The following is a 144,179-nucleotide window of genomic DNA, read 5'->3' as shown; positions in this document are numbered from 1 at the left end:
ACAGAGAGAAAGACAGATAGAGGGAGAGAGAGAGTGGGCGCGCCAGGGCTTCCAGCCTCTGCAAACGAACTCCAGACGCGTGCGCCCCCTTGTGCATCTGGCTAACGTGGGACCTGGGGAACCGAGCCTCGAACCGGGGTCCTTAGGCTTCACAGGCAAGCACTTAACCGCTAAGCCATCTCTCCAGCCCTGGTTTACAATTTCAAGGGGAAGTTTCACGGAAGTAAAGGAAAGCAGTAGGAATGGGAACAGAGCTGGTCACATTGTCATGCAAAAAGCCAAGGACAGGAAGGTTTATATCTATAAACATGTGTATGGATATAAATATTTAGTTATAATTATATAAATATACTTATATTTAAAGTACCACAATTTGCTGATTCATTCTCTTTCCTGTTATGGTTCTGAGTATTGAACCCAGCATCTCATGCATACTATTATTTTTTTTTTTCCTGTCTGTTTTCTTTGTGGTACCTTATATCTTTAAGTATCTTTTTTTTCTTCTTTTTACAATATTCCTTCTTATCTGTATCAAAACTCATACTTAACAGTGAGCTCTGGGTTGCAAAAGAGGATTTATTTTTGCACCTGTCTTTAAGTTTTTGCCATCATTTCAACAAAGGCAAGGACAAGTACTGTATCTTTTTTATTTTAATTCTTTTTCTATAATCTGTGTATCTTCCAGGTCACAATTGTAGCAGTTACCTTCTCATGGCTGAAACAGAATAACAGACTAAAAGTAGCTTATTGGAGGAAAGGCTAATTTATTTCTGCTTCTGGTTTTAAGGGGAAATGTTATCATGTCAGGGAAAGCATGGTCTGAGCAAAATAGCTGAGTATCACACTTGTCATATCAGCTGGGAGAAAGTAGTAAGTACTGGACTTAGACTGGGCTGTATTATCCCAAAGTTCACCCACAGAAACACATGTCCTTCAATATCAAAGGCCCTACCAGCTGGCAATTGAGCATGAGTTTAGTCACAAATACATGAGTATATGGGGAACACTTCAATCAAACCATTTGTTCCCCAAAAACTCATGGTCATCTCATGATGCAAATACATTCAGTCCAACTTTTATAGTCGTTATAGTTTTTACAAGAACCAGTAGTGTTCAAAAGTCCAAATCTCATCTGAGACTCAAGAGACTTCCTTAACTGTGAGCCCTACAAAAACCAAAACACAAGTTATATCCTTCCACCACATAATGGCACAGAATCAACACTCCCATTGCAAAAAGAAGGCATAGCAAGGAAACTGGACCAATGCAAAATAAAAAGCCATCAGGCCAAACATCAAATTCTGCAGCTCTACGTATGGTAGCTGGGAATCATGATGAAATGTTTCATGTCTGGCATCTAGGACTCATGAATAAATCACATAGGCACCACTGCACCTTTCCAGCTGTGTGGTGTGCTTTCCAGGAAGGTCCACCTAAACCAGAAAAAAACAACTTTCCTTTGTGGCTGTACCATAGTCCTGGCATCTCAAAAAATTCTGGGGTCTTCACTGCAACCCACAGTTCAATTTCACAGTTCCATGCCATGGATTCACAAAGCCTCCATGTAGGGACTACAACACTATGCACATTGCCCAGTGTCTACTTCCAGAACCATGTACATTTTCTGACTCCTCTTTGATGCACTAGTCATATTTCCAAAAACTACCTGGTGGGCCACCAAAAATTTTAATCCACAGGGTAATAAAGCCAACTTCGTGGGGAAGAAAATTCCTTCAGCATTCTCCCTCCAGACTGGCTCTCTTCAAAACAGTGAGTACTCCTCTCACCATTCCAATGTAGAGCAGCTGGCCCATCCTCAATGGTGGCAATCTCCCAACCAATTCAGTTGAAGGCCACAGTATGTGTATCTATGATCCAAACCTGTTCACAGCCTCCATCAGACACACTAGTCCATTAATTTTAATTTCAACTTTATTCAAATTCTCTGAATACAGCAAATATCATACAAATGGCTTCTAGTGCAATTCCCAGAAAGACCCTCTTTCCCCTCTGAAGCCTCCTCAACTGAGCCTTCACAGTCCACACTTCTCTTTGCATTTAAGTCTTCTAAACTGTCACCAGAATGTCCCATCGGACTCTGCTTACAGCACTACAAAGCTTCTCTAATCCAAACTTCCAATCCATGTTCTTCCTGAAAGTAGTTCCAAAGGACTAAAAACCATGCATTCAGATTTATAATAGCAATAATTCCACTTTTCAGTACCAATTTTTCTGTAGCAGTTACCTTCACATTGCTTGAACCAAATATCTGACCAAAAGCAACTTGTGGTGGTTTGATTCAGGTGTCCCCCATAAACTTAGGTGTTCTGAATGCTAGGTTCCCAGCTGATGGAGATTTGGGAATTAACACCTCCTGGAGGCAGTGTATTGTTGGGCTGGGCTTGTGGGTGTCATAGCCAGTTTCCCCATGCCAGTATTTGGCACACTGTTGTCTATCTACCCTCTGCTCATGCCATCATTTTCCCTTGCTATCATGGAGTTTCCCCTTGAGTCTGAAAGCCAAAATAAACATTTTCTCCTACAAGCTGATCTTGGTTGGGTGATTTCTGCCAGCAATGTGAACATGACTGCAACACAGCTGTGGGAGTTTCTAGAGGCAGTTTCATCATGGCAAAGAAAGCATGGCATGAGTAGAAAAAGTTGTTTCGCATCCTCACATATTAGCAAGAAGGAAGTATTCTGAGTGAACTAGCTCTGAACACCTGTTGGGATGAACTAATAAACCTCAAGGTCTATCTGCAGTGACACACTTCCTACAGCAAGGCTCCACCTCCCAGAGGCTCTACCAGCTGGAAAGTGAGTATAAGACTTAACTGCAAATATATGAAGCTATGGGGGACATTTCAGTCAAACCACCACACAAGTTAACATGATTAATTTTATATTTTTAACTTCTTAAGCATATAAGACATAAATATAGTCATAGCTTTAGTGATTTTTATCTACTGTCCTATCATACATACCATTTCTGGTGTATAGTGATTGAATGCTGTCTTCATTAGTGGATAGAATATTCCTGCTTCTTAATATGACTGATAACTATCTAACTGATTCCAGACACTGTGCATTTATTTTTACCTTATTGTGTTATAGATATTTTAAATTTATTTATATATATTTGAGTTTGTCTGAGATACCATTATTTGAAATAAATGTAATTTTTTTTTTTACTTATAAGCATTCTTAGATAGGACCTAAGCAAGACTTAGGTTAGAGCTAATTTTGCCTGAAATTGGATAACAATTTCAGAGAAAAGAATTTATTTCTCAGTTCTGGAGATAGAGAGGTCCAAGATCAAGGTACCTGCTCCAAGATGCTACACTGAATGCTACATATTTTGGAGGGAGGAACACTTTTTGTTCACATGGAAAAATATGAAAGATAGTAAGGATGAACTCTCTACATAAAGTCATCTTGCATTAGTCCTCATGACTTAGAGGCCCCACCTCTCTACTGTCTCACTGGGAATTGAATTGCAATGTGCATTTTGGAAAAGGACAAAAAGATTCAAACTGCAACTCTCAGCTGCACCTCCCCAGATGAGGGAGACTGTCAAACTCACCTGGGCTCCTATCCTGCCGTGGCCTAAGCATTCTCTCCAGAGGTGGTTGAGATGACTTCTATTGTCCTCTCTCTCTCCCCCCTCTCTCCCTTTCTCTCTCTCTCTGTCTCTCTCTTAGTATCTGTCTCCTTTGGTGTCAGATGCCAGTGTCTTAAAAGATTCTGTTTCATATTTTTGCAGGTTTTTGTTCCATTTAAGAAGGTAAATTTGGATTTTGTATTCTTACAGAAGGAAGAGTCAATGAATGAGCTTAGGCTTCTTTAAAGGAATCACTGTTTTCAGTGTTCCCACTGTGCAGCCTAGACATGAAATTATTAATCTAAGCCCATCTTAATTCCTCTTTTAAATTTTATTCAAAAACAAATGGGCTAAGTTCCTTCTATAGACTACATTTGGCCATTGAGCTGATACTTTGAGATTTATATCTTACTTTCTTCCAGACTTTTTAAAATTGTTTTTTAGATACTTTAAGGCTAAAAATACTTTCAAAATGTTTTATTTTCCAAAATTAGTAGTTGGAAGAAACAGAATTATCCAGTACTATTTCATTCATGAAATTCCAGCTTACTGTCCTCATCTGCACTTGTCCATTTCCCATTAGTTTGGTTGTGTGAGTATATACTCCCCTGAGACTTTCCTGCCTTGGCATCCTCTCTATTTAACAAAGGCCTTGGTCATGGGAGATGCTGAGGGAATTTTTGAACAAATGATATCTCTCCTTTGTATGTCATCTTAATGTCATCTGCCTCCTCTAACTCACACCCATCTATTAAGTAGGAAGAATGTTGCCAGCAGCACAGGTAGATTTAATCAGGAGCTGATACTTGTGAGCTGCTGCCTTTGCTTCCACAGAGGTAAAAATAAGGAATGAAGCCAAGATAGAGCCACATCATCAGAGAAGAAAAGAGCTGATCAGCTGCCTATGCAATAATCTTTGAGGAATTTTTAGATTTTATTTTAAATTCCTAGGATATTGGAGGAGGGACACCCCAATTCAGTCATCATGACATTCAAATTAAGTGACAAATATTGGTATAACTTCTTTTCATATTTTGTTTTGTTTGAGGAAGGGTCTCATTCTAGTCCCGAATGACATAGTACTCACTCTGTAGCCAAGGCTGGTCTCAAACTCATAGCCATCATCCTACCTTGGCTTTCTGAGTACTGGGATTAAAAGCATGTACTACCACACCCACCCAGCTGTCATAACTTTTTATGTAAAAAGACCCCAATAACATGGAACATTAGTAGGAATATAGAGAAAAGGTGCTCTTAACTGTGGCTAGTGGAATTATGTATTAGTTGAAGTTTTCTGGAAGGCCATTTAGTAAACTTTATCAAAACACCTAAATATGGAAGTGTACTTTTTCATGTTTAGCATTTTCTTTCCTTAGGAAACATGCAGATACATGGAAATTTACCTCTGAATATGTTCATCATAGTGCTGAGTGTTAGGAAACTGGAGAGCAGATAATTGCATCATTAGGAAAGGCAAACATGCAGCCTTTAAGAAAAATGCATTTATTGTAGAGATTGTTGAAAGGACAAAGCCCTTGCCATGCAAGCTGAAGCACCTGAGTTAAGACCCTCGGGACCCATGCAAAGCCAGGTGCCACAACGGGCATCTATAATCCTATGGAGGGAAGAGTGGTGGTGATGGGAGAATCTTACAGAAGCTTATGGGCCAGCTATCCTGGTGAGCAGAGCAGTGTACCCTACCTCAAACAAGGCAGAAGGTGAAGACTATACCTGGAGGTCATCTGACCTCCCCACACGTGCACTGTGGCACAAATGTTTCCAGACTCACACACAATACAACCATTAAAACATTTAAGGAACAAAGACATGAACATTTATGAATAATTGTGAGGAGGTATTGGTTAAAAGATTATAGGCTTATGCACTATAGCTAATACTTCCTCTCAACTTCTCATTGCTGGGATAAAATAGCTGACAAAAAATCAATTCAAGGGAGGAAGAGTTTATTTCAGATTATAGTTCCAGAGAGTAGAGTCCATGATGCAGGGAAAGTATGGCAGGAGCAGAAAGCCAGGATCACACCATCACATCAGCAGGGAGGAAATTGCAAGAGATGAATGCTACTGCTCAGTCAGTGCTCTCCTTTTTATAGTCCAGTTCCCCTGCCCATATGATGGTACCACCCAAAGTTAAGTGCATCTTCCCATCTTAATTAACCTAATCAATATAACCCTCACAGTCATGCACAGAGGCTAACCTTATGTACATGATCCCTCACAGGTGATTCTAGGTCTTGTCAGGTTGAAAATCAAAATAACCATTACACTTCCTTTGTGTCTTACTACTTTAATTAGTGCATATAGTCATTATGATAATCTTATGAAGTAGGCAATATTCTGTGGAGGCAGAAGATTCAGTGTAGAAAGGCAGAGTGACCTCCCTGGGGGTGGGCAGCAGGTGGCAGAGCTGGATTCCTACTTCTCTGATGCTTACAATTCCCAAAATGTGCTCTACACCACCTGGAACTTGTCAGTAATGCCAGTCCCTCTAGCGGGTCCCAGCCCTGCTAACAAAAAGCCCTAGAGATGAGATCTGGCAATCTGCCTGGGCAATCCTTCTGGAGGAAGAACCATTGTACAGCACCAATCCACCTTGAATTCTTGTGGTAAGAGTGCATGTGAGTATAAAAAATGTCTGGCAGATGAGTCATTAAAACATTAAGTGTCATTTTTGGATGGTGGTATTTTTAGTTATTTTATTTTTCTTCTTTGTGTGAGTACATGTATATGTATGTGCATGTACTTGTAATTTCCCAAAATTACCAGGGTTAAAAAATACATATTCTGGAAGAAGAATGAGAAATAGTAGAGGCATAGGAGGAAGACAGAACTCAGTGACAGGGTATGTATTTGGGGGAGGAAAGCACAGACAAAAATTGTTTTTCCTAAATCCTATTGAGATATAAGCAGTGCTTGCAAAGTCATGCACAACCCCAGGGGTTTTGTTACAATGCCCACTGATCCAGCAAGTGCAGGTGGCTGAAGTCTGAAATTCTACCCTGCTCTCAGTCCCTGCTGATGATTTTAGCTTTGGGGCCATCCTTTGAGAAATAAGGGATCAGAGAAATGCAAGCTCTTGACTCCTGGAATGCAAACTCCTGGGGGAGAGGGATGAGCTTTTTTTGCTCCAATACCATTCCTAGGGCTGAGAACAGAATAAAGAACGGACATGCTACAAATTGGGGATCTTTGTTGGAATCCAGGAAGCTGGGCACTGGTCATTGCACCAGCTATAGGCTACCCTGTGATAACTGTCACAGGCAGGGTGGCAGCTCTGGGCTCTCCTTTTCTACTACTCAACATGTGACACCCACTCAGCCTATGCCAGGATTGCCAAGATTTGGGTTTTTCTTAAAACAAAAAGTACTAAGAATTTGGCAGCACTGGCATGGCCATGTGCTGAGAAGCCCAAGAAAAGAAGTTAGCAATGAGTTGAGGTTACCGTAGAGACATTAACTCATCCACATAGACTACTTGCTGCATTTGTATTACAGGTTAGGCTTGTAAGCCTGAAATAAATTATATACTCTGTATTATTCAGTACAGTATTATATAATAATAAATTATACAGTTATAGGCCTCTGCCCAAGTTATAACAAATTATAACACAATGTATAATTACACAGCACTACACTATATAATAATAAATTAGACAGCCAGCAACCTAGGTTGAGATTCCTAGAAGAGACAGGAAAATGAGCAGGAGCCATTGATCAAGTGCTTTGATCTGATCCTTGTCAGACAAGCCAGGGTCAAAGGAGAGAGGGAATGACCAATCCTCCCATCTCCTTTCCTCTATATTTAGATGCTCCCTTGGTTCTGGGTACAGTCTAGACTTTGGGAATCTAGGCTGACTTGAATACAGTCCTCAAGGGTCCTAGGCTGCGAGGGAGAACTACATATAAGTTGAAAATGAGCCACAGAGTCACAATGTTACCAAAATGGGCCTGGAATGTCCACCATTCAGTATGACAGTCACTGAAACAGATAAGTTTTACAAAAGATAAAGGTTCATTCACAAGGTGGCCAAGCTTGGAGAGCACATAGACCCAAGTTCAGATTTGCTTCCCAGAGGCAGAGCTCTGGGTTGGGGTAAGGGGAAGGCATTAGAGCTGAACTGGCACAGGGAAGGTTGGCTAAGCACAAGGTTATTTAGATATGCCCTTGGTTTCAAGAATAGCTGATTAAAGAGTTAAAATGTCAGCAGCCACAGACAAGTGTTTCCCAGTGACCATGTGCCAGCTCAGGTTATGCTCATGCTTTTCCAGGTGAGGATCATTGCCCTCACTTGGCAGGTGAAATTAGCAAGGCTGAAATGACCTACTCCAGTTCACACACTAGAAATGGCCAATGGGAATTTTAACTTGGGTTCTGTCAGACTATCATAGTCCTCTGCAGTGTGATTTAGCCTGCCTGGGAAGTGAAATTGATATGTAATGAAAACTGCCTTTGATAGGCTCTTAGGAGCCACAGTTAGGAGGGACTTAGTGCTACCTAGTGAGTCCTGCAGTTCTGCTTTGCTGGCCGCAGGGCAGCAGATTGCCCTCCTTCTGGCTGGTGCAGGGCCTGGGGTAATGGCAGACAGCAATGCAACCCAATTTGAGTGTATATGCTAGGCACCGCTTCAAGAACCAGGTTTGCAACTTGATCCCCTCAGAAACCTTCTTAGGTTAGCATTTTTTACTACACCTGTTTTACAGATGGGGAAGCTGAGGTGTGGGATGACTAGCAATTCATCCAACATTATATGGCTAATGGGCAATACAGCTGGACTCCAAATATGGAATTGATGCCATCATACTGGCCCTGGTAACTGGCAAGACCAATGCCTTGTGCAGCAGTCACCTTCTCATTGCTGAGACAGAACACCTGACTAAAAGCAGCTGGGAGGAAAGGGTTTATTTCCGCTTATAGTTTCAAGAGGAAGTTTCATCATTGCAGGGAAAGCTAGCTAGGCAGCTGCTGCAGTCAGGTTCACATTGTTGGTAGAAATCACCCAACCAAAAGCAGTTTGTGGGAGAAAGAGGTTTATTTTGGCTTACAGGCCCAAGGGGAAGCTCCATGATGGCAGGGGAAAATGATGGCATGAGCAGAGGGTGAACATCACCCCCTGGGCAACATCAGGTGAACAACAGGAACAGGAGAGTGTGCCAAACACTGGCAAGGGGACTCTGGCTATAACACCCATAAGCCTGCCCCAACAATACACTGCCTCCAGGATGCTTGGAACCTAGCATTCAGAACATCTAAGTTTATGGGGGACACCTGAATCAAACCACCATAGCAGCTCTGCATCATACCTTATAACATATCATCATCAGGGAGATCAAGAGAGCTAGCTAGTGAAGACCCAGTAGGGCTGGATTAATAACCCTCAAGGTTTGCCCCCAGAACCTCCTCTAGCAAGGGTCCACTTCCAAAACTGACACTAGCTGGAGACCAAGTATTGAAAACACATGAGGGTATTAAGGACATTGTTCATTCAAACTTCCACACTGAGTCTTCTGGAACCCAACTTCTCCCTACTGATAAGAAGGCAGAATCCCTATGTCAGCTTCTCCCCAGTCATCCTGTCCTCCCTATCCAAACCTTCCTCAGTTGTTCATTTTTCTAAAAGGCCCCAATACAATGTGTTCTGGTGTCTCTTCTCCTACAGGAGATGTTGAGTGAATTTGGCTCTACAAGAGTACAGGTCTCTTTCTCCTTGCAAGATCTAAATGAGATAAACAGAGATCTGCAGAAGTTTCCAGATGGCCTTGATCAGAGTGTTGAGGCCTTTCAAAGGCCAGGTGGGAGCTGGAAAGATGGTTTAATGGTTAAGGCACTTCCCAGTGAAGCCTAGGGACCCATGTTTGACTCTCCAGGTCCCATGTAAGCCAGATGCACAAGGTGACACAAGTGTGCAAGGTCGTACATGCACACAAAGGTGGTGCATGTGTCTGGAGTTCGATTATAGTGGCTGGAGGCCCTGGCATGCCAAATGTCTCTCTCATTCTCACTCTTGCTCTTTGCATTAAAAACAAAAAAAAAAGGCCAGTGTGTTAGGCTTAACTAAATAAAATAAATAAATAAACCAGGTGGACTTCCTGGCAGCTGAGACCCTTTGGGTATGAGCTTTTAGTGTCACCTTGTTCTTTATGTGATCTGAGCTCCAAAGGGGAATTGGATCATAAGGGTTGACAGGCAGGACTTGGAAGGACCTGAAATGGGACTATGGCTGCTGGCTTGGAGACTGGAAGAGGAAGTACTTCCAGTCATATATACTGGAACAATTGAGGAGAACAGGAGCAAAATCCTTAAATTACTCTAAGTTTTCAATGACAAGCCAGGGCATTGAGAGAGTCTGCCTGTATTTTTAAAAAATTGTTTATTTTTATTTATTTATAGCCTGCCTATCATTTTAGAACCATTTTCTAAGCAGGAGGGCACTATTGAAGTACACCTTTTGTCTTGTGACTTAAAGAAGGGGGCAACTAATTTTAAAGGACAATTTTAATGGAGTCAGCCCTAGATATTAGAAGGAAACTATAGAAATTTGTTGCTGGACCAGAGAGTATCTTAGATAATCTCCTGAAGGTCATCACCTTGGTCTTGTGTAGTTGGGATTGGGAGGAGGCTAAGTAGTGGGAGAAGAGAGAGAAGCAAAAGACAGTAGCATGAGAGGTCACCTCCCAGTCATACCAATCGAAGGAACCCCAGGGGGCTTCTATGGCTAAGTGCTTTCCAGGGCCCTTCAAGAGAGACTTCCTTATAAGCAGAAGCCAACATGACCTTTTCCTATTTGTGATGGGGATCACTGGAAGATAGACTGTCTTGAAAGGGGAAGGTCTCCAGGTCCAGGGTCCTCCTTGCAAATGGTCCAATAGGATTGAGGAGTTCTGGGTCTTCCCTCCTTAGCACCTGCAGCACAGACTGCCATTACCAGCCAGGATCCCTGGGTGACCTTAGTAATAGAAGGAAGGGAGATAGGCCTCCCTCTAAATACTAAAGCCATGCCTCCCCTCCTCTCTTAACATGACCGTGAGGGGCATTTTAGGAAAATCCTTGATGGGAAATCTTTTGTACTCCTATGCTTATTTAATTGTTCCAGAAAGCCAAACCTGACTTCTAGGAAGGAATATCTTGGCTTGAACGGATACGACCATTCGCATGGCTTTACAACAGGCTGCCTTCATTGAAATTGATAAGGACCTAGTACACTAGTCAAGCCTTGGGGACTTGTATCAATTACTTTCTCAGTGCTCTGAACAAATACCTGACCAGAAAAACTTCAAGGAAGGAAATATTTATTTTCAGCTTAGTTTCAGGGGGAAGTTTCGTGGTGGAAAATGCATGGTAGGCAGCAAGCAGAGAATGAACAAGAAGTAGAGCTGGGTTATAAAAGCTCAAGGCTTCCTTTTCCATAACCCACTTCTTCCAGAAAGCTGCTACCTTCTAAAGGTTCAAACATATGAGCCTATAGGAGGCATTTCATATCAAACCACAGAACCTTAGGGGTCCATATGTGTAATTTCACCCTTGTAATCAAACCTTTCTATGATCAAATGAATTTTCTAGGTGAAGGTAACCAAGGCCACAACTTTTATAAAACCCTATGGTCCCAGAGAAGACCTTCCTTAGAAACCACAGGTTTAAAAACCAAAAGTTCATTACATGCAAGAATAAGCTCTCAGCCTGGAGATACATCTTCCTTTGAGAAGACCATGGGGTATCAAAGTGCTTATTCATGCCTAGTTATGAAAACCTAACAAGCAAGTTCTCATAGATTGGCACTGGGCAAAAAAAAACCCACAGATGCAACACAGGACATCTCATGAGGCCCCCTTTAGCCTTGGACCACACTAGTGGGAACCCTGTCCACCTGGGGAAATGAAAATAAAAGATTTATCCACCTGTTCAACATCATGTACATCTGTCTGGAGACATTGGTAATTTTATCTTTTTTTTTGTTTTTTTGATTTTTCGAGGTAGACTGACCTGGAATTCACTATGGAGTCTCAGGGTGGCCTCGAACTCATGGCAATCCTCCTACCTCCACCTCCCGAGTGCTGGGATTAAAGGTGTGTGCCACCACGCCCGGCTAGGTAATTTTCTCTTTATGTAGAGCTAATTCTTACCAATGCCTCCCAGTCAATGAGACAGGAATTTACACACATGCTTATATATCCCCTAGATTAGACATAACTTCCAACAAGCAGTCTTTGACTATTCCTTTAACACTGACTATCAAAGCCAAGCGATCCACACAAATCATTCCTCCTCTTGTGGCATTGAGAATAACCACAGGGGTAGGTACTGGCGTAGGAGGACTTGCCACTTCCCTTTTTCAGTATCAGTTTCTGTAAGGGCTTCTCTGATAACCTGGACACGATTGCACAGAATAGTTTGTGCTCTAAAGGCAGATAGTTAGTTTCCTTGGCAGATGAAACCCTTCAAAAACAAAAGGGGACTAGATCTTCTAATTGCTGAAATAGGGAGACTATGCCTCTTCCTGAGGAAAAATGTTGTTTTTATGTGCATCAATCAGGAAGTCAGGGATGCAGCATGAAAATTAACAGAGTGTGTTTCAGGTCCACTAGCAACTAGCACAGTCAAGAGGTGCTAGATTTCTGACTTGAATCAGGTTATTTTTAAAATATTTATTTTTGTTTATTTTTATTTATTTGAGTGTGACAGAGAAAGAGACAGATAGAGATAGATAGATAGATAGAGAGAGAGAGAGAGAGAGAGAGAGAGAGAGAATGGACGCGCCAGTGCCTCCAGCCACTGCAGACAGACTGAGATGCACGCACCCCCTTGTGCATCTGGGTTACATGGGTCCTGGGGAATCGAGCCTCGAACTGAGGTCCTTAGGCTTCACAGGCAAGCACTTAACTGCTAAGCCATCTCTCCAGCCCCACTGAATCGTGTTCTTTAATCACATGTCATACATGTCACAGGATGTCTACTTGTTTCCTTTAACAAGGCTTTTACTCTAATGCTCTTCTTGGATGTGGTGGTTTGATTCAGGTGTCCCCTACAAACTTAGGTGTTCTGAATGTTAGCTTCCCAGTTTATGGAGATTTGGAATTAATGCCTCCTGGAGGGAGTGTATTGTTGGGGGCAGGCTTATGGGTGTTATAGCCGGTTTCCCCTTCCAGTGTTTGGCACACTCTCCTGTTGCTATTGTCCACCTGATGTTGGCCAGGGGGTGATGTCCACCCTCTGCCCATGTCATCGTTTTCCCCTGCCATCATGGAGCTTCCCCTTGAGCCTGTAAGCCAAAACAAACCCCTTTTTCCCACAAGCTGCTCTTGGTTGGGTGATTTCTATCAGCAATGCAAACCTGACTGCAACATTGGACCTATTATTTTGACCTTGTGTACTGAGCTAATATAATGAAATTCAACTCTTCTCACCTAGAATCATTCAAACGCTAAATGAACAGGACAATGGAACCTCATACAGAAGCCTCCTTTGAACAGAGAAGCCTCCATAGATCTCTGCAGAGACCCTGCCTGCCACTCCTTACCAACATTTCTTTCAGCCAACAGGACTCAAAGTAGCATTACCCCTGACCTCAGGGTAGTTAGGGTTATGTAATGTGAAACTTCCCCTAGAGAGACGAGAACATGCATGTATTCACCACAGATAGGGCACAGGCTACAGACCAAAGCACGACTGCATTCAAAACGGTTTGGTGAACCAGTGAAATTATAGGGGTTACTTACAGAGTAGGGTGATGGGGTGCTTACAGGAGCATGGATGACTCAAAGGTAGCCACGTGACCGACAAGGCCACCCCAGAATAGATGAAGGCTCATGTAAGCTGCATCTCTGGAGATCACTGGAAGCAACTCTGCTGGCAGGAGAGTAAGCTCCCCCCAGCAGTTGTTTACCCTGTTTATATACTCAGGGAGAGCTCTTGCAACCTTTTAAGTTTAGAAAATTGCTACACAACACTGCTCAGAGTCTGCCCCTTCTACAGTTGTTTACTGTTCCTATAGCCTTGGAGAGGTCCTGTGGTCTTTTAAGTTTCCGCTGTCCCAGACTTGTTGACCTCCTGACTCCCTTCCCTTCAGAAGGGAATATTTTTAACTGGAAGGACTTTGCTATACAACAGGTTACTTCTTTAGAAGGAGAAATGAAGGGGTAAGAGGTGCCCCAGTGGTGATCAGGTTTGGCAGTGGTGAAAGTGGGGCTTGAAAACCTCTTTTCGATAGTTGGACACAGTTTCCCTGGGATTGCCATGGCAATGAAATAAATGGAGCTGCCTGGTAGGAAACTTTTTTGGAGGCCTGTGATTTCCCTACTCGGGCTCAAAGGACTAGCAAGCTCTCTCCAGATTGATCTTCATCCCCTTTCACCTAATTTGCATAACCAATCAGGGCCTCTCAGATTCACTGGACTTGCCGATGGGGGAAAGACCTGCTCCACTTCCAGAACAGGTCCATCATTCCTACTTGCAAGACCCACTGTTCCTGCCTCTCATAGCATTTGTTCTTGCCTCTGAGAGGCTGGCAATTCTCACTCCAACAGACCCACTGCTCTTGCAGCTCCTGGATCCTGCTCTGATGGAACCATTGCTGCTTTTGTTGTCTTGATTCCTGCTTTAAGGGAGCCCCTCATGGCTGCAATCCCACAGCACACCATAGTTTTAGAGCTGCACCACTCACTGGCAACTCCTCTTGGCTGACATCCCAAGATCTACCAAGGAGATCTGTGGATTGGCTATACCAGTGGTCAGAAAGGAGAGCTGCTGTGGACAAGTGGAAGGGCCAGAGGCATGTGTCTGTCAACACCTCCAGCATCCTGCCATGTTGACCTGCAGGAGAATATACACCCTGCCCACAAGCATGTACTTGGCCCAAGACCTACGAGGAAGAAGTAGGCTGGATCAGTGCTGACCCTTTCATAACACAAAAAACACAGCAAGAGTGGTTAGGGTAGTGTTTTCACTCATGTCTCTGAACCTATGTGAAAAAATATTGTGTGTGGCCATGGTCAATCCAAAGTCACCTTGGAAACAGATTTTGGGAAACACAGGCTTGGGCAAGAGAAACAGTACTGAGTGTGTGGCTAGTAAAGACAGTTGGATTGCAGTGTCCTCCAAATTGAAACAGTCCCTCCTAGAGGGAGGCTAATTAAGACTGGAAGTAGGTCATGGTGCCACACACCTTTAATTCTACTACTCAACAGGCTGAGGTAGTAGATTGTTTTGAGTTAAAGGTCAGCATGGACTAGAGTTAGACCCTACCTTATAAAAGCAAAAAACAAATAAATAAGCAAAGAAGACTCAGAAAGCAAATGAAATTTACAAGGGTCAGAAAATTAACAACTCACAGGTCTCAGGCAGCTTCTGAAACAAGATCACAAGGGCCCTCACTAGGGTTATATAAGCAATGGAAAGAGACTTCATCCAGTTGAGCTTCCTTCAGGCTGTGCAGAGAGCTCCAGCGGCACAGCTTTGGTGACTTGTCACCCATGCTGCATGGAGGGCTTTCACAGACGCAGCTGCCTTTGAGCCATCTATGTTCCTATAAGTTAGCACAGCAAACTCATTGGTTCCCCAGGTTGAATGCTGGTGGAATTGTTACTTTGGTCTGTAGGTGCCATGTTTTGGGTTTGAAGAAAAGTTTGTTCAGGTCACTCTAAGAAAAATTAACACAACCATGATTAATTATAAGGAAGGATCTTGGGACAGAGGTCTGCTACCAAATTCTGCCCTTGGACAGCCCTGTAACCTTGGTAAATTATAGGGAGAAGTAATTCTTAATGCTTCAGTTTTCTCATCTATAAAATGTACACAAAACTCAGACCCCCTTACTAGGTTGTATTACAGATTATACAGAGAACCATCCAACCTGTGAGCTGATACCTCCTAAGCAGTTAATTCATAATAATCACTATGTGTGTCAAATAGTTGACCTGTCATATTTGCTATAGAAAAAATCATTTGTCTTAAAAGATACAATATAACAGTGTCCCTTTATTCACAATGTTGTTTACTATGGTTTTCCATTGGAGTAAATTATAGTCTGAAAATAATAATTGAGAGAAAGAGGGGGAGAGAGAGAATGGGTTCACTAGGGCCTTTTGTCAATGCAGATAAACTCCAGACACATGTACCACTTTGCACCTCTTTATATGGATACTGGGGAACTGACCCCAGGTGGGCAGATTTTGCAATTAAGTGCCTTCAACCACTGAGCCATTTCCCTAACCCAAAATTCTTTTAAAAGCTGAATGTGAAAAGGAAACTTGGCAGCAGAGCTGATGTGGGGTGACAACCAGAAGGTTGTTGACTAACAGGTGGTGACCCTCGCCAGAGAACCTGGTAAGATGGAAGGAGGCCAAAGTGGACCCTAGAGGCAGAGAATAGTAGCGCCTTTGGGTTCCTGTGCTCAGTGAGGTGGGGAGAAGGGTTTGCAAGAGGCCTGTCAGCAATTCACAGTCCAGAGTCTGCTTTCACCACCATCTCAGTGAGAGGCCTTGTTTTCAGGGCTGAACAGAAAGAAAAGTAAATTCCATGTGGTTGGAAGAATAGAGGTAAATTGGACCACTTCAGGGTGTTGGAGACTGCTTGCTGGCTCCCACTGGTAAAGGAGGCCCCTTGGCAGTCTTTTTAGCCACTTAGCCTATTTCTGAACAATTGATAATTTTAGATTGCAACAAGAAATCCAAATGCATTGGAGACTAGTGGGTTTGTGCCAGGGGCAGATGGGGTGGATAGAGTGTTCTCAGGTGCACAGCAGAAGGAGAGAGCTCAGGAGTGCAAACCACAGACCCTGAGAATTGGATGAGAGTAGAATGGAGACAGTGTGACCACATGAAAATCATAAAAAATGTTGACATATTTCATATTATGATCCCTCTTACTTCTGGGAATTTTTGGGCAATGATGTTTATCCTAAGTAGGGAAAAAATAAAAATAGCCCTGATATGCATTGATAGGAATTTGTTAATTAAATTATTATGGTGACATCCCTTGATGGCAACTTGTTTTTCTTTTTCCTTCATCTCCTTTTTCTCCATCAACTGGTTTTGTAGGTTCCACCACTGAGGCATGTTCCTAGCTGGAGGATCCTGCCACCATCACCTATTTCTTTTTTCTTTTTTTTTTTTTTTTTGAGGTAGGGTCTCACTCTAGCCCAGGCTGACCTGGAAATCACTCTGTAGTCTCAGGGTGGCCTTGAATTCATGGTGCTCTTCCTACCTCTGCCTCCTGAGTGTTGGGATTAAAGGCATGTGCCACCACGCTCAGCACCTATTTCATGTGTCTTGGTGACTCCAGGGGTCTGTGGTTTCTACATTATTCCATTCATGTCCCTCCAGTCCATTATTTTATAGGGCCAGCATTCTGGTTTTGCATGCCTCTCAATATAAAGCCCAAGTTCCTGCAGACCTTCAGCCCTGCCTAATAGATGGGCCTGCTTTGCCCATATTTTTTACCAGTCCCCTGGTCCTGCCTTTTCCTCATCTATTCTCTATTTCCTCATCTATTCCTGCCTATTCGCTCTGTCCTGGGACTTAGTCTAGATTTCAAGCCCTTGATACTCCCTCTGTCTGGATTATTCTATCTGGGCCTTCCTCTTCTCTTTCTCCAGGCTTTCCTTATCAGCATCTCTCCATCTCTTTGCTTGTCTTATTTTTTGCACAGCATTCAGCATAATGCAATGTGGTTTCAGTTGTTTCTCTTCATTTTTTTTTTTTTGTGGCAAGCCCAAGAGGCTGCCTTTTTTATGTGAGAGTGAGAAACTGAGGGGGGGAGGGAGTAGAGAATTGGTGTGCCAGGTCTCTAGCCACTACAGTTGAACTCCAGACATGTGCGCCCTTGTGCACTTGTGTCACTGTGTGTCTAGTTTATGTGGGACCTGGAGAGTCTAACATGAGTCCTTAGACTTCTCAGGCAAACACCTTAACTGCTAAACCATCTCTCCAGCCCTTATTTGTGTTCTTATTGATCACTTCCACTAGAACTGAGAGTAAGGACTTAATGGGCCATCTGCTCTTGCCTGATTTATAGCAGTTGCTTGTTCTATGTTGGTGAAAGAGAGAATAAAGTCAGAAGCTGCTTAAAAAAATGATGTTGACCTCTGTGTCTTCCTTAAAAGGTGTTCCATGGATGTGTAACAGGTACAAGCCCATGTATGAAAAGCTATAAAGACCACATGTTTAGCACAGCTACTCATTTTTGAGAACTCACAAACCTCTGAGCCCAGTTCTAACCACCTTCATATTTATTAATTCACATTGTTTGATTTTCACAGTAACTTTTTAGGGTTAAAATGGTATTTAGCACCACTCACAGAGGAGGAAATGGACACAGAGATTAAAAAGTTTGACCAGAGCACACAACTGGAAAGGCTTCCCAAAAGACATTCACAGTATGGTTTTAGAATGATTATATCAAAGGGCAGGGAGTGAGGAGATACAGGACTCTGCTATACTCCCATAGCACTGAGTTCCATTGGACAAGCCATCTCCCTTCTCTGTACTCATCTGGGATCAGAAGTGGTAACCAGGAGCTGTTGAGAGGAATAAAGTGGTTGATGTGTCCAGATGGAACCTCAGTACTTGGTAGCTTTCTGTATAGTTCAGCAGCCATCATGTGATGAACAAGCCAGAAAGTAACATCCTAATTCCTTGAACCACATAGGACTCCAGAGGCCTGGTGGCTTTCTCAAGGCAAAAGTCCTCTGTGAAGCCCCAGCTGTCACCAATGCTACTGTTCCCATGCACTAGAATGCCATCACAGGGATGCACAGGGGTCGTTTTTTTGGACAGCTAGGCTCCAGACTTGAGGTGCTAGGAGGAGACTTAACCTCAAAGGGCCTTTGTAGCAGGTCTGGAAAGATGAGCCCTCACAGCTTGGCCCCAGAAACAGAGCAAACAGTGTGGAAGGGACATTGGGTGAGGAGCAAGGATCTCAAGGGTGTGGAATATGCTGCACAGCAGCTCATTTCTGTGGAAAGCCACCATGGGGACAGGGTTGGCTCAATTTTGTTTGGGTTTCCTTTGGGGCACTTGTAGTTCACAGTTCTTTTGCTCCGCTGCCCTTGGGTGAACTTTGTTATGTTGCCCACATTGGCTCTGAACTCCTAGGACAAAGACATCCTCTCATTTCAGTTTCCTGAGGCTTGTGCCATTGCATTAAGCTAACTACATTAAGCTCATTAATTTTCTGATTATTTAGGAATCTCCTTCCTCTCCAAAACGTCCTTGGATTTGTCATGTGCTTTCCACACATTTCAATTTTACTTAGATACTGTGTAAATACTTCCCTAATGAGTAAATGGGTTTCCTCTTGTGTTTTGTCATGTTGGAAGGGCCCTGGAATGAATCCTGCCACAAACACTCATCAATTTGGTCATCTTGGACTTGGGGAGTTTTTGAGCCAGTATCTCAACTTTGTATTTCACTTCACCTTTAACTCATGATCCTCTTGCCTCAGCCTCCCAAGTGTTGGAATTATAGGTGTGTGCCACCACACCCATCTTTAAAACTTTGCTTTAAATGGTGCTTCAGTGGGGTTATCTGGTTACCAGTGGCTTGGGCACAGGGCTCAGCCTGCATGGATTAGGACCCAGGCTTATTGTCTTACCAGTCATTACCTTGAGAATTTCTTATCTTTGCTGTGCTCCAGTCTCCTTATCTTGCCATGGGCACTTGTGGTACCTGCTTCACATATTGGCATGAGAGATATAAATGGCTTATCACATGCTAAATGGTGCAGGGAAAACTGGCACACAGTGACTCATTATTTTTTAACTAATTGGATTAAGGTGAAACTTAAGAAATAATAAATGCATTCATTTTAAGTATATGGTTTGATGAGCTCTGGTGGTCAGATAGCCTCACTTACATCCATATGAGGTGCATGACCATCTCAGTCATTTCATCTGCCACTTCCAGTCAATCACCCCTCCACCCCCAGCACTGCTGGTTCTTGCTTCATAAACAGCATCACCATTTGGACTGTCAGCACTGCTCCCTTAACTCAATGCCACATTTTCGTGATTCACTTTCCTGCTGCCTGTCTTGGCCTTTTGCTTCTTTTTATTGCTCTAAGTCTTGTTATTACCAATCATCTTCTCAGTTTCCTCATCTGTACTATGAGCTAATGACTTCTACCTTCTCTCAGGCAATGAAGAACAAATAGGTCTGTCAGTAATACCACAGGGACACCAGCTCCTGGTCCACATGTGGGACATGCTGTCTCTCGCCTCCTGTTTCTTCCCCTTAAAGAGGCCTGCCTGACTGACTGGGAGCCCAGAGCCCAAGGCGTCCTGAAGTTGACAAGGGAGGAAACTTCCAAATAGATGCATAGGTGCCAAAGGACGCCTTTCTCAGGCAGATGGTTATTTTTTATTTCTTTGTCGCATGTCCTTTCTTCTACTTCATTCTCTTAAGGACAATTAAAATGCAAGCTTGCACTCCTAGTCAGGAGATTAACTGAAGACTTAACTGACCCAGGAAAAAGTCTTGAAGCAAAAGTTCCTGTGGTAATGGCGGCTCCTGGCCTGGCTGCTTAAGCTCCTTTGCAACCCACACATAATATCAGCAATAATGCATTAATCTATGTCTGTCAGGCCCATTATGGGCCCTGAGGGAGCTATGTCAGATCCTTGAGAGGGTCAAGCAGGTGGCAGCATCTTCACCATTAAACTCTCGTGGGCCTCATCCTGAAGATGGTTCCTATGGCCCAGATTCATGTGACCAGCTGCTGCAATAGCTAGTCCTGCCCAAAGTGGCTTGCATGGGCAGAAGGCCAGGCTAGTGGGGACAGCACCTTCCCCTATGAGAGCTTGGCTAGTTATCCTTGAAGTGAGGCCAGGAGAATATGTGTTGAGTGGCAGCTACAGACAGCTCTCAGACCATTTGCCAGCCACTCGCGTTGCATATCTCAGAACAGGGAATCTTGTTTGTAGTCTGCCATCCTGATGGCTAAGTATAGCCTCAGCTTCCCTAGAAGAGCCATCAAAGGCTCAGTTTAAGTCACTGGCTTCTTGCCTGTTGGATAGCATGCAGTAGTTTCTGAAAAGTGACTGCTCTGACCTCAGGATTATGATAAAAGACAAAAGAGAAAAGTCAGTAGAAAAAGTCAGGAAGATGAGAGTTTGAATCTAGCTGCAATCCTGCCACCCAACCTTCCATCATACACTTGTCCATCCATCTTGTCACTTATCTGTTGATGCACCTACTCATTCTGCATCCTCACATCCTTCTATCTTCTCATCCCGCAAATAATTGTTATGCTGCCAAGGGCCTGGGAATGAGAATTATATCAGGGAGCAAAGCCAATCCTTAACTTCCACTTAAGTAGCTGCCAGGGCACTAGTGGAGAACAAGTAGAAAATGAGTGTTCTGGGGAGAGTGACCATGTGCTAAGGCCCTGTGACTCATTATAGAAGCTGTCTGCAGGCGATGTTGCCAGTGCAGGATAGATGGAGAGCGTAATGTGAGAGGGACTATAACCCTGCAGGAGCCAGCTCCCACAGGGAAGGTTGGTCTCTGCCTGACCCTGGCTCCCCTGTACTAACTGGCTTGTCTTTTAGATCTCAGTTTGGGGCTTTTCTCTCTAGGAAGTTGGTTCTCCCTCACACTGGCTGAGTTGGCCCTGTGTACTTCCCCAAACCTGGAAATGAGGCAAAAAATAAAAATAAAAATAAAGATGTTTTCTTTCACTGCCATATTAAAGCATTGTTTAAAACAATTACTTAAGGATCAATTAATTCTATCAAGGAAGATGCATGAGCTTGTTTTTGCTATTTGAGTAAAGCCTAGATTTTATAAAGCAATGGTATATGCTAATTTTTAGATTCTGCCTGGTACAGCACAAATGGCCTCTATCTGGCAGGAAGGCTAAGTATGGTTTTAGTGATGTGTGAAACATTGACCAGTGATCTATAACCTATTCATTTCATTCTCAATACCTTCCTCTGAAGCCTGGAGACATCCAACCTTCACTCTTGGAAGTAATGTAACTCTGCTCTCACTTACTTGATGTGCTCATTCCTTATCCTGGACACTGGCCCAGCAGCTCTCTCCTCTGCCTTGTGACTGATAGCTGCTCTTGCTTCCTCTTGCCCTGTGAGCTCATATGGGTGTGGCCCATCTTTTGTCAACACTATCTTCTCAGAATTTTGCTCAGGGCCTGGTTTCCAGTAAAAGTTTCAGAAGTAATTATTCACTTAGTGAAGATCTAGAGCCCATCACTTTACCTCTGTGAGCCTCAGTTCTCTTTTCTGTGCATGGAAATCATAGCACCTACCTGCAAAAGATGCCAAGGTTTCATGAACTAAAGGGTTCAAATGATCAGGGGCCTCCCAGGCACATTGCATGGTTTGTATATGACAAGACCCACCAATAGGCTCATTCAGAGGTGATTGAATCCTAACAGCTCTGACCTAGTCACTGGGTGCATCCACTGATGAAGTCATAACTTGATGACTTTGTTGGGAGGTGGAACCTTGGTGGAAAAAACAGATCACTGGAGGCAGATCTTTGAAGGATATCTCTTGTTCTGGGACCTTCTTTCTCTCTGCTTCCTGGCTGCCATGAGGTGAGCAGACTCTACTGCCACACAGTCCTACCCCCATGACATTCTGCTTTGTCCCATGTCTGTAGCAATGGAGCCAGATAACCATGAGCTGAAACCTTGAGCCAAAGTAAATCTTTCCTCCCTTAAGTTGTTTTCTTAGGCATTTTGCCCCAGAGAAGTTCTGGGAGTGTCCTCCCATGGTCTGGTTGGGAGGACACTGCCTTACAGAAGTGGCTTGCCAGGGCAAGGACAGTTAAAAAAGGCTCTTCCTGGTGGGACAGGAGGCCAGCGACCAGAGAGCTGCAGCTGGGTAGGAAAAGGAAATGTCCTTTAAGAAGTCAGGCATGTAGCTGTCCCTCAACTGATGAGTGGATAAGGAAGATATGGCACATTTGTACAATGGAGTTCTACTCAACAGTAAAGAAAAATGAAGTTACGAAATTTGCAGAAAAATGGATGGATCTGGAAAGGATTATACTAAGTGAGGAAACCCAGGCCCAGAAAGCCAAGTGCCACATGTTCTCTCTCATATGTGGATCTTAGCTATAGATGATTGGGCTTCTGTGTGAGAAGGAAAAAACTCAGTAGCAGAGGCCAGTAAGCTAAAAAAGAGATACAAAGGGAAGAGAAGGGAAGGGAGGAAGGTACTTAATAGGTTGGTATTGTATATATGTAAGTAGAAGAATTAGATTAATGGGGATGAAAAGGCCCAAAGTGAGGTCAGGGGAGGAGATTGAGTAAAGGAAAGGTGGAGGAAGGGCTAATCAAAATCTGAGAGGATATAAATAAATCAAATGGAATCCTTCAGTTTTGGACAATGGAACACTCAGGAGCCATAGATTGTTGCTAGAAAATTTTCAGTGCCAGGGATGGGATACCTTCCAGTGAGTTGCTAACCAGGGAGGTCCCTGATGCCCCCAAAACATTATAGGCCATTGCCGAGGTCCTTGGTTTCCCACCAGGAATAGATGGTAAGACCCTATTGCTGAAGACAAATATTTGGGCTGCAAGACCACTGAGAAATCCTGCTGGAACTGAGCTGATAACCTCTTCCATGTAGACCAGCTGACAGAAAGCTGGAAAAAGCCATTCTACATGCAATTCAATGGGAGAAAGATACACCACCAGTGAAGATACTCAACAATGGACACTGAAAGCCTTATAATTGGCCAGCCAGACCAAATGAGCCAATGGGTGCAATAGTGGCAGGTCTGTCATGGTGGAAACCAACTTAGACTGGAGGCCTGCTCCAAGGAAGGGAATACATCCCTGATACTGAAAACTTAAAACAGGGGTAGTCATGAGCCCTAGGGGTGTAACATCTGCTGATGTCTGGATAAGTGTATATACTATGCTTACCAAACTGCCCAGTAAGCACTTCTCTTAATATTCATACCCTTATATTAATGCTACTCTCACTTTGGATAGAGAATCTTCTCTTTTCAGATGGCAGTGACCTTGGGACAACTCGGAAGGTATCATGGTGCTGGAAAGAAGTAACTAGAGTACAGAGTAACATCTCGATCACACCTTCCAAGGCTCAGGGTGTAATGCAGAAGAGGTGGCAGAAAGAATCTAAGAGCAAAAGGAAGGGTTGGACTACTAACAACATGCTCCCTCCAGACAAAAAATTGGCCTCGATATTCATTACCTCATAGTGCCTGACACTACATACACAAGACCATCATAAGAGGAGGGAAGGATCATGGCATCTGAATAGAGACTTATTGAGATGGGGAGTGGATGTGATGGAGAATGGAATTTTAAAGGGGAAAGGGTGGGAGGGAGGGTATTACCATGGGATATTTTTTATAATCATGGAAAATGTTTAATAAAATTGAGAAAAAAATAAAAATAAACTGATAAAAAAAAAGAAGTCAGACATGGAGGGCTGGAGAGACTAGAAGTTAAGGCACTTGCCTGTGAAGCCAAAGGACCCAGATTTCACTCTCCAGATCCCATGTAAGCCAAACATACAAAGGTGAGGCAAATGCAAGGTTGTGCATGCCCACTAGGTGATACATCCATGTACTCCTAGCACTTAGAAGGCTGAGACAAGATGATCTTAAGTTCAAGGGTAGCCTGGCCCACATAGTGAAGTTACTGGTCAGTTTGGGCTAAAAACAAAACAACAACAACAATAACAACAAAAAGCAGGAGTATAGAGAAAGGGAGTTTGAAAACAGGTTGAAGGGTTGATTTACCCAAACTTGGTAACGGGGAGCAATTGGGGCTGATAAGGTGAGGAAGACTTGCTAGTTATTTCTCTCAGGACAGGAGACCTGCCATTATGGAGCACCTTTGAGTGTGAGTATTAGGGGGAGGGATGCATGAGTGGATGGGCAAGTGACTGTATGCACATGGATCCATGGGAGCAGATGTGTAACATGAATGTCAGTGTGTGTTGTGCGTGTGCACAAATGTGTAACGTAAGTGGAACTTGAATTGTGTATGGGTTTGTGTGCATGTGATGAGTACTGATAGCCTCATAGTGCCGAGGACCACCTACAGTGCCTTCTGTAACGCCACTTCACAAGTGACAAGTCAGGGCAAGGATGTATGAGGTAGATGTAGGGAGTGTCAGCAGATGAAGAGACAATAAGGAGGTGGTTTGCTCTTGACACTGTCCAGATTGGCACTTTGTTTTGTTCCACCTCATGTGCCATTTCGTTACCAGGATGCTTTCTTTCAAATTAACCACATTTCCTGAGCCTTTCATCTGGGCCAGCATTCAGGACCAAAGATAAGGCACTGACATTGTTTCTGAGAAACTGTCAGATTTGAGCAGGCATCAAAGTTGGTGGTGGAGGGGCTGGAGACTGAGACAGGAGATTTGCAAATTCAAGGCCAGCCTAGTCAGATTAATGAGACCCTATCTCAAAATATAATGTAAAAAAGAGGGTCAGAGAGATGGCTCAGGGGCTAAGAGCCCTTGTTTAAGCATGAGGGCCTCTTGTGCTAAGACCTCCAAGTTCCAAGTTCTAATTACTCCCCAGCACCAATGTAAGAAGCAGGGAGTGGTCATGCTTCTCTCTAACCCCAATCTGCAGGGGGCAGAGACCAGAGAATTGCTGGGGCTCATTGACTGAAAGCAGCTCCAAGTTGAGGAAGAGATCCTGTCTTAAGGAAATGTGAAGATGAGAGATAAGAGAACACCTGATGATCTCCTCTGGCATGGGGCACACACACAAGCATGGGGCATGAAAACCTGCACACACACACGTGCATATACCACACACATCATACACATCACATCCACCCACACTCACACATATGCCCACATGTTTGCAAAAGAAAAGAAAAGGCTAGGAGGGATATAACTTGCCTAGCACATTTGAGTCTCTACATTCAACCCCCAGTACCATGAAAGGAAAGGTTAGGGCACCATTCTTTTTATTTTTATATATATATAATTTTTATTGACAACTTCCATAATTGTGAACAATATCCCATGGTAATTCTCCCCTCTCCCCACTTTCCCCTTTGAAACTCCACTCTCCATCATATCCCCCCCCCCAATCAGTCTCGGCAGCATTCTTTTTAAACACAGGAGGTATTACTTGTATACAGGGAAATGTACAAAGACTAAATGGTAACTTTGGTTTTTGCCATGTAAACCCCCAAGAAGCCACACCCAGGGAGACAGATTAACCTGCTCCCCCAGGTCCCTCCTGATCCTTCTGCTAAGAGTAGCCATTCTGACCCTCTGTCATAACTGGGGCATATGTCTTTTTAAAACGTATTTTCAGGCTAGACAGATGGCTTAGCAGTTAAGGCATTTGCCTGCAAAGCCAAAGGACCCAGGTTTGATTCCCCAGGATCCATGTAACCCAGATGCACAAAGTGGCACATGCATCTGGAGTTAGTTTACAGTGGCTGAAAACCCTGGACATTGTCTCTCTCTCTCTTTCTATCTCCCTCTCTCTCTCTCTCTCAAATAAATTAAATTAAAACATATTTTCAATATATTATCCTGTGATCATAAATCAGACCAAGATCCTCACATGCTAAGTTGAAGTGGGGTATTAAGTACTAGGGTGGCAGGCTGAGTCCTAGGAGGCTCCAGGGTGACTCGGCTGGCTGGTGAGCAAGCTGTCATTGATGCTCAGTGTCAGACCTCGTGCTTTTGCCTTCAGACAGTATAATGTACCCTGCACACCTATTGCCTTTGAGCCCCCTTGTCTCTTCAGCAGCCACCACCATCATATCAAGTAGTACCCAATGGAGCCACACCTACATCAGTATCATTTCCATATGGAGGCTTTGAGTAAGACATTTAAACTAGGTTTCAATTTCCTTATTAAATGGAAGATAATCACAGTACCTACCACACAACTTTAGAGGATAAAAAGGACTGATATTAAATAGTTGATATTTGTAGAGTTTGGGAGGTTTGGTATGTAGTGTGAACTTATGTAAAATTAAATAAAGTAAATAAGCAACCATCAACTTGTAGCTGTGGGGAATATGATAGAAAGCACAGGGCTTTCCCAGTCAGGCTTTCTTTGGGTGATGGAGTGTTCTTGGATAGTCCTGTAAAGTGGGCATAGGCTCAGAGAGTAGAGGGCCAGGGCCTTCGAGCCAGCCCTTGTGGAGGGAGTGCAGCACTCTGCTTTGCACAGGGACGAGCCCTAAAGAGATACTTGATTGATGCCCTAGCAGGCAGGGAAAAGACCGCTGGGCACTCATCAATGTTCTTTTCACCTGTCAGTCTCTAGCCCTGCAGATTTGGGCCATGGAAAAATGAGACTCAGGCACTGCATAAAATACATCCCTCTCAAGTCTCCATGCCTGGACACATAGTCCATCATTCTCTACCTTCACAAGAACTGCAGGTGTCCTCTGCCCACTCAGCCAGGAGTCATTCCTGGAATGCCCCATGACTGCAAGCAGCACACATATTTCAGGCTAAGGGGGTGTTGGGACTGTGGGGAACATAACCAGGACAAGCACCAAGAACTGTAGCATTCCTTGTCATAGCTCAGATCATAGCTCATACTGTGCAGCAGGTGACCTCTGTGAGCTGCAGAAGGCTCCTTGGTCTAGGCAGCCCTTTAGCAGATTTGATTCTCAGTGGGCTCCTGATCCAAATTGGAGTCCCACTATGACTGGACTCTGTAAGCCTGGTCATGCCATACTGGGGCCTTAGCAGTCCTATAGCATGGCTGTTCATAGTTCTAGGAATAAGGAGATTTGAAGAGGCTGACAGCATCCCAGTTTCCAATCCTGGCCTATGAAACTGGGGAATGACTTCTCTTTCTTGTTTCCTCATTGTCAAAACATGAAGAATAAGAGATCCTACTGCACATGGTGGTTGGGAAGGTTAACATGCATTAGGGACTGCAAAGCAGTTGGCACATTACTGTGTGACCTTTCTTTGTCATTTTTGTTAACTTTGCACTCAGAGGTCAATGTGTGGTGCACTGATTATTAACACAATAGTTGGGCATCAGACATCAGCAGCTGGAATCTGAGGCTCAGCAACATCAGCCAAGACTGTGTGACCTTGTGTAAGTTACACTGACTCTCTGTGTCTTGCCTGTAAAAAATGAGGTCAATACCATGACTGACCTCACCCAGTTATAAGATTTAAAGCACTCTGTGCTAGTTAATCTCTGTTTGTCAACTAGGATTTGGAATCACTATGGAAACAAATCTCTTAGCACATCTGTTTGAGATTTTCTAGATTAAGTAAGGTAGAAAGATGAACCCTATCCTGGATTCTATAAAGAGAACACTAGCTGAGCATCAATATCCATTACTCTCTACTTCCTTAATGAGGGCTGAATGTAACCACCTGCTTCATGGCCCTGGTCACATTCCTTCCCCATTGTGATGGACTCCATCCCCTAGAAGCTGAAATAAACTCTTCCTTCCTTAAGTTCTTTTTGGTTAGGTACTCAGTCAGCAACAAGTAAGTAACTGCTACAAATGCCATGAGTGTGATGTGCTGGCACATAGTAAGCACTGAATACACACCGTAGCACTGTCACGTAGTTATTCAGATTACTACTCATCTAACGGAGGGCAGGAAAAGTACTATGTGTTGAGTATCTACTATATGCCAGTAGTTGGCAAGGGTATTACAGGACAAGCATTAGACACTGTGTTTGGAAGAGGTGAAGCTTTTGGAGAAGAGGGTGAGCCCAACACCTTCAGGTGCTGAGGGGCCACCAGCCTTGTTGTGTAGGTTTAAGAACAGCTCAACACTCAATGCAGGCCTGATATGTGCCAAGCATGGGCTCAGGGTCCAATTCCCTTCTCTAATCCCCAAGGAACCCTAGAGGGGCTACAATTATCCCCCACTGTGATGCCAAGGGGCCTGAGTATTAATGAAGTTAGGTGGTCAAATCCCCATAGCACCAAAGCAGTGGACTCAAGATCAAACTCCATGGTGTGTGGATTTTCAGTACAACCTTGACTTGGCTTCCTCTGAACTAAGAGAATTTACATGTATAAAACCTACAGAGGACCAAGTTCTCCAGAATGTTCCCAAGACCTGGGCATATTTCAGCCCCCAACCCCAGGCACTGGAGCAGACAGTTGATAGCCTCCAAAGAGGTGTGAGGCAGTAGCCCAAAGACAAGCACACATAATACTCAAAGGCATCATTGTTACCCAGAAATCTTTATTACAAAAATATTTTGCAAGCCAAAAAGATTAAGTTGCAACTATATACAAAACAGGGCTGCTTCTTTCCTAATGGTTCCCAAATAAATTCCAGAATCCATGCTCCTCCCACAAAGTTGTTTCTAAGAACCTCTATGCAAGTGTCAGGTCTTTCCAGGCTATCTGGCTGAAGCTATAGCTGTATGTCTTCCTGACCCCATTCCCTTCTTTCCCCATCCAAAAATTCAGATAAAATTCAGATGGCACCAAGAAAATATTAAATTCTTGTGTGTGCATTTTTGTGCACACACTCACGTGCTGACTCAAGGCAGAGGAGAGGGAGATGGAAACTAACCCTTTGGAAATGAGAGACAGCCTAAGCAGGGACATCATGGCTCACAGATGCCACAGATAAGCTCTGGCTTGCTGGGTCAATGCTGCCAACAAGGCCTTTTGGCTCTGCTAACTCTTCGATGCCAGAACAGGAGCACTAGGTTTTCACCCCTAGAGAGCCAAGTCCTGCTGACAGTCCCATCACAAATGCAGAAATGGGCAGGTCAGCTGAGCTGCTTCTTTGAACTACCTGAGCCACAAAACCCTCTAGCATCCTTGGGCTAGGGACATGAGCATCTTAACGTGTGAGTGCACATGTGAAGGCTGCAACAAAGGCTTGTCCCCGGACCCAGCCAAGCCCTGGCACTCACTCAGATGGAAGGGTGGGGTCAGAAGATAACTGGCTGAGAGCCTCTGTCCAGTCTTCAGAGACAGAGTAGTGGTCTACCCTTGTCTGCAACTATACTGTTCTGGACTGTGTGACCCTAATGGAGGTTGACAGCAAGAACGGAAGACTCCTGCACAGATTAGTTTAGTGAGGTGGAATGGGGGTGCTCTCTCATGGTCCCTCCCATCTGCATAACCTTAAAGTGCTTGTAAGTGAAAGAGGGGTGTTACTGTCCCTCTCCCCTCTTTATGGAAGAACAGACGGGCATTAGAAGACAAGACTGCATGGAGCAGAGCAATGGGTAGGTTTGCATTTACCATGGGAGGCACAGGACGAGCCGCATGGCTCAGCGCGGACAGGACTCAGTTAGTCCTAGTGAGAAGGCTAGAGGTCTGAAAGGAATAAATGAGGGATCCTTCTTCCCAGTCCTCAGGGCTCTGGAATTTGGAGAAACTCCATTTCTGCTGTAAGAAAATCCCTCTAGGACAACAAAATGTTAAACCTCAGATTTCACAAGACCCAACCATTCAACACATGACAAAGAGCCAAGATGACGTTGCTGTTGTTTTAAGAATCAAAACAAAACAAAACACCACAGATCAAGTTTTCTAACACCTTTGCTTCAAGATTGCACGGTTCACATTTCTCAATAATTTACAGGCATCCACAGTGTGATGCTGCTGAGTTAGTGCTGGCTGGAAGAAGCAAGCTGGGGCTAGAAAGGAGGCAGGGCATGATAAGCATGCCCAAGGAGTCTTTGCTGGCCAAGAAGAGGAAAGGGTTCCTTCCCTAGGACTGTAGTTAGCCAGCTAGGAAGAGGCCAGCACTGTAGGCTGCAAGCTCACCAAGTCTCTGGACGTGGGTCTGTTTTTGACTGTCTCCTCCATGGATGGGGCAGCATGAACTAAAGGGAATCCTTCCCCATAGTCCCACATGGGTGCAGGTGGTTGGAGATCAGGCTCCAGAGCATCAAGGAGACAACCTGGGGTATTCAAGACCATGACCCAGATCCACACATGATGGGATAGAGGCACAACACTTCCTGGATCCCAGGCAGTTCTGGCCAATTCCCCAGCTGGTTCAGCATCACAGGCCTCCAGATGTGGGCAAGGTGGAGGGGGTATGGCCACCCTCAATGCGCTGGAGAGCTGAGGGGGTCGGCAGACAGAGCTACTCTCACTCCGGCCCCAGAGCCTGTGTCACCAGGCTTCCTAGGGACAGGACTGGCTGGCTATTCTCATCATGGACAAGAAAACTTGCGGGGATGGCCCAAGAGCCAACCACTGTCCAATTTATTTCTTCTGGATTTGGACACTGGCATACTCTGAGAAAGATGGCTCAGGCTTGGGGGCTGGATGCTTGGGTGCCCGGTTGAGGTGGACCATGTCCAGATCGGCGTAGGTAAGGGTGTCCTCTGCTTTGGGCGGCAGGCCTGTCTGAATGCTGGCATACTCTGTGTGGTTGTTAGGCTCGGCAGCCTGGGAAGTGGACTTCTTCTCCTTGGGCAGATTCAAGTCTGCATAAGTGATGTCGTTAATGTCGTTTGTGTCCTGGATCTAAATGACATGATGAAAAGGTCATTCTGTAGCCAATTGGCTACCAAACCTTCCTGCTACTGTCTCACTTTGATAGGACGGGCTCTCCTTCCTTTACCCATGTCCCTCCCTGTCTCTGGAGTGCCCACCCTTACTTCTCCTTGTAAGAAGTCCCAATGCCTCCCTGCATGTCGACATGATCCCTTGCCCTCCAGGCCTCTGGCTATCACACCTCCTTCTCACTACACCCACTGCTGAGGACTGTACTGGTTTGGGACCTGAGTAGAAGAGATCTCCCAAGAAATAGGGAAACTCCTTCATTTACACATTTACTGGGCATTTCTCACACAAAGACAACGAGGCCAGCACAGAAGCCCAATCCATTTTGACTGGATGGATGGCAGGAAGGATAGCAGAGTGGGAGATGACAGAAGGATGGATGGATGGATGGGAGGGTGGGAGATGATGGGAGGGTGGGAGATGATGGATGGGGGGTTGGAGATGATAGATGGATGGGTGGATGGATGGAGTGTGGGAGATGATATATGGTCCGGTGGATGGATGTAGAGTGGGAGATGAATAGATGGATGGGAGGATGCAAGGGTGGGAGATGATAGATAGATGGGAGGATGGATGGGGGTGGGAGATGATAGATGGATGGGAGGATGGATGAGGTGGGAGATAATAGATGGATGGGAGGATGGATGGAGAGTGGGAGATGATAGATCGATGGGAGGATGGATGAAGTGGGAGATGATAGATGGATGGGAGGATGGATGATGTGGGAGATGATAGATGGATGGGAGGATGGATGAGGTGGGAGATGATAGATGGATGGAAGGATGGATGGGGTGGGAGATGATAGATGGATGGGAGGATGGATGTGGTGGGAGATGATAGATGGATGGGAGGATGGATGGGGATGGGAGATGACAGATGGATTGATGGATGGATGTGAGGGTGGGAGATGATAGATGGATGGGAGGATAGATGGAGAGTGGGAGATGATAGATCGATGGGAGGATGGATGAAGTGGGAGATGATAGATGGATGGGAGGATGGATGATGTGGGAGATGATAGATGGATGGGAGGATGGATGAGGTGGGAGATGATAGATGGATGGAAGGATGGATGGGGTGGGAGATGATAGATGGATGGGAGGATGGATGTGGTGGGAGATGATAGATGGATGGGAGGATGGATGATGTGGGAGATGATAGATGGATGGGAGGATGGATGGGGGTGGAAGATGATAGATGGATGGGAGGATGGATGGGGATGGGAGATGACAGATGGATTGATGGATGGATGTGAGGGTGGGAGATGATAGATGGATGGAAGGATGGATGTGGTGGGAGATGAATAGATGGATGGGAGGATGGATGGGGGTGGGAGATGATAGATGGATGGGAGGATGGGTGGGGGTGGGAGATGATAGATGGATGGGAGGATGGATGTGGTGGGGGATGATAGATGGATGGGAGGATGGATGAGGTGGGGGATGATAGATGGATGGGAGGATGGATGGAGCGTGGGAGACAATAGATGGATGGGAGGATGAAGAGAGAGTGGGAGATGATAGATGGATGGGAGGATGGATGAGGTGGGAAATGATAGATGGAAGGGAGGATGGATGAGGTGGGAGATGATAGACGGATGGGTGGATGGCTGGGGTAGGAGATGATAGATGGATGGGAGGATGGATGGGGTGGGAGATGATAGATGGATGGGAGGATGGATGGGGTGGGAGATGAAGGATGGATGGGAGGATGGATGAGGTGGGAGATGATAAATGGATGGGAGGATGGATGAGGTAGGAGATGATAGATGGATGGGAGGATGGATGGGGTGGGAGATGATAGATGGATGGGAGGATGGATGGAGAGTGGGAGATGATAGATGGATGGGAGGATGGATGGAGAGTGGGAGATGATAGATGGATGGGAGGATGGATGGGGTGGGAGATGATAGATGGATGGGAGGATGGATGGAGAGTGGGAGATGATAAATGGATGGGAGGATGGATGAAGTGGGAGATGATAGATGGATGGGAGGATGGATGGGGGTGGGAGATGATAGATGGATGGGAGGATGGATGGAGAGTGGGAGATGATGGATGGAAGGATGGATGGAGAGTGGGAGATGATAGATGGATGGGAGGATGGATGGGGGTAGGAGATGATGGATGGGAGGTTGGATGGAGAGTGGGAGATGATAGATGGATGGGAGGATGGATGAGGTGGGAGATCATAGATGGATGGGAGGATGGATGGGGTGGGAGATGATAGATGGATGGGAGGATGGATGTGGTGGGAGATCATAGATGGATGGGAGGATGGATGGGGTGGGAGATGATAGATGGATGGGAGGATGGATGTGGTGGGAGATCATAGATGGATGGGAGGATGGATGGGGTGGGAGATGATAGATGGATGGGAGGATGGATGGAGAGTGGGAGATGATAGATGGATGGGAGGATGGATGGGGGTGGGAGATGATAGATGGATGGGAGGATGGATGGAGAGTGGGAGATGATGGATGGGAGGATGGATGGAGAGTGGGAGATGATAGATGGATGGGAGGATGGATGGGAGTAGGAGATGATGGATGGGAGGTTGGATGCGTAGTGGGAAATGATAGATGGATGGGAGGATGGATGGGGGTGGGAGATGATAGATGGATGGGAGGATGGATGGAGAGTGGGAGATGATGGATGGGAGGATGGATGGAGAGTGGGAGATGATAGATGGATGGGAGGATGGATGGGGGTAGGAGATGATGGATGGGAGGTTGGATGGAGAGTGGGAGATGATAGATGGATGGGAAGATGGATGTGGTGGGAGATGATAGATGGATGGGAGGATGGGTGGGGTGGGAGATGATACATGGATGGGAGGATGGATGGGGTGGGAGATGATAGATGGATGGGAGGATGGATGGGATGGGAGATGATAGATGGATGGGAGGATGGATGGGGTGGGAGATGATAGATTGATGGGAGGATGGATGAGGTGGGAGATGATAGATGGATGGGAGGATGGATGGGGTGGGAGATGATAGATGGATGGGAGGATGGATGGAGAGTGGGAGATGATAGATGGATGGGAGGATGGATGGAGAGTGGCAGATGATAGATGGATGGGAGGATGTATGGGGGTGGGAGATGATAGATGGATGGAGGATGGATGGAGAGTGGGAGATGATAGATGGATGGAGGATGGATGGAGAGTGGGAGATGATAGATGGATGGGAGGATAGATGAGGTGGTAGATGATAGATGGAAGGGAGGATGGATGAGGTGGGAGATGATAGATGAATGGGAGGATGGATGAGGTGGGAGATGATAGATGGATGGGAGGATGGATGGAGAGTGGGAGATGATAGATGGATGGGAAGATGGATGGGGGTGGAAGATGATAGATGGATGGGAGGATGGATGGTGATGGGAGATGACAGATGGATTGATGGATGGATGTGAGGGTGGGAGATGATAGATGGATGGAAGGATGGATGAGGTGGGAGATGAATAGATGGATGGGAGGATGGATGGGGTGGGAGATGACAGATGGATGGGAGGATGGATGAGGTGGGAGATGATAGATGGATGGGAGGATGGATGGGGTGGGAGATGAAAGATGGATGGGAGGATGGATGGAGAGTGGGAGATGATAGAGGGATGGGAGGATGGATGGGGTGGGAGATGATAGATGGATGGAAGGATGGATGGAGAGTGGGAGATGATGGATGGGAGGATGGAGAGTGGGAGATGATAGATGGATGGGAGGATGGATGGAGAGTGGGAGATGATAGATGGATGGGAGGATGGATGGGGGTGGAAGATGATAGATGGATGGGAGGATGGATGGGGATGGGAGATGACAGATGGATTGATGGATGGATGTGAGGGTGGGAGATGATAGATGGATGGAAGGATGGATGTGGTGGGAGATGAATAGATGGATGGGAGGATGGATGGGGTGGGAGATGATAGATGGATGGGAGGATGGATGAGGTGGGAGATGATAGATGGATGGGAGGATGGATGGGGTGGGAGATGATAGATGGATGGGAGGATGGATGGAGAGTGGGAGATGATAGATGGATGGGAGGATGGATGGAGAGTGGCAGATGATAGATGGATGGCAGGATGTATGGGGGTGGGAGATGATAGATGGATGGAGGATGGATGGAGAGTGGGAGATGATGGATGGGAGGGTGGAGAGTGGGAGATGATAGATGGATGGGAGGATGGATGGAGAGTGGGAGATGATAGATGGATGGGAGGATGGATGGGGGTGGAAGATGATAGATGTATGGGAGGATGGATGGGGATGGGAGATGACAGATGGATTGATGGATGGATGTGAGGGTGGGAGATGATAGATGGATGGGAGGATGGATGTGAGGGTGGGAGATGATAGATGGATGGAAGGATGGATGTGGTGGTAGATGAATAGATGGATGGGAGGATGGATGGGGTGGGAGATGACAGATGGATGGGAGGATGGATGGGGGTGGGAGATGATAGATGGATGGGAGGATGGATGTGGTGGGGGATGATAGATGGATGGGAGGATGGATGGGGTGGGAGTTGATAGATGGATGGGAGGATGGATGGAGAGGGGGAGATGATGGATGGCAGGATGCATGGGGTGGGAGATGATAGATGGATGGGAGGGTGGATGGGGTGGGAGATGTTAGATGGAAGGGAGGACGGATGGGGTGGGAGATGATAGATGGATGGGAGGATGGATGGAGAGTGTGGGAGATGATTGATGGGAGGATGGATGGGGGAGGGTTATGAGAGATGGATGGGAGGATGGATGTGGTGGGAGATGATAGATGGATGAGAGGATGGATGGAGAGTGGGAGATGATTGATGGGAGGATGGATGGGGGTGGGAAATGATAGATGGTTGGGAGGATGTATGGGGTGGGAGATGATAGATGGATGGCAGGATGGATGAGGTGGGAGATGATAGATGGATGGGAGGATGGATGGGGGAAGATGATAGATGGATGGGAGGATGGATGGGGTGGGAGATGATAGATGGATGGGAGGATGGACGGGGGTGGGAGATGACAGATGGATGGGAGGATGGAAGGATCGTGAGAGGTGACAGATGGATGGGAGGATGGATGGAGAGTGGGAGATGATGGATGGGAGCATGGATGGGGGTGAGAGATGACAGATGGATGGGAGGATGGATGGAGAGTGGGAGATGATAGATGGATGCCAGGATGGGTGGGGGAGGGAGATGATAGATGGATGGGAGGATGGATGGAGAGTGGGAGATGAGAGATGGATGGGAGCAATGATGGGGTGGGAGATGATAGATGGATGGGAGGATGAATGGGGTGGGAGATGATAGATGGATGGGAGGATGGATGGAGAGTGGGAGATGATAGATGGATGGTAGGATGGATGGGTGTGGGACATGATAGATGTATGGGAGGATGGATGGGGTGGGAGATGATAGATGGATGGGAGGATGGATGGGGTGGGAGATGATAGATGGATGGGAGGATGGACGGGGATGGGAGATGACAGATGGATGGGAGGATGGAAGGAGCGTGGGAGATGATAGATGGATGGGAGGATGGGTGGAGAGTGGGAGATGATAGATGGATGGGAGGATGGATGGAGAGTGGGAGATGATAGATGGATGGGAGTATGGATGGGGGAGGGAGATGATAAATGGATGGGAGGATGGGTGGAGAGTGGGAGTTGATAGATGGATGGGACGATGGATGGGGTGGGAGATGATAGATGGATGGGAGCATGAATGGAGAGTGGGTGATGATGGGAGGATGGATGGGGTGGGAGATGATGGATGGATGGGAGGATGGGTGGAGGTGGGAGATGATAGATGTATGGGAGGATGGATGGGTGGGAGATGATAGATGGATGGGAGGATGGATGGAGAGTGGGAGATGATAGATGAATGGGAGGATGGATTGGGTGGGAGATGATAGATGGATGGGAGCATGAATGGAGAGTGGGAGATGATGGATGGGAGGATGGATGGGGGTGGGAAATGTTAGATGGATGGGAGGATGGATGGAGAGTGGGAGATGATAGACGGATGGGAGAATGGATGGGGTGGGAGATGATAGATGGAAGGGAGGATGGATGGGTGTGGGAGATGATAGATGGATGGGAGGATGGATGGGTGTGGGAGATGATAGATGGATGGGAGGATGGATGGGGTGGGAGATGATAGATGGATGGGAGGATGGATAGTGGGAGATGATGGATGGGAGGATTGATGGGGTTGGGAGATGATAGATGGGTGGGAGGATGGATTTAGAGCGGGAGATGATAGATGGATGGGAGGATGGATGGGGTGGGCGATGATAGATGGATGGGAAGATGGATGGAGAGTGGGAGATGATAGATGGATGGCAGGATGGATGGTGGTTGGAGATGATAGATGGATGGGAGGATCGGTGGGGTGGGAGATGATAGATGGATGGGAGGATGGATGGAGAGTGGGAGATGATAGATGGATGGGACGATGGATGGGGTGGGAGATGATAGATGGATGCGAGGATGGATGGAGAGTGGGAAATGATATATGGAATGGAGGCTGGATGGGGGTGGGAGATGATAGATGGATGGGAGGATGGATGGGGTGGGAGATGATAGATGGATGGGAGGATGGATGAGGTGGGAGATGATAGATGGGAGGATGGATGGGGGTGGGAGATGATAGATGGATGGGAGGATGGATGGAGGGTGGGAGATGATGGATGTGAGGATGGATGGAGAGTGGGAGATGATAGATGGATGGGAGGATGGATGGGGTGGGAGATGATAGATGGATGGGAGGATGGATGGAGAGTGGGAGATGATAGATGGATAGGTGGATGGATGGAGGGTGGGAATTGAACAGATTGGGTGAATGGATGATGGGAGGATAAAGAAATGATTAGATGAAGGATAGATGGATGAGCAGATGATAGATTACAACAATTCCAGCCACAGTTTAAGTCTATTATGATAGTTTATTTCTCTCTTTAATAAAAAGGTCAATGTATCTTTTACTTAATTTTTATTTTTATATGTTTACTGGGTATTTCTCACACAAAAACAACAAGGCCAGCACAGACCCAATTCATGTTGACTGGTTGGATGGAGGATGGATGGCAGAGTGGGAAGTGATTAGGAAGAGAGAGAGACACACACACACACACACACACACACACAGAGAGAGAGAGAGAGAGAGAGAGAGAGAGAGAGAGAGAGAGAGAGAGAGAGCGCGAGCGAGCACGGGTACACCAGGGCCTCCTGCCACCACTACTCCAGAAGGATGGGCCACTGTGTGCATCTGCCTTACATGGGCCCTGGAGAATCAAACCTGGGTCTTTAGGTTTCTCAGGGAAGTGCCTTAACTGCTATGCCACTTCTCCAGCCCCATTTAAGTTCTCTTCAGCATCAGTGTAATAACAGTTATCACCAGATGTTTTAAAGACTGAGAGGTCATCTGATAAAAGCTTAGCATAAGAAAAGCTTTGAATGAATGCTGGCAGCACTACCAACCACCTGACAAGCCTGAGCTACCTCCATGCCCTCATCTTAATACCAGTGATTGTGCCCCAAAATTACCCACCACAAATCATAAATATTGCTCCCTATGCTCGGGACCCAGAACAGACTAACTTCACTGCCATTCTTCGATCCCAGAAGCTTCTTACTATTACCCTGTGAGAGTCATTTCAGATAGGCCTGACCACAGCTCTGCCCAGGAAGAATTAATCAACCTATTTTTCAGGTGAGACCCAGGGAGCATCAACAGTTCAGACTAAAAGTCCTGCTGGAAGAAACCAAAGCCTGTTGGACTCTACAGTGGTACCCTTCCCACACTGTGGCTTGTCTATCTTAAGCTCCGTAGGTTCTCACTGCTCTCTGGCAAACCATGTTATGCATGGGGTCCTTCCCTGACAAGATATACAAGGGAAACTCAAGGCAGAAGCCTGCTTGCTCCACAGAAGCAGGGTGGCAGCCTTGCTCATGTTTAGGATCTGGTACTTGGTGAGCCTTGGAATATGGACTTCTACAGATTTTAGCAATTCTTACCATCGTCCTTTACCAGCAAGGTTTCAGAGGCAAAATTAAGGGATGAGGGGAGGGTACTCTTCACTGCCACAATTACAAGCTGTTTTATATTTATTTGCTAATTATCACCCAAGCCCATCCCCAAAGTTGCTGAGGAAGGGGACAGTAGGCCAAGGTGTCTGGCCAATAAATACCTCACCTCTTTTAGTGTGGCTTCTCTAACAGATTAACCATAACAGTGTCATCCACCTGGGAAATGCCAAGAACAGCTGGCACTCTCTTTCTGGGCCCAAAGCAGGGCTCAATTCATTACAAGAGCTGAACAGCCTTTTGCCCCTGGGAGCTGACCACATGAACTGGGGTCAGCAGGGCTCAGGGTCTCAAAAACAGGTCAACCATGAGGCCTATGGAATCTTCTCCTGCTGGTGAGAAGATTCTAGTTCAAGGAAGAGTGACTTTGCAAGGGAGTAATTAATTAATGACACAAGGCTTTTCCATCATCAAAGGCTAGTGAGGCCTTGGCTGGATTGCACTGTGCTGTTATTGCAGGTAAGAACCAGGCTCCAAGAGAAGGTGGGAGTGAACCGCAGGTGATACCCGCAATGGAAGAACTGGCTTGATCATGTGCACCAAGCCAGGAAGGTGCAATCAACACCAGGGAGGGGAGGCTGAAGTCCAACCTACACCAAGGAACCATTTATGTGGCATATACTGCAAAGGACGCCCCTCAGAGTTAGGCAGGGGGATGAACCAAGGAGGTAGTGGTCTCCTGGTTGGAGCACGAAGAAGTATGCAGAGGTCATAGGTTGGGAGAGGAAATAAGGAATGTACAGATCCTCCCCACCTCAGGGTCTTATTTTAGAACCGGATTTGCAACTTCTTCTGGTGCAAGGAAATCACACCCCAAGTTTCCCAGGAAGGGCAGCTCACCAAAGACTGTACCTGGGTTATTTCTCTGGCATTCTTCTCAGGCTCATGTAACCTAAAATGGAAACAACACACAGATAAAAATATCCACATTATCTCAAGAGTTCATGCAAGTTGATCAGATTAACATTTAGGTTCTACTTCCTCAGTGGGTGGAGGGCAAAGATGAGTAAGTCCCAGGAGCACTGCAACTGTTTATCAAATGTTTAGACACAGGGCAGTCTCACTAAAGAAATTCTAAACAATGCACTGTCATCGTTTTTAACCTTTGTTGGGAGAACCTTTAAAAAAAGCATAGTACTCAGACAGGTACCTGGAGGAGGAAGGTCAAATGAAAGGGCATTTTCACACATTGCTGAGGGGAGGCAGGCCAGGGAAGCCCTCTGAGAAACAGGAGACAAAGTCAAGAGAATGAACAATGTCCTCATCTTTTGACTCACATGCACTTGGGTAGGGGGAGTAGAGATTCAATACAGAAAATGAATTCGGTACCAAAGGCATGTGCTTTCAGTAAGATATGAAAGGAAGTTTCTATCTTGGAATCTTGCCAACTGGAACTGGTTTAAGAAATTAGGATAGGGGCTGGAGAGATGGAGACCTGGGTTCAATCCCGCCAGAACCCATTTACAACCAAATGCACAAAGTGGCACAGACATCTAGAGTTCATTTGCAGAGGCAAAAAAAAAAATAGAATAAACCTATTGATTAGTTTGAACAGACATGCCCAACCTGTGGCCCACAGGTCACATGCATCTCAGGATAGTTAGGAATATAACTCAGCACATGTGGAGATGACAGTACTGTAACAGTCAAAAGGCTATACACTCCAGGAGCCTTTAAGAGAAAACACCATCACAATGTGAAAAGGCCACACAGATCCAGTAATGTTTGTGAGTAGTGTTGAGGAGGAGGGAGTTTTGTTTTTAATTCTGTGGTGCTAAGGATAGAACCAGGGCCTCACACATACTATGAAAATGTTCTACCACTGAGTTATATCCAGCCTTACACTTTTTGTAAGTTACAAATGGTTACATTGAAATAAGTGAAAAAGCAAAACTCTGTGGGATCTCAATAATGAAAACGTGTGGATAACTGGAAACAAAATGTGAATGGAAGTGGTCTTCGGGGGTGTTTTTCTTTATTTTACTTTTCAAATGCTCTATATTATAAATACCTACATATTACTATTAAAAGAAAAAGATAAAAGAAGACCAAGATGCCCTGGTTACTCAAAACAGCCACTCATGCACTTGATTCTGTTGTCAGAGCCTGGGGCTTGGCCCGCTGGAGGTCATGGTCAAGGTGATGAGTGAGCCAGAGCCACTGGTTGGGCAGGAATTGTGTAATTCTCAATCTGGCAGTTGTGAGCATGTGAGTCTGGATGTTAGGATGAGCAGTGGGGCTTGGTAGTGGGGTTATTAATAGAGCTGGCACGAGTGCTTGGCTGGGAAGGTAGTTCCAAGGCATGGCAGGCCCATGTGGCAAACAAGCCTCCAGAATCAGGGTCCATCTGGTAGAGGTCATGTACATCTCCCCCTGCCTGCCAGCTCCCAGCTTATGTGATTTAGGCCCAAGCATCTCTCTGCTCAGTACCCCAGTCTGCTGCGCCTGCTCCCCCAGGCCCACTCACTTCTAGAGCTACATCTGCCCACTAACTACTTCATGAAGACGGCTGTGTTGCAGCAAGACTTGAGTGATTCCATTACCACTTTCCTCTTGTTAACCTTCATTCACCCTGGTAAGCTACAGAGCTGCCTCCTCAGGCTTCACCAACAGTGCTAGTTGTGGGGTTACCTCTCAAAGACAACCACAAATATCCCTGCATATCTTCATCTCTGCTTTGTATGCCTACTTGTCCTGCTGTCCTGTCACACTGGCATAAGTATCCAATGAGTACTTTAGGGTAAGTGCCTGTGACATGGCCCCAGGGCCTTTGCACACATAGCTCCTGCTAATGCACCTGAACATTCTCTTCTTTCAAATCCTATTTATTAATTAATTTACTTATTTATTTAAGGTAGGATCTCACTCTAGCCCAGGCTGACCTGGAATTCACTATGTAGTCTTAGGGTGGCCTTGAACTCACAGTGATCCTCCCACCTCTGCCTCCCTAGTGTTGGGACTAAAGGCATGCATCACCATGCCTGGCTAAATATTAGTTTATTTTTATTTTTTTTTAATTTGTGTATGTGTGTGTGTGTGTGTGTGTGTGTGTGTGTGTAGGGGGAGGAAACAGTGGTGTGTTGTGGTATATGCATATGTTTCTTGTGGCACCCCATGCGTAGTGGCCAAAGCCAGATGTTGGGTATCTTGCTCCATAGCTCTTCTTATTTGAGCCAGAGGCTCTTACTGATCCCAGAGATATCAGGGTTTTTTTTTTTTTTTTTTTTTTTTTTTTAATGAGTACCAGTGATTCTCTGGTTTCTGCTCTTCTATGGGACTGGGGTAATAGAGAAATCTGGCAACACCCAGCTGTTTATGTGGGTCCTGGGGCTCAAATATGAGCTGTCTCTCAGGCCCTCCTGCTTGCACAGGAAGTGCTCTTAACTGCCCAGCCATCTCTCCAGCCCTCAAATCCTATTTTAAACACTCTTGTGGGGAAGAGTTTTTATTAAACTCCCAAACTCCATTTTTTTAAAAAATTTTTTATTTATTTATTTGAGAGCGACAGACACAGAGAGAAAGACAGATAGAGGGAGAGAGAGAGAATGGGCGCGCCAGGGCTTCCAGCCTCTGCAAACAAACTCCAGATGCGTGCGCCCCCTTGTGCATCTGGCTAACGTGGGACCTGGGGAACCGAGCCTCAAACCGGGGTCCTTAGGCTTCACAGGCAAGTGCTTAACTGCTAGGCCATCCCTCCAGCCCCCAAACTCCATTTTTAAATCAAGTTCCTATCTTTCAGAGCAGTCTTTGAGACTAACCATGTTCATTTATTTCCCCTTTTTTTAAAGAGAGAAAATGAGAGCAAGAGAGACAGCCAAAGCAAGGGAGCAAGTGAGAGAGAAGTGGTATGCCAGGGCCTCTATCCACTCCAATCGAACTCCAGACACATGTGTCCCTTGTGCACATGTACAACCTTGTGCATGCATCACCTTGTACATCTGCCTTATGTGGGATCTGGGGAGACCAACATAGGTCCTTAGGCTTTGAAGACAAGTGCCATCTCTCCTGCCCTATTTTTTCCTTTTTGACAATTTCATACATGTATACATTTCATGGCACTCCCCCAATTAACCTTATTAACCTTTCTTCCCATTTTCCCTTCCTACTAAAACCCTTCTGTCTGTTTCCTGGTCTTTCAATCTCACTGTATGACACCACTATTGCTCATTCTAGATTCTTCTCGCTCTCGTCCTATACAGCAACTCACCACAAGGCTGACTGGCCACCTCCCCAACCTACACATAAAACTTGGTCATCTCATCTCCTTGGTTCCCCCAAGCTCCTGAAGAGCTTCCCCCTTGGTCTTCCTGCTCTGCTCCCTGCTTTTAAAATGTATGTGTGAAAGCTAGGCAGGGTGGTGCACACCTGCAGTTCACAATCCTGGCACTGAGGAGGCTGAAGCAGGAAGACTGTGAGTCCATGGCTATGTAGTGAGACTTCCACCTCAAAAAAAAAAAAAAAAAAAAAAAGACATAGGAATGATATCACATTGCTCTTCTGCACAGAATCCTCACACCATTAGTGCAGCCCTCCTCCATATTCTGACTGGCAAGGCTCTGCATGGCCTGCTCTTGCCCACTGTTCTGGATTTCCATTCCGGGTCCTTCCTGTGCTATAGCTACTCTGGCCTCCTCCATGCTTTTGCATCATGGCTTTGGGACTGGCTGTTCCCTGTCTAGTCTGCTCCTACCCTGACAGCCCCATGCTGGAGCTATCTCTCAGCTATCTCTTAAATGCCCTATCTTCAAAGAAGCCTTCCCTGATGTCCATAGGCCCATCTCACTCTTCTGCCCCATCAAAACCTTGACACCTCATCCTGGGATGATGCACAACCTGCCATTTCCTTCATAAACACCTGCCATTTCCATCATAAACAATTGCTCAGTGGGCTGGGGAGGTCAGCAAGCATGGGTTTAGAGCAAAGTTTGGGGCCCCAGCATCTATCTATGTTATACATTAGGAGTAGTGATGCTCGACTGTAATCCTAGCAGTGGGGAGGATGAGGCAGGGAGATCCCTGGAGTGGGTTTTGCTTGCTAGTTTGTCTATCCCAGTCAGTAAGTTCAAGGTTCCATGACAGAGCCTGTCTCAAAAAGAAAGATAGAAAGCAACTAAGATACCTAGTGTTGACCTCTAGCTTCTGCATGCATGGACTCATATGTACTTACACACACCATACACATGCAAAAGAAGAAAATAATAAATACTTACTGAATGAACTGATGTTTCCCCAGTGCCACAGGAGCAGGCCTTAGCATTTTTTCTGCTTTTGTTTTTAGCCCTCAGCTCAAGTCTGGCCCTAAACTGGGCTAATCCAGTAGAATAAATGAAACAATCAGAGCAGTCCTACTATTCTAAGAACACATGCAATAAATGTCTGACACGTGAATGAATGGCCATCCAAATGAACTCCAGTGCCCAATTAAAGGAGTGGAGAACGTTTTTCTCTTGTGTGAGTAGGGGGATGTTCTGTCTGTATGTTCTAACCCAGGGAGTCAGGAGAGCCAGGCCCCTGGCTGGCCAGAAGCCTGCAGGGCCCTTTGAGCTCAAAGCAGCGGCCTCCCATGTGCCCTCTCTGAAGTGCTGGGTTGTCCCCCACACCAACGCCAACATCCCTGGGAAAGCGTCTGATCCCAGCATGCCAGGCCAGAGCCACTGCTGCCCGGGAAACCACCATTACTGCTCACTCACTCACCCTCTACTGCTTTGGTTTAGAGAGATGAAAGGAGCCTGTGATCTCCTAGCTCCCTGGGTAGGCTCACGCTGGAAAGATATGAAACAGCAGAAAATGCCTGGCTTCTCTGGGGAAGAAGAAACAGGCAGTGATGGAGAATGCTGCAGTTAGTGTTAGAAATCTGCACAGACTTGGGATTGCTGGGAATATGTCACATGACTTCTCTGGGCCTCCGCTGCCTTACCCACAGGATGGGGACAATAATAACCTTCAAGAACAGGGGCTCTCACAGCATGAATCATAAGCTCCAGGTGCAGCTTGTATTTGAACAGCCCTGGGGCATCTGCCAGGCACTCAAGACTGGAAACCACTGTCCTATGATAGGGATAGGAAGAGCTGGCAGAGTTTTTGTAATATCCACAATCACAAGTGAAACAATATTTGTAAAGGGGCACATGGGTGTGTGGGATATTCCAAGTGCTCGGTAACTGGAAGCTGAGACTGCTGTCATTATTCTCAGTATTAACATTGTCCTTTTCTTATGGAACTACAGTGTCTAACAGGAGTGATAAGACAAGTGAAAAAACCAAGACAACATAAACAGAACTGAAGAGAGGGAGAGAGTTTCAGGGGCTCAGACTGAAGAACTCCTGGTCCCCATCAGTTGTAAGTAATAGTAATCATTCATTCATTCAACAACCCTTTGCCCACTTATTTATCCCATCCCAGAGACAATGCCAAGTTCAGGAGCTACTGGCTATGAATAGGAAGGACATTCAAGATGCATTCAAGATATGGATTATAAAATGGGGACAAGAGCAGAGCCATCTGGAACACACCAGGATCTTTATTGCTGGGTACCAGGAGGCTCTCAGAAAGCCCTATGCCCCTGGAGGAAACACTAGCCTTGCTGAGCTGGAAGGATGAAAGGGAGGGAGGGTATCAGGTGAAAAGCTACATGGTGCACAACTCCAGGGGACTCTGCCCCAGTGTCTGTGGCTGTGGAGACGCTGATAGGACATGGGAGGAGGGGGATGATATCTGAGAAGCACTAGGAGGAAAGCAGGGTCCAAATATGTGACATGGGGAAGGGGACATGGCATAGCTCAGACACACAAGGCCTCTAGACATATCTTGAAGGCCACAGGAAGAGCCTAAAGGTCTCAGAACAGAGGATGGAGACAAGTCAGGTTCCTGGGATCAGCGTACCAAGTGTGGAAATGTGACAGACAAAAGGCCAAAATTCCCTGGAGGGTAGCACATGGGGGGGGTGGGACTCAGCTAATACAGGCTTGTTGGAGAGGCAATTCTTCATTCCAAGGGCAGTGTGTACTCTCCCACTGGGCAGAACATGGGCAAACAAGCTCCTCAGAGGGTCTGGAGACAAGTGTGACATTCCTGCTACATCTAACCACAACTAGTATATATTACACTCACTGCCCATGGGCCCCCAACTAGGACACAGTTCTGTTATTGTTTCCAAATAAATGTGACTTATCCTCGACTCTATATCCAAACTATCAGCAAGTCTTCTTGGCTCCAACATGGCCCAGGCCTCCATTTTCTGCTTAAACCATTACAATAGTCTCTACATCTCCTACAGCTCAATGTGCATACATAGAGAAGGTGATACCTTCAAAACAAGTTAGAGGGGCTGGAGAGATTGCCCAATAATTAAAGGTGCTTGCTCGCAAAGCCTGATGGCCTGGGTTTGATTCTTCAGTACCACATGGCACATGTGTCTGGCATTTGTCTGCAGTGGCAGGAGGCCCTGGTGTGCCAATTCTCCACCCCTCTTGTATCTCTTGTTTTTCTCAAATAATTATTATTTTTAAAGTTAGATTACATCTCTCCCATAGAAACCTCAAGTCCTAAACAGCCACAAGTCCTAGACCACTGGCCTCCATTTCAAATGCTCTATTCAATTCTGAACTCTAGAAGGCATGCAAGCATGGGGGGAGAGGTATCATCACAACCCATCTGGTGACACAACTTGACCTGAATCAACACGAAGCTATTTGCAGTTTCATCTGTCATGCAGGCATGTTTATAGGGCAGACTATAAGTGCTGCCTTATTCTGCTGGGGATGATTAGAACCCTTCCTACAAGCCAGGAGAGCCTTTTCCTAGAAGGGTTGCAGTACATCTGTTGCACAGGCTTCTGCCTCTCCTGCCCATCAGCTACCTGGGCCCCAGTAAAAGGGCCTCATGCTGTACCCCACCCCATAGCCTGGCCTGATCTCTCATCCAGCATCCTCCTTCTGGCCATAGCTACAAGCTGTAGGTCCCTGACAATTGCTCCCCTCTTAGTGGTGGCCACTTCTTCTGGTTCAGTGAGCCCTGCCCCCATGGACCTCCAAGTCCTCGCTACGTGGAGTTATTATGTCTGGAAGGTTGTACTTCCACACTCACTGCCTACAGTCTGAGCAGAGGTTCATTCTTGTACATAAATGTATTCAGTCCCCAGAACAAAGCCATGCACAGTAGGGCTCTGCAAATGTAAACCACTATACTACATGTTTTCTGTGAGTGATGCCTTCTGCCTGAGCCCAGAGCAGGCTATGAGTATGGGACCACATCCTGCTAAAGAGCTCAGTATACAGCTACTTAAAGAATAAGTATATGGGTTGGGTTTGAGGAGATTAGTCCAACACAGTACATAGGATATTGTGAAATAGACAGAGTGAGAAGGGAGTTTTCAACCACATTCCTAGACCACTAGGCTGATTTCAGAATCAGGGGACAGCAGGCAAGAGACTACTGTCACTATGCCCTGAAGCTCCTTTAAGACAATGACCAAGAACAGATCTGGTGCAATTAAGGTACAAGAGAGTCAGTGATACACTATTAGCACCCTGGCCCAGCAAGGCACTTACCTTGTGGAAGAAGTAGACCCCTTGGCTGAAAGACAAAAAAAAAAAAAAATGTTATTTATCCCAAAACACTTTGCTGTCTCACTTTCTTTGGGCAAAGGTTTGCCTCTAGAGACAAAGGGAGGTTGAATGAAGCAGAGGAAGCCCTGATGCCCAGCTGGGTGGCCTACTGTCTTCCAGGGAGGCAGTGAGAAGGGTAAGCTGGGCTTCTGCCTTCCCTGCTTTTAAGATGTCAATTGTTCAGAAACAGCTTTCAACCAGTTGTTCTCCTTGCCTCCTCTAGGACTCTTCTCCATATAGGTACAAACTTTTGCAGACACACTACTGAGTAGATTCTAGCAGGGCTTCAAGCTGAGCAGGTATGAACCCTAGACCTGCTCCTCACTCACCTGTACACCCTGGGTAAGTCACTCCTCTCAGCTTCTCAACTAACAGGGTTAGCCTAGACATCCATTTATTTAACCATCTGCACTTTCCCAGAAAGCATTTGCCTGACTCAGGGGTTTTAGGACAGTGACATAGGGAGGGAATCTTACAGGGGCTGCTGAGGCTCTGGGGCAGGCAGACTCTCTTTTTACTGTAAAACTAATTAAAAGACAACACATGCACTCCGATGTGCTCAGCACTGTACTTTAACAGACTGGTGGATGCCTCTGCTCCAAAAGCTTGGGCAGCTTGATGAAGCAAGCTGGGGCCTGCTTCAGGCTGAATCTTGAGGTGAACAGGTAACAGCAGGGAGGTATGTCACATCCAAATGAGGGCCCCTGGGAGTCCAGGGACAAGATGTTCATCATCCTCATTTTAAACAGATAGTGTGTGTCTCCCCAGGGTCATAGAGATGGCATGTGAGAGGGTTGAAATGGAGACCATCACCCTGAATATGCAGAGGTGGCTGGGGTGGGGGAGAAATGAGGGTTCCTTAGGATGGAGGGTAGAAGGAAGCAGTATGATGTGTATGGGAGGTCCTCATGTATCCCTGGCTTTGAATCCTGGCCCATCTATCAGCTGGCAGGCTCTGAGCAAGTTTTATGAATTGCCTTGTCTTAGTATGATCTGTGAAACGGCTTAGTGAGACCTTCCCCAAGGTCTGTGGTGAAACTAACTATTTTTCTATGCAAAGCACCAGGAGCATATGCTAGCTATTGCCATCCTGGAGCCTGAGTTTGGGAGCTAGGTTCTGCACATAGCCCACCAGTCAAGGGCCAGGTGGGCTCTTGTGTCTGCAGCCCTCCATTCTTCCTCTGCTCCCCTAGGCACTGGTGACTAGCACCACCCACAGTGATGGGCTGCAATATGCCAGGAGCTGGGGGCATGTGGCATCCCATGTACCTAGGAGTAGGCCTCAGAATGGAATAGCTAGAAATCACAAGTGCCCCAGCCACTTGTAGGGACCTGCTTCCCACCCAAGTGGGAGATCCTCTAAGCACTCTGGGAGTTGCTGGCAGATGTAGCAAGGCCCACCTCTAGCCCTCCCAAATGGGCACTTGGGGCTTGTCTGGTGTTTCAGCTGGCCCAGGAAGGACAGAAATTGGGGACACTGGTAGAGGGGTGCTGATGGGATATGTGACTAATGGACCACATGCTGTCCCTGCTCAATCAGATGCTCAGCCACAGAACAGCAAGTTCAAACAGCACTAGCCACTTTTCAGGCTATGGCTCAGTAGGGTCACAAGCAGTATTTTTAGTTTGTTGGGTTTTTTGAGGTAGGGTCTTGCTCTAGCTCTGGCTGACCTGGAATTCATTCTGTAGCCCCAAGCGGGCCTCAAACTGACAATTATCCTCCCACTCCTGCCTTCTGGGTGCTGGGGCTAAAGCCATGTGTCACCATGCCTGGCTACATCCAGCATTTTCTCAAATATTTTTATTTGAGAGAAAGAAAAAGAAACATACAGACACAGAGAGAATGGGTACACCAGGGCATCTTGCTGCTGCAAACAAACTCCAGATGCATGCACCACTTTGTGCATCTGGCTTTATGTGTGAGGTGGGGAACAGAACCTGAGTCATCAGCTCTGCAAGCGCCTTTAAGCACTGAGCTGTTGCCTCTCCTTCCTACAACCAGCATTTTTTTTTCTTTGAGGTGGGGTCTCACTTTAGTCCAAGCTAACCTGAAACTCACTCTGTAGTTCCAGGCTGGCTTTGAACTCAATAGTGATTCTCCTACCTCTGTGTCTGGAGTGCTGGGATTAAAAACATGCACTACTGCGCCACGCTCAGCATTTTTAACAGAAGAGAACAGAATATGTATAACCAGAAAAGAAAAAAAAAATACTAGTTTCCATTTGTTCTAAAGGGGTATGTTGGGTTGAGCTATTATTTCTATCACTTATAGTAAAAGATTGTGGCTGGGCATGGTGGTACAACCTATAATCCCAGCACTCAGGAAGCAGAGATAAGAGAGAATTGCCATGAGTCCAAGGCCACCCTGAGACTACATAGTGAATTGCAGGTCAGCCTGGGATAGAGCAAAACCCTACCTTGAAAAACAAAAACAAAACAAAACAAAAAAGGCAGACTGTGGAAATATCAGGTTAGTACTGTGCCTTTTTAGAGTCACAGAAGAAACATGCACCTTAATGGAATCCTGGAATGTATGAATGTATCAGACCTACCATTTCACAGCAGCTCACTTTGGTTTCCTAACTACCCTCCAAATCAGTGCCCCTAACTTGAGTGACCTTGCATAAGTCAGCTGAAACATGCCCCTGTGAGCATCCCCAACTGTTGAGGCCAAATAAAATACTAACCTCCTCTCACAGATGAGGGGTGAGGCTGGTGGAGGCTGAACTTATTGTCTATATGAAATAAGGGTCTGGAGCCCTGGTTGACCTGACTTTAGAGTCACAGGCTCTGCTACAGTGACACAAAGCGTATGTATGCAAACAAGACGACTTGGGACTGTACCTCCTTCTGAAGAGTCAAAGGCCACTTGCTTTGCCACTATGAAGGCCCTTCTTGGAAGGAGCTTAGGTTTCTGAGTCACTTGGGTGCCAGGCAGTTTCCTAACATGTAATAATGTATAGCCTCCACCACCTACCCATTTACCCTGCCTTGGCAGTAGGTGAGCTATCAACCCTACTCTTGCTCAGCTTCCCGCTAGAGAATCTGCCCATGTAAGAAGAAAGCAGAAGTCTACAGGCAGCTCCTGGGAAAGATCATTTCTTCTCTAAATCTGGTAGGTTGTTCCCAAGGCCTACCCACTATCCTGAAAACTCTCTGCTTCCACCTCAATAGTGGGCCCATATAGAGTGAAAGCTTGGACAGTGGCAGACATTTTGCAACCACAAGGGTACATCTGAGTACTCACAGGATGCTGAAGCTTCCACATCAACCCCAGTACTACCTTTTCAGCTTCTTGTCACTACAGGTCAGTGATGTTCAAGGCACCCAGTAGCCTTCCTTAGGAAGGACAGCCAGGAAGAAAAAGTGACTCCACCCACCTTTCTTCTGTTTGATCCGGAGGAGGTAGAGGACTGCCATGAGCAGAACCACCAGCAAGGCACACACCACACCTGCTGCGATGAAGACACTCCAGCTGACAGGCTCATCTGAGAATCACATGGAGACAGGCTTCATGCATGCAACTTAAAAACAGAGAAACAAGGCCTACTTCCCTGTTCTCACAACATGGGTATCCTTAGCTGAGAGCACCTGGCCAGGACTCCTTGGATGTCAAGAGCCACCTGGGTCTCCCCACACCTGCCCATGAAGGTCACTCATGAGCAGTACAAAACCCCTACTGAGGGCCAAAGGGAACAATATATGCTGCTGGCAGCCACAGAAGACACTATGCTGCAAGGCACACTTCTGTGAATAAAAACTCATCCTTTTCATCTGGAATGAATGAACCACAGGGTGACCACAATGGCACATGATCCATCAGAAACTGAAGCCAGGTGTAGTGGTGCATGCTTTTAATCCCAGCACTCGGGAGGCTGAGGTAGGACTGCCATGCGTTCAAGGCCAGCCTGCCCTACAGAGTGAATTCCAGGTCATCCTGGGCTTAAGAAAGCCAGACAGAAACTGAATCAGCAACTGTCAGCTGGGCTGGGAAGGATGGGAGTGAGCAAAGGATGTGCTACTGGCCATGAGCCCCACAGAGCACCCATGGTGTACCACCCACTATGTGCCCAGGACTGGCCCAGAGTGGGGTCTATCAGGGCTAGGCAGAAGGTCCTAGGCCAAAGGATAGTACTGTCATAGCATGGTTCTGAATCATAGAAACGTGGGCTCATATAAGTGCCCCTGACTAATCTTCATGCCGGCCATTGGGACCACATTCACTTGGCTGGTTTCCTGTGCTGCTACTGAGGCCAGTGATAATCTCTATCTCACCTGACAGCTCTGAAGATGACCCAATGAACCATTTACCCAACCCACTCTTATGCTTTCTTAGTGCCTACTGTGCTCTGCAGCTCTGGTGCAGAAATAGTCATGGTCCCTGCCAACTGAGGAGTGGTAAGGCTTATCTGCTTCACCAGAGGCTCAGAGTGAGGCACTGAGTTGCCCGAGGTCACACCTTAAGTCAGTGGCAAAGCAAACCATTGTGGACATCCATATAGTCTGTCTACCAAAACCACACATCCTACTAAAGCCAAGAATCAGTAAGACCAAGAGGGCACTGTGACTGTACAGCCCTTGGGCTTCTCTGGAGCTTTCCTAATGAACGCATGCAAAAATGGCTTCTGTTCCCATCCATTCAAAGGTTATGCATAAAGCATCAGCTGTGGCAGTGACAAGTGATGGGGCATTTCACTGCAAGGCTACTGAAGCGCTGCCATTTTCAAGACAAAGAGTTCTACACTGACAACATATTGCAGAAGCTGAGAAAATGCTACTTCAATGCCCTGAATGATCTGAACTCTCATGGGACAATGGAAGCACGACATTGGTCCTAAATGTGAGTACCCTGGCCTAAAAGTGCTCTTTGGGTAACTGTCTCATGGAAAATCATGTGGATGACAGTGTGAACAAGGATGCTCATTGTAGCACTGACTGCCCTTGAACCAGACTGCCAGCATCTCATGGGGGAGGGGGCAGGCATGGGTGAGGACATGGCACAGAGCAGAGGTCAGACAGAGTGCAGAGCAGAGAAGGGCTGTAAGAGTGTAACAACTGCTAGGTGAAGAAGGCAGGAGGCAGAATGCAAGGAAAGGGTGATCCTTGCTTCCTCCCATCTCTCTTCTTAGTATTTGTTATGCAAAAAGGTTACCAAGATATGAGTTGCACTCACACCAGTGTTGACTCTGAGGGCATGGGAGCTGTGGGAGTGGAGATGACTGAAAATTCTACTTTATGTTTACAGACTTCTAAATTGTTCTATAAGCATCACATATGGCTTTTAATATTTAACAAAAAAGAAAATTAATATAAAATTTAAAGTGCCAGTCAGCAGTAGTGGAGGTCTCACCAAGGGCAGTATCCATGCCCTGCTCCTTCTGCTGGGCAGAGACTGCCAGGGTATGGTTTTTGGTGATCGCTGGCTGCCCATCGTGCTCCACCTGGCAGGTGAGCACTATATCTTCTCTATGGGCAGATGAGTTCACTAGGAGCCAGCTTGTCCGATTATAGGTCCCATCTTTGTTCTCTGTGATAGTTGAGGCCACTTCTGTCCGGGATGTGTTTCCATTCTCCAACCACGTCAGCTGGATTTTCATGGGGTAGAACTTCTGCACCTGGCAGGTGACATTCGCCTGGGTCCCTGTCATCGAGGGCTGTTGGGTGATCTCCAAGGTAGGTGGAACTGAAACAGCACAGGCAGAAGCTCTGACCTTAAGCCAAAGACAGATCTCTGAAGAGGAGCAGGAAAGCCAAGCCTTGCCTACCCAGGACACTGCTAGGCATGCAACAGGAGCTCCAACTCTGAGGGTGTGCACATAAATGAAATCACTAAGCACAGCACCCAGCACACAAGTGTGCTCCTATTAGGATGGCAATGAGTGAAATCAATAGGTACAAGCCCTGGCATGCAGGAGGAATGCAAAAATGAGAGCAAAACAAGTGCAACCTCTAGATAGGCACATGGGGTTTGGTTCATACTAGGTATGCAACAACTGTAGTTGTTGTTGGTAAAAATACACACAACTACCAGCACAGTGCTAGTCACAGGGCAGTGGTCCTTGTGGGCCTGGGCTGGAAGTCAAGGACATCTACCTCGAATGGTATCAGACAAGTTAGCCGTCCCACGAAGAGGGCCTCCCTGCAAGGTGATGTGGGTCACCTCACAGATGACCTGAGAATGAACGTCCCCAGGACCCAGCATCACTTGGGCTGTGCTGGAGACATTGTAGGAGACACTCTCTCCTGCGGGGTCCACTGTGGTCTGGAAGTGGGAGAGCTCCTTCCCATTTTTGAACCACTTCAGGGTGATGTTCCTCGGGGAGAAGCCATGAGACTTGCAGGTGAAGCTCACTGTCTGCTCAGGTGCAACCCTGGCCGCAGGGCCGGATACCACAGGTGGAGAGGGTCTGGCTACAAAGGAGCATTTACAGACAAGAGACATGATTGTGATATCATTACTTATGGAAGAGAGTGATGCTGTGAACAACTTTCCTACATATCATCATTATTACTGGGGTTCTGGAGATTGGTCCACAGCCTCCTGCATGCCTAGCACATGGTCTATCACTAAGCTACGTCACCAGTCCCAAAACATTACTTGTTAAACCTTCTGACAAAGCCCCAAGAGCTGTGACAGAGGCTCCAAGAAGTGAGCAAGTCAGGCAGTGAGGTGGGGCAAGCCTAGGTGGAATACCAGCCCTGAGGTCCTTCTCTGTGCATCACAATCTGGGCATACAGGAAATTAATGTGCTCTCATTCATTGTTTCGACTGCTTCCAACTGGCCTCCCATGAAAGATTTACTAACCTACAGGGAGTGTTCACAGAAGGAAACATGGGGGACAAATGGCATTGTGTGACAGCCATGAAGCTGGATCCTGGAGAGCTGCCCTGAGATGTGTGCACCTCCCAGAGCCACAGTTGTGGAATGGGGTGATGCTGTTTCTTTCCTGGTGGCAAGGTGGGTGAAATGAGCCATGGAAGCTTCCTCTGTGGATGACAGACACAGAGGAGATGCTTCTCAAGAGGAAACCCCCATCAGCCCTCACTCCAGGCTTCTTTCCTATTGGCAGCTCTCCTTGTAAGAAAGACAACTGCACTTTTGTTCTTTCCATGTATGTATTTCAGTAGGTCTCATCCATGCCAAGTCCCATATGGCAAAGGAAGAGACTAACGTGAACTTTTTTTGGGATCTGGGAATTACTATTGGTTAGTTTGGGACTGGAAACACAGATCACCAAGAGCTGAGAAAGCCAAAAAGTGGTTCTTAAAAAAAAAAAAAAAAAAAACCTTTCTTTTTCAAATATTTATGTGAGAGAGAAAGAGAGAGAGAGAGAGAGATGCAGAGCGAGTGAGAGACAGAAGGAGAGAAAGAATGAGTGTGCCAGGACCTATAGCCACTGCAAACAAACTCCAGATGCATGTGCCTCCTTGTACATCTGGCTTATGTAGGCACTGGGGAATTGAACCTGGATCCTTAGGCTTTACAGACAAGCACTTTAACCACTAAGACATCTCTTCAGCCCCAAAGGTGGTTCTTAATCCTTACTTCATTACCAGACACATAAAGAGAGGCCCATTGAGCAAGCAAAAACACTTCTAGTCCTGAAGGTATACACATGGGTGACTCAGACAGGCAGTATCTTTGTGGACTAGTCTCCAAATCACTAATTATTACCCTGTACCATCACTGGGCAGCAAATACCACACACATTTCCATTTGTCAATATTTAACTTGCTCACTAATACCCTTCAAATATGTTGTGGGTACAGTACTGAGGATGCTGCTGGAAAAGTGTAGTTACTTATACACCAGCAGAGCTGGCCTTCTGATTCTGCTTCCTACCCTTGGATTTAACCAACAGCAAGTGAAAAATATTTTAAAAGCTGTATCTGCACAGAATCTGAAGAGACTTTTTTGTTATTATTCCCTAAACACACATGTCTTTAAACAGCATTTGTATTGTACTAGGTAGTATAAGCAATCCAGAGATGATTTAAAATACATGACAGAGTGTGCATAGGATATGTGAACATCTATACCTTTTTAGATGAGGACCCGGAATGTCTTTGTATATGGTATCTACAAAGTTCCAGAACCCATCCCACATGGATACCACATGACAACTGGAGTTATCTGTTGCATTCTGTAGAGCTCAGTACTGGCTGCTCACTCTGCACTTATCAGTTTGTAAGGGGGTCCTAGTGTAAATCCTTCTGTGGGACAAGGCTCAGAAAAGAATGTGGCTGGCCAAAAGCACACAATGTAGAGGGTGGAGCTCATCTCTTCCCACACAGATGATTGATTTTACCATCTGATCTTTGTCTCCTGAGCCTGTGTTCCCTCTAGATAAAGTGGATTAAAAATACCACCCTAGGAAGATGAGGATGACACCAATCACAGCACCCAGTATACAGCAGGTATTAAAAACATAACACCTAAATCTACTATCTTCACTAGCTCTGAAACTACAGCCAGAGGAACAATAGAAGCTGTGCAGAGACACCAGGAAGAGTCTCCACCCAGTTCCTGAAGCTGCCCTAAAAAAACTGAACGAGAGGAGAAGCCACTATATTAGTGAGTTCCTCTCTCTGAGTAATCTTCTCAGGACCTAAGTTTGGCCATCAGCTTCAAAACACCAACAGAATCACAGGTGCTTCATCTATGAGCTATTTATAGAGCAAGCACCAGGAGCTCTGTCATCTGTGGTATTCTGGACCACCAGGGCAGGATCTGTGATAAGGGCGGTTTCGCTGGGCCCCAGTCCTGTTCATACATAGTCATGTGTAAGTCTCGAAGACTTCCCTGAGGCTAGGTCTGGCTGAGCAGGGATACCTGTGCTTCCCCTCCAGGTCCCTAGTCAGCTCCCTGCCCATTACTCGGCCATAGGGAGCACATGATATTTTGAAGCATAAGGGATTCTTATGTCCCAGCTTAAAGGGGAGGGGGAATCCAGCTTTTCTTCTGTGGCCTCAAGATAAGTAATTCTGGGTTGTCTGGCCTGGCTATGTTTTAGCATTCTCTGGTGTTGTTAGAAACTTCAGATGCCCAGATCCATGTCATATCAATTATAGCAGAATTTCCAGTTTAAGCTACTGAGTATAGGGTGTTTTTTAGTCTCTCATGTGAATCCAATGAGTAGTCAGATGGATAGCTGATAACCCATCATGACACCTCAGGCTTAGAGAGGGAAAATGACCCATCCAAGGTCACATGGACATAGTCTACATAGTTCCTATTGACATTTTCTGTAAGCCAGGCACTGTTTCAGTCCCAGCCATGCTCTGTAGGGGTATCACAGAAGGATGGGGTCACTGAGGCTGCTATGTAGATGGCTTTGTCCCAGATCACAGGCCACGAGTGTCTGAGCTGGGAAGTAGATACAGATATAGCTGGGCTCTGTCCCTACCCTCCTGGCCATTGCACTACTGAGACCCAGAAGTGACCTTAACACCCTCATACCTAAGGCTATGTTCACGCCCTCTCAATCCTCACAGAAACAATAACAAGGGGCCAGGCTGTCACCATTTACAGATGGGGAAACTGAGACCTCAGGAAAGCCAAGCTGTGATGGTTTATATTGACTGTCAACTTGACAGGACCTAGAATCAACTAGGAAAACAGTTTCTGGACATGCCTGTGAGGGATTATTTTGGCTGGGTAAGCTTACATGGGAAGAGACTCACATTAACTATGGGGCTGGGATCCTGGATTTTATAAAAAGGAGAGAGCTAGCCTGTCATCTGCCCCTGTCAGATTCCTAACACCACCCTAGAAAGGTGTATACTCCGAGTACTGGTTTAAGGAGAAAATGCTGTGATAAAGATGTACCATGTGGCAGCTCCCTGTCCCCTCTTATCGTCCTCTTTTCTGTTCCAGGGCATCCTTTATACCTACAACATGGCAAAGAGAAATCAAGCATGTGTGTCTCATCTGAGTTACCTGCTAGCTGTGGTTGTCTAAGTGTAAGAGATATGAGAAAGAAGAAAGCAAGAGAGAGGGAGAGAGGGAGGGGGGAGAGAGGGAGGAGGAAGGAGGGAGGGATAAAGAAAGACAGAGAGGCAGAGGCTATCTTTTCTGTCAAAGTGTTAAAAAGATAAACTTAATTTTGGAAGGAAAGCATTATGTGGGAGGCCCCTTTCCTTAGTCAGCTGTTCTAAGACTCAAGGAATTATTTGTCTTTGAGACCAAAAGAGTCAACAATCCTCAAAACCAAAGCTTCTAGTTTAGCATCTGGTTAAAGGTCCCTAAATCTTTCATTCTTTTAGGTTTCTTCTAGAAACTGTGCTGTCTTTATATTTCAGTCAACTGCGCAAGACAGATTTTCACATTAGGAGATAAAAACCCAGGAGGACATCAGCTGGGTATGTGCTGACCTGTCTGGACTCTTTAAGGCTATGCGTCCTTCTGGAGAAGTAGTAAACACTGCCTTGCCAATCTACTTTAGATTGCATTTTCATTACTGGACCCCGGACTCCCTCTCTCCCTTCCTCCTTCCCTTCCTTCCCGTCCTCCCTCCTTCCCTCCCTCCCTCCTTTCTTCCCACCCACCCTCCCTCCCTCCCTCTTTCCCTCCCTTCCTCCCTCTCTCTTTTTGTTTTGTTTTGTTTTGTTTTTCAATAGGGTTTCATTCTGGCTCAGGCTGACCTGGAATTCACTATGTAGTCTCAGGGTGGGCCCAAATTCTTGGAGATCCACCTACCTCTGCTTCCCTGGTGCTGGGATTAAAGGCATGCACCACCATGCTCAGCCTTCTCTCTGTCTTTTTGTTGTTGTTGAGGCAGAGTCTCAGTGTAGGCCAGGCTGACTTGGAATTCCATAGCCCAGACTGGCTTCAAACTCATGCAATTCTCCTACTTCAGCCTTCTGAGTGCTAGGATTAAAGGCATGCACTACCACACCCAGCCTCCAGACTCATTTCTAGCATAGGCAACTAACACAAGCACCTCCTGAGTACCTGTCTCCCATGCAAAGATGGTTTCATTGCCCAGGCATCAAGGAGCTTGGCTTCTGGTCTATATTCTGGCATTCACTGGCCATGTGACCAGTGAGCAGCATTGTGGCCACCTAGAGGAAGAGCCCACCAGAAGTAGAAGGCCAGGTCTGACCCTGTGACTGGGTAAATTCCTCAAACTTAGGGCTGAGCCAGACTGCGAAAGGAGCAGTCATGGAACAGGTAGATGAGGAGTGCAGATGTCCCCTAACTTACTGTGGTAAGCAAACAGCAAGGCCTCTTCAGGCTCTGGCTTCCCTGACTTACACAAGGTCAGGGAAGAGTTCAGATCATGAACATGAACTCCTCCCTCTGCACCTGCTATATAAGCTCCTGGACAGGGGAAGGGAATCATTCTTGACCTCTGCTATACATTAGGGGAGGAAGTAAGCCCAGGCTATACTCACCACACACAGAGAGCTCCGTGCCTCCTCCAGTCTGAAACTCCTTGTCAGAGTCTGATTTCTGCAATTTCACACAGTAGTAGATGCCAGCATCTGCTGGGGTCACGTTACTAATGCGGATGGTAAAGTCCAAGTTGTTTCTCTTAGAAGTATCTGTTACATTTGTGACTCGGGGGAAGTGCTCTTTTGTGAACTTGTATATTACCTCCCGGCTCTGTCCTACCCCTCTGAACCACTGTATGGGCCCCACTGGAAGCTGGGAGGTCACAGTGCAATTCAGAGTGGCTGTCTCCCCAGAGGCAACAGACACTGTCTTCTCAGGCTGAATCACCTTTAGGTCCTCTTGTGCATCTGCTCCTGCAAAGGAAGACAGCAGCCGTTATTCATGCTGAAGGGACCTTTACAGGTTCAGGTTGACCAACAACTTTCACTTACTGGGCACATGCTACAAATGCAACTTGAACTTGGCATGTTGCACATGTTACCATTTAACCCTCACATGGGCCATAATTCCAAGACCGTTGCACAAACGAGGAAACTGAGGCACAAGAATGCTAAGTCATGAGGCCCAGTGCAAAGTGCCTGAACCCTTTGTGAAATGTCAAGTTTGAGCTGGCCCTCTGGAATTTCAATCTAATTCCATCAACAAGGAGGAGACCCTGAACTCTACAATAAAGAACAGCCTGGAAAGGGGGCAGGCTGGAGACCCCTGGTGTGCATGAACTCCACGAGGAGATAGACTGTTTCTGTGTTGGACCAGAAAGCAGGGAAGCTATACTCAACAGCCTGAGTGGTAGGAGAGTCAAGAATGTGGGCTCCAGCCAGACTCAGTGGCATACAGCCACATCAACTGGGACCGATACTTGGGTGACAAAGAAGACCCATGTTCAACTACTGCCAAATGTCGCAGGGATATATGTGAGTGTGGCTTTGGCTTACACAAAACTGTTTATGAATCTCAGCCTTGATTTCCTCACATGCAAAAGCTCGTCATGAGCCTACCAGTGAAGCCATACAACCTGAGGCTGGGAAGGTAATGATACCAAAAAGTAGTATCTTGGCTGCAGTGATCAAACTGGCTTGAAACCTGATGCACACCCTTATTCACGTGTGATCCCAGCTTAGCCATCAATTTTGAGCCTCAGTTTCCTTAGCTACAAGATGGGTAGAGTCCCCATCCCTCTGCCTTCTGTAAAGCAAAGATCACATAAGTCCCTCAGCATTGAAAGGGAAGCCACAAACAGTGAGAGGTGGAAAGGTGTTGTTGCTCAAACTTCCCTCCCAGCAAGCCTCCCCCAGTCCTGCCTGCACTGAAGAGTGGAGTCATGGAAGGTACAGCTGGCAGGAGTCTTAGAGATCAGCTATGAGCAGACGCCAGTGGGCACATGAGAGACCTTGGGGGCAGAGGTGAGGACATGAACAGGAGGACATGGAGGAGGGAGAAGTTTCTATGTGCTGTTTTCAGATGCCCAGCCGGCCAAGAGACTCCAGCTTAGAGCAAAACTCAGCCAGGGCCCCAATTCAGGCCTAGGCAAGGTATGGATCTTAAAGACCTTGAAGAAACACATATCTCTGTGTCCACCAGGGAGTATCCTAGGACTCCTCTTAGAAACCAAAATCTAGGTGCTGAAGAGGTAACTCAGTCAGCAAAATGCTTGCCTCACAAGCATGAGGACCTGAGTTCAATACTCCATTACACATGTAAAACTGCCAAGCAAGGTACTGCATACCTGTAATCCCAATGCTGGGGAGGCAGAAACGGGAAGATACCTGGGGCTTACTGACCAGACAGTGTAGCCTAATTGGTACTTTAGGCCAATGAGAGACCCTACCTCAAAGGAGGTAGGTGGTGGTTTCTGAGGATAACACTTGAGGTGGTCCTCAGGCCTCCATGTACCAACTTGCGTGTGGACATGCACACACACATTACAAGAGGAGGAGGCAGAGATGGAGAAAGGAAGAGAGAAGGGAAGGAATGAAGGAAGAAGCCAATCCAAGGCTGGGGAGAAATGGTGCAGTAAGTAAAGGGCCTGAGTTTGGACAACCAAGAACCACATAAAAGCCAGGCACGATGGCATGTGCCTCTAATCCCAATGCTCAGGAGGTGGAGACAGGAAGATTCCTGGGGCCTGCTGGCTAGATAAACTAGCCAAATTGGTAAACTCTGGGAAACAATGAGAAACCCAATGAACAGGGCTGGAGAGATGGTTTAGTGGTTAAGGCAGTTGCCTACAAAGCTAAAGGACCCAGGTTTGATTCCCCAAAACCCACATACACCAGATGCCCAAGGTGGTACGTATGTCTGGAGTTCCTTTGAAGTGGCTGGAGGCCCTGGTGTACACATTCTATCTTCCTCTTTATCTCTCTCTCACAAATAAATAAATAAAAACTTTAAAAAATATATAAACCTATGGTATTGGGAAGAAGAAACAGGTTTAAAAAAAAAAAAAAAGAAGCTCCCAAGCTGGGGAGATGGCTTAGTGGTTAAGCACTTGCCTGTGAAGCCTAAGGACCCTGGTTCGAGGCTCAATTCCCCAGGAAGCATAGGAAGCATATTAGCCAGATGCACATGGGGGCACACACATCTAGAGTTCATTTGCAGTGGCTGGAGGCCCTGGCACACCCATTCTCTCCCTCCCCCGTCCCTCTCTCTCTCTCTCTCTCTTTCTGTCACTCTCAAATAAATAAACAAACAAAACAAAAAAAATTTAAAGAAAGAAGCCCTAATAAACAAGGTGGATAGCAACCAAGGAAGACACAGATGGCCTCTGGCCTCCATACACATGCGCACACATGTGCATGCACACCTACACACATGCATGCATGCACATACAGTACACATATACAACACACATACAAAAAAAAAGAAACAAACCAAAATCTGAGGGTGCTCAAATTCCTTATATAAAATTTAGTTTTGGGGCTGGAGAGATGGTTTAGTGGTTAAGGCACTTGCCTATGAAGCCTAAGGACCCAGATTCAAGTCCCCAGAATCCACGTAAGCCAGATGCACACGGTGGTACATACATCTGGAATTCATTTGCAGCAGCTGGAGAACCCCCATTCTCTTTCTCTCTCTCTCAATAAATAAGTAAAAATAAAAATACTTTAAAAATTTAGCTACTTGTATATAACTAATATACATCCTCACAGAGCCATGTGTGGTTTAATGACAGAGATGGATCACTGGGCAGTTCCATCATTGTGTGAACATCATAGGGTACTTACACAAAGTTACATAGCATGGCTTCCTGCACACCTATCTATAGGTCATGGGCATGCCCTATCATTATCCCAAATTTCATTATGCAACTCCTGACTATAATACCTAACGTCATGCAAACAAGCACTAAACTATACATTTTAGAAATACATTTTAGAAATAGTAGCAGAGAAAAGGTCTGTGTATGCTCAGTATACATGCAGTCACCACAGGCCTAACCACATTTCTGATCTATGGTTCTCTGAAAGTGCGGATGTGGAATATGAGCCTGTAAAGGCCAAGTAGACACTCATTGACCCTTGCACACAGTAAGTCAGAGAGGGAGATGGGACAAGGATAGGTCAATAAGACAGCAACAGAAGTGGCAAACTGGAATACAGTGTATCACATGATCAGGGCCCCAAGCTGGGCTCTCCATTGTGACCCTGTCCCATCATGGCCTCCTTGGACAGCCCCTCCAGTGCTGTCTGGGTGGGAAAGACCTTGTGTGTTCACCCACTAGTCAATGGTCTAGCAATGCTCTTGCTGATCCTGAGGAAAATGGTCCATGAACCAGTTTTACACTCACTGCAGGCACCCAGGGCTTTAGGGACATGCCTGTTACCAGGTACTCAGTGTCCTGCCTCTTCCCCTTCTCTAGCCATGTGATCTGAGTCTCACATTAGGCACGCAAGAGTCTTCAAGTGTCAGTCTGGGCAAAGCCTGATTCTCATGCTACAGAGTAAAAGAGGAGAGACTGTTCAGGACAAAGGCTGGCCCAGCATCAGCTAGCCTCAGAGGGGTGGAGTTGGCGGCCAAGCGTGTAAGGGACACATGAGGAAACAAACTCACAAAGTCAGGAAGCCACCCAGGGTCATCAGTGGCATTGCCAGCAGCTATGAAGAGCATCAAGTCACCTGCACCATTCTGGTTGGATATGCAGCTGATCAAGGAAAACCAGGTGAATGGGGATTACTGCTTGCAGGAAATGCAAGCCTGGGCAAGGGCAGGGTCTCCTTAAGCCAGCCACAGACACATGCCTGGGCCGCCACTCAATCACCCAAAAGCAGGGTAGTGCCATTAACCCCCATCCCAGTCATGAGGATCATTCTAAAGCTATACATGAGCACCTGCCATATAATGCTGACTCACTTCTAGTCTATTGTCATACTACTGTATTGTTTATATATTTGATTTGCTCCTGATTGTTATAGTCCCTACCACCAGGATGGCAGATCCATAAGATCCTCTTGCCTGTCTCATAGTGGACACTCAAAAGGCTGAAGGAACATATTGATGAACTGTGCAGGGAATCATTTTGTTTGCCCCATGACACTGGCAAAGGCCTCTAAGCCTTTTCCTTCAACTGTTCACTAGAACTAACACTGGCTTACCCAGGAGCTGGTGCCCCACTAACAGTGCATGGGGCTGTGAGTCAGCAGTCTGTGAGGGAGCTTCACTCAGGAGTGGCTGTGGAATGGGAATCTGCACCGGCAAGTAGATAGGCAAGTAGATACAGGGCTATTCTTGTGGTATAGCCAGAGGCCTGTAATCACACTCTGAGCAGGTGACAACAAAATCTGGATCTGGGGAGAGCTGGCTCCCACCCACCCCCACCCTTTTTATTTTTTTTAGCTCCTCTGGAGGTCTTTACCAACTGCATCCAGATTTAGGCAGCTTAATTAATTAGCTAGTGTTTATAAAGCATTTGAAGAATTTTTAAAGTGTGATGTAAGTGCCAGATATTATTTTAATCTCTATGTGTGTGCGTGTGTGTGTGTGTTTTCCCACCAGAGAGCTGCCCCTACCCTTTGCTTGCTGTCTTTTTCTTTTGCTCTTAGGTTTTGTTCTGGGAACTGGGCTTGTTAAAATTCACTCCTGTAGGCCGGGCCTGGGGTCATCATGCTGACATTGCCAATGAAACTACTGTCTGTTCTCCCTGGCCTCCTGGCAGAGCACATAACTGTTCAGGGGCTTGAACCAGAAAGCACCTAGGCAGGCTACATGCTGCCAGCTGGAGGAAAAGTAGAACATCCCTTGAGAAGGCAGTTTGGCAGGATGGACCAACAGAGTGATGGCTGCTCACTAGCCTGTGCTGGGCTCTTCCATGAGGCCGCAACCTCAGGTACACATAAATGTGAGCAACAGGTCAATGACAGGGATGGGGAAGAGAATGGTTCTCCTGCAGGTGGAAATTACAGGTAGCTTCAATAAACCACAAAACCATGATAACACGGGCATTTTTCACGTACAATTTGAAGTAACATGGTGAATATGCAAATAAAACCTGTTTACTATGAAGTATTTAGAGGAAACAGAAGTATAAAAACAGAATAATCTCAAAAATCATCATCAAAGATGATTTTGACACCCTGTAATTAAAATGAGGAAATAAAAGCCTTCAGAAAACTAAGGCCATGTGCTTCATTTATTTCAGCATTTTGGTAACAAGGAGAAACTGAAGATAACTAATCTAATACCCAAGGAAAGGAGACTTGTCCTAGTGGGAATCTACTTGACGGCCAATCCACTGCCATGAAAGACGGTGTAGAATGACAACAGAAATAAGCTGAACTGGTTACTGAATGATAGATGTGGTTTGGTCCCAAACTTCCAGTAGAGGAAAAAGGGCATAAAGGACTACCACTGACCACTTTTGTGGTAGATTTACATGGGATTTCATCTTGGTTTGTGTTGTCTGTGCATTATTTGCAACAGAAGAGCTAAAGGAAAATCTGTACTGTTGTGGCTTTATAAAGTATAACTACTCGTGCACAACTGCAAGGTGCTACCCCAAGGAGTAAAGCGCACCTGTCTTGGGACCATGAATATAAAACTGATGGGGCTATTCTCTTTGTTTTAACATTTGGAATTTTTCAGATTTTCTAAGCTGCATAAACATCATGTACTACATGTAGTGAAGGGGTGTAGTTCTGTGACAGAGCATTTACCCAGCACTGCTCCCCTGACAGAAACACAAACGAATACATATAGTACTTCACTGAGTTTAAAAGAAATCTCTACATGTAATATATATTTGCTGTGTTTGCTGTTTGAATGAACCTCTCCCAAGGATCCTGGCTGTTTCATTCAGTATGGCCTCAGCTCCAGATAAGTGCTTAGGCAGAGTATATGTTCAAAAATATTTGCTGATGAACTGACCAGTCTCATGTCCAGAGAAAATCTGAAATAGTAAGACCAACATCTCCATGTTATGGTGCTCTACCTAGGAATGAGATATATTAAAATCTTTTTTTTTACAGTAAATATTTAATGCTTTGGGTAGAAATGCAAACCATGAAGCAGGACATGTAAATATGTTTTCTATCGGAAAAGTAACTACCCTATAGATTTGTTGCTATGGGGGGTGGTGATGGTTATGGATGGATGTGTCCTTAGCCTTGTGGACATGGTACACTAGTTGCAAGGGCAGATTCTGAGGAAATCATCAAATGAGTACATTTATAATGGACTCAATGCCTTAGCAAAATAGCTCCTACTAATGATCTGATGCTACTCACATACCCCTCCCACAATCCTGCTTTCTTTCTCTTCTTCCACTAGTCAAGATGTCAAACCTTGGTTACTGTACCAAATGCCACAAAGAGATATAAGAAAAGGCTGAGAATTCACTAGCAGGCTTGGAATCATACACTTCACTTAAAAAAAACTGTGTATGTGTGACTTCTAAGAAAATGAAAATCACTTTCACAAGTAGAAAAAATAGGAACAGGTGCTTTTTCTAATGGGAAAACCCAGTCAAAATTAGAAAGTCAAGCTTGTGGGGAGACAGTTCTAATGATCCCTGAATGTGAGTCCTCCCAGACCCTTATCATTAGATGAGGTCACATCTTATGTACACATTTCCTGAGAACCACCCTTGCTCAGGTAGGCACTTGTTGCCACTGTCTCCAAAGAGCAGTGGGCTATCAAAGCAGACTACAAAGGCCACAGGGATAGGATGGAGGACACCCTTAGGTCTCAAAAAACTGAAGGAGCTCTATAGCCTAGTTAGAACTCTGGCACTGCCCAGGGCTCAGCATCCCAAGAAGCCTTGATACCCTCATCCCTCAGCATAAGCAATGGGATATCCCTTCCTCACCACCATAAGTATTCCTCAACCTCAGGGGCTGAGGTTTATCACCTGCACTGTAGTACCTTGAAATGGTTAATCTTTATTGCCAACTGAATTTGAGACTGGAGAGGAATACCTCTGAATGTGTCTATGAGGATATTTACAAAGAGAACTGAGAGGCAAGTCCCACCCCGAATGTGGATGGTACCAATTCATGGGGTGGGAGATCCAAGGAAGTAAGGGGGGATAGAGAAAGCCTGATAGGAGCTAGCATTTCTTTTTCCTGTCCACCATGAAAATGCTCCTCATCCACATGCACATCCACCTACCACCATGATGTTCTGCCCAGGTGGACAGGGCCAAGCAACTGTAGACTGAATACTCTGAAACCATGAGCTAAAGTAAATCTTTCCTCCTTCAGGTTCTTCTCCTTTTTCTGGTATTCTGGCCATAGCAATGCTAAAGTACCAACACACCACCTCACCAGTACTATCTCTGGTACTTTCTGGTTGTGACTTAATGGATATGTGTGCAAATGTGTGCACATGAGGGCTGGGGCATGGCTCAGATGTAAAGTGCTTTGCTTAGTGGGGTCAAGGTGTGAAAGTATGCACGTGAGGGCCTGGGGGCATAGCTCAACTGTAGAGTGCTTTGTGTAGCATGGTCAAGAGCCTGGATTCAATATTTAGCACCAGTACCACCAAAAAATAAAAAAAAAAAAGCATGTGTGAACAATGTGCTTAATGTGCTCAAAAGCACATGCACACACACACACATGTGTATATACACAAGTGTGCAGAGCACAAACATCCACGCCATATATTTAGGTGGGCACAAGTGGACTGTGAGCCACATGTGAATAGATGGTGCACATGTACAGAACATGTTAAGAGTGTCATACAGGAGTGTGTCCAAATGGGGAGCTAGTAAACAGGGCATGGGGCTGTGAACCATGGGAGGAGAGTATATGAACTGTGAGTGGCCTGGTGGGGAAGTATCTGAGGGTGTGAGCAAGTGTGTGGGTGCATGTAAGTATGTGCACAGAGCCTGAACGAGGCATGCACATAAATAGCATGGTGTGTACACAGGTGTGTGTTTATGCAGATGGGCACATGTGGGAGAGTGAGTGCCCAGGTGAGGATGTGTATAATACTTAGGGGCAACAGAGCCCAGGGACCACTGTCTGCACATTCTCTGTGACTGTGAACCTGTCCTTATGAGTGTGGCAGCTGGGAATATGCCTGGCTTGGATGAGAAGGCAGAATGAGATGCTCATGATGGGTGGCCAGAGGAGGGGCAGGAGGGCTGCTGCTCTGAAGAGGAGGAGATAACCTTCCAGAGCACCTGTTGACTATATGCTGGCCAAAAGACACGACGAACAGGCTATCTCACAATTGTCCAGCTGGGCACCAAGGGAGAAAGTGCCCGGGGCTGGGTTCAGAAGGGGACTGGCCCACAGCATGGCTGTGTGGATCCACAGTCCCATGTGAGGAGACCAAGGCTCTGACAGCCATGGCTAGGCAACAGTTTCCTCTGAATGATTCATTCATGCCACTTCCTAAAGCTCCCTCTGCTGCCACTGTTGTCCTAGATATACAGGACATGGAGCAAGGAAGTCAGGTTTGCCTTGAACAGTTTATTCTGTGGGCATCCTGGGAAGAAGCAGTAGCTACAAAATGGATTATGAGTGTCACAAAAGGCGGCTTATGGATGAGATCTTCAGAGAGAAGAGGAGGAATCCAGGAAGATTTCAGCCCCTGAGGGGTGGCTCCTGAGCCAGGCTTTGGAGGTTGACAAAGGCTGGGTGAAGGCAGGCATTCCAGAAGGAGCCACATGAGCGAAGATGCAAAGGTGAGGCAAGGCCATCAGGTGTTGGAACTAGGGCAGAGTGCTTGGAATGTGCTTCACAGTAAAGTGGAGTGAGGATGACTTGGAGCTGGGCTAAACTGGCAACCAGAAGGATGACTTCAGGTATGCATTTAAAGGGCAGGCCATCAATGAGCATTCTGCTTGCACCACTGGACAGACCCATATTGGTGGAGGTACCTGTATTGTAACAGGAGTTACCACCTGCCCTGAAGAAACAGTCAGGGACACATGTCCTTGTCAAAAGGCAGGTATCTCTGCTTTACCTCCATTCTGAACAACTTCTGAGGATTGGATACACTGTCACATGCCTAATGGCCTCTGAGTCTCAGTAAACTCCTAAGTGTCCAGACAGTGCCCAGCTTGGGCTTAGGGCCAGAGGCCAGCTCTCAATCCCAGTGGGTGATATCTCCATAGTGATGACTTGGCAAAGTTCCTTTTCCCTAAGCTTCCATATCCTCACTTGTAAGTAAGCAGGGCTCATCCCCGTTCCTATTCAGGAGTGCTGCTCTGCCATGACGCGAGTTGACTGAGAACCACACAGTTGGTTTCTGATCCTTCTCTGACATGTCCCACCACATCCACTAGTAGGTCTGTGGCTCAACTTCCAAGCTATGGCTTGGATACTGCCTTCCTCTTGACACCTCCCCCATACCATCATCTCTTGCACTCTTATATCAGCAGCCTCCTGTTCTCCACCTCATCTCTCTGTAGCCAGAGCAATCTTTAAGTCTCAATTGGGCAACATCCTTCCTTTTTTCCCCTCCCAAGACTCCTAGTGTTCTGGGTTCTCTGTTATACTTATAATGGCCCTCAGGGCCCCACAGCCTTGCTCACTCACAATCATACCAGATTTTCTGCTCACCATAGAGCCTCTGTACTTTCATTTCATGTGTCCAGAACTCTCTTCTCTTGTATGTCTAGACACCTGGCTCCTCCTCTCCCTCAAGCCTATCTAATAGGTTTTTCCTGGCCACCTTTAAGAAATAGTACTTACTCCCCCGCCCATGTCTCTTGGTCTGATTTTTTTTTTTTACATTTCACCTACCTCTCGACATACTGAACATTTACTTGATGCTTTCAGTGTCCAATTCTCTGCCCTATACTTACTTATAAGTGCTTTGAGAGCAGGGACTCAGTTTCCTCCCTCAGGATCAGAGCATTTGCTGAATGTTATGCTTTGGTTTGGATTCTCATCCTCCATGGACCCCAGGAAGTGTCCAAACTCCTCTGGACCTCTGTCTTCCTTTGTAGAATGGGAATGACGGTGGTGTTGGGTGTATGCTAAAGATAGAATGGGCTAGTATGCTTTAACTAGCTTGGCAAACTAGCTTAGTGCTACACTCGACAGAGTAAGTGCTTGGGGCAGGCAGCTATCCCCATGCAGTTGAGTATTTAAAGGCGAAGGGGACAACATATGACCAGGTCCTTAAGCTGGAATAGCTAAGGATTCTTTCTGCTTAACATTATGCATGAGACCACTCCACGAACGACCTGTGCAGGTTAGCACAGGGCCAGTGATTCCAATGAGCAGTAGCTAAGTTCAGATGGAACCTGGAGGTGACAGAGAAATACTTGTGGCCCAAATCTCTTTGCACAGTGGCAGGGAAAGAACTGTAAACACACATGCACTATGATTTTCCTTTGAACTCTGATGGGCCTCTGGTGAGCAGAAATTGCTTGGAGAGCTCACAGAGGTCACTACCATCACAAACACTTATCTTGATGCCTCGGCAACCTCTATGGACCTTCTTGCCACCTCCCCAATTTTCAGAGCAATTATGATTATGTGAGGTCCAGAGAGGCAGGAGCCCAGTCACCTCCTCCCAATCTCCAGTTTTGACTTGCTCTGAGACAGGTTCTACTGCTGCCCAGCATGGCCTCTCAGGCAACAGGCAGACTGGACAGGCCTGCAAGGTGAGCATCCTCTGGATGAAGACATGGAGCCCAGGAGGCAGATCATAAGCATGGGAGCCAGGCACCACCCTATGCCAGTGCTTCTCCCAAGACAGGGCCTGCAGCTCAGGCTTCTGCATTTGCTGGCTGCCAAGGATGTGCACACATATTCCCAACTGACATAAAGGCCCCCTTAAAAGCAACATGCATTTATCAAACAACATTTGCCAAGGTTCTTGTGCACTCTGCTGCCAGCAGAAGACAACTTCTGTTCACTGATTCTTCCATTGAGCTTGTGCAGCTCTCTAAGCACTTTCCATGGCTGGATTTTCTTAACCCTCTACAGTCCCTGTATGGGGGAGAAACAAATAATAAGACTGTGATAGTGGGTCCAATCTGCAGATGGGAAGCTAGAGGTTCAGAGCAGGAAACAAAAAAAAGTCTGCCCCATTTTCAGCCAGAAAGGGGCACATGCTGGGTTCTGACTTGCAAATGAGCTCACAGTGAGTGTCCCTGGCATGGCCTCCCCTACCAGACGAGTAGACATAGGATGAGACAGGCATGCTAGACAGCTAAGGTACCACAACTGGGAAAGACTTACTGATCTCCCAGCCAAGCCTCTCCTTCAGAGGGCTTCAGCCTGCCTGTTAGCAGGTCCAAGTGAGTGGGGACTCCCTTGCCCTTTGGAGCCCCAAATTATATTATGAGGATAGACTGTAACAAGACTGTAAAGATGCCTAACAAACACAATCCTCCCTGAGTGGGATAGGCCTCAAGTCTGGAGCCTCTGCAGGGACCCAGCAGGACAGGGCAGTCATTCTACTTCAAGTACCAGACTGAGGCACAGGGAGAACAACATCTTGTTGAAGGCCATGGGGTATCCAAGTGCTCTGACTTGCCCTCATCTGTCTGTCTGTCCTTACCACTCCCCACCAGACTGCCTTGCTTTATAATGACCCTTAGGGAAAGCAGACTAGAGTGGGGTCCTCCCAACCTACTCTGAACCCAGAGTGTGCAGCCCTTCCCACACCATGCTCCTAGCAGTTGCCTGCAGTCATCAGTCCACTAGCCATCCTGGAGTCTGAAATGGGTGAGTCTATGCAACTAGGATTTAAACACAAGCTCTGAGGCTGCTTGAGTTATGGACTTGTTGTGCTTCCTAGGACCTTAACATGATGAGATGGACAGTCTTAGTTCAGGCCACAAAGGTGACTACGTGGCAGTTGGAGGAACAGTCTTTGCCTGTGCAACCTCATAGCTCCTAGCCTCCTCTTTAAAGGGGAGTTGTACCCACTTTGTTCCTCCATTCCACCAATGTGGATTAACCCACCTACTGTGCACCAGGTGCTGGGCGACCAGTGGTAAATAAACCAGATATCAAACCAGGCATTATCCCCACTCCCCCACAGCCTAGTGGAGGAGAGAGATCTGAAGCAATGAAACAAGTAGTGAAACAGCTAGGAAACAAAAGGGCTAATGTGTTCATTGGGGTTTACTTTTCCATTCTCACTAGAACATTAGCTCCACCAGAGCAGGTGGTTTTGCTTATCCTGTTCACAATTACATCTCCAAGAACCTGTAGTAACTATATTATTAAACATAGTAACTATGTAGTTATATACATAGCAGTATATAAACATAGTAACTGCTCCATCTACTGGCCTCTACCACATGCTCAAAAATATTTGTTGAATCTTTATGATTAAAACAACCCTAATAAGGACAGCAAAGTGATCAAGAGTAGACCAAGAGTAGGCTTGGATCTTAGCTTTAATTCTCCCAAGCCAACTGGCCTTGGAGGGAGCCCAGTTTGGCTTTGGAAAGGCTCACTCTTCCTATTTGTAAAATGGGGAAGGATTTATGCTGTTTGGCTTGCTGCATCAAACAGCAGTACATGGGAAGAGATGGGATTTGAGCACCCATGGGGAATGGCTGTATCCAGTATTCTCGGTTCTACATTCCCTATGCTTCCTCACATCACAGTGAGGCCAGGAAAGACAAGAATGGCAGACAGCTGATCAGCATCAAGGCTGAGACCATTACATCATTCCTTCTCATGTTTTGCCTGTTTGGAAATTTCAAAATGGAAGGATATGCAAGAGCTAACATGTGTTAAGGGCCCAGTCCATGGCAAGCACATGTGCGCTGAATATTCTCTGTCACCGCAGGCTTCCATTTCTGGAGGATGTGCATGGTCAGCTTGGAGAAAGGGAGTAGAGACAGTTCCATCATGGTCCCCCCCTTCCCTACACACACACACACACACACACATACACACACACTCATTCTCTCTCTTTCTCTCTACTTCTCTCTCTCTCTCTCTCTCGCCATCTCTCCCGGTGTCTGCTCGCTCCCACTTCTGATCTCCTCTGATCCCAGCACCTGACATCCTAAGCTCTACACTGATCTGCAGCTTCTAACAACTCCATACTCCAAACAGATGTGCCAGGAAATCCTCCAGACATAAAGGACCATGCTGTTCATTTCCCATTTCTGCTGTTCCACAGCAACCTGAACACAGGCCTGGCAAGACACTAGGCAAGGAAGTCACATCCGGCCAGGGCCAGGAACCCTGGAGCGAAAAGGAAGACAGCACTGGCTATCACAGGAGATGCTTCCCTTTCCAACATGGGGATGCAAACACCTCTTGGTAACACCTGCTGTCTCCACCTCCTGGAGTTTACACTGATCAACAGAAACATAAGAAAAGCATCCAGAGAGCAGGATGGCAGCAACCCTGGCATCATTCTCCCTATCTGCCAGCAAGGCTGAGAGAGGTCTAAAGAATGGTGGGAAAACTAACAGGGCAGGCTCTGCAGCTAGCTGACTAACCTGGTGTGTCCACCTCATGCTGACACCATGGCCCTGGACCAGCCTCTTCTCCTCACTGGTTGGTGGGTCAGGTGATCAGTGGCAGTGTGCACTACCAGGGTAGTTCTGAGACCCACTGGGGTCACACACACCAGTGCCGAGCACTATGAGCATGATTACTACTTTCTCATAGCCTTCAAGACCCTGTCAGAACTCTGGCTTTCACAGTGGCAAAGGCCAGCACACACCAGTTTTTAAAAGGCTTGGCCTAGACCACAGGCCACTCACGGTGGGCTCTTCCAGCCCCCTTCTCTGGCTGTGGTAGTGAGGAGGTCCCAGGCTCCGCCAGCTTTCCAAGACTAAGAGGCCACAGTCTCAGACCTGTGAGTCCAGAGGGAGACACTAGAGGATGGCTGGGCCCACAGACAATTAAATCAGGGAGCTGTTTTTCTCTTTATCCCCCAACAGCAGAAAACTTCAGGGGAAAATGGCATGCTGGGCCAAACTGATACTCGCTCACAGCCCTTCTTTTCTGAAAGCCTACTGTGTGTAGGAGTTGTGCTTGGTACGTTATGAAAGTCTATCACAATTTTATAAATGAGCAAGTCAAAACAGGATGAAACAATGATTGCCCAAGAGCTGTTACTTACTGAGTGCTGAGTATATACCAGCCATACTTCAAGCATCATGTGAGCTTGCATTAATTAACTTACTCCTTGAGAGAGACATGTTCATAGGACCCCTACTTTACAGAAAAGAAAACTGAGAAGTTCCGTAAATTGTCCAAGTAGGTGGCAGGGCCAGGCCTGACATGTAGAGTTTTGGTGCTGTCTTAGCACTAGGCCATGCTGTGTCTGTGTGGAGAGACTAAGTAGCCATACATCTGCAGAAGCTTAAGCTTATTTGAGTGTTAAACATGCAATGCACTTCGTCACAAAACAAGGAAGAAGTAACAAGAAGCCTCAGAAAGGGACAGATAAAACCCTAGGGGAGGATCAGGGGGCAAGTATGGCAAGCCTGGAAGGATGACGTTTATGACGGTAGGAACATCAGAGGCAAAGGTGTAGAGATAAATGGCTAGTTAAGGGCATGAATTTGTCCAAGACCTGAACTGGGTTAGGCTATGTTAAGAGATGTTCTACAAATCAAATGCCTCTTGTTCACATGGTTGGGTTCCACTGGAACAAATCCGGTCCAACTCAGCAGTCTCCCAAAAAAGAACTCAGTGGGTCTCTTGGGTGTGAATGTGCTTGAGTGGCTAGCCAGATTTAGGTGTTGTAGGGAGGAAGCCCTGCTACTTTGCAGCATGTTCACAGGTCAGCCTGGTGGCACACATGTTGCCAGAAACAAGGTCTGTGAGGGACACCTAGGCTCTGCTATATTTTGTTTTTAAAAGAAAACCTGGACCAAGAGCTTATCATTTTGGAGCTAGGGAAGTGGTATGATCAGAGTTGTGTTGAAAGGCCAGAAGTCTGAGCGCATGTTAAAAAAAAAAAGAAGAAGAAGAAGAAGAATGGTGGGGAGGGCTCCTACCAACCCAAGAATACAAGTAAGAAATAACCTGTCGCACAGAGCCATTGGAAGCAGCAAGCTGGTGTGTGTGGGATCCATACAACACTTTCAGACTCCCTCTTTCCCGCCCCCTCTCCATCTGTTGCAAAGGGCATGGGGAAGATTCAAGGAGGAACATTCCAGCACTGGGGGCCCAGAACTCAGCAGCCCAGATGGGGGTGGGGGGTTCTTATAGAAGCCATATCACTGATGTGTAGTCATCTGTGAGACCAAGGAGCTGCTATTGTTCAGCACCCAATGCTCACAACTCAGCCAGAAGCTTCTTCCCAGAGAAGCCCTCCTATAACTCTCCCAAACATCAGGGATTTGCTCCTCTTAACCCTCCAGCACGGCCTGCATAGTCCTGATTAAGTAATTAATTTCTCCCCCTAGAAGCCACAGAGCAGGAATCCCAACTCCCTTACCACTGACTCCTAGGACAAGTTGGTTCCCGTTTTTGACTCAATTTTTCTCATTTGTAAATTGGGGAAAAGCCAAGGGGTCCATGATTGACAAATGAGATTCTGCAGATAAGCACTGGGCCCTCAATGCAATTAGCAGTTAATAAACACAGGCTCTTCTCCCTCTCTCAACACATCATCAGGACTTCATACATGCTGAGTGACTGCAGACTAAGGAATGAATCAGCTCATGTGTCTCCACAGGATTAGCAAAGGGATAATTAACAGCCACAAAGTACCCAGAGAACACCACAGCTTCAAGGGGCCTTCCAAGAGCCATGTCATCAGAGTCAACCCCCTCCCACCCCTTCTTTTCCTATGAAAGAGGAAGCGAGAACCACCTAGGAAAGTACAGAGGGGCTACCAGCATGCCACATTCTATTCAAGGAACACAGGTTCACTGCAGGGCACCTCTGCCTCCTAAAGCTGGAACCCAACCTGGCTTGGCTGCCTCCTGCTCAGAGCAAAGGAGTTCATCTGAGGGCTCGGGTGAGTCTTTGCAAATGTCTCAAAGGTTGAGGGCTCCAGCTGCCCGTGTCCCCATCTCCCTCAGAGGAGTGTCGTCAGCCCCCGTATGGGCTCCAAGAAGCCATGATGACTTCATAGGAACTTTTTAGAATTTCCTTTGGGCAGCATTTATGCTGCATGCAAGTTTCTTTAGAAACTTGTTCCCCTGACTCCCCCAGCCAGTAATTCACATGACCAGCTCCCTTCACCCCAAAGAGTGATCATGTGAAGCCCAGTAATCATGTGACCTCCCAGGATGGCAGTTCTGCCTGAGACACTCGCAGTCATTCAATCCAAAGCCATCTTCCCAAGCTGACATTTGGGTTTCTCTCTTGAACAAACTCATTTTCTTAGAAAATTGGACAACTGCCTTCTTCTACCTTCCTGCCCTTCCATCCTGCCCCTCTTCTGCTTTGTTGTAAATTCCATGTCCTGATCAATGGAGACAGAGGCCAGCAGATGCTGGAAGTTCCCTTCTCCAGCCAAGCCAAGTAAATTCCATGCCCAGTTCCAGGGAATGACCAGGATCCCAGCAGACAGACAGTGAAGGATATTGGGAGGCTGAAGCTGAATGGCCATTCCTTCCCCACCACCCTCACCAAAGAACTCATGCTCACCTCCTAAGATTTATTTACTTCCAATATAATGTGGATCCCACCACTGCCCCCACTTTTTCAGGTTATTGATGCTGAATGAATTGGAACGGAAGTTTTATGGCCCAATCTTTGCCATTTTATAGATTGTTTTTATAGGTGAGGTGGGTGAGTATATGCTCATAGGAAAGGTGCTGGCAATCCTGTACAGCACCCAGGAAGGGCAGGCTGCCTATCTGAACTTGTTAATCAGCATCATCACTCATTTGCCAGGAACTGAACCACAGGGTCCTATTCAGAGAAGGGTCTGGAACACATGTTTAGAAATTAACTTGGGATCAGAAATTCAGCACTTTGGAGAGATGTGTGTGTGTTTCCAAGCACGGAGAATGGCAGGGCAGGACTGAGGCTTTTTTTCCCTCATAGGTGCTCAGTCAACCCAGCAAGGACTCAACAGTAACTGAAAAGAACTGGGAGTGGAGTGGGAGCGCCTTTTGGATTCCTGGGGCTCAGGGGAAGTTGCAAGTCCCAGAGAGCTGATGGCCACCCCCATCTTCCATCCACTCAGCTGATTCTCTCTCCCTCGCTGGTATCAGATGGCTACCAGGCTCCAGGCAAATGGAGGGATACTGATGCCATCTTTGCCTTCTTGCAAAAAGAAGCTCCCCATAACACACCTTCCCAGAAGCCTTAGGCGAGCTCTCTGTTCTCTCACTCCTTTAATGCCTTCACACCCAGGAGACCCAAGGTCTTGCAAAAGATGCAAGACTCCTGAATGGTGACCTCACCTCTTGGCGAACACACAGTAGCCTTCAGAGCTTGCCTGCTGGAGACAGCCAGATGTTTGACGTAGCCCAACAAAAAGGCAAGCTCAGAGCCACAGGTAACAGAGCACCTGAACAACTGCAGGGAGCTGCTGGAAGCTTCCTTCAGCAGAAGGATTGGGGGGGGGGGAGCCAGAACTGGAGGGAAGGAGGGAGGCTATCGAGGGGGAGGCTGTGCCACCACAAGACAATCCATCTGTTTACCCCAGGGTCTAATGATGCAGAGAGACATACCGGGTCTCCCCACACACACTAACGAGAGGGAGAGCTCACTCTTCCTTCATTCCAACAGCCTGTTTCATTCCGGTCAGTGCAGAGGAAAGACCTCTGCCCCCACCCTCTCTGAGCTCCAAGTCACAGTCTATAAAGCTGAAATCTATAGACAGAGCTGCTGGGGTAGCCAGGCACTCTGTTCTGAAAGCCACCGCTGGCCTGCTTCCCCCATTAGACTGGGCAGGGAGGGGTTGGAGTGAACCCTCTCATCCCGGTGTCCCTGCGGGTTCAAGACCACACAATTAAGTCCACAGGAATAGACACTCATAGGGAGAGTTCTCCCCTGACTCCTATCACGAGCTGTGTGACCTTGGCCAAGTGGCTGGCCCTCTCTGGCCTCAGTTTCTGCATCTGTAACCCAGGTTACAGCTCTCCACATTAGAAGGACGATAGAGCGCGAGGCCTGGGGTCGCAGTTTGGGGAGGGCAGCGGGGTTGACTGGGGTGCTTACCTGGCCAGAAGCAGGACGCGGCGAGCAGCAGGCAGAGCAGCGGCCCGAGGCGGCCGGGGACCAGGCCGGCGGGCTCCATGGGCCGCGGCTGCGGAGCAAGGAGGGAGAGCGGAGGTGAGTGCGCGCGGCGGGCGGCGGGCGGCGGGCGGGCGGCGCGGGCCGGAGCGGGGAAATGACTGAGGTCCCCTCCCCCTCCCAGCCCGCCCGAACGCTGCCCGGGGCCGCCGCCGCCGCCGGCTTCGCTGCACACCCCGCTCCCGAGCTCCGGACGCGGAGCCCGCAGCCACCCCGAGCGCGCGACACGCGCAGCCTGGGCCGGCGGGAGAGAGCAAGGGCCCCAAGGGAGCCCGGCAGAGAGCGAGACTGGGAGGCGGGCGGCGGGCGGCGGGCGAGGGCGGGCGGGGAGAGCGAGCGCGGGGCGGCGCGCGGAGCGGAGGCGCCCGCGAGGCCAGCGCGAGGGCGGCCGGCCGAGCGCCCCTGCCCCGCCCCCCCGCCGCCGCCCCTTCCCGCGCCGCCGAGGCCCGCGAGCCGGGCCGCGACGCCGCCCGCTCGGGGTCGGTGCGGGCGCCGAGTGGTGGGAGCGCCCGGGCCCGCCGCGCTCACTTCGCGCAAACTTGTTTTCCTATGGCGGGCGCCGCGGGCTGCTACATCCTCCTCTTAAGGTGGACTGGGGAAGTTGCGGCCGGCCGCCCCGGCCCGCCGCCTCCCGCCGCCCGGGGAGAGCGGGAGAGGGGCCGAGGGGCTTCAAGCGGCGAGGGCGCAGCAGCGGGCCGAGGAGAAGACGGAGAGGGCTGCCTTTTGTCCCCTCCCCGGTGGCCCTGGCGCTGGTCCCCGAGCAGAAGGTCCGACTGAGGGCGGGTGGGTGCGGGCCAGAGGGGCCCAAGTCTTTCGGAGCTCGTGGTGCAGCCAAAGCAGGAAGTGAATTCAGGGGGAAGGGGGAGAGGAAGGAGAGAGTGTTGGTACAAAAATAGCGTGTGTGTAGGAAGGACTTCAGTGCTGCCTGGCAAAGAGGCGCTGGGGGAGAAGAGCGGGAAGGGGGCTGTGGCAAAAGGAGAATGGGGAGCCTTGCCCCCAGAAGGAGGTCTTCGGCCAGGGCCTCCCCATCAGGGAGGGCAGATTGAGGGTGGAGAAGACCCAGGCAGAGCTGTGCTGGGAGAGGAGCACCTGAAGGCTCAGGCTCTAGGAACATGACAGTCTGAGGGAGATGACAGGAGAGAGCTGAGTCCAGAGGCCTGGAATCCCAGAGGACAGAGCCTCCCAGACTGTGTAACCTAGCTCTGTCTTTCCTTCAGGGAGTGATGTTGCAGGAGCAGCCACTATCAGTGCTCTGGCCCTCTACAGAAGAAGGCTCTCCAGGAGACAGAAGATGGGAATCAAGACTCTCCAATAATGGCAGTTTCTGGGTTGAAGCAAACTAAGAGAAAATCTATTTCCCTCCCCACCATGGCAGTTGAGGGACATAATGGAACAAAGTAGAAGCAGGCCCAGCCCATAATTGTAGAGGATGTTGAGGCCCAGAGAGGAAGGCACTTTGCCTCCTCCAAGCCTAGGTTAAAAGCATTTTACATCATGGCACCCCTGCTCTGGCACCCTGGTCAAATAAATGCCTGGTTCTGCTTTTCTGCCAGGGAGCAACTGCCTAGCACAGCGACTAGCCTCCTTGGTTCATCCTTTGCCCACAACTTACAGGCTGTTGACTCAGAGAAAGATGCTTCTGTCCTCAGCCTCCTAGGAAACAAGGTCAAGGGGAGCATCAATCTAGAAAGGCTATTGGGAGGGTTTCATGAGCTGATGTTTGCACTGCATTTTAAAAAGAGGCTATTAGTGTACTAAGAGTAGGGACAATCTTGGATAAATAAGTGTTTAACAACAGTCTGTGGGGACCCACAGGGTTCCAGGCAGCACTGGGAGAACAGAAAAGTTGCATTTGTTTGGGTCTGAAGGATTACAACAGAAATCTGTCCTGGAGGAATTCACATACTAGTAGAGAAGACAAGGCTAGGCAAGTAGAATTAACACACAAGATCCATTCGTGTAAGGTAGGTTTGTGTGTGTGTGTCCCATTTAGGTAAGGGCAGCAAATAACAAAGTGAAGATAAAGGGGTCCAGAGGCTAGCATGTCTGGAGGGATTCAGCTAGGAGGCCTCAAAGGCTGTATTAGTTGTTTTTCTCATTGCTATTACCAAATACCTAACACAAAGAAACATAAGGGAAGAAAAGTTTATTTCCGCTTACAGTTCAAGGGAACGCAGTCCATCAAGACAGGGAAAGGCATTGTGGCAGGAACAGGTTCCATTGATTCTGCTGGCAGGCAGACAGGATAGATCAAGGGATGCTTGTTCTCAGCTGGCTTTCTCCTTTTGATTTAGTCCAGCCCATGAAAGGATACCAAAGGCAGATAGGATAGATTTTCCTACCTCAATTAACCTAATCTAGAAACTCCTGCATAGACATGCCCAGAGATTTGTCTCCTAGGTGATTCTAGATCCAAATTGACCACTGAGATTAACCATCACAAAGGCCAAGAGAAAAGCCTCCACTTATTCTGCAGATAGGAACCACAGGAGGGTTTCAGGAAGGACACACCATGTCTGATTTATGTGTTCAAAAGGCCACTGTGAGTGAGGGTGTGATGGAGGAAAGTGAGTGTGGAATAAGAGTGTCAGGCAGGAAACATCTGGGGTGGTCCTAGCATTGGAGGTAGGCCACTGGGAGAGTCTCTGACTCTTTCAGCTACTCCTGGCACCACTATGAAGGTGACCAGTGAGGCCCTGCAAAAATTCAGCACCAGAATCCACCTGGAGTGGGAGGAGCCAGAGCCTACTGCCCTAGGCTTTTGTAGCAGACAGACCTGCCTGGGATTAGGAAGTAGGGGATTAGGAAGAATAATAATTGCACCACCTGCTATTTATATATATAGTACCTTTGGCAGAGGCATGCAACAGGGCTTCTCAACACAGTGTCCTTCATAGCCTCCCCCAAGGTGGGGGGGGGTGACTTCTGTTTATATAAAAATCACCTGTACCCACCCATTGGTACTGAGGGCCACTGAGACCCCTGGGCAGATGGATAAATGAAGTGGCAGGGTACAGCCTGCCTGAGTCACATAGAGAGATGACAGATAATTGATGTGAATAGCAGCTGGTCTGAGCTGCCTTGGTTAAAATTTAGATGCCTCATCTGGATGTCACTCATTCTAGCACTTTCCAGTATACATTAAGCATCTACTATGTACCGTGCAGTGTGCTAGGCAGTGAGGATGTGGTCACTGGTAAGAACAGTAAGAACAAACCAGACAAAGTCCCTGTGCTCAAGGAACTGACACTATAGTAGGAGAAACAGACCATCAGGGGAAATGTTTCTTCTGTCAGGCAGGGATCTGTGCTGCAGGCAGAAAAACAGGGAAGGGCCAGGAATGCTGGTGAGGGAATCTAAGGGGCCAGTGTTATTTCAAAATGTATGTGTGCCCTTCTCACAATTCCTCACTCAACAGGCAGGGATCCTTTAACCACTGCAGAACTGGTCCCACCCCTTCCCTACTGGGAGGGAATTGCTGGAAAAGGATTTGAGTGAGCAAAGGAGGGATGGTTCAGGAGCTTCAAAGCTAAAACTGCTCATTTCACTTTTGCAACTTGAGCAATTGTTATATTTATTTATTTAGTCATCTTTATTTACTTTGAGTTTGCCTCAGCCTGTGAAATAGAAATAACAAGGTCAGTCCTGATTCAAGGGGTCACTAGTGGCGTGGATATGAATGCAACAGCAGTAGGAAGTACCTGGTTTTGGGCTCTTCTGGAGTGGTAAGGTCATCCTTGCATGTGCCAGGCCTTTCCACCCTTGAGCCCTTACTTAGTAAGTTCCAACAACCCATTGAGTGTCCAGAGGTGAGGAGCAAGTCCACACAGAAACCAACTTGACCAGGACCACTCTGCCAGGGCATGCTGGGGCCTGCAGGGACCCTGTGCTGGCATAGCTTTGCCTACACTTGTTTCTGCTTCCCATAGCCCTGGGCCAGCATCAGCAGGCCAGCCCGCCAGGCTGCCTTGTGTGGGGCCTGTCAGGAGGCTGGAGCTGCCAACGACCTATTTTTCTGGGCAAGAGGAGCCCTTTAGAATGGGAGGCCTCAGCTGTTGAGCCAGAATAATAAGAGTAAAAGCAGCATGAGCGCCTGGACCAGGCACCAGCTGGCCTGGAGGGAAGCTACTGTGATGATGGGGGGCGGGGCAGGGAGGGGCCTGACCAGCCCTGCTGTGCTCTCTGACCCTCAGGAGGGACATCTCCAAGGTTCACAGCAGCCCCTCTCAGTTGTGGGGGAATAGGTGCTGTCATTCCCATTTTGTAGGTTCAGAGACATAGGATGACTTGCCTTAGACACACAACTGTTGGGTGTCTGGACAAAACAAGATTTGAACTCAGTTCTCCAAAAAAATCCATATTGCTTAACATCTACTGTTTTATGGGCTTGTTCTTGTGACATGTTCATGTCACACCTGGGAGGGGTATTGATGACTCCCTCATTTTGTAACTGATAATGCTAAATCTTTGGGAGAACCCCTTCTCCCAGGCCCACCTCAGAGCCCCCTGCCAGCTGTCCTGTTAGTCACCCCACTCCTTCCCCCAAGATGCCGAATCTCTTCTGCACTTTGTCTTCATAGCACATGCTGTGTGCCAGTACTGAGATCCTTACTGCCTATCTCCCTAAAGTGGGTCCAGCCCAGAGACTCGTTGTTGGGCTCTGGAGGCCGATCTGGTGGCTCAAAGCTCAGTACTCTCACACTGGACATGGACAAATCACCACCTCCATGACCCCCATCTCATTTGTGCAGATTGGGATAATGATGGGACCCTATCTAAGAGGTTTCTTAAAAGAATTAAATAAGTTAATATTGGCTATAAGTACTGTTTTTTCCCAAAAGCTGTAGCCCTATGGCCTTCTACAGTAAACAGTGAGTTCTCAATAAAAAAATATTAAATTTACGGGGTGAGAAATCAGCATAGTCTACCTTTCAAGGTAGATCTCTGCCAACCTGTGCTTAAGCTGCCCCACTTTATAATCAGGAATACATAGTCCCCTCTTTTTTATTTTTTAAATTATTTTTTTAGAGAGAGAGAGAATTGGCACACCAGGGTCTCAGCCACTGCAATGGAACACCAGATGCTTGTGCAACCTTGTGCTTGCCTCGCCTTTGTGTGTCTGGCTTATGTGGGATCTTCTGGAAAGTCGAACATGGGTCCTTAAGCTTCACAGGCAAGCTCCTTAACCAATAAGCCATCTCTCCAGCCCTGCCCCTCTTTTTAAAAATATTTTTATTTATTAGAGAGGAAGGGAAGGAGGAATGAAGAGAATGGACATGCCAGGACCTTCTGCTACTGTAAACAAACTTCAGATGCAAGCACTACCATGAGCACTTGGCTTATGTAGGTTATGGGGAGTTGAATATAGGTCTTTAGGCTTTGCAAGGAAGTGTCTTAACTGCGAAGCCAGCTCTCCAGCCCCCTTGCCCCTCTTTAGCCACAGACTCCAAGAGCTGTGATCTCTCAGTTAAGTAGGTTCCAGAGTCCCCTGAAAATACTAAAAACACAGGTCCCAGGGCCCCACCACCAGATTCAGGTGTCAGGTAGGCTCTGAGAATTTGTATTTCTAACAATGTCTCCAGGAAGCTTGGAATGGTTCTTGTTTGTGAGCATAGCCCCAACCTCCCTACTGGTGGTCAGTCTACTCATCCCTCTGGATCCTGTCCTCTCCCAAGGGGGGCAGCAGAGCAGAGAAGTACCCACTCAGAGTTGGTAGTGGTGCTTCCAAGCTGAGGGTCTGTGAAAGATTACTGTACAAGCCCCTGAGGGAGTCATGTGGTAATTAATGCTTTCCATGATCAGATACTGGGCTGAGTGGGCAGGCAGCTAGCTTGCCCGAACTCATCAGGGGTGGAAAGTATTGTCAGACCCTAAACATTATTCTCAGGCTAGAGGGATCTGGCTCTACCCAAGCCAGCCCAACAGTGTACTGAGCTGCGCCTTCCCTTGTAGATCTGGTGGAGTACCTGAAGGGTGGTGCAAAATGCCCACTTCTTTCATAGGCATCCAAAGACAAGGCTCCAGGGCTGATTTCCTGGTAAGATTGCTAGCCTAAACCATAAGCCCCAGCCCTAAAGGAGTTCCAGATCTGACTGTTCACTAAGACTTTTACATGAATAGTCTTATTCCCATTTTATGTCTGAGAAAAGCAAGGCAGAACCTACAGGATTTGTCCAAGAGCATATGGCTTGAGAACTCCAGAGGCAGGCTTTGGATCCTGTTATCTGCCTCTGCACCTTCCAGCTTCTGCTCTTTTTCATACCATCTTTGGGTCCCCTCATCACTGAGGGGGCTGACCTAAATGATATTCAGGTCCTTCTGTGGTCCTAGCACCAGGCTTGCCAGTGGCTCAGGGCACATTAATCAATGAATGACACACAGCTCAGGGACTGAGTGACGTGTATTCACTCCATGCTCTACCCTTGCTAGCTATGTGACCTGGCACATCAGGATTGAGGGAGGGAAGGGGAGAGAGAGAGAAGCAAAAGCAGCCAAGTGTGATGTGGTGAATTCTTCAACCCTTTCTCAGCTCTGCTCACAGGTTTCAGTCACAGTATCTTGGGGTCAACCTTGTCTCATCTTTCCCTTACCACTCATAACCCCTCTAGCCAATCCTCTCAGCTCTTCATAAGAAACTGAGAATCCCACATCCCCAACCACCTGCATCACACTCTGATCCTGGCACCTGCCTTTCTGATCTCACTGACTCCCTACTTCCTCCCTGACTCTCTACCTTGTCCTACCTTCATTTAACCCTCCCCACAACCTTCCATGTGAGCTCTTGAAGTAAAATCAGAAGTTCTCATGGACCTCATGAGGCCCCATATGATCTCTACTTTCCCATGGTTCACCCCATCCCACCCAACTTATCAGTACCCCTTGAACATGTCCCCAGCAGGTACCATCACAGGGCCTCTGCATTCGCTGTTGCCTGCAACTCTGCCCAGCTTAATGCAACTCTTCCTTGGGCCTCTGCTCAAATGTGGCCTCCCCAGAAATAGCTATTCCATCTAAAGTTGTATCATCACTTACTGTCTCCTTACCCCTTGTGATGATTACCTTCTTGTTACTGGCGATCTGGCAAAAATCAGCTTAACAGAGGAAGGGTCTATTTCGGCTCACAGTTCTAGGTTACAGTCTATCATGGCAGCGAAGGCATGGTGGCAGGGGCTGGTCACTTTAGCCCACAGTGAGGAAGCAGCGCAGAACAATGAATGCTGCTGCTCAGCTAGCTCTTCCTTTTGATGTAGTTCAGGAACCCAGCCCATGGAATGGTACGTGAATCTCTCCATCTTAATATAATCAAGATAATCACTCACAGGCTAACCTACATAATTCCTCACAGGTGATTCTATGACCTGTCAAGTTTATAGTCAATATAAACCATCACACCATCCCTATTCTTCTTGGCAGCTCCTGGGTTTCCTGATGGTATACAAATGTTATTTATTATGGGCTGTGTTGGCTCTTCTACTAGGCTCCATGTAGAAACTCTTTGATTTTGTTCCCCAGCACCTAGAACCCAGTCTTCACATAATAGGGCCTCAGAAAGTAGCTTCTGACAGAAAACCTGAGCAGGAAGCAGAAATTGGGTATCTGCAAGGTGATTGGCTGCTCCATAGAGGGGCCTAGCTTTCTTCAAGGAACAAGTATACTTGGTGAATTACCAGCTGTCTTTTTTAAAAAACTTTTTTTTACTGACAACTTCCATAATTACATACAATAAACCATGATAATTCCTTCCCCCACCCGTCACTTTCCCCTTCACAAATCCACCCTCCATCATATCCCCCCACTACACTAGTCTCTTTTATTTTGATGTCATCTTTTTCTCCAACTATGAGGGTCTTGCGAAGGTAGTGCTAGCACTGAAAGGTCCTAGGCCAATTTCTGTCTGGATGATTGCATTGTAAGCAGTCCTACCCTTCCTTTGGCTCTTACATTTTTTCTGCCACCTCTTCCACAATGGACCCTCAGCCTTGAAAGATTTAATAGAGGTATTTCAGTGCAAAATACTCCTCTGTAACTTCTTTGCAGCACTATGGTGCCTTTGGATCATCCCAGTGGTCACCACTATCTGAAAAGAGAAGCCTCTCTAACAAAAAGTGAGAGTAGCAGTAATATATAGGTATCAATCTTAAGTAAAGTGCTTATAGGGCAGTGTGGTGAGCATTATATATGCATTTAGCCAGACAAGAGCAGGTGTTACATTCCTAGGGCTCATGACTTCCCCATACATAGGCTTTTGATTAGGTTTTCAGTACCAGGCATGTATTCCCTCCTATGGAGCAGCCCTCTAGTCCAGTTGGAGAGCAGTTGGTTTCACTCATAACAGACATGCCACTATTGCACCCGATTGGACACTTGGCCTGGTTGGCCAAAATTAAAGCTTGCAGTATCCACTGTTTTCACTGCTGATGACTTCTGTTTCCCATAGAGCTGCATGTAGTGCCAACTGCCTTTTTAGGCAAGGAGACCAAGCTTCCCCTGTTCTGAAGTGAAGTATGGCTCTCTGGACGAGAATTGTTTGCCAGCTTTCAGGGAAAGCCAGAGCAAAACCCACCACTTTCTCACAGCTCCCCATTAGTTATGACTGTGACCTTCAGGGAACAGTGATAGGTCTCTATAATGCCATTGCCCCCTGTATCAAGAATTTCTCCTCCCTCCAACATGTCATGCTAGACTAAGGCTGAGGTCAGTGTTGCCTGGTCAGCTCTACTGATTGCACTGTTAAGCCAATAGATACTGTGTAAGGACGAGGTACCTAGGCAACCCACTGGGTTTGTAGGGCAAATCCTGGCCTTCAGTCCCCACTGGGTCCTCCTCTTTTCCTTTTCCCCAGACCTAAATGCCCCTTATATCTCTGATTCCACTATTAGGCTTTCCTCTGTCCTGGGGCTCTTTGCGGAAAAACAATGAGCTTTTTCCTGGGGTTGGGGGAAAGGCTGAGACAGAGGGAAACAAACAGTGGCTCCAAGGCTCACTGCTTGACATGACTGGCCATTTTGTGTTGGTCTTCCTAATGTTATTCCTATAGTTGGAAGAAAATAGCTGGGCCTGAAGAAGAGGTGCTACAAGGACTTACAAGAGGGCTCAAAGTTCTCCCTGGCAGTTGCCTGGGTTTTTTTCCTTACTGAATACAGGTCCTAACTTTGAGCCCTCTTCTGTCTTCAGTAAGGAAAAAAAACCCAGGCAACTTCCAGGGAGAATAATGCAGGGACACAGAGAACACCCTGGAGGAACTCAGGCTCTCCAGAGAGTAAGGTCACTACCTATTCCCCACAGTACCATGGAAAGGGACAAGGCCTGGACAAACCTCATGGATTGGCTCCAGAAATCCTGGTCTAGGGCCCAAGGACCCTGTTCCTCATCACAGACTACATAGCCACTTGGCACTGCTGAGACACAGGGTCCCTGGAGATGGGATGATAGGGACAGTCCTCACCAGTCACCCGGTATTTACCAAGCACCTGCTATGGGCCATGGTTTATGCTGAATGCCAAAAGTGGTCTAGACATTACCTTTGCCCAAGGCATTGACATTCTAGCACACAGATGGGAAAAGAAGTGTGTGAGTTGAGTGTTCCTATTTTGTGCTGTGAACATGGACCTGAGGGAGTGAGGGGCAGCCACAGGAATGCCAAGTGAAAAGAGCAGCAGACAAACAGACCCCAGAAAGTACAAGCACAGTAAGGAGGACAGGAGCAGAGAGGAAGTAGGGCCCAGTCAAAGGGGCCTGAAAGGCCAACGCAAGATGTTTGGCCCTTACTTGGATCCAAATGGCGCCACTTGAGTTTAGGGGCTGATGAGCTGCAATAAAGCAGTGCCAACCAATTTCTGGTGCACCTTAAATGCTCTGGGACAGTCCTGGAACTAGGACATTGAAAAGGATAGAGCTCTAAGAATGATTCAGTAGGGTAGGATCCCAGGCCAGAGGAATTTACACAGTCCAGGCTTCTCAGTTTTAGTCTTGTTCTATGCAGCTTCTGGTTAGGAGGCCCTGAGCAGCCAGAGGGCCTGCATTGCTTCCCAACTCCCAGCTGCAAGCTTAGCAGAAGTGGAAAACTGTCCATCCCCAACCACGTGGTGCTTCTGGCATTGCTGTTGCTGTTCAGCTTCAAGACTATCATTCAAGGCTCGTGATACATTATGCAGTCCTGTCCTTCAGCCTGAAGACCCCAGTTTTGCAACCAGCCGGAAATTTCAGCAACAGGTGGCACGGTGGAGGTAAAGTACTTTGCCTGTCTGTTATTCACTTTCTTATCAGACTGACAGAAAAAACACAACATACTCTTCACAAAGCTAGTTTGAAGATTCGAAGCAATAATATACATCAAATTTCTGGCATACAGGCAGTACTTAATAAATGTTGCATCACTTTCTTTGCAATTCTATATATTTTTATTTTATTACTTCAAGTTTTTCTACTTTATTATGTGTTGTAGAAAATATATAACATAAAAATGTATATGCTACATTATAAATGAACACATGCATACATTGCAGGGCAAACTTAAAATGTTTTCACTAACGAGGTATGTAATCCAAAAGGCTTTAGGAGACCACTGTTTTGCAGTCAATAGAAGTGTTGGAATTGGTAATATCAGGGCTGAAAGGGATTTTAAAACCCTTCATTTCTCTGAGCAACCACTTCCCCTGATGCATAAAATCCTCTGTTGGTGCTCATTGGCTTCTGTGGTGGGGACCTCACTACCTTTCTGGGGAATCCATTTGTTTAGCTTTGGGAAATCCAATATGTGCATGTGTTCACCTGCCTCTGAATTCCTGGAACCGAAATAGAACAGTTCCCCACCTTCCCACTACCATGAGACCATCGAAATCTCTCAAGAGCTCAGTGCTAGGTGGTATACCTGATAGCAGCCAAATAATTTTTGTCCTGTGAATGAGTGGGAATGGGATTTGCAGATGGGAAGGGTGGATCTTCTGTGATCTCTCATTTAGAGAGCTTGCAAACAGTGCAGTGCAGCTGTCTTCAGGGAATATATAGATCTGTACAATTCTAACTGTGTAGCAACATGTCTGGGTTTATTACCATGTGTTTGTCCACAAGTGTGTGTGTATGTGCCCATGCAGCATGCCACTGTATGTTTTGCTGTATGCCATGCAAATATCATGTGTGCCAGGCCTGTCTTTATGTCTTTGCTCATTTGTATGTCAGGTGTTGTGTCACTGTGGAGCACCCATCTCTGGTTCTGTGCACATGTGTGAAATGCTGTCTGTGATGCCTGTGTGCAGCATGCATATCTTCCCATGGTTTCATGTGCTTGTATCCTAGGACTTTGTTTGGTGTGTGTTGCTGTGTTTGTGTGTATCCCTCTCCCTCCCCTACTGGGCTCTTTTGGGAACTGGGGTTCACCCTGCAGCCTGGGTGACTCAGGATTGTCTGACTGGCAGGCTGCAGAGCTCCATGCTCCTCCTCTTCAGCTCAAGGAGATAATTACTGGGTTATATGCAGATAGTAAATGCGTGGCTGCCAGGCTTAGAGGAGGGATGGGGGGGTGCAGATGAGCTACAGGCATGCATACACACAGGAGAAGGAGGGGGGAGGAAAGAGAGCAAAAGGGACAGAAAGAGTGAGAGAAAGGCAGAGGTAGAAGCAAGCCTATTTGCCTTTAGAGCTGTGGGTGCAAGGTCCTCTCCTGAAGCATGAATTTTCCTAAGAGGGGATGGCTGTGTTTTCCTTCCCCCAATCCATGATGGAGTCTTAGCAGCACAGGATTGTAGAATCTTAGCACTTTAGATCTGTAGAATTGTGGAGTCTCAGCATGGTGCTAGATTCCCAGAATCACATTCAAGATCTGGACTCTTCCTGGCACGGTGACATCTTCAAATGTGTTCTTTTTCCCCCTCATTGTGGCCAGCTTTCTTTGTATAGATTCGTGGCCAGAGAATGGCCCACAACCCCTAGCTTTGGCAAGGCTGCAGAGAGGTCCAGTCAGCTAAGATATTCTTGGAAATGGTCTGCTATTTCATCTCACTCTATGCCACCTTCCACATGGACTGTACTCCTAGCCAACACTAACACACCTATGTTCCTGGGACATTTTTCAGTGTCTCCGCATCTGCAGGTGTGGAGAATAAAGGAGCCAAGCTCAGATCCTCCATAATGGAAGCTGAGTAACACAACCTAGGGGTGAGGGCAGGTAGGCAGGCAGGTACATTGATCACGAAGTCCAGTGTAGTCTTCCCTTTCTCTCCTTGTTTCTCAGAATGGCAGCTTAGAAGACCAGACTGTGTCTTTTCCGTGGGCCCCTGGGAGCCATGGGCTATCCTTGTGGCTATTGCTCTACCATACTTTGAAATTCCCCAGGACTCACCCAAGCACTTTGGTCACTCTTGAGCCTGACTACTAGTCATTTTATCCTTCCTTCCACATGTCCAAGACCTCATTTGCATGGCCTCTTGCCTCTTTGCCATCCCTCCATGATGCAAGCACTCATTCATCTGCAGAGGGCAAACTCCCACTCCATTTTAAGTGCCACAAGAGAAAGCTTTTGACTTATTTGATGCTTGATTTCCCAGAATCTTCAACATTTGGCACACTGGAGGCACTGGATAAATGCTTGTTTGAATGACTGATTGACCATATCCATTAAAATCAGTTCATTCCTCCTGTGTATCCTCAGCCCCCCAAGCCCTTGCAGTTGTTCCCTCAGCCCACACCTTCTCTAAGAGTACCCACAGCACAGGTATGAGTCTTTGTTTACACTGTCCTCTTCACCAAACATGGAACTGTGAAGCTGACACTATGTCAGGCCAATCTTTCTACATGGGACATCAAATTCAAGGCCTGGCACCCAGCAAGCACCCAGGAAATGCAGGGAACTTGCCAGCAGCTCGGCATGGTGACTTGAATCCCCTGTTGGTTCCAACTGTTAATGCCAATCCAAGCTGTTGGCAACATCTGCTTCAGAATCTCATTTGCAATTATATGTTCCCAGGCTCTCACCACTTAATATTTAATAACCAGGTGGTTGGCTTTCTATGGTAGTCACTTAAACCCTGATTGTCTCTTGTCTGAACTTGGCTTTAAGTGAGACTTGGACTGGGATTAAGCATAAAGCCTGTGTCCTGAGTGTGGGGTCAGCATAGGGCCAGTCTTCAGACACCAGTGAAGGAAGGGTGGCCTGCAGGCCTGAGGCTCCTGGGTGACTTACCAGGTAAGAAACATGTGGGACAGTTGGCTCTGCCTCCCCTCTTCTGCCACTGAAGGCACTTTCACAACAGGAAGGAAAGAGGAAAAGTGCAATGGGACCTTCTCTGGCTCATATTGGGAGCTGGATAAAGAGGAAAGGGGGATTCCACCTGGGCTGTGTTCCAGCAGGAAAGGTGGTTCTATCCTGTGTGGCTTAGTCACCAGAAACCAGAGCCAGTCCACATAAAGTGGGGCTCAGGCACAGCTTGCTGAAGTCTTCCAGTGGTTGTGACCTGCCCTTCAGAATGGCTGGGTTCTGGCCCAAAGCTGGGAAGCCTTGCAAGCTCAAGGACACTGGTATACTCTGCAGGCTGGCTTCTGCAAGACTGCTGGGGTGAGCGATGCAGATGTGGACGTAGGAGTGGGAAAGTTCAGGGAGTAAGGACAGCAAATGCAGAGGCTCGGAGGTTGGTCTCTGCTGTTCTCCCTCGTGGGTACAAAGGATCAGGAAACAGATGTCAGAGTCCATGTCAGAGATGTCAGAGTAGATGTAGTGGAAAGTAGGCTGGGATTCCACCATGGGAATCAGACTTCTCAGATCCCAGAGAGGACTTGACAGGGATAACCTAACTGCCCAACCCCCTAAGGCAGAGTCCTTTGTTCTCCATTCCATTTACTTCAGAGCCTGTTTCTTGATGGGCTGTGGGACCAGAAGTGCCATTTTTGGTGACCTGCAGAGCTGGGCCCTAAAGAAGGTGGTGCCTGGTGCAGTGCAATACTTTTGTATGGACAGCATTCATCAGGCATTTAATGTATGCAAGGTGGACACTAAATAAACAATTGACCAATCCATACAATGTTATTTAGTCCTAGCCTTCCTTACCCTGTCATTATGCCTGTCTTGTTGACAGTGAACCCCAGTCCCACTCTACCTCTCTCTGCACATCCTGAGCATCCCCTTAGCTCTTCTGCATCCACTCTGACCCCTGTAATCTATTAATCTATCCCTCACCAGTATCCAGGAGGCCTTAAAATAAGAAATCAGATCATGTTTTTCTTCTGCTTTGAACCCCCAGGAGCTACTGTGGTGTCTGAAATTAAGCTCAGATCCTAAAGCCAATACTGTTACACATGGCCAGGGCCTTTCTCCTCTATCCATCCTCAACTGGCCAATGTTCTTTGGCCATGCTGCCCACCAGGGCTTTGCTATGACTACTGTTGCACACCTGAGGCTCAGAGTGCTGTTCCTTTGTCACCCTCTAAAGTGCCCTTTTCCCCTGCACCCATCCTTGTGTCTGTTTCCAAATTTTATAGCCCTTGTCATCTTCTGACTCTTTTTCTTATTTATTTATGTGCACTCCACACACACCAGCAAACTTCATTCAGAAGTTAATTCAGGACCTAAGAAGTTCCTGGCATGACATAAAAACTCCACTGCATTGTTAAAGGATTGATAACATGACCTCCATGTAGAAGATATAGTAGCACTATCCCATTTTGTAGAAAACACAGTAAGTCCATGTACACCTACAACTCACTACGTGGAAAAGGGATGGGGTCAAATTCAGCCCTCATCTCTCTGGCTCCGCATCTAAACTCACATTCAAGAGTGGCTGTCAGACAGATGCAGTGGTGCACACCTTTAAATCCCAGCACTAGAGAAACTGAGGCAGGAGCCCAATCCAGCCAGGATGGTAGGCCCAGTTTGTATACCCCAAGCTGGCCATAGGGTGAGCAGTGAAGGAGGAGTTAGGAAGTGCTCTGCCACACAATATAGACAGGAGAAGGCTGTGGCTCCAGTTCTGACCCAGAAATGAAGAGAAACACCAGCAACCATCACCAAGGCTCACAACTGCACTGGTGGTAAAGGGGACATGGAGTCCAAAAAGGGTGGGGGGCATGGGAGGGTTCCTAGGTCTCATCCCCTTGGAAGCAATTGTCCTGGGATCCAGTAATGCCAAAACACCTGGCATAGAACAACTTTAGAGCCTGGAACATCTATAGGACATCTGGTAGTTCACTCAGAAAGAAGGCACTCCCCCAAATAGTTGTGTGATTCTCAGAGAACAGCAGGACAAATGGCCCTTCCCCCACCCACATCTTAAAGATGTCAAAAGGAGAGAAGATGGGCAAGACAGTGACAGGCAACAAGGCCACCTGCTAGAAGCCAAAGCTGAGGGCTAGGATCTGTCAGTAGGTCACTTTGCTGTTTTCAGACTTGACTCCTGCCCAGATACCTTCAGTATGTAGCAGGACTTGCTCCACACCCCCAGGCCCAAACTTAGCATGGCTAAGCTGGGAATCTGTCTTCTAACTGTTCCAGCCCTATTTCCATGATTTCCCTGAAACCCTCATGCCTGCTTCTCTTGCCTTCCCTGCCCACTCTGCCTAGTGTGCCTGAGTAGTGCTCTTCTATGCCAGCCTGGCTGGGTCCTGCCAGCCTCCACTTCCTGCTCCAGCCGGGCCTGGCTCACCTCAAATGGCTTTCTGCATCTCCACACTTGACAGTGGCACTGCTCTTATCCTTTTGGTGAGTCCAGCCCTTAATCTAGGGCTTCATTAAAGCCTCCCCATGACCAAGGTCTGCCCCACATCACCGTGGCTGCTGTGTGGCATTTCTCAGAACATAGCTCCACATCTTTATAAGTCATTTCCTCTACAGAGGGCACCATTCTCACCACATCTGCCCAGCAAACTCCCGCAGATCTGCCAGAGCCCAACTCTCAAAGCCCTCTTCTAAAGCAGGTTTTTCCCATCAGGTTCCCTTCTATGGACCAGGGGACTCTGCCTAAGCCATTCCTCAAAGCATGGTCCCATGTGTTTCGTTCATGCTTTAACTTTTCCCACTAGACTGAGAGCTCCAGGATGGGGTGGAAGGGAAGGAAATGGACATGCTCTGCAGCTTTGGCCTAGGTTAAAATCCTGGCTCTATCATTTCCTAAGTAAGCAACTTTGTGTGAAGGAATTTATGTTCCTTATGCCTCAGTGTTCTCATCTGCCAAATGGAAAAAGAAATACTACTTCCTACATGGAGTTATGCTAAGATAAAGTGAGCATGAAGCACTTGGAAGGGGATTTAGCATGGAGTATGTGTGCACTCGGCTAGTGTTTTCTGTCACCTACAGACACTACACAGGCAGCCCATCTTAAGATCTATTTATTTACCTGACAAATGAAAGATAGCTCTGACTATTTCACATCTGAGTGGTTCTCAAACTCAGATGTGCTTCAAAGTCAGCTAGGGCCATGAAAAGGCCAACTAGTCAAATCCAGCAGGATAAAACTAGGATGAGATTTCTAGAAAGCTTCTCAGGCCCAATCTAATGCAGGTTTCTCTGTTCCTGGGCTCAAAGTGAGCACTAGTGTGGGTGACAAATGAGCCTTTGTAGTGGCACCATTACCCCAGGGGAACCTATAGAAAGAATCCTTACAGTGGAGACTTGGGATTGGCAGTTGGTGGGTGCTGCCTGTGAAACCAAGAGGCCTGGGTTCAAGTCCTGATATCAAGTGGTTTTCCTTCACTGTGCAGTATTTCTTTTTCTGAGAGATGGGGGCCCCAGGCTTGCCTCCTCCATTTTGTGAGGGCTGGATTGACTCCCTCAGTGTGGGCCTGAGACATGGCAAGCACTCAGCAGGCCAGATTACAGGCCAGTAACAGCCCCCTTTGCCCCACAACCATTTGTCTTCCCAGGGCTGCTCTCCATGAGGGTTTTATTTTCTGCTGATGGATTCCAGCTCCTGTTCAGGGCTAGCACCTGCATACAAATTCCAAGATCAGTGGCCTGCCATCCCAGCTCTGTTCTTGTCTGCTCCTCTCCAAGCCTGGGCTATGAATTCTCAGTGGAACTTGGAAATCCCAGGACTCCTGTGAAGCTGGGACCACCATGCCCATCCTACAGGAAGCAGCCAGGATGGGGCCCCTTTGAGAGTAGCTGTCCCTGTGAGAGAGTGGCCACTGGGAGGTCTTCAGAGAACCCAGGAACCAGTGGAACAATCAGAGGCTGTTTGGGGGAGTTAAGTTGGCAGGGCCCTGGCCCTTGGCTCTGAGCCCTTGCTAGGTCCTGCCAGGCCTGGGTCTAGTTTCTCACTGCCTGCCAGCTCCAGGGTGCTGCAGGAAGAGTCCTAGGGAATCCAGGGCTCCGCTTCAGGGTCTACTGTGCTGGAGGAGGCCTGTGTGGCTGTCCAATCTGACAACAACTTTGCCCAGTTGTGGACATGTTCTGCATAGGCCTTACCACCTACCTGGTTGGGAGGCAAGAGTGCTTAGAACCGATCCCTGCTACCAGATGCCTGGAGAGACAAAGCACCTCCGCTGGGCTGCCAGGAGTTTGTGTAGGCCATGGAGGCACAGAGGTCTGGCATGAGCTTCTGTGGGCTTGCTAATGCTGGGTGGCCCTAGTCAAGTGCTTTGGCTGGGAAACAACAGAGAACAAAACAAAACCTCTCACCTCTGTTGCAGGGGACTAAAAGTAACAGCTGATATAATGTAATGGAGAAAAACAAGCTGAGTGACATCCAGGGTGGCAACACAGAGCAATTTCTGCCAGGATGCCAAGGATGGTTTCCCAGCAGAGACATGGACATGTGGAGGAAGAGCATCCGGGCAAAGTGTGCAGAATTGTGAAGCTGCTGAACAGGGCCAGGCCCTGACATGTGTGAGAGGGCCTCAGAGGCCAGTGTGGTTGGAGCAGAGGGACAGAGAAGATAGGAGAGGCTTGGATGCTACAGCAGTGAAACTCCTCACCTTCATGTCACACATGGGGAACAGAGCTCAGACAAATGGCTAAGGCCACACAGCTGGCAAGCAACCAGAGACACCTACCTGAACACCCAGTCATTGAAATGCCAGGGCCACCTATCCCGTGCTAGTGAAATGCTCTATTATGAAGTGCAGGATCATGGGTAATGTCAACAAAATGGTGCTGGTTGTTTTCCCTGCTAAATGTAAGTCTGTTCAGCAGGACTAGGGGCTGGGCACTGGGAGATGGACCACTACTAAGGACATTCCTGGAGATGTAGAGCCTGACAGGCTTGAGTTTGAATCCCTACTTTGCGCTCAGTAGTCACTGGGTCATTCCGGGTCTCAGTTTGTTTATCCGCAAGCAGCTAAGTCTACCCACTTCAAGGCCTGGCAGAAGGAATGAGCCAGCCTGAGATGTGTGGAGGGATTAGAAAACACCCCACACCCCAGGTCTCTACAGTGGTCCTCTGACCACAAAGTGCCCTTCTGGGTATATGTGTTCAGGACTCCTTCCTCAGGTGCTGAGTCTGCAGGACTGGGGGCTTTTCACAGGGGATTCTGTGGAGGGCCCAGAGGACCACCCTTGGGGCTGCAAAACCACTACAAATGGGAAACAGGGTTGTCCTCCTATGGTTGCTCCCAAGGATTCAATCTGGTTTTCCTTTGTGGCATCCATTATGCTTGTAATTACTTGTTTAGCATCTGTCTGCTTCTCTGTCTGCATGCTCTTGTTCTCTCTCGGCTGGCCTTGTTCATGGTTGGGGCCTCAGCACTGAGCAGCCTGCCCGGGGTGTAATAAATGTTTGTTGGGAAAACAAACAAACAGTCTGGCTGGCGGAAGGAGCACATGGATGCTCTTTGGAGCAGCTGGACTCAGCATCCCCGAGAGGTTCAGATCTGACATAAGCTGGCTGGCCACATACCCAGTGTGATCGTAGGCAAGTCATAGTGTTCCCTGCAATTTGAGGTGGATTAGTGAGGTGAGATGGGGCACAGATCCTCCTGAGGGTACCAGAGGAGCCTATGCAACTGGATTCTAGGGGAAGGAGCCACCCCAGCAAAGGCCAGGAGGTAGGAAAATAAGCAGCAATTTCAGGTACCCTTGCTGCATGGAGAGGTGAGGAACTGTTGGAGGCATGTGCTGTGTGAGTGTTGAGAGGGCATGTGTGTGGCTTATTATTATGGATAGAGCCCCTCACTTGTTATTACGGATAGGGCAGCCAGTGCACACAGAGGATAAAGGTCTCACTGATAGTCCTTGGGGTAGGCAACAGTTCCCACCCCTTTGTGCAGCCATGCCCTTGGTCTCTGCCCTTCCTGTTCCCACAGGTGACCAGGCAAGGGCCGTACACTGATGGTGGCCATGAGGACACAACTCCTGCCTTCTCAAAGGATAATGTCCATGGGAAGGCGGACAGATCAATGGTGTTGGGGGCCACAAGATCAGGCTGTGGAGCTTGGACTTGGGCCCTGAGGTGTAGGGTACCCTGGAATGTGTATATATTAAAGGAACCTATCTTCTGATGACCCCTGGCTCTGGAACTGAACAGGCAATGATCCTGAGACACCGTGCCCCCTTCTTCCTTCCCTAGAAGAGCTGCAGCTGCAGCGTTTCTCATCCAAAATCAAGGGGCATAAATGTGGGTAGCCTCGCTCAGACCAGGGCGGTGTGCACAGTGCATGTGAGTGTGTGCCTGTGTGTATGTATGCCTCCACAAGAGGGAATTCTATCATGGCAATCATTTGCCGCCCTTCTGTGGCATAGGGTCAGGCAGCAAGCTGGCACTAGAAGATTTTAAGCTCATGGTAATGAAAGCAAACGGCAATTTGGTGTGGTTTCAGGCTTGAAAGCCGCAGTGTGGCATTCAGTCATCACAACTGATATTACCCACTGCTAATGGGGGCTGCTGCTGGCAGGCTGGTGAGGGAGAGGGGGGCTCAGAGAGGTTAAGTGACTTGCCCAGCATTACATGGTGGGTTATGGGAGGGCAAAGTCCAAGGCGCAATTTGGCTTCCTTCCCTCCCCCAAGGCCACACAGATCCCCAGAATGGATCTTCACTGGGTTTCCTGAGTGCTAGTTTCCATAGCAGCAGGCCATTTCTGCACAATGAATCCCTCCTCTTCCCTGGGCTTCAAGGTTGTGGGGGCTGCAGGGGCAAGCTGCTCAATCTCAGGGAACTGCTGGGTACTGGCTGCAAGATGTAGAAGGAGCCATTTAGATGGTCCTAGGGCATCCAGCTCTCATAGAAGGGCTCCCATAGTTTAGTGCTTGCATTTTGTCTCTGGAGTTGGGTCCACTCTAGTAAGGTGCCAGGGAGAGAGAATGAAATAAAACCCACCAGAAACAGAATGGGAAAGACAGACACAAACAACGTATAAAAGCAAAGGCTTAACAATGGGAAAACAAATGTTTGTTTTCCTGACAAAATATTTTGTCTTTACAGTTTGGGCTGGAGGGCACCTAGGGTGCTTCCTAGAGAAGAGTTGAAAAGCAAGCCTGTCTTTCCTGGGAAGCTGGTGGTTAAGAATGCAGAGTCCTTGGCCCTGCAGAGTCCAGCTCTCTGTAGAATAGAACCAGAACTCTGCACTTAGTGAGTTCCACAGGGGACTCACCAGAGGGGAATTTTCTAGAGAACAAAGTCTGAGAATATGAGGGGCCAGGATGGCTGCCCTGGGCTCTACTTAAGTTGATGTAGCAGGTAAATGCAAAGCTAGGATTTAGGACTCAGAAAGAAGCAAGAAAGAGAGGAAAGCGACTCTTTTCAAAACAAGACACAGAACATACAGCACTGAGCAAGAGAAATAACGGAGCTAAGAGAAGGGGTAATGTGGGGCAATCAAGAGGGCTTTCAGTGAACTGCTTGTCATGCCACACAGAGCCCCTCCCTTAATCCCCATGGTAGCTCCATGAGACAGCTTCTTGAAAGAGGGTTTCTGGATGAGGAAACTGAGGCATGCAGCACAAAGGCCTCGACCTAACTTTGGGCCCTGTTGGCTGTCTTTTAAGGGGCCTTGGCTTTAACCACAGGGCTAGCCAGGGTATCATGGAAGGAAAAGCTCAGGGCTTCAGACCCACCCTCAAATCACAGCTCTACCTCTTAATACCTGTGCAACCATGGGATCATCTGTGTACCTCAGTTTCTCATCTGCAAAATAGCATCCCAGAGGGCTTATGAGGTAGCCTAAGAAGAGTGCATGGAGTGGCACCTCGTGCTAGTGAGCCAGGAAGCACCTGGGAAGCCTTCTCACCTTGAAGGGCCTTGAAAATGGGAAGAGATGCTTCTTAGTGGCTCCTTGTCCTGCACTGAGGCAAGGTGGGGAGAAGCTGTGGTGAATCCTGCTCCTCTGTGAGTGTGGAGCAAAACTCTCTGTGCCCCCAACACTAACCGATCCCCTTCCTTGGTTTCATTATAACTCTTTCACAGAACTTAGCACCAATGACATGTGATGAATTTGTCTGGCATTCTTGTTTGGTGTCAGGCAGTCCTTAGGATGGTGTCAGCTCCAACAGGGATAGATTTTCACTTGTGTTCACTGCCATGTCTTTAGCACAGTACCTTGCCCACAGTGGGTACTCAATGAAAATACCTTCTACATAAATAGAAATGAAATCAGTGACCTCATTGCACCATTACCATCACCCTACAAGTCAGTCTCCATTTTGTCTATTCTGGAAACCAAGGTTCAGGGAAGCAAAGGGCTGATACAAGAGTGCATGTGAGGTAAGGGGCATGGCAGGTGCCCAGTAAGTCAATAGAGTCCCCTTTGGTGATTGTCCATCTAAGAACTGCCTTGCCAGAGATCATTCCCCTTCTGAAGAAGCTCTCATCCAACAGATAATTCCGATAGGGTCTAATGCCATGGCTCATGCTACTGACCACAGCCATAGGTGGGGGGTAGAAGGGAAGTCTCAGGGCTGAGAATTTTAGATGATCTTACATGCTGACTGTTTCTCTTCTCCCAATTTCTACCTCCCAGCAACTCACAATGTGACTACACTTGAAGATAAGGTCTTTTTTCAAAAGCATTTTTATTTGTGTGTGTGTGTGAGGAGTGTGTGGAGGAAGTATATGGGCACATCAAAGCCTCTAGATGCTACAAACAAATGACACATGCATCACTTTGTGCATCTGGCTTTATGTAGGTACTGGGAAATGGAACCTGGACCAGCAGGCTTTGCAAGCTAGCACCTTTAACCACTGGGCCATGTTCCCAGCCAGAGATAATGTATTTAAAGAGACAATTAAGTTGGAATGAGGTCATGCGGATGAACCTTCATCAATTATGATGATCTCCTGATTTGAAGAAAAGATAAGGACACAGACATGTGCACATATGCCTGCACACACACACACACACACACACACACACACACACACACACACACACATTCACCCAAGACCTCTGATGCCACAGGAGAAAATGGTATCTGCAAACCAAGGAGTCAAACCTGCTGACACCTTGACCTTCCAAAATAGAAAGAAAATAAATTTCTGTCACTGAATCCACCAAATGGATGATTGCTAGGGCTGTCCAAGAAGATTAATACAAATACATCGATTCATCCCATCCTCAGAGGGTCTGCAAGGAACATACTGTGATGACCCCATTTTGCAGATGAAGGAGAAGGCTCAGAGAGGGGAAGTGACTTGTCTGAGATAGCGTAGTTCACATGTGTGTGGAATGCAAAGCCAAAGTAATATGCAATCCAGTGGAGAGGATAGGGACTCCCCAGAAAAGTAATCCATCACATCAGCATCTGTCCTCATTGTGGGATATGTGAGCTTGGACAAAACACTTCACCAGAAGCAGCTTAGGGAAGAAAAGACTCTACAGTTCTAGAGGGTAGAATCCTCATGATGGCAAAAGAAGCAGGAAACAAAAGCCACATTATCAGGAAAGAGTGTGAGAGAGCAGGGGAGATTGGTTTCCATCATTTTGGGCTCAAAATACCTTTATACTCTTTTAAAAGTTAATGAAAAATCCAAAGAGTTTTTATGTCAGTTTGCCTATCGATGTTTACCATATTAGAAATAAAAATAGAGACATCCAAAAACACACTTCTTTATTTTCAAAACAATGAGGTCCTCTTCTCAACACCCCTGTAAGTGTGGGCACTATTGGCATCATCATCTTCTTGTGTAAGTGAGAAAGCAAACTGAGGTGCTATGTAGACCCAAGTCTCGAAGCTGATAAGTAACCAGAGCTAGGACTGGAGTAGGGCTCTGCTGCAGAGCCCAAGCAATGGACTGCTTGCTATGCTACTTGAACATGGGGAACAGCTCCTCTCCCCATCCACATTTGGGCTTACCCTGGGAAGCTGAGTCTAAGTCCCAGAGCCTGTCTATAATAGGACAGGGTATAAGGAGTTTGCCTTTCCAAAGATAAGATTTGAAACAACAAGAGTAGTGTTTTCCCCAGAGTCGCACCAGGCATCCCACACTCACTGCCATGCTCTGGCAGGGACAAGAAGTCTGCTCTCAAAGCAAAAGACTTCCACAGGGTCTTCAAGTGTTGCCATAGCCCAGCACCTTGAGATAGAGCTGCCTTCAGCTCCCTTTGCAAAGTCTGCAACCAAACAGGGACCAGAGAGACCTGAGTTCTCTGGAGCAAGGGTGATGCTGGGTGAAATTTGTCATCCCTCTGAAAACCTTGCCTAACCCACATGCATCTTTACATAGCTCATTGTCCCTGCATGGGCATTGACTGAGACCCTCCTATGTACTTTCTCAATTAGAAAAATGCTTAAGTTCCACAATAATTTTGTGTATTTGGTAATTTTGAAAATCTAATCCATCAACACTTAGCTTGTGCCTGGCAATTAACTGAATACCAAGGATACAGTACAGAGGAGGAAGACAGATAAAGTTCCTCTGGGAAACTCATGGCCCATATGGAGAAGACATGAAGAGGGAGGCAATCATGGGCAGTGTGGGATAAAGAGAAGCATGAAGCAGGAGACTAAGCAAGCACAGATCAGAAACTCAATAAATACTGGGTCAAGAAGCTGAGACTCCTTCAGGATGAGAGCTATGAGCCACCTCTTCCAAAGTGTCACCCTATCATATTTGCCAAAGGATGACGACTGTAGTCAGTTCTTCATGGTCATCAGGGGCCCATCCTTTAGGCTCTTGGGTTCTTTTTGGAAATTTGGTTTCCCTGGAAGAGAGGGGAAAACAAGGCATGGGAGAGCATGGGGGATGCTTTAGGGTAGGCTAAAAAGATCTCATGGCTGACTTCACTAGTCAACATGGGGACACAGGTATGTGTGTTCCTATATGGGATGTCTGGCTGCCCCTTGTTTGTGTGGGCTTGATGGTAGGCTACATAATATACTTTCCCCAAAGTGGACTGAAACAGATAATGCCATCCATTCCACTGCAGAGGACCTTATGAGAATTATCTAAGAGTGTTGGGCCTGTCACACAATTCTAGATATCACTGGGGATAGGAAACAACAAAAATGGGTGGCCAGTATATTTATTAATAGCCAATTTTTAGGAGCCAGATGTGGAGCCCGTGATTTATAGTGTCAAGCTAGAAATTTTCTTTTTTACCAGCTTGCATTCAAAGACATTAGGAGACATGGGAGGCCAGAGACAAACAATATGTCAGCTTGGACAAGATGCAGCTATTTAGAGAGCATGTCTTGGGCAGGAGGTCCATGGGGCTGCCTTCTGTGATGCTCAAGTCATAGTCTTGCTTTTGCTGCAGGAGAAGATGCTCAGAACAACAGCCTTGCCTCTGCAGCCATCCGCTGGGGCTAAGCACAGGCCTCCCAGACAGCTTCACCTGGGTTGTCTTCACAGGTGCTGGCCCTGCTCGACAGAGAACATGACTCTTCCTCCCATCCTTCCCTACCAGTCAGCTTAGGATGCAGCTCTGATGGAGACCTCCTTTCCAACAGCATGCTGCAGTGGCCCTTCGAAGGTACAAGCAAGTGTCCTCTAAGGGTGGCAGCTCCTCATTTCCCAAGAAGCTGATGGAATTTGTGATGTGCAAGTTAGAAAAAGGAGTGTGCTTATTTTCTCTACCTTTTCAAAAATAGCAATTCAAGTAACATAATCCACTGTGAACATTAAAACAGCTCACGCAGAAAAGAATTGTAAAAACACAAGCCACTTTCAATGCCACCATCTAGGGTTAATTATCATTATGTACTGGTGTGTAACATTTGGGCCTTTGTGAGTGTGTGTTTAAGAAAAATTGTAAGAGTTTTTTCTACATAATCTTTATACGTAATTTTGACCTTTTGCAAATTTTACATATAAAGCATTTGAGCATGTCTTTGAGGCTTCAGGCAGTGCGAGGGCAGGAACCATGTCTGCTTGATCACTGCTAGATCCTTGAAGCTGACCATGTGTGACAGGCTCAAAAAATACTGTTGAAAATAATAGTGACAAATAATTCTGACTAAGTAACTTGAAGGTGTCATAGTGCACCATTTTTTAATTAAAATATTTTGTGTATAAAGTGTGTGTGTGTGTGTGTGTGTGTATGAGCACACACATACCATGGCGCACATGGAGACAACCTCAGGGTGTTAATACTCTCCTTCCACCTTGTTTGAGGCATTGGTTTCTCACATTATTTTGCTGCTAGGAAGGTCAGAGTAGCTAACCCTTGAGTTTGGGGCTTCTCCTGCCTCTGCCTCCCATGGCTGTAGGCACATTGGGATTATAGACACATGTGCTTTAAATGGGTACAGGGAATCGAACTCTCATTGGAAGACTTGCAGAGCAACTGCCTTCAATCATTGACTTGTCTTCCTAGCCCCACAGTACATTTTTTAAATTGCATTCTTATAGCAAGTCACTATGACAATCACTTCTATGAACCACATGTTGCAAAATAGGAAACTGAGGTCCAGAGAGATGACTGCCACCCCCAGTCTCTATCAGCACATGAACATGTCCTTATGAGTGTATTTTCCCACTCAGTACATTTGTTTGATAAATCCCAGTTCTAATCAGACTGGCAGCAGCTCTGCTTCCCTGAAACAAGATTCCTTGTTTGGAAAAGTGATTGTCTGTCCTAGGCAGGACTTGGCTGACCACCTGGACTTTAGTTAGCGCCACTGGGGTCCTTTAGTAGCTTGGACCCAGGATGACCTTGGGTCTGCCTTCACTTGGGCCCTGCTGCTCATTTCCAGCCTGTACCAATGGGTTTCCAGTACATCTGTCAGCCCCACAGACATTAGGTTCCCACTGGACCCACTTCCTGTCTTACAGATTCCCACTAGGCCAGGTGCACTTGATGACCCCATCCTCATTTGGCCTGGTTTTCCTATCCCAGGGTACACTGGTTCTGCCTCCAGCTGTGAGAATGGGAGTCACTGGTGAGAACTTATACCAACCACTGGAGCTGCTCCTCTCCTGAGTGCCCCTGGGAATTGAAGCCACCCTAGGTGCAGTGCTGAAATCAGTAACCCTAGGACTTGGCAATTCAATCCTCCAGCATGCCCAGCACTGGCTTTCAGAACTTCCAGCCTAGTGAGACTACAGTTGCCCACATTGATGACTGGCTTGCTAGTAAATATCATGATAGCCTCTTTCTCTTCCAGGATGACTCACTCCCTTTCTCCTCCCCATAGCAATGTCTTCTGAGGTCATCTCCAAATGAACTTGGATCCTTGACTCGGGGTTAGCCTCTTATGGCTTGCACACTAAAGAATTCTTTCTTCTTCTTCCTGTAACTAATCTCTACTGGGATCCCCACAAGCATGATCTCCACTCTTTCCCCTTAACCTATCCCCCCATCTGTCCCTAGAATCACCTTTTCAAACATTCTTTGCTAGTTCTCCCTGTCCTTCAGATGAATTCCTCAGCTCAACCTTCGAAGCTGTATGTGTCCTTCCCTGTCAGGCTCCTCAGCATCTCTCCCCATACCACACCTGTCCCACATGTACTTTGCCTTATTTGTGTGCTGTTCTACCTTCCTGGTATGACTCTCCCTATCTTGTTCCTTCCAAAACTTTCTACTTATACATCAAGACCTCCTATCTGAGCCCTTCTTAGAGTACTTACTCAATAGCAGCTTCATTTTTGTTTGTTTTCTGTATATTATTTACCCCTTTTATTATAATGATGTGTCTTCCTTATAGAACTGTGAGCTCTGTCAGTCTCAATCTCTTTCCCTTTACCCTAACATCCAACATTGATCCAGGTACAAGTTACCCTCTCCTTCCCAAAATGCAGGCAAATTTTCCCATTTACTCAAAGCCTGAGAAACAAACAAATCTGAGCAGGATGGTATCACTTATGATTCCAAATCCACTGTTCAGCAGTCTGCAACTCAGAGGCAGGGGCTCCATGGCTGAGTGGCAAGGAGACTTGGTTGAGAATGAACAAATGAATGAATGAAGAAATCCAAAGCTGAGAATACTCTTCAGTGTTGAGCACAGACCTGCATGAAGTTGAGGGGGAGGGAGCAGGAACACGGAGATGCCAAGCCTAAGCCAAGAAAGTTGTTTTGCTTTGGAATACATTATTTTTGCAGGTTGCTATAGTTACCGCTGTGAAATTAAAAATTAAAACCTTGTGAAAGAGAGAGGGTTGACTGAGATGAGGCAGTCCTTTGACAGGCTGAGTTATTTATCTTCTCCCCATGTAACATCTGGTTATGTGCTTGCAAATTTATTTTTAATTCAGAGCTCTAGAAAGGAGTTTGTGGTGGTTGTGGTGCAAGGGTGAACTATTTGGGAGAGGAAGGTTAGTGAGTGGCATCCAGTGGCAACTAGGTACCACTGGCACATCCCCTGGCCCTTGCCCCTGCTTCTCAAGCAACCTGTAGGCAGCATGAGGAGGTAGGCAGATGTTTAGACCCCCTGCCAAGCAAGCAGCACCTGTAACCAAGGCTCTCAGATGCAAAGCCTGACTGGAGGCAGCTCTTGGGTTTTAGTGACTCTCTGAACAGAAGGACAAGAGTAGCTGGGGGCAGGAAGGCTTTGAATTCTTGCCACACTAGTCTGTCCCCTAACTCATGTGACCCCATCTCCTAGCATCTTTCTGGACTTCTTATCCTGACTCCCAGAAAGGCTGCAATTCTGGTTTTGTGGAGCCATACTGGCCTGAGCTAGGAGATGAGGCCATGTGAGCTTGGGAAATCACCTTCTTCCCTCTGATCCCTAGTCATCTACTTCTTCAAGGAGCAGTTGGAGGCTGAATTACTTCTTGGGCCCAATTCTAGGTGTCTAAAGAGTTGCCAGGCATTCCTGGCTGCCAATGTCAGTGCTTCCACCTGATCACCCAAAGAGCCATATTGGGATTCTAGAGTGGGCTGCCCTGTGGGCTCGCCTAACCCACTACCCTTCCTCCTGCCTTGGATTTAGCCCTGAGTGTTTCCTGTGCATATAACTCTCTTTCCCCATGTTTATATACTCCCTTCTCCCTGGGCATGTCCCTGCTTCTCTCTTCTACTGCCCATCACTGCCTCCAGTACCCAATCCCTCCATCTACAGTTCCAGGTCAGTACTCTCACAAGCGTTAGCTGTCTGCCTCATGATCCTCCTCCTAATGGATAGAAGTTTTTCTTACAGCGTGTTGTCACAATTATTCTCTTTTGTAATAACTCCTGACAATCTCTTACTGTGTCTGATTTATACATTCAACTTTACTGCAAGTATACATGTATATGCAGAAACAAAAAAACAAACCACTGTATCTGTAGAGTTTGAAACTATAGTTTCAGGCATCTCCTGGGGCCCTAGGACACATTCCCTAAAGATAAAGGGAACTTCTCTAGTACACTTCCTGTCTGTATGTTTGCCTGCCTTCCTGTTGTCTGTCTTCGCTAAGAGCAGAAATCATCTGTCATAGTTTTGTCCCCTGTGCCCAGAGCAGGGCCTGGTACATCATACAACCTAAAAATGTTTATTGAGTGAGAGAATAGAGAAAACATTTCTTAGCCCTTGCTGTATGCTAGACTAAATGAGGACATGGTAGGCTAGGTTAGAAGTAAGGGAAAGAGAATGAGACAAAAAGTTACCAAGCTAGGAAAAGTGACTACTCAAGGCAACTCTAAAGGAAGAAACCATTTTCTCATAATTGCTTGGGCATGTGTGTGTGTGTGTGCATGTATGTGTGTGATGCCATCTGGTTGGGGCCTTTCTGCAGATATAGCAATGGTCCTATAAGGTGTATGATGGAAAAGAATAGTATTTACAAAGCCTAACTTCTCCTAAACAATGAAAGTAATAATAGCAACCTTGTACTGAGTATTTGTTATATATACACATGCTGGTTCAGATGAATTAACTGACCCTTATAGATGTCCTCTGAGGCCTTTATTATTCTTTTACCCACTGGACCCTGGTATCCAGCATCTAGCAGAGGCATAGTATGTGTTTATGGAATGACTGAGTTTCTGGGTCATATTAAAGGCAGATCAGATAGGGTGGTGATTTTTCCAAGGACAGATAACGAGGATGTTAGATCAATTTGACTCTGTGAATTATGGAAAAGGAGAGCTCTTCCTGGTGTACTGGCTTCTTTGAGTCACTACTGTCTCCTGCTCAGGGCTCCGAGGTAATGACTCCCCATCCTTACCTGCTTACTGACCCTTACAACTTGTCTGTATCATGTGGCTCAGAATCTGAAAGGCACTAGACTGAGTGGCCCAGAAGGCCAGCCATCAACAGCATAGACCAGGCCTGGGCCCTGGTATCTTTGAAGCATCTTAGTAGTTGCAAACCTTTACTGCCTTACAGGGATGATATGCAAGGAGAGAGTACATTTTTTGGGGGCAGATAGATTCCAAACTTCTTAGCTCTAGACTCATTACACGGGCTCCTCCCATGAGCGAGCTCCCAAATGCATGGTTGAAGCTTGTTGCTAATCCCTTACTGTGCCTAATTTATACATTAAACTTGTCTAGTCATCATAAGAAAAAGGGTCATGTTTTGAAAGGAGGGCCAAGCCAAATGTATTATTTGGAAGTCCCATGGGATGGCTACTTGGGACCATGGAGCTTCCTAGGAGATTCAGGGCAAGACCTATACCCCAGTCTTCAAGATCTTCAAATGAGGTCCTATGGACTTCTCTGGTGGTTGGTCATGGGTGGTGTGAAAAGCAGGTGCAGGTGCCTCGCCAGAGCCTGGTCCAAGCAAGAAGGCTTCTGGGGAGGGAAAAGAGATGACCCCTGGAAGGCAGAATGGTTATGTAGAGAGGTATAGATTTGGGCTCACAAAGTCCTCGTCCCATCTAAGCCCTAATCTTAGGAAATTTAAGAATGGACTCAGCTATAAGTAAGACAAACCTAACTATAGGGCTTCAATTTGATTGGTTGTTATTGTCTTATATGGCAAGAAGTGTACCATAGACGATCTGGAACCAGTATGGCTTGCACTGATGTCACCAAGGACTGAATTTCTGTTTGCCGTATGTCCTTGTACCCATAGCTATGTGGACTTTGCCACATTTTTGTTGCTGCATGCCTGCTGCTGCTGCCCAGCCTCTCTTTGCAGGAAGAAGGAGGAAGGAATAAGCACCAAAGAAACAGATTCCTCAGGTGGAGGAACAGTCTCAGATTTCTCCCTAAGTCCCATTGGCTGGATCAGCATCATGCACCTTCTTAGTCAAAAAGGCTGCTGGGAAAGTTTGTTTGGTTTCCTTATAGCCTCAGTGAGAGGAGATAGAGGCTATGTGGAAAACAGATGCATGCCTGTGGTTTTCACAGTGCTAAAGTGGCTCCTCAAATCCCCTTTCCCATCCTCACTCATGCTTGAGCTTCTGGAAGGATGGCTCTGTCGCCTCTGGCAGCAAATGATCAAGATGTGAGTTGTGTAGCCAGACTGCAGGGTCCATCCCTGTTCCATTAAGTTCAGGTGTGTGCTAGACAGCTCCTTCATTCTCTCTGTGCTCCCACTTACTTGTCTGGAAAATGGGGATGATGTCCTTCCCCAGTGTGTTGTTTTAGCAGGAGGAAAAAGAGCTTAGTTCTGGAATCACCCCTGGCTGTACTGACTTTAAAGGCAAGTATCCAGTAATGCCATCATTATTACTATTGTGTCCATGATCACTGGGATGACACTTCACTGCCTGAGGCCTAAGGGATGGCCCAGCTCTGCCTGACTTGTCAGGAGGCTTTGGATAAGCCCTTTTGGCAAGCTGGTGTTCCCTTTGTGTGCTAGTAGTCTGGTCTCATCATTCTCCTGAAGAGATTGCACTTAGACTCCCAGACTCTGACCTGAGCCTTCCTGTGAGGGCAGCTGAGCCAGCCAGAAGTGCTGGGCTGGGCTGTGGCAAAGTTGAGCACTCTCTGTGGGTGGCCATTCCTAGCCCCTTCCTCATTAGGTTGCATCTGGAGTGAGGTCTAGAGCTGTTCTGTCTGCCCTCAGTTTGCCTTCCTCTTGCACCTGGCTCTTGGCTCAGGATCCCATTTCCCCCTCTCTCCTATCACTTCCTCCCATGACTTCAAGTTCCCCTCTGCAGCCTGTTTCCTGTGGCAAGAGACTACGCCCTGTGGAGGAGCTCCAAGGAAGCTGACTGAGGTCCTTATGGGGCAATGTCTGCACTGGTGGTGGTGTTTTCTAAGAAGTTGGTTAAGAGGCCCTCTGCCTTCCAGAAAGGTCTTGTCTCCTAACTTCTGGTACCTGTTCCTTTCTAAGTCTCAGTTTCCTGATCTGTGCAATGTGCACTAGTTTGGAGAACCTGCACAGACTAGATTTTCATAGCAAGGGGTATTTCTGCATCTTGGACCAGTCGCTGAAGTGCAAAAGTGCACAGGTTGTATCCTTGTACTGGCCCCTCGCCCCTGCTGCAATGCATTGTGGGAAACAAGCAAATCTGACAGGGATCCAACAGCCTGATCATGGCAGGGCAGCTGCCCTTTCACTGTTTCTTACATAGCATCTACAGAAGTTTTCATCACAATACCAGACTCCAAAATTCAAATAAAGCCTAAAAGTAATCACTTCTAGTGTATAGATTTACCATGTGTCAAACTCACTACAAAATGTTACATACATGTTAATTTATGTAATCTTGCAATAATGCAGAGGAAGGCACTATTATTAATCTTGTTTTCAATTTTTTTTATTTATTTGAGAGAGAGAGACAGAGAGAGAGACAGAGAGAAACAGAGAGAATGAGTGCACCAAGGCCTCCAGCCACTGTAAACAAACTCCAGACGCATGCACCACCTTGTACATCTGGCTTACATGGGTCCTGGGGAATCGTATCAAGGCCTTTTGGCTTTTCAGGCAAGTGCCTTAACCGCTAAGCCATCCCTCCAGCCCATTACTTTTGTTTTCAAAGGAAGATAACTGAGTAAAGGGCAGTTGGGTAAGCCAGGCATGGTGGTGCACACCTTTAATCCCAGCACTCAGGAGACAGAGGTAAGAGGATTGCTGCAAATTCGAGGCCACCCTGAGACTACATAGTTAATTCCAGGTCAGTCTGAGCCAAAGTGAGACCCTACCTCAAAACAAACAACATAAAAAGAAAGAGCAGTTGGGTAACTTATCCAGGGCCACTTGGCAGACTGTGAATCTGAGCCTGGCCAGTCTGGCTCTAAACTGCTGGTGTTTGTTTGTTTTTGTGTTTTAGCTCATTCTCTTTGCCTCCCACCTGGTGTTGGAATCTCTGTTGCAACATTCCCCACCTCAGTGTACTGCCTGGCTTCAGCTGGCACACCTGCAGGGTTGGAGCTCTCACCACCTCCCTAGGGATGGCTGGCTGGACGTACATAAAGAAAACTCTCCCTCAAGTTTGTGGACTCCTTAATAAGTCTTCAGGACTCAGAATGGTTTCCTGGGCAACAGAGCAGCTTGCTCAACCCCCAGGGACCTAGTGTGGTCTGGATTACAAATGGAGAAATATAGAAGGAGCCAAAAGCTTCACGTTACACAACCACGGGAAAGGAAGTGGCAAGATCCTCAGAGCAGAGGCTTGGCATGTGTGTTCAAGTCATTTCCCGTCCTGAGCTTCTTTGTCTGTTCTGTGCTGCCATCAAAAACTGTACACACTGGGTGATTCATGAACAGAAGTTTGTTTGGAGCCTGTGTGGTGGCACATGCCTGTATAACCCTGGCATTGAGGAGAGGGAGGCAGAAGGATCATAAGGGACAGGCCCTCTGGTGAGTGTCTTCTTGCTGTGTCATTGCATGGCAGAAGGGCAAGAAAGTAAATGAGATGTGTGCACCATAAGAGAAGAGATCAATAGATAGATAGATAGATAGATAGATAGATAGATAGACAGATGACAGCAGAAAAGGTAACATTCACATTCATCACATATTACCTCACTAATCCAGTCATGAGGATGGTATTCTTATGATACAAACACCTCACATTTGGAAATCAGGAACATGATTCTTTAGTCCAAACAATCCTCTTGGCCTATAGAGAAATGAAGTCTCAGAGAATAGTAGGAACTTAAGGCTTTCCAGCTAGTTGGTGGCAGAAAAAATAGAGTTCCAAAGAGCAAAGTAAGAAGTGGTTGGTCAGCTGCATGATCCCTCTTAGAAAATGTGAGGACAAAGGTTAGATGTAGGCCGTGACAGAAGGGTAATTCTTTAGCACCAAGCTTTAGAGAGCTCCATGTAGTAGGACCACTGGATGTGCCCGTCAAAACATTCAAATGGGGCAGGAAGATGGCTTAGTGGTTAAGGTACTTGCCTGCAAAGCCTAACAGCCTGACATGGATTCTTCAATGCCCACGTATAGCCAGATGAACAGGGTGACATGTGCATCTGGAATTCGTTTGCATTGGCTGGAGGCCCCAGCATGCCCATTCTCTCTCTGTTTGTCTCTCTTCTTTCTCTCTCACTCTGCTTGGAAAAAAAAATCCAGATGTAGGTCTGATGAGCTTGTATGCTCCATGGAGGTGTGAGGCAAGTTCAGAGGTATATAGCATAGGTTGGGTGATAATTCTGGACTGTTATTTGGAGGGTTTGTGGACACGGGCAGGGCCATGACGACACCCAAGTGGCTCAGTGGAGAAAGCTGGCTGGATCTCGGCTGTCTCTTGTGCATGACCGCTCTGAGCCTCAGTCTCTTCATGTGGGGATGGGTTGCTAAATAGCCAGAAAAGTTGATAAACCAGAATTTCTTAACCATGTTTAAGATTAGGAGAGTTAACATCAAACTCAGATTTCATCTGTCTCAAAAAATAAGAAAGCTTTAGCCACCATGAACTGTTATCTCAAGAGGCCAAGCTGGGTATCTCTGGTCCCTGGAGCTGTACTCTGATCTGCCAATCTGCTGACAGCTGTGAGCGGGATAGAGGTCAGCTGGTCCAGCCCTCTGCTTTACCAAGTCTCTCCCAGGCTGAAGAGGCAACCATGCCCACTCTGGAGGAAGGATCCAAGAGAAACACTTTCCATTCCCTCAGGTGTCTGCTCAGGGCCACCCCAGGATGAATATTTCCTTTCATAATGTCGCTAATCACTTCCCCCTGCAGACATGAGCCAGCCTCTCCCAGGCTTCTGCAGCTGCAGTGCCCTGTGGGCTCTTCATCAATGTTACATGGTAATTAATAATAGATCCTCCTGCTGCAGCTCCCGCTCCCTCTGACAAGTTGGATCTTCCCAGCCAGATGAGGTAGAAATCAAAGGCCTGAAATTGCCACTAAAAACTTTTCCTCCAATAGCTTGTGGGAAGGAATCAGGACAACTTGATCCCCTTGTGGTTCTAGCACAGCGTAACATTCACATATTGCCCATGTGTTCAAGGGGCTTACATTGTTATTTGTCTGGGTGTGGTGCAGTAAACTGCAATGGTACCCAAGACAGACCTTTCTGATTGATTGGTGGTATGTGTGTGTATTTATGTTTGTGTGTGTGAGCGTTCACACATAGGCACATAGGGGTCTCTTGCTGCTGCAAATGGATGCCAGATGCATGTTCCACTTTTTGCATCCAGTTTTATGTGGGTTTCTAGGGAATTTGAACCCCAGCCTTGTAGGCTTTGCAACCAAGTGCCCTTAACCTCTGAGCTGTCTCCCTAGTCCCAAGATCCATCCTTTCTAACAAATCCCCTTGCAGTGCTGCCGCCACTAGTACATGGACCCTTATTTGAGAAATGCTGCTTTATTTATTATGAACCAAGAGTAAGTTTGTAGAAGCTAGGGCCTGGGAACATACAGTGAGCAACGTGACACAGCAACTGCTCTCCTGGGTGGAACTGAAGCTGAAAGCCAGTTCTAAGATTCAGACATGGTTGATCCAAGTTCTGGTACAGTAACTCTGGATGTTGTCTCTAATTCACGAAAGCCTCTATTTTTGGCAGATATTTAATTGGAATAATTATGTTTTCTGTTATATCATCTTGTTGACATGAGGATCGGTTGAAGAAATGGACATGAAAATATGTGCTAAGAAATGTTAGTTACATAAATAATGTACCTTAGTAGTTGGTTACTGTTGTAGTTGGGGCATTGCTCAGGATGGTATGACTATGTCCTGGGAAGGTTGACCGTCATTTATTTATTCATCAGTCCATTCCGCACAATTTCCTTGATCTCCAAGAATGCCCCAGGTGTGGAAAACATAGGAGGGAATGCACAGACCACAAAGTTCTCCTCTTAGCATGCTTTCTTAGAAGTTGGCAAATGTGTTTAGAAGATGTCAAAGAGGTATGAAATGTAACAAAGAGGAGTCAGCCAAGCCAGGGGGGAAGTAGATCTGGGCTGAGAGAAGCAGGTGGGTGATGTTCAATTAATGGGACAGAGGTCAGCTGAGGCCCCTATGACAAGGTAGTCCACTGGGCCTTGCAACAAGGCAGAAAGTGTCTGCAGGGAGAGCATTCCAGGCCAAGGGAACTGTAAGCACAAAGTCCAGTGAGGCTCAGGGTCTGTCTGGATGTCTCACACCACTCATCAGCTGCCTCTCGGGGATCCAGATCTTTGGGAGTCTCTAGCAGCCTACATTTCTTCCTCCTTCGAGGACTGAGTCTGAATCGCACCAGAGATACCAAGGCTGCCCATCCTGGCTACCAGGTATCAGTGGCTTGGGAGGTGACAAGCAGAATAGGTCACTTCCTTAACTGAACTCCACTTGACATGTGAGCAAGGGGACATGATAGTCTCATCTCCACCTTAAGTGACACTGAGAGCTAGAGGCACTTCTTGCTATGGAAATGCTTGGCAAGCTGGACACTCACTAGGTGCTCATGAATGCTCACTTGTGTCTTTCTCTCTCTCCCTCAGCTATCAGAGACCAGGGACAGTGGGGGCTCAGACCCATATTTCTCACTTAGCCCAGGAGTGAGTCCCTTTGCATAGATTTGCATAAGACCTGAAATGGTATATTCCTTTCTGCCTGTAGTTCCTGTAAGCTTACATCACCATTTAAAAATAGGATGTTGATCTTTCCCTTTCCCCACCAGTCCCTTTGCCTCTTGAAAGAATTCAAAGAATTAATCAGATATGCTGGTTTGGCAGCAGGTTTGATTTGGGCCCCTTTTGCAGAAGGGGGTCATCTCCTTAAAGCTCTTGATTAACTGCTTTCCTAGAGGGAGACAACAGCAATGATCTCACAGTGGAGGGGCCTGTAAGCTTGAAAGGAAAAGTCAATTTTATTCTTTCTGCTCACAAAAGTAGAACATACAGACAAAATGGAAAAATATAGAACAGCAGGAAAAATTTGCCAACAAAGTTCTTAGAATAACCAAACCAGACAATCACTGTTAAGATAGTAGTGCATTTTTTCTGGTTTATTTTTTCCCTATGGTATATATTTTTTGTGTGCATGTGTAGTATATGTGGTGTGGTGTGAATTTAGTGTGGGTATAGTGTGTGTAGTTTATGTATGAGGTATGTGTATGTACAGATGTGCATACCCTGTGCATGCACATGTGGAGGCCACAAGAGAATATCAGTGTTCCTCCTGTATCTCTCATTTGTGCATTTCCTTGAGGTAGGGTCTCTGAATCTGGAACTGTAGTTTTCATAAGCCCCAGTGATTCTCCATTCTCAGCTCTCTGCAGTACTGGGGTTGCAGGCATTTGGATAATGGCCCAGCTGTTTATGTGGATGCTTGGGAGTCTGGAGCTGTCTCAGGCCTCCTCAGCTTGGACTCTTAACCACTGAGCCATCTCCTTGCCCCTTCCCATAATATTTTTATATAATTGAAACCCTAATATATGTGTATATATATATATATATATATATATATATATATATATATATATATATATATATATTTATGAATATGTGTAAGTGCATATTCATATGTATTCTCTTATAGCTATTTTTGCCCTATGTCATTATAAACTTGTTGACATCTCCTTTCAAGGATAGATAGTACCTCCTGTGCAGGTAGTTCTTAGAGCTAGCCCTGCTGAAGCACATTTAGATGGCCCAGGGTTTTGGCTATGACATTCAATTCTTGGCTCTGATGAAGATGGGTGTGCTTCCAGCTTTATTATCTCAGGAGAGGTCCAGGAAATAAGATGAACAGAAAGACTGTGGAGGCAGTTTCTGGAGGTAGGAATGTGTTCTTAGAGTGCCATCAAGGAGACCTCTTGGACCAGTAAGCTTCAGAGCACGTCGGGATGCTGGCCTGGAAGGATATGGGGCTGGGGCTCCTGCCTCTTGCAGCTCTGCAGCTCCTGACCTTCCTCTCATTCAGGAGCACTCATCTCTTCACTGGGGTGGCTTGGACAATCTGCTTTCTTGCGAACGTGTCTGGGCACAATATGTTTAAGGAAGTGTCTGGGATTTAAAAAGCTTGAGCTGTGTCTCAAAGCCATGTCACAAGTCCTGTTCTGTTAAAACAAAAATGACTTGGCTTTGTTTAGTCAGAAATGCCTTCAGCTTAAGCAAGTGTGTATTTTGAATGTTCTTCTTCCAGAGTGATAGCAATCCAGAGTGTGTTCAGCTGTCTGTGGATGTGGTCTAGCCCTTGGGTTTTATCTTCCTGTTCCACCATACCTGAGAAGGAGGCATTTGATTTCACACTTGTTGACTTATGGGCCCAAAATGGTTGCCATCCCTGCAGGTATGGTGATCCTGAGAGGCTGATGTTCATTCCTCTTTCTCAGAGATTGACTCAAGGACAAGTACATGGTTTAAATAGGACACCCATAAAGGTCCCTAACAAGAGCAGAAGGCTCCTTTTCCTCTGCAACATGTGCTACTTGAATATATGCTGCCCAGAACAGCTCACAGGCATTTTGTTCTCATGAGTGAATACAGATTAAGGATTTCAACTGAAGGCCAATGTACAGAAGAAAGGACAGAATCAGAGCTAAGGCCTTGATTTAACTATATCTGAGGCCCAGCTCACTTCTAGACTTTTCAGGCACACAAGCTAACATATTCACAGTTGTGCAAATGAGCCTGAGGTGTCTGATGAAACCAGAAGAAGGGTAACCAATAAACATGCAAACAGGAACTTGGATGATTACATAAGTATAAAGAACTGAATTGAGTAAAAATTGATATTTTGTGGCTTAAGAGTTTTTGAAATGTAATCCTCGTATCATGGGACTGAGAACTTGTTAGCCCTGAGAGCTTCTATTCTGCACTGAGATCAGAACTAGTGTTCCTGTGGGCAGATGCAGGAGGACAGTCAGGAAGGAAGGCAAGGTTTTAGTTCCCTAAATGCCCTGCCTTCCAGTGGCCTCTGTGCTTCCTCCTGTGTGAGGCCTTGCATCAGCAGGCCAGATGGGGAGGTTGACTTGAAGCAGGCAGGAAGAAATCCCAGGAAGTTCCAGAGAGTCTGAGCTGCTTCTGCTGGAGAAAAACAGCAAAGGGAGTTGGGGGAGGGAGAGCAGGTGGCCCAGCTCCAAACTCATAGGTTGTTGCCTGTTGCTCCCTGCAGTTCAGGGCAGAGACCTACTTAGAGATTAATTGTCTGTAGTGTGAATAGTTAGGACAGGGCCAGTTTGTCCACTATCTCTAGACCATAGTCTAGACTACATTTAGGAGCAGTTTCTCAGTACCAGGCCATGGTGGCCTGCTAGGAAAAGATGAGTGACATTTATCCTGCCCTACAGGGAGCTACCGTGTGAGGGATTGCATGTGTGCCTCTGTTGCATATAATTGACAGTCAATAGGTTTGATAACGCAGGTTTTAAACCAATCTATTCACCTCTTTCCAATTATTGTTAGCTTGGAATACTGTGAGCCTGAGGCCCTGGCAGACTTGGTGGGAAAATGAGGATCGTATTTGAATGATGTCGGCATGAACAGTGGGCTCATGACTGCCTGCAGTGTGACTGTACTGTAAGTAGGATGGAGAAGACAGGGGCTGCAGGAGCAGAATAGGTTCCTTCCTAGAGGCATTAATGAAGGTTTTCTGAGTGATAGGTAGATAACTAAGCCATTTAAAGTGCTTACTTGCAAAGATGCTAGTTTGGGTTCCATTCCCAGGCCAGACACCAATATGTGGTACAAGCACCTGGCAATCATTTGCAGAGTCAGTGGCAAGGGCTGTGTGGGGATGTGAAAGAAAAGAAGACCATGGAAGATGGGGGCAGACCCTACAAGTCCTGAAGTAGATCTCGATCTTATTGAAAGGCCTAGGAGCCATGCTGGAGCTTAAACATTAAGTGAGATTTTGTTAGTGTTCTGGAAGGGCTGTTGCCTGCTTCCAGAAGGCTGATGGGACAATGGTACCAACAGCCATGAAGTCAGGCTATGGGCATTGTGAAGGAGGTTTGTACAGGACTACATCCCCACCAACAGTGTAGAAGGGGACCCCTTTTTCTTATCCTCACCAACATTTATTGTCATTTATTTTCTTGATAATAGCCATTCTGACATGAGTGAGATGGAATCTCAAAGTAGTTTTAATTTGCATTTCCCTGATGGCTAAGGATGCAGAACACTTTTTTAAGGTGTTTTATGCCATCAGTATTTCTTCCTTTGAGAACTCTTTATTTAGTTCCATAGCCCATTTTTTGATTGGGTGGTTTGGTTTCTTATTTTTCTGTTTTTTGAGTTCTTTGTATATTCTGGATATTAATCCTCTGTCAGATGTATAACTGGAAAAGATTTTCTCCCATTTTGTAGGTTGTCTCTTTGTTTGATTCACAATATTCTTTGCTGTACAAAAGCTTTGTAATTTCATTAGATCCCAGTGGTTGATTAGTGGTTTCATTTTCTGAGCAATTTGGGTTATATTCAGAGAGTCCTTACCTATGCCAATATGTTGAAGTGTTTCCCCTACATTTTCCTCTAGCAATTTCAGAGTTTCAGGTCTAATATTAAGGTCCTCAATCCACTTGGATTTGATTCTTATGCGTGGAGAAAGACAAGGATCTGTTTTCATTATTCTACATATAGATATCCAGTTTTCCCAGAACCACTGTTGAAGAGGCTGTCTTTTTTCCAATGAATATTTTTGGCATTTTTGTCAAAAATCATATGGCTATACCTGGCTGGATTAACATCTGGGTCCTCTATTCTGTTCCATTGATCTACATATCTGTCTTTGTGCCAATACTATGCTGTTTTTGTTACTATGGCATTGTAATATAGCTTAAAATCTGGCATACCACCAGCCTTATTTTTATTGCTCAAAATTGGTTTAGCTATTTGAGGTTTTTGTGCTTCCAATTGAATTAGAGGATTGTTTTTTCTATTCCATTGAAGAATGCCATTGGAATTTTAATGAGGATTGCATTAAACGTGTAGATTGCTTTTGGTAAGACTGACATTTTCACAATATTGAATCTTCCAATCCAAGAACATGGGATATCTTTCATTTCCTTATGTCTTCTGCAACTTCTCGCATGAGTATTTTAAAGTTCTCATTGTAGAGATTCTTTGCTTCTTTAGTTAAGTTTTTTCCAAGGTCCTTTATTTATTTATTTATTTATTGAGGCAATTGGGAATGGGGGAGATTCCCTGACTTCATCCTCTGCATGTTTGTTGTTAGGAGAGCTACTGATTTCTGTGCATTTATTTTGTATCCTGCTATGTTGCTAAAAAGTGTTTACCAGCTCTAACAGTTTACTGGTAGAGTTTTTAGGGTTTTTATGTGTAGAATCATATCATCTGCAAATAGTGATAATTTGATCTCTTCCTTTATAATTTGTATCCCTTTTATGAGTGTTTCTTGCTAAGACTTCCAGTACTACATTAAATAAAAGTGGGGACAGTAGACACCCTTGTTTTGTTCCTGAATTTAGTGGAAAAGCTTTGAGTTTTTCACCACTTAGTATTATGTTGACTGTAGGTTTGTCATAAATAGCTTTTATTATGTTGATATATATTCCTTCTATTCCCAGTTTCTGTAATACTTTTACTATGAAAGGATTTTGGATATTCTCGAATGCCTTTTCTGCATCTATTGAGATGATCGTATGATTTTTGTCATTCAGACCATTTATATGAAGTATTACGCTTATGATTTGCATATGTTGAACCAACCCTGCATCTCTGGGATAAAGCCAACTTGGTCAGTGTGAATAATCTTTTTGATATATTCTTGTATTCTGTTTGCCAAGATTTTGTTCAGAATTTTTGCATCTATGTTTATGAGGGAGATTAGTTTGTAATATTTTTGGTCCTGTCTTTGCCTGGTTTTGGTATGAGGGTGATGCTGGCTTCATAGTAGGAGTTCGGTAGAATTCCTTCCTTTTCTATTTTATGGAAAAGTTTGAGAAGCATTGGTATTAGTTCTTCTACGAATGTCTGGTAAAAGTCACTAGAGAATCCATCTGGGCCTGAGTTTTTTTTTAGTTGGGAGATGTTTTATGACTGCTTGGATCACTGTACTTCTTATAGGTCTATTTAAATGGTTTATCTCATCTTGATTTAATTTTTGTAGGCCATAGGAATCAGGGAAATCATCCATTTCTTTCAGATTTTCAAACTGAGAGGCACATATATTCTTAAATATGTCCTTATACTTGTCTGAATTTCTTTGGTATCTGTTGTAATGGTGCTTTTTTTCATCTCCAATTTTATTAACTTTTTTCTCTTCTCTCTTTCTTCTGGTCAGATTTGCTAAGGGTTTATCAATCTTGTTTATCCTTTCAAAGAACCAACTCATTGATTCTTTGAATTTTTTTTGTTTCTATTTCATCAATTTCTGCCCTAATCTTTATGATTTCTTCTCCTCTACTGAATTTTGGTTTGCCTTGCTCTTCTTTTTACAAGGCCTTAAGATGAAGCATTAAATTTTTTATTTGTGAATGCTCTAATTTCTTAATATAGGTACTTAGAGCTATAAATTTCCCTATTACGACTGCCTTCATTGTGTCCCAAAGGTTTTGGTATGTTGTATTATCATTTGATTCTATGAATTTATTGATTTCCTTTTTGATTTCTTCAATGACCCATTGATCATTCAATAGTGTACTTACTGTTTAGTCTCCATGAATTTCTGTATGCTCTGTAGCTTTTTGTGTTGTTGATTTGCAGTTTAATCCCACTGTGGTCAGATAGGATACAAAGGATTATTTCAATTTTCCTATATTTGTTGAGATTTGCTTTGTGTCCCAATCTATGGTCTATTTTAGAGAATGTTCCATGTGGTGCTGAGAAAAATGTATGTTCTGCAGCATTTGGATGGAATGTTCTGTAGATATCAGTTAGGTCCATTTGTTCCAAGACATCATTTAATTCATGTTTTTATGTTTATGTTTTGCCAGGATGACCTGTCAATTGATGAGAGTGGGGTATTGAAGTCTCCTACTACAATTGTGTTTGATGTTATCTGTGACCTTAAGTCCAATAGTGTTTGTTTGATGAAAGTGGGAGACCTCATGTTTGGTGCATATATGTTTAGGATTGTAATGTCCTCCTGCTGAAATGTTCCTTTAATCAGTGTAAAATGACCTTCTTTATCTTTCCTCACTAATGTTGGTTTGAAGTCTATCCTGTCAGATATTAGGATAGCAACCCAGTAACTCAGGGAGTCACACTACTGAGGTAGAAGTCTAGTGACTGTGTGACTGGGGTACACATGCATAGTGACACATGTTCAGGTTTTGACATTTAGAGGCAGCTGCATGCCCCTGATGGACATGGGGACCATCCTAGGCTACACAAGAGTGAAGTGAGTATGGCACAGTCACAAACAAAATAAGAAACCACTATTAACTTCATGACTGATAGACTTGAGCCCCAGCCCCAGTATCCATACACATGCAAGTAGACAAGTGCTCAAAGGAAGAGGCCTATGCATGCTGAGGCTGCCCTTCCCCCAGCCCCAGACACACAGCCACAGGCATGCCTGAGAGATCTGCCAGTGCATAGTGGTGCCTTGTTTTGCTGTCCTCCCTACATTAGAGTGGCAGCTCCAGAAGATCAGGCAACCCCATGTGATTTGCCACACTGGCACAATGCCTAGTGCTAACATGCTCAGCTCACCTCTTACAGCTTCCCTTTGTAGTTAAGAGCCTCTGCTTCAGCAGACAGGCCCATGATCATACTGTGAGCATGTGAGGGCTGGTGATTTTCTGTACTAAGATCCTGGTCTTCCCATAGAGCATGCTTTTCCAGCCCCAGTGGCCCCCTGGCTATAATGCCAGTACATCAGAGATGCTTGTACCCCAGAACCTTGCACCTTCCTTTGCCTAGATAGATCCATATGGCTTCTTCCTTCACCTGTACCCCTTCAGATGTTGGCTTAAACATAGCTCACCAGGAAAGGCTTCCAAGGACTCCATGTTAAATCACAACTTGGTGGCCCTGCTCTATATCTCCCCTGGCATTCTTAATGTTTCCATAGTATTCTTCCCCAAAACTCCTTGGTTTCTTTTATTTTCAATTTCTTTTTCTTCCTCCCTCCCACTATTCCTTTCTTCCTTCTTTATTTCCTTCCTTCCTTTTTCCATGTGTATGTGGTGTGTGTGTGTATATACTCATATATGTGTGTGTGTGTGTGTGTGTGTGTGTGTGTGTGTGTGTGGTGCATGGAGGCCAGAGGTCAATGTCAGGTATTTTTCTTAATTGCTTGTCACCTTATTATTTGAAACATGGCCTCACACTGAACCCAGAATTTACTAATTAGGACAGGCTAACTAGCCAGCAAGCCCTGAGGATTCTTCTGTCTCTACGGAATCCCTTCCCAGGCTGGGATTACAGGGGCATGCCACTATGCCAGAATTTTTTGTGGGCATCTGAACTCAGCTCTCCATGCTTGCACAACAAATACTTTACTCATTGAGCCATCTCTTCAGACCTCCTGTTAATTTCTTGTTTTCTGTTCCTCTCACCAACTACAATGTACACACGATGAAGGTAAGATCATTTGTTCACTCTGGTGTCTCCTGAGCTGAGGGGTCATGGAATATGGTGGGAGCACCATGACTGTGAGGAATGGAGATGAGCGAGGATGGCCACTGTGCTTGGGGCTGGCAGTCACAGTGCCCTTGCAGGGTTGTTAGGAGGCTTGAGAAAATCATTATGGCCACCTGAGGGGTTGTAGAATCACTATTCAAACATTTGCAGGTCCCACATCTCTGTGTCCTCCACTGGCAGAGTCTCCTGTGATATGAAGCAAGTGGAGCTAACTGTGAGATCTGGCCAGCTGGTGAGGCTTCCCAAAGACTGGGACTAAAGATATGCACCACCATGCCCAGCTTCTGTGGTTTTTCTTTATTGTTGTAAAATATCCCATTACCAAATTTTCCATTTTACCCATTTATAAGCATGCAACTAAGTGCCCATAAGTACATTCACATTTTCCTGCAATTATTACCACTATCCATCTCCAGGATTTTTCTACCTTTCAAAACTGAAACTCCAAAGCCATGAGTGGTAGCACACACCTTTAATCCCAGCACTCAGGAAGCTGAGGTAGGAGGATTGCTGCAAGTTCAAAGCCAACCTGGGTTAGACTGAGACCCTAACTCAAACTCCCCCCCCCAACACAAACTGAAACTCTGTACCCATTAAACACTCCTTAAACCCTTGCAACCAGCATTCTGTGTTCTGTTACCACAGATGTGGCTATTCTAGAGACCTGGTGTAAGTGGAATAGTGGTCTCTTTTTGTTACTGGCATATTTCACTGAGCTTGAGATCCTCAAGGTTCATCCATGTAGCAGTTGTCAGAATTTCACTACCAAGCAAGGCATGGTGGAGCATGCCTTTAATCCCAGCACTCAGGAGGCAGTGGTAGAAAGATCACCATGAGTTCAAGGCTCCCCTGAGACTACATAGTGAATTCCAGGTTAGGTCTATCTCAAAAAACCAAAACAAGAAAAAGAAAAAAAGGCTGGGCATGGTGGTGCATGGCTTTAATCCTAGTACTCGGAGGCAGTGGTAGGAGGATTGCCATGAATTCGAGGCCACCCTAGGACTACATAGTTAATTCCAGTTCAGCCTGGGCCAGAGTGAGACTCTACCTCAAAAAACAAAAACAACAACAACAAAAGAATTTCACTCCTTTTGAGGCTGAACACTATCCCATTGTTTTGTATAGCACATTCTGTTCATCCATCATTCATGAGTGGTCACAGGTTCCTTCCACCTTTTCACTGTTGTGACTAATGTGGCTATGAGCATGGATGAACTAAAAAAAAATTTGATACAGGGTTTCATGTAGCTCAGGGTAGCCTCAAACTCAATATGGAGTTGGGAATGACTTTGACCTTCTGATATTCCTGTCTCCACCTCCTTCTAGGATTCTAGGATTACAGGTATGTACTACCATGCCCAGTTTTATGTGGTGCTGGGGATCTAACTCAGAGCTTTGTCCATGCTAGGCAAGCCTTCTACCAACTGAGCTACATCCCCAGCCCCAACAAAGATTTTTGAGACTCTGCTTTCAATTATTTTAAGTACATACTCAGGGTCATGTGTAATTATGTGACCTAGTATTTTCTTCAGCAGAATCCAAGAACGCTGGCATGGCATAGCACTGACTGACTAGTGTGCAGGTGGCTTCCAGATGGTATGAGAGTCACTTTTGCTGTCACCCTTCCTGTAGGCTCCCCTAGCTCTGGGAGACAGTGAGATGAAGCTTGTGATCTCCTTTGGTCAGCAAGGGCACTAGGCTAAGGGAGGAAAAGTCTCTTAGCTAAGGCCTCCAGATCTGTGCTGAACATGAGCCTGCCTTGCACTGACATTGCACTACTCCTGCTGCCAGGGCTGGGAAACCAGAGAGAACAGGCTCTTTTCATCTGTGTAAAGACACTAACAAGCCATGACCCAACCCAGAGCATTCCTTGGCTCTGGAGAGAGGGAAGTAGCTGGCACCTTAATTAACTGCCTGTCAGCCTGGAATTCCATTCAACTCATGGGAGCACCTTGGTTGTCCTGTGTGAAGGCTGCTGGGGAGAGGTCTCTAGTCAGTGGTATGAGCTGCAAACTCCTCCTGTTGGCTCCTTTCTGAGCCTCAGGTCCAGGAAGGCAGCAAGGAATGATAGCCAGAGGAAGACATTTTATTCCATATCAGCCCGGGCACTTTTGACTAAGTACACTCTTAGTGGCCTTTATATACTAAGGACATTTTCTCTCCTTGTTACTTTCACCTTTTAGCTATGAAATTTTGTGGGATAAGGAACAGAGATTTGGCGACCCTGGGCCTGGGTCTCCTGAGAGAACAGAGACTATTCTAAGGCTGAGAGTAAGTCACTTCTTTGAGCTCAGAGACAACATCTATGCTGGAGGGGCTCACTATGCATTGGGTGAGGGGGTGAATGGAGGTGTCTGGAAATTCTATCCTATTCCTCCCTGTCATCACAAGGTCCAGTTGTGATACTCATGTGCCTCTGGATATCCAAGTGTGTGTCCTGGACGTCTGTGCTCTTGGGCACCTGTGTATTCCTCTCACCCTCCCTCTCTTTCTCACTGTTTATCTCTCTTTCTCCCTGTGTCTATATCATTTCCTGCAGCTGCTGTATGCCTACCTCTCTTTATGAGTGAACATTTGTGTAAACCAGTGGGACACCCTTCATGACACCCTTCATGTTGTCTGTCCTTGGGCCTCTGTGTGTTTCTAACCTTGTGATTCAACAGCTCAGCTCTGTTGGCTCTCTGAGTCTCTGCTTGGTGCCTGGTCATATTTCCCTGATTGCTCCAGACTCTCCCAGGCTATTCACCACCCCTTGATCTCCCAGCTGTGACATCCCTGAGCTCTGTGCATCCAGGGAGCTGGAGAAAAGGGGAGAAAAACAGGCCTTATGCATCCATGGGGATCACAGACTCCAGCCCTCACCTCCCACAGTGGGCACCTGGATTGGCTCCTGATTTAAAATTGCCAAAACTGGAATGAGCCACTAGGAGTCTATGCTGAGCTGGTTTCCATGGCAACATGGAAGCCAGCAGACCTCTAGATCATAAAACAGGTTGTAAAGCAAAGAGCTGGGAAGGGGGTGCTGCTTGCTTGGGGTGGCTGGCTATGTTTGTGTGTTACAATTGATTAGTGATAATGGTGGTTATTCCAAGCAACACACTCCTTCACATGCTTCACAAGTGGCAATTTATTTCATCCTCACAAGTGGTCATTGTTCCTGTTTTAGAGATGAAAGCACTAAAGCCTAAAAGGGTCAGGGACTCGCTGAGGTCACAAAAGCACCCAGAGCATCTCAATCATACCTCAGTACTGCCTCCTACCTGGTCAGCATGTTCCTCTGCCCTTCCCATGGATTTGGTGAAGACATTGGGAAGGCAGCATGCTGTCCAGCCAGCCTGCCCAGCAGAAGAGCCCCATGGCATGACCTTTGCAGTTGGCTCAGTGAACCACAGGTGGTGAGTATGGGGTTGGTCCTCTGTAAGGATTACAGGCAGGTAGGGAGGCAGGGGCAAGCTGCAATGACCTGGATATTTCCTCCTTCAGTAATGTTCCAAATGATCAGACATGGATATTGAGCCCAAACAGGGTTTATGACTTACACATGGTCACATGGCAAGATGACAGTTACTAGGAATCCAGGCCCCCTTTCCCCAAAGCTGGTTATATGTCTAATAAACCTTGCTGCCAGCAAATGCCCTGAGCTATTGGTAAGATTGAGAAGAAAGGAAAACAATAGAACAATAACACTCAATTGTGGCAGCCAGATGCTTACATAGTGTAATAGACGGCCTCAGGTCATTGGGATGAACTTCTAAATCAGGTACAGTTATGGAGGAAGGGATATTGAAGCAGGAGAAGTTACATAAATGGCAGAAGATTTTGACCCCACTTTCACAGATCCAAGCAGAGAGAAAAGCCACAAGTCATATCAGCACCATAATCAGGCACTCTTAGGAACTCCAGGCAAAGCTCAGGCATTTTCCTTATCTTTAGACTAGAATTCCAAATCCACCCCACATCTTAGGTCTGGACCCTAGAATAAATACACTCACAGTGACACTTTCTCCAGCCAGATGGTACATCAGTATATTACAAACTCCTGAATATATGGGAGGGAGGTTATTACTGTGCGATTTTTTTATAATCATGGAAGTTGTTAATAAAAATTTTTGAAAAGAAAATAAATCCTGAATATATTGAGAGCCATCCATCCAAACTACCACACATAGCAAGAGCTTAGTAGGCATTGGGTACCCTATCCATGTACCTTGGGTGGTCCCTGCTTCAGCCCTGTAAGCTACAAGATACTCACCACTAGCATTTTATGGACAAGAAGACAGAGTTGGAGAGGTGATTCAGTGTGTGCCGGCACAGATGTGAACCCAGACCTGTGAATCCCAGAGCAAGCCCAGACCCCCAACCTTGGCTCTGTCTGTGTAACAGCTTTTGGACATGCCCATGGAGATGGCTTTGTGCTTGCTAAATCCCAGGCTCTCAGTCAAAGTCACTGGCAGTAAGAGCAGAGGGGAGCTGGTATTTACTTGTGCCTATCTGCTGCCTGCCTGTCCATTCATACACTTGACAGTCAGTGAGGGCCTACTCCAGGCCAAGCCTATTCCAGGCATTGGAATGAGCACTGTAGAGCACTAAGCAGGCAGTCTCTGGCCCATCCACTGCCGATCCTAGTGGGAATGGTAAACAATAGCTGTGGACTGTGTGTTAGGTGATGGTCAACATGTGGTGAGGAGAAAAGTGGCAGGAGGAGAAGGGGCAGTGCAGGAGAGCCCAGGGATGGCAGGGGTGAGGGAAGTACAGGAGAGTCAGGGAACATGTCTCACCTGAAGGGGTTGAGAGCCTCATTGAGAGAGGTTTCTGGTAGAGGAGAGTACTGGGGCCAAGGCTCTGGGGTGGTGTATACCTTGCATGTTGGAACAGAGAATGAGTTAGTGCACCTGCGCGAGGGGTAGGGGATGCAACCGCTTGCAGCCTGCAGAATTCCCTTCTGCATGAGATAGGAACAATTCAAGAGTCTGAGCAAAGAGTGGAATAATCTGGTCTCACCTTTGGAAGTTCCTTTGGCTGCTAGGGTGAGGCTATGAGAGCGAGAATAGAATGCTTAGCTAGGTTAGCAAGTAACTGTGGCAGGTGTGGTCAGATGATGGAGCCTAGCCAGAAGAGAGCCGTAGTGTTGAGGAAGATACAGTTTGGATATAGTTTTAGGTTGAATCACAGGATCAAGATTCAATAATCTCGATCTAGGATAACTATGGGGAGATGACTTGAACAAGAATGGAATAGTCATTGGAAGTGGCTGTGACCTCAGGAAATGCAGCTTTACCCATTGGCTTAGCACATCTAAATTTATTCAAGCCTTGCTTCCTACCAGCAGTTCTCACTCTCCAGTGAGCATCAGAGCTCCTGAGGGACATGCCAAAACACAGAATGCTCTGTGCCCTGGCCAGTTTCCAATTCAGCAGATCTCAGGTGGGACCCAAGGATTTGCCTTTCTAATATACTCAGGGGATGCTGAGACTGCCCCTTAGGACCTCCCCAGAGCTGGCTGGAAAAAGCCAGAAATGGATACTAAGTCTTGTCATCCTTGATTTGCTGGGGAGAGTGTAGAAAAGATGGTGAGCCAAGTTTGTTCCATTGTCTCCCTCCTGCATTTGAGGAGGGGACAGGATATGTTAGCTGGAGATCCTTGGGACCTCAGTCTCCAAGAGACCAAGACCTCTAAAGCCTCTAGAGGTTGTGATTAGGGGTAGGAACAATGTTTTTCTCCCAGAAGGATCCTACTTTCCCAGCCCTTGTGCAGTAGGAGGCTGGTGAGGTCTGTATAAGGTGGCTAGTTCCCTCATTCCTTTGACTGACACCACTTGCCACATTCATGTACTGGGGCTGTCATCCTATCTCCAAGTCTCCTCATAGGGGATAGACTGCAAGGCTATACTTTCCTGTCTGCCTGGAGAGAGGCATGGCCATGATGCTTGATATTTGTGAGGCTAAGGTGGGTGAACAGAAGTAAGGCATGCTCCTTCTGAAGGAGCCCTAAGAGCTGATGAACAACTTGTTGTCTCCCATCCCTGCTTAGAGGGTAATGCATTCTTTCCAGGAGGGACCACCTATGTGGGGCTCTGTCCATGGGGTGGAGAGACTCTGCCGGCTAGAGGTGGACATGTATACCATAAGCAGAAATAAACTTTGCTTTTCTTCCACCAGAGGCTCTCTTGGTCAGGCTTGCCCCCAGTACTCAACTCTGCTGTGGGGGAGTTGAAAGGTACACTGACGGTTGTGTGATTGTGAAGCCTGACTTACCCAAATGAAGGCTAGCCTCGAGCAAGGATCTTCCAGTCACTTGAAGGCTGGAGCACTGGGACTGAGCCACAGTGCCCATACCCCATTCCTTATGACCTGGCTGGTCCCAAGCTTGGACTTCCACTGGTCAAGTGAAGGAGGTTGGCTTAAAAGCATCTTAACTTTGGCTGAAAGCACAGTTTTCTCCCAGGTCACTGCATCCTTCTCTCCCTAGTGTTTACCTGGAAGGCTGGCCTGAAGGGTCCATGGCAACTACTGCAGCCCATGAGGACCTCTGTCAGGATGCAGGAGGGAGGACAGTGTACTTGGGGTATTAGTGTCAGAGTCATCTTGGTCTTGCTGTGTTCTCTAACTGAAGGCCACAGTTCCTGTTGGGGACACTTGCCCACTCCCAGAGACCATGACTTCCCCTCTTCTGCTTGTGGACAGAAGAGCCTGTTGAGTGCTTTGTGGTGTCCTGTAACTTGCTGTCCCTTGGTGAGTGATCCCTCTACTAAACCCTAACCAAACCTTATAATCAAATTGCTGCTCCTGAAGTGGCTTTGACTGCTGCCGCTTTGAGTCACAAGGTCAGATTCTGATAGTTTGCTGCCCTGTGAAATTATAGCACCCACTGAGGACCCAAGTTTTCTCTTGTGCAGACACTGGGGCAAGAGTGACATGCAGAGACAACATTTCAGCTGCAGTATCAGCCAGTGGTGCAGGAACGAAGTTACCTTCTGTTCATTATCATGTCCCCTTCCTGGAGCCTCACATAGTCTTGGTAAAAATTTTGCTACAATTTACAAAGGAATAGTGAACAGCATAAGAGCTGTGAACAATGGCCAGGGCCTTATCCACATGGGAAAGGGCTACTTTGGCTGCAAAAAGAAACTTTGGTTTGAAAGTGCTCAGACCTGACAACACAGGAGGGGTGAATGTTTATAATTATTAAAACATGTGTAAATTCTTTCTTTTTCACACACATTAACTGGGTCATTGGAGGGCAGCACAGAATGATGGAAAATCTTTTAAATCTTACTCTACCACCCACAATTTTTAGGGCTTCAGTTTCCTTATCAATAAAATGTGTTTACCTCTTGAAGTTCCTGACAAATGTTGAATTAGCACACTGAGATTCCTTGTCTTCTGCCAGTGCCTTCAGGTCACCCCCAAAGCTTAGGCTCAGCCCCAGAGCTAACCCCTGGCAACATGGAAAGGCACAGTGGCTGGAACGTCAGTCCCTGGAGGGACTCAGGAACCTGTTCCCTTTACCCAGCTGTGCAGTGGCAATGTGCCAGACACTACCAGCTAGTACAGGCATGTGGGAGAGCAAGTCTTAGGCCCTGGGCTGCCCCAGCTTCTGTGGGGCTGTGCACGAGCTACAGCACCATCCCCAGGTTTCTGCAGCCGTCCTGGGGCTGGCCAGGCCTACTCCCATTAGTAACTGGATCACAGCCTCAAGCCAAAGAACCAACGCGTTAAATGTAGGACTGACTTTGCAGCAGCAGGAGACCTTGGCACTAGCTGCACCGCCTCCTCTGACCTTGTGTCATAGGCAGAGACATTGAGGCTGAATTTTTCCAATGTTACCCTGACATAGGGTGGAAGAGTAAGGACCAGAACCTATAGCTCCCACATGAAGGGCTCATTCATTCATTCATTCCCTGACTAGAAGGCTACTTCCTCCATATGTCCACTCTCAGTGGCACTGATGCCCATGGCCCAACCACTGACACTCACCCCAAAGCTGCAGCAGCCTAAATCCAATCCATTCTCAGAAGGGGAGGGGGTTCTTAAAAATACAAATTAGATCATGTTACTCACTTGCACACTTCTACAATTTCTCTTCTCATGCAGAATGAATGCCAGAAGACATGCCCAGGAAGCACCCAGGTCCACTGATATTTGCTCTTTACATTGTGCTGTACACATATGTGCACATACAGAAACACAGATGTGCACACATGAATATATATGCACACATGCCCATGCATTAACACAATTCATTCCACACATGCTTGCACACACACAGGAACATAGCTGTGCACATATCTACATATGCGCGTGCACACACACACATGTACACAGTGACAAGCTGGGTATGTTGGCATCCTTGGTATTTCTCTGTACCACTCACTCTGGGGTTTTGTTACTACAGTTCCACCTGCTTGAAGCCTAGTCCCCAGTACTACCAGAGCTGAGTGGCTCTCTCCTTCCATCTCTGCAACTAACAGCTGATCCTCAAGAGCCTGGCCAGTCTCTGCTCGCTCACAGCATATCCCCCATCCCAATGCCACATAAATGTTTGCTCACCTGTCTGTGGACTGTAGCCCATAGGAATGTATATTTCCCAAAGATGGGCTCCTTCCCTGCTGCTCCTGAAGGCCCCATTCTTTGGAAATCCTGATATGGAGCAAATGCTCAGCAAATACTTGACAAGTGAATAAAGGAAGGAATGGATAAATGAAAAGGCTGAGCAATAGAATTAGTAGTTGTGAAGGGAGAAGGACTACTGATCTTTAGGACAATTTTCTAAGAAAAAGTCCACTTTTATTTCCTTCTTCACTCCTTTCTCATGGCCCCACTTCTTTCAATTTGTAATGCCCTCACTTTTGCTTCTTGCACTATCCTGTTACTCGGCACTGTTCTCAGGAGAACTAATTTGCACTCAGGGGTGATAACAAGACACTCCAGAGGCAAATTTTATTTTTAGCTGCTTTTAAAGGGTAAAGCCAAAGAAATGAATGGCTAATGATGGGATTCGTGAGATTAGTGAGGTTGGAGGACCATACTGAGTCCCTGAAATTGTAGTCAGCATTGCAGCTATTCCTCTGTCTTAGTAAGAATTGAGTGTCCCCTCCTAAGGGTGGTGGGCTACATGAATTTTTGAATTGTGTCTGTCTCTGTCATCTCCTTCTCCTCTCCTGCATCAGTTTCCCAAGATAAATCAGCCAGGTCAATCAACACGTTGTGGGTGAGAACAGAGAAAACAAGCAAGTCTTCTGATTCAACAGTGAGCCTTGCTCAGGGCAAAGGGACTGAGGCAGTCAACAACATGTGGAACTGGTGTTGCTGGTGCCAAGACAACACTCCTTTTGTGTCCTGGGACAAAGATAAAGTGTCCTGGAAAGATGGGGCCAGGCCCTTTTCAGGGCCAGCTCTGGCACTTAGGATTGGCTGGCAGTCTGACAAGCTACCCTGTGATTGGTTGGCCCGATCTTCCTGCCACCCTCCACCTCCTCCCCACTGGTTGGCAAACAATTTGGAGGGTGTGAGACAAATCATGAAAACAGACTGTCTGCCCTTCCAGGCCATCTTACACACACAAGACCTGCAGACCTAGGACTTGTGGAGTGAGGAGCCTTAAATCTGATGTTTCTGTGGCTTTGGGAGATAAAAAGCCAGTTTTAGCCCCATTACAGTTGACTTCAGACTGAGCTTATGCTCACTCATATTCAATGAAATATTGACAAATAGCAAGGCACATGCTGGCACAGAAAAGGTACTTGGGCTTCAGGATGAACAGCTCTATAATTTATGTCATTTTACATCTAGTAGCTCATCAGATTCTCAGAAAGCAACCCTGACACAGGAGGCATGTTGTTCATCCCCCCTTGTCTTAAACACTGAAACACTGGGAAAGGGAGTGACACCTGACAAGGTGACACTCAGCACAGACTGAGGTCTTGAGCAAGATGGTAAGAGAACCTCCACCATGGAAATGCTTGAGAGAGTCAGTCAGAAGCAATGCTGGGCCACACTTCTGTCCATTTGCATGCTCCGCATCTTCAGTAGATAATGGCTTCCGTCGGGTAATGCTTCTTTTCCTTTGAAGACAACTGAGCCTAGGGCAGGAGGAAATTTACTTTTCATTGGAAATTTTTGTGTTGTTTATAATTATGCTATGTGGAAAATTTGTCAAGTGAATTTATTTAACTCAGTGGCTTATTCAGTGAGCAGCTATTTGTTGAGCGCTTGTTGCCTTTGTCACTGGACACTGACAAACAAGATAAAAGAGATCGTGGCCTCTGGGGACTGAGATTCAGCCCAGGGTTCTGGGCCTTAGCTATAACAGCAGAACTTTAACTTGGGAACTTTAAGCTTTATTTATATATTTATTTATTTGAGAAAGAGAGAGAGAGAAAAGATGGGTGTGCCAGGGCCTCCAGCCACTGCAAACTCCAGACACATGCGCCACCTAGTGCATCTGGCTTATATGGGTTCTGGGGAATTGAACCTGGGTCCTTTGGCTTTGGCAGCAAACACCTTAACTGCTAAGCCATCTCCCTAGCCCCTTTAAACATTTTTGTTTATTTTTATTTATTTATTTGAGCGTGACAAACAGAGAGAGGAAGGCAGATATATAGAGAGAATGGGCACGCCAGGGCCTCCAGCTGTTGCAAACGAACTCCAGATGTGTGTGCCCCCTTGTGCATCTGGCTAATGTGGGTCCTGGGGAATTGGTCCTTAGGTTTCACAGGCAAGCTTTTAACCACTAATCCATCTCTCCAGCCCACTTTAAACATTTTTGATGGTGAGACCACACCACAAAGAGCCTGTGTTGGGCCCCCAAGGCCTTTAAACAGGGTAATTTCAGGGGTCAGCTTTGCTGAGAACCAGGATTTGGGGGAAGGAAATAAATGAACAACCATTTAAAGGGAAGAAAACTGGCACAGGGAAGGGTGTCTGAGGAGGGGCAGCTTCTTAACACAGTCTAGCCACAAAAGCCACTGGTGAGAGGACACTATAGCAGGGCGAATCCCATGAAAGTGAGAGTATGTGAAGTATGGGAAGTCTGGAGGCATGGGCCCAGGCCTGAACTAGCAAAGGCCTTGGGGAGGGAATAGTAAGTGTGTCCACCAGCCAGGCAGCCTTTGAATAGAAGGTCACAAGTGGGCCAAAGAGCTGAGAATTATTTATGTTGATTACCTTCCTTTTCCCTTGTAACACATGCTATGAGGAAGGCCAGTACTATGTGATCAAAGTCAATACACAGGCCTCCTCTTCCTCCCTCCTCCCCATCCCTGCCCAAGCTCACAGAACCCTGTGACATGGGGAAGAAGGCTGTGGACAGATAACCACAGGAAGTCAAGGGTGCTGACCTTGGCTTCAGAAAGGCTGTCTCTGCTATAAGCCTGGGCACCTGGGTCTGTCTGTATGGGTCCCCAAGAGGCCCAGAATTGGAGAGTGATACACATGACCATATGCCGTGGAGGTTAGGTCTGTAAGGAGGCCATGATCTCTGAGTATGACTGGGTACTCGGCCATGCCTGGTCCAAATCCTAGAGTCATCAGTCTCCACAAGACCTCCACAATATTGAGCTCACTAATATTTCCACATGAATGATGGAGGAGGGTGAAAAAAAGTCATCAAAATAAAAGAGGGTTAGAAAGGACAGTTTAGTTGAAGAGTAGTGGGTGAGGGGGAACAAAAGCAGGTATTTGGAGGAGAATATAATCAAATTACATTGTGTTCATGTGCAAAAAATGTCAATAAAAAGTCTAAAATTCCAATGTCTCCAATATTAAAGTAATAACTTAGAAAATTTCTTTTGGGTATTGTGTTAGAATTGTGTTCAAATATTACGGAAATGTCATATTGTATGAGAAGCCTAGATTAGATGTTGTATTCCAATGTCTTATAATACTGTACTATGGCCGGAGAGTAGAGACATAGACAGGGAGAAATCATAATCAACCATATATGGCTAGCCAGCTGAGACAGGCCCATAGTGCACCAAGGAGGGAACTGATTTCACAAGTCAGTATAGATAAGATAGAAACTTATTCCAAAAGGCAACTGGGCTGATTTACACTGGGGAAATACATAGTCCAAAACTGGGTATGTATGTTTGAACTAGAAATGTTAATCTCACCTTTCATGTCAGTTTGCTAAAGAAAGATCACAAGGAGGGAGAGGATTTAAAACCCATTCACCAAGGCAGAAATACTGACTTTTTAGATTTGATGAACCTTTAATACACTTTATATTTTTAAACTATTTATTTAAGAGAAATTGATGAACTCTAGATGCTTGTACCACTTGTACCTGGCTTTAGGTGGGTACTGGGGAATCTAACCCAGGCTGGCAGCCTTTGTGAGAAAATGCCTTTAACCACTGAGCAGTATCTCCAGTCCCTACATTTTTACCTACAGCTAACATTGTACTAAATCAGGTAAAAAACAGAGCTGGAAAAATTGCTCAGTGGTTAAAGGCATTTGCTTGCAAATCCTGCTGGTTCAGGTTCAATTCCCAAGCCACCCACGTAAGCCAGATGCAAAAACATGGCACCAAGTGTCTCGTATTTGTTTGCAGTAGCACGAGGTCCTGACATGCTGGTATGCACATGCACACACGCGCGTGCCCGCGCGTGCGCGCGCGCACACACACACACACACACACACACACACACACACTTATTTTTTTAAATGTAAAAACTAAAAGAATTGTCACTAAAATCAAGAACAAAATAAGGATTTCCACTTTCCCTTCTCTTATTCAATTTATTACTAGAAATATTAGATACAGCAATTTGACAAGAGATGCAAATAAAAGGGATATATGTAGGAAAAGAAAAAGTCAAATCTTTCTTTGCAGACTATATTATATCACCAGCAAAATGGTAGAGCTGATAAACACTTCCCGAAAAGTAGCAGGGTACAAAATTGGCACACAGCAATCTTTCTATACACAAATAAAAACATGCTGAAAATGAAATTAGGGAAACAATTCCATTCACAATTGCCTCAAAAATATCTTGAAGTAAACCATCCAAGGAAGTGAAAGACATCTACCATGAAAACTTTAAAACACTCAAGAAAAAAACTGACAGACACTAGGAAAGGGAAAAACATCCCATGTTCATAGATTGGAAGAATCAATATTATGAAAATGGCCATCTTACCAAAAGTAATCTATAGATTTAGTGCAATCTCCACCAAAGTTTTAATGCTATTTTTTCCAATACTCTTCTTCACTGAAATTTAATAAAAAAACAATTCTAAAAATCATTTGGAAGCACAGAAGGCCTAACATAGCCAAAGCAATCCTAAACAACAAAAATAAGATGGAGACATGACAATACCTGATTCAATTCCAAGGAATATTATAGAGTCACAATAACAAAAACATCATAGTACTGACACAAAAATAGACATGTGTATCATGAAGCTACACAATTAGCTAGGAAATGGAATCAGCCTAGATGCCACCAACTGATGAGTAGATAATGAAGATGGGGATACATATACACAATGGAGTTTTATTTAGCTATAAAGAAAAATGAAATGACTATTATATTTTTACAGGAAAGTGGATGAATCTGGAACCAGCCCAGAGAAATCAAACATCGCATGTTCACTCTCATATGTGGATGCTAGCTTCGAACTTAGGTTTGTATGTAAATTGGAGTAAGAATCAGTAATAGAGGCCAGGAAGCTACAAAGGGGTCATGGGGAGTGGAAGAGGACTTAATATGAGGGTATAATATATACACAAATAAATGAATAGAATGCTGGGGGTGAAAATGTCTGAGTGGGGTCAGAGGAGGAGGATGGAGGAGATGAGGGAATAGGAGGCCTGTTAACCAAAACTAAAGACATGAATAAGCTATATAGAGATCTGATTCTTTGTTAGATAACTTAAAAAATATAATTTACAACGAGAGAATTTAAACACAAGTATCCAGCAGGTGTGGGTAATGCTGTGCCCAGAAACTATGGGTTGCTATAGGAATATTCCCAGTGCTGGGGGTGGAGCACTACTCATGTGGTTGCTGATCAGATGGCCCATAGTCCTCCAAACAGTATAGGCCATTGCCAAGGCTCTTGGTTGCCCACAAGAACTGGATAGCAAGACTCCGGATAGCAAGTGTGTGCTGAAGACACCACACACTTCAGTTCCAGAGCACTGGAACTAGCTGTCATAGTGCTAGAAAGCACTACACAAGCTTATGGGAGAGAAAAGTCATCATCAGTCTTAACCAGCAATGGACATTTTCAGCTACACAACTGGCCATCCAGGCAAGATGTACCTACTGGTACAACAGTGGCCTGGCTGCTATGGAGTAACCTACTGCTATGATTGGATTTGAAGCCTGTGCATGAGAGAATTCATGCCTCGTACTGAAAAGCTAGTCCAAAGCTTGTGGTTGAGGTCATAGGTCTTAGGGGAGAAGCTACTGCTGTTGCTTGGCTAAATAGAGATGTTGTGCCCATCAAATTGCCCATTATTTATGTTTATGCCCATAGATTTTTGATGCTCTCACCTTTGGTCAAAGAAGCTTCCTTTTTCTCAAATGGCAGTGAGTACTGGGGGACTCAAAACTCATAAAAGTGCTAAGAAGTGACAGTTTAGTGCTCAGTACTAAATGTGACATCTCTGTCATGCCCTCTGAGGCTCAAGGGACATTGCAGAAGAGGTGTCAGAGTATAAGAGCCAAAGGATGGAGAGTGGTGCTTTGTAACGCTGTCTTCCAGATATAAAGTGGTCATTGCATTCAGCACAGCAGCTTTTACTATCTGCACACGACCTCAACAACATTGAGCCAGTTAACATGTCATCATGGATGATGGAGAAGGATTTAAAAAACACTAAAAAAGTTTAGATGGAAATAATCTAAAAAAGTTTAGATGGAAATAAGGGTTTTAATGGGTCAGGTGTGGTGGAGCACACCTGTAATCTGAGCACTCAGGAGGCAGATACAGAAGGATCACTGTGAGTTTGAGCCCAGTTGGGAGACTACATAGTAAATTCCAGGTCAGCCTGGGCTAGAGCAAGACTCTACCTCAAAAAAAGGGGGGTGGTCAGTGGAAGAGGGATTGGGGAGAAGGGACAAATGAAAAGTTCGAAAAAAAAAAGATTAATATATGAAAGAAGCCAGTTGGTAGAGGACTGGCAACCCTTCCTCACCTGGGCTACATGGATCAAAAGAGCATTTTTGAAAGACAATCCCTGTAATATAGGAATATGAGAATAGAGTTCTATGTAACTTACCTATAAAGGGCCACATTCTCTTGGCACAGGCTTTTGGATCTTGGTGCTGTGCCAGCTCACTTCCATTCTTGACTCTGTGCTTCTCCTTTTTGTTTTAATTTAGATTTTTTTAAATTTTTGGCCGGTATATGTGTGTATGGTACATGAGTGTGTATGCATATTCCAATGTATGTGGGCATATGCATGTGGAGGTGCATGTGCCGGGCAGATGATGTTGGGTATTTTCCTCAGTCGCTCTTTATTCTTAGAGACAGGGTTTCTGGCTGACCAGGAGCTCACCTTTGCATCTAGACTAGCAAGCCAGTAAGCTCTAGTACCTCTTGTCTCTGACTCCCAAGTCAGTTCAGGCACTCACTGCCACTCCCTGCATTTTACGTGGGTAATGGGGTCTGAACATAAACACTTTACCCTCTAGCCCCCCCTTTCTCTTTCTTAATCAGCTGTCTATTTTATCACTATCCTCATGTCTTTAGTCCAATTTATTGTTCTGGAACACAAGAATCCGGAAACCTCAGTGTATGTGCTTCAGTCCTGTTAACAATATTAGGACACTAGGTTGTGTTATGTATTAGAAGGGTGGGTTGCTTTTGAGTTTTAGACTAGAATATTGGTAAGAGTTGTGCATTAAAACGTTGAGTCAGGGCTCACTGCTCAAGCTGGAGTACCCAAGTTTGATCCCTAGGCCCCATGTAAAAAGCTGGAAGCCATAGTGGGCCTCTGTAATCCCAGCATAATTCTGATACCAATGACAAGACAGGATGGGGAGACTGGAGAATTTCCTGGAAGTTCATGGCAAGGGCAGGAACTAAGAAACAAAACAACAACAACAACAACAACGGCAGAGCTAGAATCCAGAGTGAGAAATCCTGCCTCCCGTGAGGTGGGCAGCAAAGGCCTGAAAATCGTCCTCTGACCTCTACACATGTGCCTCACATGAATGTGAGCAAGCATACACGATAAATAGATAACTAAAAAGTTAAAACATGTTGAACTAGAATGTGAATCTGTGCTGGCACATTGTGAGTGTAAAGTAAGATATTGGAGTATCACATTAAGGTACAGTACTGCATTTGAATGTAGGTAGAAGCTTAAAATCAAGAGGCAGCAGCTCTGACAAAAGCAGTATGATGCTGGCCTGGAAATCAGGGCTGGATTTGGGCTCAGCTTAAACACTGGCTCCTCCAAGCTTCTTCTTCTCTGTGGACCTTAGTGGACCTCATTTTCCCAGCAGGGGCTGTTGGGCATTGTGATCTCTAGAGCCTCTCTTCATCTCTGTGGCTGAGGCTCTGAGCACCCAGCACTTGCCCTTTGGTTCCTGGAGTGGGAAGGGAGAACTGCTTGATAACAATGAGTTGATCTTATCTGGGAATGAATAACTGTCTGGGAGTAAACAGCTTCCTCACTGACAGGAAACATTAGAAGATCAAGTGACTAGAGTGAGAGAAACTCCAGATCTTGGTGTCCACAGCCAGCTGCTGATGTCTGGTCTGGGAAGGAACCTGGCTCTCCCTCTTCCTGCAGCCAGCCCCTCACCAGCCCAACCTCAATAGAGCCCACTGCTGATCATGGCTACTACTGGCCAGTGAGAATTTCTGAGTTTTGATGACCTCCTCCTCACCCCCAGACCTCCTTACTCTAACTCATTGCTCCTCATTGACTAGAAATTAAAAGAAGTTATGCCATAGCACCCTGAAAGGGCCCACATTCTCCCAAAGGCTTTGACTATGGTATGCACCAACTCCAATAGTCTGTACCTGAGACAATGAGAAAAGCATGGTCCAGTAGACCACCTAATGACCATGACTGCTTATCTTGGTTGGTTTTGTTGTTACACTAGAATACATGAAGCAAGGCATGGAGGCTCACACCTACAATCCAGCACTTGGGAGGCTGAGGTAGGAGGATCGCTGTGAGTTCAAAGCCAGCCTGAGCTACAGAGGGTATTTCAGGTCAGCTGAGGCTAGAGAGAGAGCCTGCCTCCAAAAAAAAAAAAAAAAACCCAACAATATATAATGTGTGTGTGCATGCATACACATGTGTTTGTGATTGTGTGTGTGTGTGTGTGTGTGTGAAGATTATTAAAACTAGAGTTCCAAAAGCAAAGAAGTGGCACCAAAATCTGCTTAGCTTCTTGTGAGGGCCTGACTGGTTCATTCATGGAGAAGTGGGCTTATGAAAAGGGAGGCAGGGACAAAGGGGACTACCAGCTTTATACCTAAGTGCTCTAATGACAGCTAACTGTCTCTTGAGGAAGTACACTAATCCCTTCATGAAGGCAGAGCTCTCGTCACCCAAACATGTTTTAAATATTAATATTAAATTTTGTCACAATGGGAAACAAACCTTGAGCTGAACTTTGACAGAAACAAACCACAGCAATGTTCTTTGCAGGCCACTTCCCCTTCAGACCCTGTGCAAAATGGGGGGAGGGTTTTGAACTCATTAAGTATGGTGGGTATGAGCTAATACTTGTGAAACATTTTGCTCAGAATTGATCAACTGACAAGGACCCTGCACTAGTAGAGGTTGAAGTTGTCCAGGCCTGTGCACATCCCATGCTCTCCCCTACACCTGCAGCTTGGGGTCTTAGGGTCCTTGAATGCTGCAGCTTGGAGATTGACAGCTGTGCTTCATGGTCTTCCTAAGACAATGACAGGAGAAGTCCATAGAGTAGAGCAGGAATCAGAGAAGTCTGACTAGAAAAGCTGGGAGCAGGCATGATTGGTTTTGCTGAAACATGACCTTTAGCACTTTTGAGGGTAGATGGGCCCTTGAAATCAAGACAGGAGGCTGGGCTGGACTCAGGGTCCATGCTGTTTTGCTGGCCAGTCTCTTTCTATATTGGGGTTCACTTATCTCTAAAGTGGGGCTTTAAAAGGTACTTCAGTTTTCATCTCATAGAGCTACTATGTGAGTCAAATTTTCATCAGTTATAACTTATAAGTCCAGAAAAGGTTATAAGAGGTCTTGTGTGGCACAAGACAGAGAACAAAAAGTATCAGAGGAGGGGGAAAGGGAGGCAGTCCCCTATGACAAGTAAGCTTGGGTCTGCCTGAATGCCAGCTGTGCCATTAGCTTTGCTGTGTGACTTTTAGCTAATCCCCTGCCCTGTCTGGGCTTTAGTGTCCTCCTGAACTGAACCATACAAACGACTCAGACTGGGTGGTCTCCAATAGGGTGGTCTCTTGAGGTTCTTAGATTCCCTGACAAGTAACCGTAAGTCTGGAATGCTTTACTGGGAGACTAGATGTGCCCACCCCAAGCCTTCACCCCCATCTTCATGATTGGCTCATGGAAAGCAAAGTAAAATCCTAGGAAAGTTAAGATAGCCAGTGGCCATGACACCTCTCTAAGGATTGGAAAATCTTCACACCATAACTATATGCTTTCTTTCTGGCCAGTAGCTGGGAATACTAGGAACTGAGCCAATGTACATAAGGCCTTGTGATGAAGCAAAGATGCAAGCAAGACATGCCCAGTTCTCCACTCACAGAGCTCTGCCATTAGGCTTACATTTATAATTGTTACAGACTCTTGGAAAATTGAGATTTTTAAATTATTTGTGTGTATATGTGTGTGTAAAAATAAACAAGCACATTCATCTCAATATAAAGATTTACCTTGTCCTTAATAAATGGTAAAATTATACATACATACATATATATATATATATATATATATATATATATATATATATATATATATACACACACACATATATATACATATATATATATATATATATATATAAATTGTTCTGAAATAAATCTGTTTATGATTTATTATCAGCAAATGTTCCACTGGTATACTTATTTTATATACCTATATACCAGTAGTAGTATAAAAATTTTTAGTGCAAGAAGAGGTCATGAGTGGAAAATGTTTGAGAAGCCATGACATATATCATTCATATATTTACAAATGCCTTATTTGAAATAACACCAACTTAGCTTCTATTGTACACAAAAGATTCCACTCAGGCTGAAGAGATTGTTTAGTGGTTAAGGGGCTTGCCTGCAAAGCCTAAGGATCCAGGTTAAATTCCCCAGAACAAGCTAAATGCACATGTGTTTGGAGATTGTTTGAAGTGGCTAGAGGCCCTGGTTTATCCATTCTCTCTCTTTTTCTTTCTCTCTCTCTCATAAATAAGTAAATAAAATTAAAATATTTTTAAATATAATTTATTTGTTTATCTATTTATTTATTTATTGGGCACTCTAGGGCATCCAACCACTGCAAACTAACTCTAGACACATGCACCACCTGTGCATCTGGCTTACATGGGACCTGGAGAATCGAACCTGGGTCCTTAAGCTTCTCAGGCAAGTGCCTTAACCACTAAGCCATATCTCCAGCCCAAAATTAAAAATATTTTTAAAAGTATTCCACTATTATACAGTTCTGACCACTCATACTTTATTACTGATGTCAAAAATTCTGTCTTTGCACATATCTTTGTAAAATTCACTAAGGATGGTGACCACAACAATCATGACCCATAGTCCCACACTATCTCCAGCTTCCCCTCTGGCTAGTCTGGTGCTGGGGAAGTGGTGAACACTTTGGGGACCTAGACAAGGGGAAGTTGAGTTGTGGAAACACAAGTTGGATCTTAGCAGAGACCACATTCTTCCCAGCCACTTTCTTTTGCATTAGAGTGAGGGCCAGACATCCTGGTATAGCAAACAGCTTCCAGGCTGGAGAGATGGCTTAATGGTTAAGGCACTTGCCTGCAAAGCCAAAGGACCCAGGTTCTATTCTCCAGGACACACGTAAAGCCAGATGGACATGGTGGCACATGCATCTGGAGTTCCTTTGCAGAGGATGGAGGCCCCAATGTGCCCATTCTCTTTCTCTCCATATATACCTCTCTTTCTCTCTCAAAAATAAATAAATAAAAAGATAAAGGGGAAAAAATTCTGTCTTTGGACTGGGGAGGTGGATCAGTGAACAAAGCAGTACACAACTATGAGTCTGGATGCCCAGACCTGTGTGGAAGCTGGAAACAGCATTGGGTCACCTTCTTCAGTAGCCTCCTGGCAGTCCTGGAGAATGCCCCTTTCCCCTTCAGGTAGTCAGAATCCTTGGCCTCCCGGCAGTCTTCTTGGCTATTACCTCCACATGCACTAGACAGGACCCTGGTGAGTGCCAGCAGTAAGGCAGGGCTGATCTAAGGTGTATACAAGCCTCACCCAGCCACAACAGTGCACCAAAAAGTGGCAAGAAAGAAAAAAAAAGAGTCACATTTAACTACAGCCTGTAAAGAACTGAAGTTTTACATAAAAAAAAAAAACTGGGGCTGGAGAGATGGCGTAGCGGTTAAGCGCTTGCCTGTGAAGCCTAAGGATCCCGGTTCGAGGCTCGGTTCCCCAGGTCCCACGTTAGCCAGATGCACAAGGGGGCGCACGCGTCTGGAGTTCGTTTGCAGAGGCTGGAAGCCCTGGCGCGCCCATTCTCTCTCTCTCCCTCTGTCTTTCTCTCTGTGTCTGTCGCTCTCAAATAAATAAATAAAAATTAAAAAAAAAATGTGTCAACTTTGTTACATGATATCATAAATATAATTACTGAATTCATGTAGGTCAACTTCAACTTTCATAGAGATTAATAAAAACAACAGAATTCTCTCTAAAGTAGTAACTTATAATTTGTCAGGTATTAACAAATAATTGTAGTATTGACTTCTGGTTAAGATGGCAGCGTAGGCACCATGCCAAAGCAGCCTAAGGGGGAAAAAGGCAAAAAAAAACAAACAAACAAACAAAAAAAAAACTCAGCCAAATACATACTTTTACTAAAAAGTGAGGTGTATAGGAAATTGAAATGGCAGTGGAGAAGTAGAAGAGATTCAGAGCATCCAGAGCCCGCACAGGCCAGCAAAAGCGGCCCCGGCACGTCCACTGACCGCAGCAGCAGCAGCACACCAGAAGGCCTCCAGGCTCAGCTTGAGCCACAGGAAAAGCAAGGTGAGGGGAGCTTCCACTCACACCAGAGCTCTCTGAAAACTCTAGAAACATGAAGGGAGAGAAGCAGTGAACAACGGAGGAGCAGATCACAAGGTAGAAGAACACATGGAACAGCGAGAGAACAAAGCAGCTATGGCTCCCTCCCCACCCCCACCGCCAGTGCACAGCTCCAGGAAACAGAGCAGTGGTCCCGGGACCTGGCCACGCCAACTTGAGCCGACAGCGGGACCCAAGCAGGAACAGAGTCCGGCAGCAACATCAGCAGCTCTGGCACCGGCAACAGCGGCCCCAGCAGCAGTAGATCCAGCAGCAGCAGCTTCAGTGGTAGCAACAGCGGTTCCAGCAGTGGCAGCAACATCAGCAGCAGCAGTGGTAGCAGCAGCAGTGGATCCAGCAGCAGCAGCTTCAGCAGCAGCACTAGCGGTTCCAGCAGTGGGGGTGCTGATCTGCAGGGCCACAGTTGCCAGGCTCGGTTTTCCCCACAGGAAAAGCCAGTGCCCAGCTCCAGAAATCAGAACAACAGCCCAACGACCCAGTCAGCAAGTTGACTGAGACCAAAACCATCCAAAAAGGTAACTGGGATTGCACCAGGGAAGGGTCTCATGTGGTCAAAAGCTAACTTGGATCCCTCAACAGACCAGAAATCTTAAGCTCTTTGTTGATAGAGGATCTGGTTGTTATAATAACTACTCTTGCAAAAATACTCAGTGCTGTTTTTGATTGAATGTGTAGTGTTTAGTTAAATTCTAGAATCTACCTATATTTTATTCCACTCAGCCTACTTGAATACTCCCAGAGCAAGGAAACTGAACTACTAGGAACACCTTTGTAGATAGTATGAGAGTCTTAAGAGCCACACCTAACAACTTAAGCTCCTACCCTGAAGTTATATAACATCAAATCAATTGATACAGCTAAGAATACCCAGCTAGCTAGAAAATCCAAGCATTAACTTAATCCAAGATGCAAAAATATATACATTATAACACAAGAAACACTAAAAAGCAAGACAATATAAATCCACCTAAAAGTATTAAAGCATCAGAAATGACCTCCACTGCGAAGGAGTTAGAGGAAATACCTGAGAAAGATATCAAAAGAATGATTGTAAATATGTTCAAAGAAGTCAAAGAACAAATCAAAGG

General features: G+C 46.3%; 1 protein-coding gene, 1 long non-coding RNA gene and 1 other non-coding gene across 5 annotated transcripts; 1 reads left to right on the top strand and 2 right to left on the bottom strand.

The window, feature by feature from the left end:
• Nucleotides 1-511: 511 nt before the first annotated feature.
• Nucleotides 512-637, bottom strand: LOC123463238. Its single transcript, XR_006638827.1, has one exon. It is a non-coding gene; the product is annotated as a small nucleolar RNA SNORA40 (small nucleolar RNA).
• A 28,114-nt stretch (nucleotides 638-28,751) lies between these two features.
• Nucleotides 28,752-78,550, bottom strand: Sirpa (signal regulatory protein alpha). 3 transcript variants are annotated; one of them, XM_012949421.2, is made up of 9 exons: nucleotides 78,272-78,346; nucleotides 77,669-77,756; nucleotides 59,162-59,515; nucleotides 53,857-54,174; nucleotides 53,114-53,446; nucleotides 51,144-51,251; nucleotides 47,707-47,731; nucleotides 39,998-40,049; nucleotides 28,752-31,029 (listed from the first exon to the last, which is right to left on the bottom strand). In XM_012949421.2, exons 2-9 carry the CDS (start codon nucleotides 77,745-77,747, stop codon nucleotides 30,766-30,768), a joined length of 1,533 nt encoding a protein of 510 aa, XP_012804875.2. In that variant the 5' UTR covers nucleotides 77,748-77,756; nucleotides 78,272-78,346; the 3' UTR covers nucleotides 28,752-30,765. The 3 variants fall into 3 exon arrangements, with proteins under 3 accessions (XP_012804875.2, XP_045012495.1, XP_045012496.1); XM_045156560.1 differs by having other exon boundaries at nucleotides 40,010-40,049; nucleotides 78,272-78,332; XM_045156561.1 differs by lacking the exons at nucleotides 53,114-53,446; nucleotides 53,857-54,174 and having other exon boundaries at nucleotides 78,272-78,550.
• LOC123462803 lies at nucleotides 78,281-79,315 on the top strand. Its single transcript, XR_006638535.1, has 2 exons — nucleotides 78,281-78,510; nucleotides 78,961-79,315. It is a non-coding gene; the product is annotated as an uncharacterized LOC123462803 (long non-coding RNA).
• Nucleotides 79,316-144,179: the final 64,864 nt, after the last annotated feature.

Source organism: Jaculus jaculus, chromosome 8 (genome assembly GCF_020740685.1).
Source record: "Jaculus jaculus isolate mJacJac1 chromosome 8, mJacJac1.mat.Y.cur, whole genome shotgun sequence".
In the NCBI taxonomy this organism is placed as follows: Eukaryota; Metazoa; Chordata; class Mammalia; order Rodentia; family Dipodidae; genus Jaculus; species Jaculus jaculus.
This window is presented reverse-complemented; position numbering and strand designations above follow the sequence as displayed.

Excerpts from the sequence above, each read along its gene's own strand:
- Sirpa (XM_012949421.2), bottom strand. The coding sequence starts at position 77,747 with ATGGAGCCCGCCGGCCTGGTCCCCGGCCGCCTCGGGCCGCTGCTCTGC. Across the intron at positions 59,516-77,668 it reads CGCGTCCTGCTTCTGGCCAG|GAGCAGATGCACAAGAGGAC; the intron begins GTAAGCACCCCA and ends CTTCCTTTGCAG. Across the intron at positions 51,252-53,113 it reads GGGCATGGATACTGCCCTTG|ATGAGCCTGTCAGCTGGAGT; the intron begins GTGAGACCTCCA and ends TGTGATTCTCAG.